Source organism: Pipistrellus kuhlii, unplaced genomic scaffold (assembly GCF_014108245.1).
Source record: "Pipistrellus kuhlii isolate mPipKuh1 unplaced genomic scaffold, mPipKuh1.p scaffold_m20_p_1, whole genome shotgun sequence".
In the NCBI taxonomy this organism is placed as follows: Eukaryota; Metazoa; Chordata; class Mammalia; order Chiroptera; family Vespertilionidae; genus Pipistrellus; species Pipistrellus kuhlii.
This window is the reverse complement of record NW_023425404.1, coordinates 134,077,397-134,203,814: the sequence shown is the minus strand read 5'-3', so window position 1 is coordinate 134,203,814 and position 126,418 is coordinate 134,077,397. Positions and strand designations below refer to the sequence as shown.

The 126,418-nt window shown below is 39.7% G+C and overlaps 2 protein-coding genes and 1 long non-coding RNA gene across 6 annotated transcripts; 1 reads left to right on the top strand and 2 right to left on the bottom strand.

Annotated features, from left to right (window-relative positions):
* Window positions 1-39,671: 39,671 nt before the first annotated feature.
* LOC118703333 (sodium/hydrogen exchanger 9B2) lies at window positions 39,672-90,037 on the bottom strand. Of its 3 annotated transcripts, none has more exons than XM_036410209.2 (12): window positions 89,774-90,037; window positions 78,940-79,076; window positions 77,294-77,474; window positions 71,466-71,636; window positions 67,268-67,410; window positions 65,828-65,955; window positions 64,466-64,641; window positions 57,912-58,018; window positions 56,260-56,409; window positions 50,857-50,965; window positions 44,935-45,071; window positions 39,672-39,902 (listed from the first exon to the last, which is right to left on the bottom strand). In XM_036410209.2, the coding sequence occupies exons 2-12, from the start codon at window positions 79,027-79,029 to the stop codon at window positions 39,681-39,683; spliced, it is 1,614 nt and encodes a 537-aa protein (XP_036266102.1). In that variant the 5' UTR covers window positions 79,030-79,076; window positions 89,774-90,037; the 3' UTR covers window positions 39,672-39,680. The 3 variants fall into 3 exon arrangements, with proteins under 3 accessions (XP_036266102.1, XP_045426272.1, XP_045426280.1); XM_045570316.1 differs by lacking the exon at window positions 89,774-90,037 and adding an exon at window positions 89,426-89,713; XM_045570324.1 differs by lacking the exon at window positions 44,935-45,071.
* On the top strand, window positions 71,714-91,634 carry LOC123651057. The gene is made up of 3 exons (XR_006739520.1): window positions 71,714-71,751; window positions 89,168-89,175; window positions 91,519-91,634. It is a non-coding gene; the product is annotated as an uncharacterized LOC123651057 (long non-coding RNA).
* A 3,409-nt stretch (window positions 91,635-95,043) lies between these two features.
* BDH2 (3-hydroxybutyrate dehydrogenase 2) lies at window positions 95,044-122,582 on the bottom strand. Of its 2 annotated transcripts, none has more exons than XM_036410228.2 (10): window positions 122,489-122,582; window positions 119,096-119,175; window positions 118,133-118,211; window positions 116,350-116,446; window positions 113,540-113,648; window positions 108,872-108,932; window positions 107,561-107,674; window positions 103,252-103,310; window positions 102,595-102,687; window positions 95,044-95,393 (listed from the first exon to the last, which is right to left on the bottom strand). In XM_036410228.2, exons 2-10 carry the CDS (start codon window positions 119,165-119,167, stop codon window positions 95,340-95,342), a joined length of 738 nt encoding a protein of 245 aa, XP_036266121.1. In that variant the 5' UTR covers window positions 119,168-119,175; window positions 122,489-122,582; the 3' UTR covers window positions 95,044-95,339. The 2 variants fall into 2 exon arrangements, with proteins under 2 accessions (XP_036266121.1, XP_036266113.1); XM_036410220.2 differs by having other exon boundaries at window positions 119,096-119,277; window positions 122,489-122,562.
* Between the last annotated feature and the right edge of the window lie 3,836 nt (window positions 122,583-126,418).

The following is a 126,418-nucleotide window of genomic DNA, read 5'->3' as shown; positions in this document are numbered from 1 at the left end:
GAATAAATACCTCATAAATTAGGTATATATACACACATATACAATACATACACATATAAAGATGCTATATAAATTATATTACATTAAAACATTTCTAAATTATATTTATTCTGACTAGAATATGCTCATAGTTTACATGAAATCAATAAGAAGAAATTAAAGCTAATTATACCCTTACCCAAAAGAGGTGGAAGTGGAGGCATTGAAGGTATTCTACAGACTTGTAAAAGTTTCCCCGCAATTAGGGAACAACAAAAGACAAATAACAGTCCAAATGAATTTTCATTAGGGTAACGGCCATGGCTTGAGACTGACGAGATTGCAAACCATATCATAAAAAGTAAAAATCCTAAAATATAAAAAGATACATATCTATCTATCTTTATATACACACACAGACATAGATATATATATTTGAAAATGGATATTTTATCAAATATCTTATTAATAGCCAGTGCTATCTAAAAGATACATAGTGATATATATATATATATATATATATATATATATATATATGCGCCAGGTTTTTAATTTTTATGTTCTAAATGTTTTTATTGATTTCAGACAGAGAGGAAGGGAGAGGGGGAGAGGATAGAAACATTAAAGTGAGAGAGAAACATTGATCTGCCGCCTCCTGCACACTCCCTCACTGGGAATTGAGCTGGAAACTCAGACATGTAGGCACCTGATTTTTAAAAAGTCACTTTGCAGCAAAAATGGTAGGTAATTACTATTAATTTTTTGGGGTAAATCTATTGAAATTATACCTATTTTTTTTTGTCAGAATGGCAAACAATGTATTTTTTGGTGTGTCACAGAATTTTAGTAATTAGGTTCTGTGTGCTCTGAAACGAAAAAGATTGAATATCACTGTTGCTAGTTTGAAGAAATATCTGTTTAACATTTATTCTAAAATCCCTGCCAATTTATGGGATGAGATTGTTTTTTCTTTTATTGTTAGTAATAGTACAGATAAGTACCCTCCACCTTTACCCCACTGTATGGGATGAGTTTTAAACAAAGTTTCTTATTTAAAAAAATACCTTAAAACTTCATGGACAGTGTGACTTAGTGGTTAAGTGACGACCTATGAACCAACAGGTCACCAATTCAACTCCTGGTCAGGGTACATGCCTGCTTTGAGAGCTCAATCCCTAGTAAGGGGCATACAGGAGGCAGCTGATTGATGATGCTTCTCTCATTGATGTTTCTCTCTCTCCCTAAAAACCCATAAAACCCTATTAGAATATTTCAAAACTATGTGAATACTTTAAAGTGCTTAATATTTCTCAAATTATATGACATTTAAAAAATGTCATGACAACATAATGAGATTTACTTCATTTTATATATTTTAAAGTATTTTTTCCATGAGGAATAAGATGATGATTGGTTGTGATATGAATTCTCATATTTTTAACAGGAGCAGAATAAATTTTTGTATTGAAAGGATAACTCAGTTGATATTTGATATAAATTATTAAAGCAGATAAGAGCTGGCCTTTGGTTGAATATAACGTATCTTAGTTATGTATAGGAAGCAGAGATGGGCAGGGTAAGAAAGAATAAGATAATAGACATCTTGTTTCTAGCAAAAAGATACTAAGAAAAGGCCCTACTAACAAGGAGATCCAAATGTGTGGTTTTTTTTTAATCTAATGGAAGTATTTTATTTTTCAATTGAATGTACTGGGGTGAAATTGATTAATAAAATTATATAGGTTTCAGGTGTTCAATTCTGTAATAAATCATTTGTATATTATATTGTGTGTTCATCACCCAAAGTCAAGTCTCCTCCCATCACCATTTATTCCCCCTGTATGTATTCTTTTCTTCCCCCTCCCACCCACCTTGCTCTGAGGTAACACCATACTCTACCATACTGTCTGTGTCTATGAGTGTTTTTTTTCTTTCATTTTTTTTTCTTTTTGCTTAATCCCTTCACCTTTTTCACCCAGACCCAGGTGTTAGTCTATTCTCTGTATCTATGAGCCTGTTTCTATTTTGTTAATTTATTTTGTTCATTAGATTCCAAGTGTAAGTGGAATCATATGGCATTTGTGTTTCTCTGACTGGCTTATTTCACTTAGCATAATACTCTTTAGGCCCATCCTGCCCATCTACTAATGGGCACTTGGGCTGCTTCCAAATCTTGGCTATTGTAAATAATGCTGTTATGAACATAGAGGTATATATATTCTTTCTAATTAGTGTTTCAGGTTTCTTTGCATATATTCCCAGAAATGGAATTGCTGGGTCATAAGACATTCTATTTTTAATTTTGTGAGGTAGCTCCATACTGTTTTCTATAGTGGCTACACCAGTCTGCTTTCCCACCAACAGTGCACTAGGGTTCCTTTTTCTCCTGACCACTACTTGTTGTTTGTTGATTAATGACTAGAGGCCCAGTGCACGAAATTCATGCACTAAGGAAGGGGGTGTCCCTCAGCTCAGCTTGCACCTTCTCCAATCTGGGACCACTTGGGGATGTCCGACTGCCAGGCCTGATCCCTGCTGCCCTCCACTGCAGGCCTGGTCTCCCCCAACTGCCCTCACCTGCTGGCTTGGTCACCCCTAACTGCCCTCTCCTGCCAGCATGGTTGCCCCAAACTGCCCTCCCCTGAAGGCCTGGTCAACCCCAACTGCCCTCTGTCCCCTGCAGGCCCAGTTGCCCCCAACTGCTCTCTCCTGCCAACCTGGTCATCCCTAACTGCCCTCCCCTGCTGGCCTGATCATCCACAATTGCCCTTCCCTACGGCCATCTTGTGACCACTGGGGGCGGCCATCTTGGGCAAGGGCATGACAATCAATTTGCATATTACCTCTTTATTATATAGGATAGCCACTCTGACAGGTATGAGGTGGTATCTCACTGTCATTTTTAATTTGCATTTCTTTGATCACTAATGGCTTAGATTTTTTATAAAGTATGGATGACTGTAAATTGCCATCTATAAATTAAATGGCTATGAATCATAGTTTCTAATGTTTTTTTCAGGTTCTTGAAACAGCTTATGTAATGGCTTTTTGGCTTCATAGTATTGCCAAGGGTAAAAGAGGAGGATTTTGACAAATTAAAAGCAGGAAGTAAGAACTGAGATTCTTATGCTTTCCCCTCTGACCATTTCTTACTCCGCAAAACTGAACACTTGAAGGATTAAATTCTTACTATATAAAAGAACAGACCAGAAAATGTCATTCTACTGACAAAGAGAAAAGAAAAGGCAGTTTGTCTGTTTTCACTGATCTCTGAGAGGCAAAATAACCTCTGAAAATCCATATATAAATAGGTCTCAAATAACTTATGTTTAAGCAGAAATTTATATGATTTGCATGGTTTTGGAGCCTCCAAACCCTAAGCCTACCATAAGAAGCATCTTTCCAAGGAACTATCCCTAGGGCAGTTAGTAGATGCTAGTTCAAAATAATCCTAATAAACACTACTGATTTCAGATGCATAAAAGCCCAAAGATAAAGTCCCACTGAAGCTGAAATTAAAATAAAAACTTACAGAGATAGAAAAATGGTGACAGATTAAGTAGAAGCTACAATGAAACTCTCCCAGGACCAAACTGTAATTACAACTAAAATATAGAAAAACCATCCTGAACAATCAACTGAAGACTAGCTAGAGGGAACCTGATAATCAAGGATGGAAAGAGGAGACTGGATAGAGCTGGTAGGAAGGACAGAGGCACGAGAGGGTTGGCTGGGCTCCCATATTTAAAAAAAAAAAAAGCCCTAAATGAAAGGACAGAAGATTTCTCCAGAAGAGCTAAATGAAATGGAGATAAGAAATTTATCAAGATAGAGAATATGGCAAATGGCAGGAAGCGAGGGGAGTAGATAGTGTGAGAGAATGAGGGAGTGATAGAAGGGCGTGTGGATGTGTGTGGTGTGTATATGCATGAGCTAGGGACAGTTAGATTCTGCAGGTCTTCCAAGGGACTGCCAAACTGGGCAGTCTTGGACAGCGGAGTCCTGCTCCCAACGCAGATACTCGGGGGCGGCCCTTACTGGCACTTCAGAAACAAAGCTGATTGAGACTACGATCCTGGCCTTAGCACCACCCAGTCTGGTCTCAGACGCAAACCAGGACCCTACAGCCACTGGGGACAAAGACCTGTGACCACAGCTGCAGACTCACAGACACCAAGTATCCAGACATCCCTGCCGCAGATTTCTGTGTTTCACAGAACCTATCCTCCTCCCCAGGCTATGGGCAGTGCCATAGAAAATGATAGATCTACTCCTCGAACGGACTGCAGTAACACTACAGGAATTTGAGCCTGGAAGCATGTGGACACTGGGAATCTGTTCCCCGCAACACAATTCAGGGACCAAATCTTAAGCCCATGCAGGGAGGCAGTGCCACCTGACTTCGATTCTGGGCAAGCATACACCGAAGTCTGTTTTCTGCAGAGCAGGGTGGACCTCCTGCCGACATAGTGCTACTGTGCAACCCAGTCCCCCAAGCTGACCAGGACTTCTCCAGGTGGGAGGCAGGACTAATCACCAGTGACTTGAATCTGTTTCTTATCATGTGTGCCTGGGATCCCAGACTCACAGTGCGTTCACACTAAGAGCCAGTTACTACAATTATTGGTGCATGTGCACACAGGGACCCTGATCTCAGTGCCAGTACGCACGAAGCAATAGAGACTCTGACACTCGATTCTTGGTGCAGGTACAGGGGAACTCTGACTCCTGACACACACTAGGGAGCTCTGATTTTTGGCATATGCCAGTGGGGACTCTGTTTCAGGATGGTACAGGCGGGGTCCCTAATTCTAGGTGCGCAAACACTGAGTGCTGATTCTGGGCGAGCCTGGTTCCCACCAACCCATGGCAGTCACACATCTTAGTGTCAGAGCTCTTCAGTTACACTTGGGTGGTGTGAGGCTCCCAATGCAAACGGCCCAGGCCCATGCAATTCAATGTTTGAAACTTCTGGTGATAGTCAGAATGGGGAGATGACACAATCCCCAGAGGAAAGAAAATGAGGAGTCGCCAAGAAAGGAAATAAGTGAAACTGAAGCATGCAACCTGACAGAAAAAGAATTCAGAGAAATGGTTGTACAATTCATATACCGGATTGATGAGAAAATCAACACACTATATAAGAACCAGGAAGAAATGAAAAGTGATATACCTATGATAAAAAACACCATAGGAGGTTATAACAGTAGACTATAAGAAGCATAGGACTGAATTAGTGAGTTAGAAGATAAGGTAGAGAAATAAATTCAATCTGAACAGCAACTGGAGAAAAAAAATTAAAAAGCAGAAGAGTCAAAGGGAGCTTTGAGACAACATGAAACAAAGTAACATATGTATAATAGGGCTGCCAGAAGGACAAGAAGAGCAGCAAAAATTAGAAAATCTATTTGAAGTAATAATGACAGAAAACTTCCTGGATATGGGGAAGAAAAAGTTACACAAGTACAGAGGATCCCAAGCAAGATGAATTCCAAAAGAATCACACCAAGACACGTCATAATTACAATGTTAAATGTTAACAACAAAGAGAGATTCTTAAAGGCTGTAAGAAAGAGACAGAGTTACCTACAAAGAATCCCCCATAAGATTATCAAATGATGTCTCAACAGAAACACATGGAGGTAGCAGGGAATAGAAGGAAGTATACAAAGTGTTGCAAAGCAAAGGACTGAGTCCAAAAATACTCTATCCAGCAAGACTATCACTTAAAATTGAAGGGGAAATCAGGAGCTTCGCAGACAAAAAAAGGCTAAGGGAGTTTATCACTACCAAGCTAGCAATGCAAGAAATGCTAAAGGGAATCTGTAAAAAGAAGAAATAAAAAGTTAAGAAAGAACACAGGTACAAAAATAGAAATGATTATAAACAAGTACCTTTCAATAATAACTTTAAACGTAAATGGACTAAATGCTCCAATCAACAGACATTGAGTGGCTGAATGGACACAAAAACACGACCTATGTATATGCTGTGTTCAAGAGACCCACCTCAGATCAAGGGACTCACATATACTGAAAGTGAAGGGATGAAAAAATATCTTTTAGGCAAATGGAAAAAAAGGAGAAAAAAAAAAAAGCAAAAAAAAACCACCCAAAAACTGGGGAAGCAATACTTATATCTGACAAAATAGACCTCAAAGTGAAGGCCATAACAAGAGATAAGGAATGCCACTTCATAATACTAAAGGTATTGATACAACAAGAGGATATAACCCTGATAAACATATATGAAATCAATGCAGGAGCAACCAAATACATTAAAAAAAAAAAAAAAAAAAAAAAAACCTCCTGGGAGATATCAAGGGAGAGATCAACAACAATACAATCACAATAGGGTACTTTAATACAGCACTAACATCATTGGATAAATCCTCTAGACAAAAATCAGCAAAGAAACAGCAATCCTAAATGACTCACTAGATTAGATGGACTTAATTGACATCTTCAAAACATTTCAACCCAAAGCCACAGAATATATGTTTTTCTCAAATGCATACGGAACATTTTAAAATATAGCCCACATATTGGGTCACAAGCAGTCTCCCCAAATTCAAGAAGACTGAAACCATACCAAGCATCTTCTCAGACCACAATGGCATAATAATAGGAAAAAACTACAATAAAAACAATCCAAAAAATGCAAACACTTGGAAACTGAATAGCATGTTATTAAATAATGATTGGGTTACCAATGAGATCAAATACAAAATTAAAAACAACCTGAAAACTAATGACAATAAAAACACAACAATCCAAAATCTATGGGACACAATGAAAGCAGTCCTGAGAGGGAAGTTTATAGCTCTACAGGCCTACCTCAAAAAATAAGAAACAATGGCAATAAGTTATCTAACTCTACAACTCAAAGAATTAGAAAGAAAGCAACAAGAAAAGCCCAAAGTGGGCAGAAGGAAGAAGATAATAAAAAAAAAAAGAGCAGAAATAAATGACACAGAGACCAAAAAACAAAACAAAACAAAACAACAACAACAACAATATAACAAAAAACAATATTAAAGATCAATGAAACCAAGAGCTGGTTCTTTGAAAGGATAAACAAGATTGATGAACCTCTAGCAGGCTCACCAAGTAGCAAAGAGAGAGACCCAAAAAAACAAAATCAGAAATGAAAGAGATGAAATACCAACAGACCCCACAGTAATACAAAGGATTGTTAAGAAATACTATGAACAACTGTACTCCAACAATATAGACAACCTGGAGGAAATGGACATATTCCTAGAAAAATACAACCTTCCAAAACTCAATCAGGAAGATTTAAAAAATCTCAATAGGCCAATAACTATGGAAGAAATTGAAGCAGTCATCAAAAAGCTTCCAGCAAACAAAAGCCTGGGGCCAGACAGCTTCACAGGGGAGTTTTATCAAACATTCAAGGAAGAACTAAAACCTATCCTCCAGGGAAGGGTGGGGGAGAAAATGGCAACAGAATAGACAGTCGTGTTCCAAGCCTTGTCCTGGAGCTGATAGAAAGAGCACCTGAGAGTCACTAGGGGAGTGTTTGTTGGCAAGCTAAGGGATAGCAGAACTCTAAGAGAAGGTGGGTGACTCCTAGATGGGGTTTCCTGACCAAGCAGTCCAAACTGCAGCTGAGACCTCTCCCAGAGCTATGGGCTCAGACAGAAAACTGCTCCATCTTGCAAGGGAAAGTGGATCTTATCAGAGGCCTGAAAACCCACAACTGTTGAGACTACTGAACAGCTGTGAGGCCCCAATCGGTGAAAACATGCGGATCCAAGGGAGATCTTCATTTCACCATGGAAAGGTCAAGTTTTGCTGGGGATAAGGGGAGGGATCTGAGTCCCAGTGGCAAGTGGTGGCAGCAGTGGCGGCAGAGAGAAAAGCCGTGCTCTAGGACCCTGAGGACCGGGGAAGTCTGTGCCCACAAAAGTCCCCTGCTGTTGGGTCTGGCATGATCTGTTAATGTGGAAGGGGGTCCTCAAAGTTGCTAACAGAAGGGATCTTTAAAATTAACTCATTCTGATCTGACATGGAGGGAGAGCATAAGAATTTGAAAGGTATGCAGTCTGCTTAAACTTGCGCATAGACCCATCGTTCACACACCTGGGCTTTTCCACCTTCATCCCCTTGCTTCTGATCACTAAGCAAGGATCACCCAGACTGGCATACCCTGGGAGACTTCAGGGGGAAGTAGCTTTTCTGGAAATTGTGGATCAGAGAGAGGAGAGACAATCTGGGAGCCAGCTCCGAGGCAGTCCACTTCCACAAACCGGTATTGAGTGCCATAGAGAAAGAAGGCTAGAGCAGCCAAAAACAATGGGAAGTCAATCCAGAAACACTGTCACCTAAGGGCTGAATTACAAACTGACTTTTTTATTATTAGTTTTATTTAATAAAAAATAAAGAAATACAAGAAACTGCCTACTTAAAAATAAGGACTGGCTTACAACACTGAGGAGCAGTGAAACACAGGGAACCGCAATACTGTCTGGATTGAGAAACAGGCGAGCCAAACATAATAATAGAGGAAGTGAATGACCTTCACTACTGGGCATTTTTTATGCTAATTAAAAAAAAATTTCATTTTTTGCATCTTTTACTTAAGAAATGATTTTTTTTCTTTTTTCCTCACTTGATTTTACCTTTTTAATTACTACATTTTTAGATTCACTCAGTATTACTACTGCTATTTTACCTTTTTTGTTTCCTTATTCTTTTTTTTAAGTGCCATTTTCTTTTCTCTTTATTTTGCATTGGGATTAGTGTTCTATAATACATTCTATTTTAATCTTTCCTTTAGCATCCTTTAACCCTATCTCAACATTACCTTTTTGCCATCACTCTTTTCCAACTTTTTCCCTTTTGGTGTCCTGTGTATCTTAATACTTTCCTGCTTTAGATTTTCCTTATCCTTTCTGTCTAACCCCTGCTAAAATTTCACCCTACTTATATATCTCATTTCTAATCCCCAACTCCAAGTGCATACACTGTCTTAACTATAAAAAAAAATTGTTTTTCTCTCTGTCCTTTTGTTGTTGTTTGCTTGAATGTTGATTATACTGCATTTTTATTCTTTTTAGTGAGATTGTTTTACTTATTCTTTTGTTGTTGTTGCTTGGTATTTTTTGTTTGCTTTGTTTTTTACTTGTTTTCCCTTACCTCACTTTATATTAGTTGGTATTGTAGTGTGTATTAATCTCCAAGTAGTGTTGAAGGCATTTGCTAAGATTAGAGGTTGTTCTATTGGAATCTTCTTCATAGTTTGTTCCCCTTTTCTCTCTTAGTCTTGTTCTTATCTCATTTTCTTTCCAGTTTCCCAATTTAATTTTGACACTCCATTTATTTATCTATCTATCTATTTATTTATTTAATTTATTTTTTTCTTCTCTTTTTACTCTTCTTTCTCTCCTATCCCCTAATTTGCCTTTCTCTAGTGGTCACCTTTATTGGAGGTTATTAATATCAAAAATACATTTCTGTTCAGTGCCTTGTGTGTTGTACCTGGTTGTGTTGTATTTTATGACTTTAAATCAACACAGGAGAGATAGAACTACATAACCAGACATCCTGAAAAGAGAGACCATGGGGAGACAAAGAAAAAGCCCACATATGAAAGAAAAGCAGGCATCACCAGAAAAGGAAGTAAACGAATTAGAGGCAAGCAATCTATCAGAGCAAGAATTCAGAGAAATGATCATAAGATGGCTAAAAAGAATAGAAGACAAATTTGACAATATGAGTAAGAACCAAGAGGAAATGAAGAACCAAGAAGAAATAAAAAATGACATTGCTACTGTAAAGAACTCAATAAAAAGCATCAAGAGTAGACTAGAAGAAGCAGAGGACTGCATCAGCGAGCTAGAAGACAAGATGGGGAAAAATACCCAATTAGAGCAGCTTCTGGAAAAAAAATTAAAAAGCAGGAGAGCCTAAGGGAACTTTGGGACAATACAAAACAAAACAATATTCGCATAATAGGGGTTCTAGAAGAAAAGGAAACTGAGGAAGGCATAGAAAACCTGTTTTAAGAAATAATGACAGAAAACTTTCCTGAGATAGAGAAGAAAAAACCCACACAAATCCAAGAAACTTGTGGAATCCCAAGCAAAATGAACCCCAAAAGACCAATGCCAAGGCACATTATAATTAAATTGGCAAACACCAACGACAAAGTAAGAATCTTAAAAGGAGCCAGAGAGAATTAAGATGATTTATAGAGAAACTGCAGCTCTATTTCTATTATCCAGAGTACATGCTGTTTTGAGGGTTTCTTTAGTATGAATGCAGTGTGTGTGTGTGTGTGTGTGTGTGTGTGTGTATGTGTGAGAGAGAGAGAGAGAGAGAGAGAGAGAGAGAGAGAGAGAGAGAGAGAAACTGAAGTAGAAGAATATACAACCCCCAAAAATAAACATGGAAGCACATTTTCCTATAAATTTCTCTAAAATTGCAAAATCAAAGACAACAAAGGAGGAAGTGGGTTTTAGATCTAAATAAGTTTGTAGTTTCAATACTGTTGTTATAAAACTACTAAGTTATTTCATGAGAGAACTGCAGCCCTCAATCTCAAGGGAAAACCTTTGGTGACCAATACATTTTTCTCTCTTCCACAGGCCCTGGCCCTATTCCTAAAAACTGCTCTATAGAAATTTCCCATTAAATAGAGTCATGGAAACATGCACTTAAGAACTACATGCAGAAATTATATTTACAAAGAAGTCTAATCACTTACACCGGCAGATATTCTAGTTTATTTTAGATTCAGGACCTTAAGAATACTAATGTTACTTAAAAAGCAACTTTTATTAATGAAAGATCAATTAATAAAATTTGCTTTTAAAAGTTTAAAGTTATGTGCCGAAACCGGTTTGGCTCAGTGGATAGAGTGTCTGCGGACTGAAAGGTCCCAGTTCAATTCCAGTCAAGGGCATGTACATTGGTTGTGGGCACATCCCCGGTAGTGGGTGTGCAAGAGGCAGCTGGTCGATGTTTCTCTCTCATCGACGTTTCTAGTTCTCTATCCCTCTCCCTTCCTCTCTGTGGAAAATCAATAAAATATATTTTAAAAAGTTTAAAGTTACAAAGCAGCAAATAAGAAATTAAAAGTTTAAAACTTCAATTATACTCATATTTTAAAATAATTTTTGTTTTCTATAGGCTTTATATTTCTGGAGGTCAAAATCTCTCTTAAGTTTAATCATATGGAATATCTAGGAAAAAATCAATAAATTCTCACACATATTTGGTGCAATGAGATACTTTAAACTGTTAGTGTGTAAGCAAGTTTTATATAACTACTTACAAGGCAACAGATGTTTTAAAAATTGCAGCCTAATGTAATAAGAACTATAATATTGCCAGAAGTATAATGTTCATTTTAGCTAATTTAAAAATAAATGTGGCCTGGCTGGTGAGCTCAGTGGCTGAGTGTTGACCTATGAACCAAGAGGTCTGGTTTGATTCCCACTCAGAGCACATGCCTGGGTTGTGGGCTCGATCCTCATTTGGGGTGTGCAGGAGACAGCTGATTGATGTTTCTCTCTCTCTTTCCTTCTCCCTTAAAAAAATAGTCAATGCTATTTCTAATCTATACAATTTAACAATAAAAATATATATCTGTTGAGCAATTTTGTTTGACAGCTTCAAGGAAAAATTTTCTTTTTGTTTACATATTGACTGTAATAAAACCAATAACCTTATCCGGGAGTACATAAACAGTGGTTTTTTAGGCTTGTGGTTTAATATTTATCAAACACATATCTTATTTTCTCTCCATTTATATTCTTTATTTTACATACCATTTGTAATACATTTATTAAATCTTCCTTGTGGAGGACAAACACTTTCTGCCACCTGTGGTTTTGATTGCTCTTTATCTGAGATGATTTTCTTATCTTCATCTTCTTCAGTATTATAATCATTGGGGATCTGAAATAAAACAAAGAAATATTTTTAAAAATTTACTTTCCATACAAATTTATGAAGGTATGAAACCACCAAATCTCATAATTAAACTCATATTATTACTCTCAACATGGAGAATTACACAGATAAAAGTCTATTCATGTTCTATATCAATATATAATATTGACATATGGGGATGTCATAAGTGTGCATCTTATTTTGCAGGGCACCTTGACTTAGTCTTTTATAGAATTCAAGCCTGTCATTTTCATTTGTGATTTATGTATATGAATAAATGAGCCTCTAGTGTGGATAGAGTAATTAAAAGTGTTCTTCTTCAATCTAACTCCCCAAAAATATCAAACAAAACTTTTGTGGAATGAAAATACAACTAAATTGGAAAGGAGGTAAAATATAATTTAACATGAACTTATTTTATTTGAAAAATTATATAACTGAAAGAAAAACAGAAAAACAGACCAAACCTTCAAAAGGTGAAGGTTCAAGCTTCTATTATTATTTATAGATAACATATTCAGATAGTTCAGCGGTATACCTCAACCCTCCAGACTTTTAATAGTAGTTGGTCTAATTATGAAACTACTGATTTAGGGACAAAACAATACATGAGAATATAGAAAAGCTTTTCCCAAGGTAAAAAACAAAATTTTTAAAATAAAAAACCAAGAGTCAAGTTAATCCTAGAACAGAGATCTTCAAATTTGTCTTACTGTCTTCATGATGTGTGTGTGTGTGTATGTGTGTGCACCAAGAACCAATTCCAACATGTAATGATTACAAAAATTCTGTCAAAAAGGTTGATAGGACTTGGTAGGCTCAACAAGGGTGAGCCACGTATGTAGTTTACCTATTGGAAACAGCTAAATGACACTTCCCCCAAACCTGAATAGGATTATCGCCTGGTGCCAGACAGCTCAGGGCATTTTATTGTATTTAAGTTAATAAATTTTTATCAGATTATTACAATTGTTCCTCTTTTTTAGCGTCATAGCTCCCCTCCACCAGGTTCCGACCCCACCCTCTGTCCTTACCTCCTCTAACTGTCCTCATCCATAGGTGTACACTTTTTGTTCAGTCACTTCCCGCACCCCCCACTCCCTTTCCCCCAAGAATTGTCAGTCCACTCCCTTTCTATGCCCTTGAGTCTATTATATTCACCAGTTTATTCTGTTCCTCACATTTTTTTATTCCCTTGGTTTTTAGATTCACTTGTTGATAGATATACGTATTTGTTGTCCATAATTTTTATCTTTATCTTTTTCTTCTTCTTCCTCTTAAAGAATACCCTTCAGCATTTCATGTAATCCTGGTTTGGTGGTGGTGAACTCTTTTAGCTTTTTCTTGCCTGTGAAGCTCTTTACCTGACCTTCAATTCTGAATGATAGCTTTGCTGGGAGAGTAATCTTGGTTGTAGGTTCTTGCTATTCATCACTTTGAATATTTCTTTCCATTCCCATCTGGCCTGCATAGTTTCTGCTGAGAAATGAACTGACAATTATGTGGCTGCTCCCTTGTAGGTAACTGTTTTTCTCTTGCTGCTTTTAATATTCTTTGTCTTTTGCTCTTGGCATTTTATTTTATTTTATATTTTATTGATTTTTTTACAGAGAGGAAGAGAGAGAGATAGAGAGCTAGAAACGTCGATGAGAGAGAAACATTGACCAGCTGCCTCTTGCACTCCCCCTACTGGGGATGTGCCCGCAACCAATGTACATGCCCTTGACCGTAATCGAACCTGGAACCTTTCAGTCCGCAGACCGACGCTCTACCACTGAGCCAAACCAGTTTCGGCATGCTCTTGGCATTTTAATTATGATGTGTCTTGGTGTGGTCCTCTTTGGATTCCTTTTGTTTGAGATTCTCTGCACTTCCTGGACTTGTAAGTCTATTTCTTTCACTAGGTTGGGAAGTTTTGGGTCACTATTTCTTCAAATAGGTTTTCAGTATCTTGCTGTCTTTTTCTGGCACCCCCATAATTCAGATGTCGGTATACTTAAAGTTGTCCCAGAGGCTTCTTACACTATCTTCAAATTTTTGGATTCTTTTTCTTTCTTTTTTTCTTTTTCTTTTTTGGTTGAGTGTTTTTTTGCTTCTTTGTATTTAAAATCTTTAACTTGGTTCTTGCAATCCTCTAGTCTGCTTTTAGGTCTCTGTATAATTTTTTTTATTTCAGTCAGTATACGATTAATTTCTAGCTGATCCTTTTTCATATCTTTGAGGATCTTGTTAAATTTATCGACCTTTTCTAGGAAATTCTTGAAAAACCTTATAACTGTGGCTTTGAACTCAATATCCAGTTGTTTACTTTCCTGATTTATTTCATTTGTGGCCTGCCTCTTTGTCTATGCATTTTGGCTGCTTCCCTGAGTTGATGGAGTGGCTTTATGTGCTAGGTGTCCTGGCAGGGCCCAGTAACTCAGCCTCCCCAATTACCTGAGGTGGACACTCTTGGTGCACCCCTTTGTGAGTTGGCTGTGCAGTCTTGTAGTTAAGCCTAGATTATTGTTAGTATCACTAGGGGGAGTTGACTTCCAGGCAAATTGGCTACGAGGATCAGCTGTGTCTCCACTGGCAGAGCTTCTGTGCTCAGCTTGGATGGGGCGGAGTCTCAGGGCTGAGCAGATAGCCTTGTTTTCTCGTCAGTTCCACCTATGTCCTATGTCTCAGAGTCCTGTGACAGTAGCTGCTTGCACCTCTGAGACAAGGCTTCCCTGAGTTTTGCCTGCTGCCAGATAGTCCAGTTTATCCCTGAATGAGTCTGGGTATTCAAAGTCTCACCCAGATCTGGATTTCAGTGCAGTCAGGAGGTTTTTTTTCCCTCCGAATGAGAAAGCTAGCCGTGCACTTGCTGCCTGCCCTCTCTGAGCGCCATGAGTAAGCCAGCTGCGTATTCAGCCATCTGCCCTTTCCTAGTGCATGGGTCTACACACCTGTCCTCCACAGATCCTCTGGGTCTCAGTGTCCTTTTATTTTTACTTCTAGTTGTAGAATTTCCACTTGGCCAGCTTTCTAGTGGTTCTGGACGATGTCTGCTCTGTCTTCCAGTTGCAGTTTTCAAACAGCTGTGTGAGGCAGCAGTATAGGTGTTTATCTATGCTGCCATCTTGGTTTCTCCTCAGGGCATTTTATTGCCTCCTGTTGGCCAAACACCTGAACAGCTTTAAGCTATTCCCCAAACTGACAATGATTCTATAAATCCTTTGAAACCTTAAGCTGTGAAGTGTATATTTCCACCTTGCATTAGGACAAATTGTGTTTAAGTAATATCATGGGGTCCTTAGGTCTTTTAGCTCCCTTTAGCTGAAGCTCCTCTGACCCCCAATGCCTTTCAAAATTATCTTTTGTCTCTGGACTCTTTAATCATCTACGTGCAGCTCCTTTCTCCAGAACCCTTTGTAAGGCTGAGAAAAGAACCCTGGAATTATGATGCCCAAATGAGGGGCACCAACAATTATGGGGACCCCACCTGGGGCTAGACTTCAACCCTGGAAACATTAATGGAGTGCTTCTGGAGAAAGAAGGATTTGCCTGAACAAATGGTAAAGTTCACTGTGTGTAGAGCTCAGGTCAGCTTTGGAACCCCGAGGATCAGTAAGTATGTGAGTGATACTTTGCGTTTCAGTCAGATTATTATGAGGAAAAATTTGGTCAAAAGGCAAATTTATAAAGACATTAGAATATCAAAAGGTACTTTTTAAAATCGGGCTGAAAAAAGAGTGCCATGGTTGTCTTTAATGTGGTTTCTTATTCAAATTAAAATCTTAATTTGTATTTGGAATCTAAAATCTGTAATAATAAATGAAACTTCACTGCCAAAACCACCTCTAGTGTGGAGAAATTCAAATGTGGCAGGAGAGGGCAGAGCTATCTGCTCTCCAACAATGAGATTACTTCAAGTTTTGTTTAAAAATTACTGAAGAACATCTTATGATAACCAAATTTTGGCAAAGATAAGCTTGGGTGCTAGTTATTATTTTGGAAAGTGAAAAAGGAAAAAAATATCTGTCTTTATCTATTAAGCATGAAAAGAAACTGTTACTAAAATTTCCCCAAAGCAAGCAGGATGTGGGGGAAGGGAGACACATGGAGATCCAACATGGAAGCCCAGTCTCCCAGTATGCTAATTTAAAGTCTCTTTTCTTGTCATAAAAATTTAGAAATGTGTCTGGGATTTCTGCACTCATGAGGAGAGAAGCCAGCTTAAAAGAAAATGTGAGCAACTGTCCGATTTGTGTACATATTAGATAGGTTTCTGGCTGAACTTGACTCTCTGCAAAAGCTACAGAAATGAAAAACCCAAGACTGTTTTTTCTCCTGCAAAAAGAAAGAAGGGTAATTTGACCCAGGAGAAGACACAGGATAATTCCAGCAGTGAGATTGGCATTTGCATAATAAAAAGTGGTTTTCAAAATGCTAATGAAGTGTGTTAAAACAACTTTAAGGCCTTCAAGAAAATCAGTAAATTGTCTGTTACAAAAATATGCCAAAGAAATGATGTAAAATAATTATAATTGACTCTAGAATCTCAAAGAAATTGTTGAAATATAGATAAACTAGAGGCCCTGTACACAGGGGTTTGGGAGGTCCCTTCAGCCCAGTCTGCACCCTTTCCAATCTGGGACCCCTTAAGGGATGTCTGACTGCCTGTTTAGGCCCAATCCCAGTAGGTAGTTAGACATCCCTCTCACAATCCAGGACTGCTGGCTCCCAACTGCTCTCCTGCCTGCCTTCCTGATTGCCCCTAACTGCTTCTGCCTGCCATCCTGACCACCCCCTAACCACTCTCATGCCAGCCTGATTGATGTCAAACTGCTCCCCTACCAGCCTGTTTGCCTCCAACTTCCCTCCTTTGCTTGCCTGGTAACCCCTAACTGCTCTCTCCTGCAGCGCTGATGCTCCCAACTGCCCTCCCTTTCAGGCCTGGTCCCTCTCAACTGCCTTCCTTGCAGGTTTGGTGCCTCCCAACTTCCTTCCCCTGCTTGCTTGATCACCCACAACTGCCCTCTCTTGCAGGCCTGGTCCCTCCCAACTGCCATCCCCTGCTGGCCATCATGTGGTGGCCATCTGTGTCCACATGGGGGCAGCCAACTTGTGTTGAAGTGATGGTCAATCTGCATACTACTCATTAGATAGGATAGAGGCCTGGTGCATGGGTGGTGGCCAGCTAGTTTGCTCTGAATGGTGTCCCAGATCATGGTGGGGGTTCCCTTGGGGTGTGGGGCAACCTGGGTGAGGGGCCTGTGGTGGTTTGCAGGCCAGCCACACCCCCTGGCAACCCAAGAGAAGGCCCTGGTATTTGAAATTTATCTTCTACAATTGAAACTTTGTAGCCTGCAGCAGAGCCAAGCCTCCAGTTCACTCTGTGGTGGCAGTCATTTCTCTTGGAATTTATGTATCTTTTATAATTGAAACTTTGTAGCCTGGAGTGAAGGCCTAAGCCAGCCAGGGATGAAGAAGCTTGGCTTTCTCTATTGCCTGGGGCAACCCTAGCCTCCAGCTCTTCCAGCTCAATGGCTGCTGATATTTCTGTTAGAATTTACCTTCTATAATTGAAACTTTGTACCCTTGAGTGGAGGCCTAGGCCCGCCAGGGTGTGTGGAAAGTTTGGCTTCCTCCATTGTGGGGAACCCCAAGCCTCCCTCCTGCTTTCTGTGGCTGTAGCCATCTTGGTTTAATTTCCATACTCGCTCTGATTGGATGGTGGGCGTGGCTGGTGGTGTGGCCAAGTGGTGGCTAATTTGCATATTACTATTTTATTAAATAGGATAATGTATTAATTATAAAGATCTAAGTAGCCTAGGAGGGCTGGCTACACCCTTTGTTAATGGAGGAAGAAAGCTAATAGCCCTTCCCAGGGCAGGTAGGCCAGTTTCCCGCCGGTAGACTACTTTAAGGAATGTGGTAATTTGCATTTGTAGCATTGGCCACAAACTTCCTCCATATTGTTTGGCTGTAAAAAAAAGTTTGAAAGTTTGCTTAATTATATAAATAATAAAATTAAATGTTTAGATATTTTGAAATGAAAAAATGCTAATATTAATCTAAATTTGCCTTATGAAAAAAAACTAGACAGAATTAAAGCGATTGATTATGTCTTATGTTTTTGAAACATATTCTAAAAAATATAAAGGGTTATTAATCTAGAAATGCTAAATATTTGACTTGTCAGCTCTAAAAGTTCAAGATTCAAATTAAATTGGGAGAAAATGTAATTGTGGTAACTAAATGTCTAAAGTTTAAACAATTTGAACAAAATAAAGTGTGTTTTGTCTGATAATTAGGAATTCAAAGTATGTTGTTTATTGGTCTAATTAAATAATGAAGGATTAATTCTATGAACCCAACTGAAATTTTAAATATAAAGACCAGTTTAAATTTAATTAATATTTTAAGGTAATTGTAAAAGTATTATAATTTTTGAATCATATATATATCTGTGTGTGTATATATAAAAAATGGTTTTTCCACATTAAATTTCAAGGCTATAACCGAGGGATGATTTTAAGACATTTTCATGGGCCCTGAAGTGTTTTCAAGAAGTTATTCTCTCTTAAAGGAAATATTTTTGAAATTAAACTGATCTAATATACTTGAAATCACATGGAAAGCTGTATCAAATAAAAAATTAATAACTAGCTGAAACCAGTTTGACTCAGTGGGTAGAGCGTCAACCTGCGAACTGAAAGGACCCAGGTTCAGTTTCGGTCAAGGGCATCTACCTTGGTTGCAGGCACAGCCCCAGTGGGAGGCGTGCAGGAGGCAGCTGATCAATGTTTCTCACTCTATCCCTCTATCTTCCTCTCTATAAAAAATCAAGAAAATATTTTTTAAAATTAATAACTATATTTTATTTATAAATGTTATAAAAGTTTTTGCCTCTAAAAAGGGCAAAATGAAGTAATTAAATATTTCTTTAAATCCAACAGAGAAAATTTAAAATGAAAAAAGCCCACAGCTGCCTGCATTTTTAAATAGGCTAGAGGTAGGGCAACATTTGGATCTTGTAAATCAGACATAAACATTTATTAAATTTGCTTTGCTTTTCAATAAAAAATATCTACTTAAATCACTTTATAAATTGGCTTTTTAAAATATAATCAAGGGCCAAAACTGTTTTGGCTCAATGGATAGAGCTTCGGCTTGGGGACTGACGGGTCCCGGGTTCGATTCCGGTCTGGGGCATGCGCCTTGGTTGCAGGCATATCCCCAGTGGGGGGTGTGCAGGAGGCAGCTGATTGATAACTCTCTCTCATCGATGTTTCTGGCTCTCTATCTCTCTCCCTTCCTCTCTGTACAAAATCAATAAAAAAATAAATAAAATTAAAAAAATATATAATCAAGGTATCGTATAAATTAACTTATATGAAAAGCCAATTCTATCTAATAAAAGAGTAATATGCAAACTGACCTTTACTTCAACACAAAAGATGGCTGCCCCCATGTGGTTAAAGATGGCTGCCATAAGACAGTCAGCAGGGGATGGCAGTTGGGAGGGACCAGGCCTGCAAGGGAGGACAGTTGGGGGTGATAAAGCCTGCAGGGGAGGGCAGTTAGGGGTGACCAGGCCAGCAGAGGAGGGAAGTTGATGCAACCAGGCCTGCAGGGAAGTGCAATTGCGGGGGGGGGGGGGGCAACTCAGGACTGCAGGGGAGAGCAGTTGGGTGGGGGGGACCAGGCCTGCAGGAGAGGGCAGTTAGGGGTGACTAGGCCTACAGGAGAGAGCAATTAGGGGTGACGAGGCCTGCAGGGGAGGGCAGTTAGAGGCAAACAGACTGGCAGGGAGCAGTTAGGCATCAATCAGACTGGCAGGGGAGTGGTTAGGGGGTGATTAGGATGACAGGCAGAAGTAGTTAGTGGCAATCAGGAAGGGAGGCAGGCAAGCATTTGGGAGTCAGCAGTCCTGGATTGTGAGAGGGATGTCTGACTGCCTGTGTAGGCCTGATCCTGGTAGGCAATTGGACAGGCAGTCAGACATCCCTCCAGGCATCCCAGATTGAAGAGGGTGCAGGCTGGGTTGAGGTACCCCCCCCCCCCCCCCCATGAATTTCATGCACTGGGCCTCTAATATTTTATAAACAATTAAATTCTAATAAAGCCACTAGAAACAGACATTGAGATTTCTATTTGTCTGCAATATAATTTTAACTGTCTATCTTTTAGGAATTTCAGTTTGCTGTTCTCTTGTTTATTGTGAGAATAAACAAATCATCTTTTCTGTCAAAGAACAGTTTAGACAGCTGCCATTTTGGACTGCATGACTTGGCAGCTCCCATGTTGGCCACACGGCTTGCCACTCCCCTGGGCGCCACCATCTGGAAACAGCAAAGACCAACCCTCCCTTTGAGTAATCAAATGTCTTTGTAAGCAATTTGATTAAGTCTTCTAAGAAAGTTACTGGACCTCCCATGACCCCTCTGTATTTGCAAATAAGACTATAGAGTACTCTTTAAAAATATAATTATAAATTTAATAAAAAGAAGAAATTTAAAAGTTTTGATGTCTCTTCCACTAATACTTACAGAGTAAAGTAAGAAGATTGCTAAAGTATTAAATCTGACCGTAAAATTAGTAGTCAACCTTACAGTAAAAATACTTGTAATATAGCTAGCTATTTGGCTGTACAAGCCAATATTAAGCATCATTCCTGTAGGTTGTTTGGTGTAAAGAAAGACAAATATTTTAAAATGAAACTCTATAGACTGAAACTTATTCTTGAAGGAAATTAAAAGAAGTTTTCTTCAAACATCTGAAGAACTGTAACTGAAAGTCAATATATTTAGCCTCATAGACTGAAGTAAGTAATTTGTATTTTTGCCTTTTTGACAAAGTTTATGTTAAATTACTCAGCTTAACAATAACCCACAACCTTCGGACCAACTTATGTTAAATTGCTCAAAGACTACTTGCAAAAATTTAATTAATGTCATTCATTGGCCATAACCTAAGACAAGTAAAGTTAAAAAATAAACCTTATTTCAGATTGATTTAATTTGGCTAGCTGAAATAAGTGAACATTCAAGAAAACTTAATTGTACTGGACAAAAAACTGTTCCTGAAATATTAACTAATAAAAATTTTTTTATTATAGTTCATCTCAGTAAAATTGCTCAACATGCAATGTCATTTTTTGTGCAAAAAAAAAAAAATTAAAAGTTATTAAGACTGCATTAAAATTTTTCCAAAATCATCCTAATATTGAAATAAAAAAGGGTGGATACTGGAATAATATCCTGTAAGAAATACATTGTAAGTAAATTAAATCAAGAAATTCTTACTTTGAAAATTAATTTTTATTTGTAAATCTAACAGCAAGACACCCATGAAAAATCACATGGTGTCAAAATAAGCCAAGGGAAAGTTGTTTGGGTAAAAATAAAACGGATCCCAAATTTAATTTATAGAAAAGTTTCTTTTATTAACCTTTGGTCGAGAATACGTTTGTGTATTTCCAGAAAACTCCAAGACCATGTGGATTCCTGCAACAATGGAGAGGAATTGACAAGACTGCTCCAGCCACAGAAAAAGCAGTTGCTCTCCAAGAACAGAGGAGAAACAGTCCAAAAATCAAAATGGTGAGACACCTTGCCAGCTAGTAGTCAGCAGCTGCGAATCATTGCAGGTTGCCCAGGACCAAACCAGAGAGGGTTGGACCTGCATTGCCACCGTTTGTTCACCATCCAGAACTGAAATGTCATTGCTGACATGTACACATAAGAAACTTGGACATTGAAATTGGCAATCAAAGAACTATTAGTCCAAAAAGAAACTGACTGCAGGTTAATTCCTTTATACCTGACAGCAATTTAAAGGAACTTTATAGAACTCTGTCCTTTCCATTGAATTTAAAAATCTTAAAACATACATTCTTGTTAAATTTTTAAAAAATCAAAAAGGGTGTAATGCCAAGAACCAATTCCAGCATGTAATAATTACAAAAGTTCCGCCAAAAGATTGATGGGAATTGGTGGGCTCAACAAGGGTGAGCCACTGTATGTAGTTTACCTGTTGGAAACGGCTAAATGGCACTTCCCCCAAACCTCAATAGGGTTATTGCCTGCTGCCAGATAGCACAGGGCATTTTATTGCTTCCTACTGGCCAATACCTGATCAACTGTAGGCTATTCCCTAAACTGACAAGATTCTGTAAACCCTTTGAAATCCTACTCTGTGAAGTGTATATTTCCACCTTGCCTAAGGACAAATTGTGTTTAAGAAATACCATGGGGTCCTTAGGTGAGTCTTTTAGCTCCCTTTAGCTGAAGCTCCTCTGACCCCCAATGCCTTTCAAAATTATCTTTTGTCTCTGAACTCTTTAAATCATGTACATGCAGCCCCTTTCTCCAGAATGCTGAACCCTTTGTAAGGCTGGGAAAACTGGCGTGTGTGTGTGTGTATTGATAATACTTTGGGTCTTTGAGTGCAGGGAAGAGAGAACATCATATTGTCACAAGAAATTGTAATGAAGGCTAGAGAGCATGGGCAGAATAAGGAAAGAACGAGAAAACACTTAATGGCTAGGACAGTGGATGGCAAACCGAAGCTTACGAGCCCCATGGGGCTCTTTAGCCCCTTGAGTGTTCTAATTCCACTTCTTCAAAATGGACTTGCCCAAGGCTGAAAACTGACTTCTGCACATGGGCCACGAAGTTTCAATCAGACTGTATGTGTGCACCTGCATGTGGTATTTTGTGGAAGAGCCACAGTCAAAGAGCCACACATGGCTCACAAGCCGCAATTTGCCCACCACTGGGTTAGGGGAAAAGAGCACTATAGCAGCTAATGTACACAAATTATATAGTTCTTTAGGATAAAAATTCTTTAAATCTAATCACATTAATCTGTTTGAGTTCCTGTGTAGAGATCATATTTTAAAATATATTTTATTGATTTTTTTTACAGAGAGGAGGAGAGAGGGATAGAGAGCCAGAAACGTCGATGAGAGAAAAACATCGACCAGCTGCCTCTTGCACACCCACTACCGGGGATGTGCCTGCAACCAATGTACATGCCCTTGACTGGAATCGAAACTGGGACTTTTCAGTCCGCAGACCGACACTCTACCACTGAGCCAAACTGGTTTCGGCATGTGTAGAGATCATTTTTAAAGTCTGTCACTATACAAAAGAGCCAAGGTAAAGATACAAAGGTGAATTTTGATTAAGGTAAGTAAAAGATCATATACAATAAAACCACATTTCTTTAAATTTTATTATTTCAGAATTTATAACAAATTGACATAAACTAAGATGAAGTCTTTACAACTAAAAGTAATAGTTGCAATCAATGGTGAATATTTTAAATATTTAAAGGAAGACCTTGGCCCTTAAGAAATATATGTCTCATTAAGAAAAAAGATTATAGTACTAATATGAACAATTATTATTTAGTAAAACTAGAGCAACCAACAGTCTATTGACTTATTCTATATACTTGCAAAAAGAGAACTTGGCTTTCTTCAAATACAGAATATGGCAAAAGTAGATCTGCAGTTCTTAGTATGGAGAATAATAGAAAATAAATAATAATATAAGAAAAAACTCTTGTTTCACATATTCACAACTATATACCTACCTTTGCCTCACCCTATATACAGTACAACATTTTAATTAGTTGGCTTTGTCTTTACCTTTTATAGTCTAAATTACTGAGTTTTTCCTGGACATAGCAAAAAATAAGAAGCTACATACATTTCCAATATTCCTGAAATATGCTCTTTTAACTGCAAAATAATCTGTACTTTCCCCTTCCCATCTTTTTATTTCTTTTGCTCATTTCTTAGGACCCATTAAAACAGCTATTTTAAAATGACCTCTTCTCATATTTTAACATAACATATAAGAAAAACCTAATAAATAAGCTTAAGAAATATATTTTAAGACAAGTAAATTTTTATATCATGTATTACAGTATAGTTTTAAGTTTTTACCTGAGAACTTAGAGATTGTTGGATATTTATATCCTCCGAATGTTTATTTGCTAGTTCTGTGATGTCCATGCTAATATTTAAAAGAAAAAAACAGGACTATAATTCCATCTGAGAATAAACACAGTTAAGTGGGATTCATTTCTTAATGATTTTTTAAATCATAAAATTGTATCATAGTCAAGTTAGATATCTTTATAGTCAAAACAGTTCTAATTTTCATTTTAAAGTTATTATCCAAAGACATGTGCACAAATTTTTAAAAACCATTATCATACAAAAATATAATACTTCTCAATAGTTCACAATGCTTGCGCCACTTGGGGACTGGTGTTCTTGGGTTTGCAGCTGTTTGGTGGGTGCCATAGTTGTAGATTCCCCGGGCTTCCAATAACATCCACTTTCCCCTTCAAGATGGCGTGGTCTCCGCAACTGAGCTGGTCACAGTCTCCTGGAGTATAGCTGTCCCTCAGCTCACCAACAAACACTTCCTGTGCTACCACACTCTCTCCCTTTGTTTTCTCACTCACACACTATCTTGCAGTCTGCCTTCCCGTTGGCAGCCATCTTCCTTTCCTGACCAGATTTCAAGAAAATTTAAAATGAAACATGATCAACTACATTAATACCTACATCTGTAAGTATTACTGGTGACTGTAGAAAGGTACTGACTGGAAATGACATAGATAGTATTTGGAACTTATTCTAATACCTGAATTGTCTAATTTCTATTCTTCTTGTTTTTCTCTCTCTCAAAGGCAAACTTTATCTTTATTGTTGGTAAACTCTCTACTCCAATAGCTTTAGATATATTACTAAGTTACAATTTCAAAAATCTCTTTTCCCTTCCTTTGAAATCTTCCCATTTCAAAATGTTATCTCTTGTAGAATGAGTTTATCTAGGGAAGCAAATATTAATATATATCAGCTCAAATTAAGATGCAGAACCATAAATGTTCCTAAAAGTTTTTATTTCCTAAATAAAGTAGCAACTTTCAACTATCTCTGAAGAAATTAATTAACTATGGGAAGAGATTAAACAAAGAACTTATATGTATACAGTGGTGCCTCACACAACGAACTTAATTCGTTCCAGGAGCAAGTTTGTTATGCGAAAAGTTCGTTATGTGAAACGCGTTTTCCCATAACAATACATGTTAAAAAAATAATTCGTTCTGTGGCATAAAATATGCTAAGATGACATAAAAAAAGATAAATTTTTTGTTATTATTTTTATTTAGATACATCTAAAAACATAATTTTTTTTTAAAAAAACACACATTTTTTTAATTTTAAGACAGACTAAGTAGAGTCTACCAAATCTTGCACATCTTCATCCATTTTCTGCTTTTTGGCCGATGGTTTCATGAAAAACCTGCCCAAAGTCGTTTGTTTTTCTCTTTTCTCCAACATCTGCCGGAAATAACGGACAAGAGTATCAGAGTAAAGATCGTTGATCCTGTTTGCTTCAGCTGAATCCGGATAGTGGGCATTGGTAAACTCCTGAACTGCTTTCCATTTGACCAGGATGTTCTTGATGTCAGCAGTTGGGATTGGTTGATTGTTTGATTGTTGCTCCTCGTTATCAGATGACGCTTCCCTTTGAGCATTGTCCTGTTGCTGGACCAGAAGTGCTTGGAGCTCTTCAGTTGTCAGCTCTTCTTCATGTTCCTCAATAAGCTCCTCTACATCCTCTTCCTCTACCTCTAATTCCACCTTTGGGCCACTGTGATGATGTCCTTCACCACTTCTGTGTCATCAACTACTGCTTCTTCCTGGGTCCACGAAGGCACAAGCATCTTCCAAGCAGAAATGAGGGTCCTTTGTGACACTTCTTCCCAGGCCTTCTGTATAAGTCATATTGCCATAAGGACATCAAATTTCTCCTTCCAAAACTTTCAGACAGTCATATTGTCTCCACCAAACTCGCATTCTTCAAACACCTTATTAAAGAGGGCTCTAGTGTAGAGTTTTTTAAAGTTTGCAATAACTTGCTGATCCATTGGCTGAAAAATGGATGTGGTGTTTGGTGGCAAATACTGCACCTTGATAAAAGGATAATTTTCCTGCAATATTTCCTCTAGGTCTTTTGGGTGAGAAGGGGCATTATCAAGTATCAGAAGGGCTTTGAGCGGCAGTTCTTTTTCCAGCAAGAATTTCTTCACGGCAGGAGCAAAGGTTTCCAGAATCCATTCGTTGAAGATAACTTGGGTCACCCAGGCTTTTTGATTGGACTTCCAATCGACGGGCAGTTTGGACTTAATAACGTTATTTTTCTTGAAAATTCTTGGATTTTCAGAGTGATAAACCAATAGAGGTTTGATCTTGAGGTCTCTGCTGGCATTAGACGAAAACATAAGGGTAAGTCTGTCCTTCATGGCTTTGTGTCCTGGCAATTTCTTCTCCTCTTTTGTAATGAAGGTTCTGCTCGGCATTCTTTTCCAGAAAAGACCCGTTTCATCGGCATTGAACACTTGTTGTGGGCAGTATCCTTCATCCTTAATACATTTTTGAAAGTTAATAGAGAACTTTTCTGCTTCTTTCTTGTCAGCACTGCCAGCCTCACCATGCATAGTAATGCTGTGGATTCCACACCTTTTCTTAAATCTAAAAACCACCCCCTGCTGGCTTTGAATTCTTCTTCATTATCTTGATTGCTGCTACTTCCAGGGACGTTTTTCTTTAGATCGTCATAAATTCTCTTGGCTTTGTGACAGATAATATCTTGGGTTGTTACGTCACCTTTCACCTGCCTGTCCTTAATCCAAATCGCTAATAGCCTCTCCATTTCCTCGTGGATTGAAGACCTATGTTTTTCATGAAATAGTTTTGATACTCCTTTGGCTACTTTGGCTGATTTGATTGCATCCTTATTTGTCAAAAGGGTGAAAATGGTGGTCTTGCTGAGGCCAAACTCTTTGACGAGGTCACACTGTTTTACCCCACATTCACTCCTTCTAATTATTTCCTGTTTCATTTCAACAGAAATCACCTTCCTGCTTTTTTTAGAAGCCATGATATAAAAAAAATATTGAGTTTAACTTAAAAGGATGACTGCCGTGATACGTGCGTGATTTAATTCGTAATGAAGAACGATTGCCGCGATACGTGCTTAAGTTAAGCGCAGTGACTAACGACTGCCTGCAGTGCCTGCGCTGAAGGATGCAATACATCGGCAGCGATCGTGGAAGCTCGGGCGAAGCAGTCGTGGAAGCTCGGGCAAAGCGGTCGTGGAAGCTCGGGCGACTTCGTTGTGTGAAACGAAGTTCGTTGTATGAATCATGAAATGAAGTTCGTTGTGTGCAGCGTTCGCTGTGCGAGGCGTTCTTTATGCGAGGCACCACTGTATATGCATAGTCCATGGACCTATGCATACTTGGCATTTGAACCTTCCAGTGATAATTATAATAGGGAGACAACGAAACAGCCCCAAGAGGAAAGAAAATGAGGAATCGCCAAGAAAGGAAATAAGTGAAATGGAGGCATGCAATATGACTGAAAAAGAATTCAGAGTAATGGTTATATAGTTCATACACAGGATGAATGGGAAAATCAACAACCTATGCAAAAATCAGGAAGAAATCAAAAGTGAAATATCTACAATAAAAAACACCATGGAAGGTTTCAACACTAAACTAGAAGAAGCAGAGGACTGAATTGGTGAGTTTGAAACTAAGGTAGGGAAACAAGCCCAATCTGAACAGCAACTGGAGAAAAAAATTAAAAAGCAGGAGAAGAGCCTAAGGGAGTTTTGGGACATACGTATAACATGGCTGCCAGAAGGATAAGAAGAGCAGCAAAAATTAGAAAATCTATTTGAAGTAATAATGACAGAAAACTTCCTGGATATGGGGAAGAAAAAGTTACACAAATACAGAGAGTCCCAACCAAGATGAATTCCAAAAGAATCACACCGAGACACGTCATAATTACAATGTCAAATGTTAACAAGAAAGAGAGATTCTTAAAGGCTGTAAGAAAGAGACAGAGAGTTACCTACAAAGAATCCCCCATAAGATTATCAAATGATGTCTCAACAGAAACACATCGAGGTAGCAGGGAATAGAAGGAAGTATACAAAGTGTTGCAGAGCAAATAACTGAGTCCAAGAATACTCTATCCAGCAAGACTATCACTCAAAATTGAAGGGGAAATCAGGAGCTTCGCAGACAAAAAAAGGCTAAGGGAGTTTATCAGTACCAAGCCAGCACTGCAAGAAATGCTAAAGGAAATGCTATAAAAAAAAGAAATATAGTCAAAACCGGTTTGGCTCAGTGGATAGAGCATCGACCTGCGGATTGAAAGGTCCCAGGTTCGATTCCAGTCGGGGGCATGTACCTTGGTTGCGGGCACATCCCCAGTAGGGGGTGTGCAGGAGGCAGCTGATCGATGATTCTCATCGATGTTTCTGACTCTCTATCCTTCTCTCTTCCTCTCTGTAAAAAAATCAATAAAATATATATTTTTTTAAAAAAAGAAGAAATATAAAGGGAGGAAGGAACACAGGCATAAAATACAGAAATGGCTACAAACAAGCACCTATCAATAATAACATTAATCATAAATGGATTAAATGCTCCAATCAAAAGAAATCAAGTGACTGGATGGATAAGAAAGCATGACCCTTATATATATTGTGTACAGGAGGCCCATCTCAGAACAAGGGACTCATAACAACTGAAAATGAAGGGATGGAAAAATATCTCCCAGGAAAATGAAAATTAAAAAAAACATAAACAAAACTGGGGTAGAAATACTTATATCTGACAAAATAGACCTCAAAGTGAAGACCATAATAAGAAACAAGAAAGGCCACTTCATAATTTTAAAGGGATCCATACAACAAGAGGATATAACTCTGGTAAACATTTATGCACCCAGTGCAGGAGAAACCAAATACATTAAAAAACTTCTGAAAGATATTAGGGGAGAGATTGGCAACAACACAATCATAGTAGGAGACTTTAATACCCCATTAACATCACTGGATAAATACTCTAGACAAACAAAGTAGCAAAGAAACATCAATCCTAAACAACTCACTAGATCAGATGGACTTAACCTCTTTAGAACATTCCACCACAAAACTACCGAATATACATTCTTAAGTGCACATGAGACATTTTCAAAGATAGACCACATATTGTGACACAAGCAAAGTCTCTCCAAATTCAGGAGGATTGAAATCATATCAAACATCTTCTCAGATCATAATGGCATAAAATTAGAAATCAAATACAGTAAAAACAATCACGAAAATTCAAACATTTGGAAGTTGAATAGCATACTATTAAAAAATGAGTTACCAAAGAGATCAAAGAAGAAATTTTTTAAAATCCTGGAAACAAACGACAATGAAAACACAACAATCCAAAATCTTTGGGACACAGTAAAAACAATCCTGAGAGGGAAGTTCATAGCATTACAGGCCTACCTCAAAAAAAGAAGAAAAACTGGTAATAAACCATCTAACTCTGTAACTTGGAGAATTAGAAAGAGAGCAACAAGAAAAGCCCAGTGTGAGCATAAGGAAGGAAATAATAAAGATCAGAATGGAAATAAATGACATAGAGACATAAACACACACACACACACACACACACACACCCACAATAATATGGGAGATCAACAAAACCAAGAGCTAGTTCTTTGAAAGGATAAACAAGATTGATGAACCTCTAGCCAGGCTCACCAAGTAGCAAAGAGACCCAAAAAAACAAAATCAGAAATGAAAGAGGTGAAATAAAAACAGACCCCACAGAAACACAAAGGATTGTTAAAAAAATACTATGAACAGCTCTATTCCAACAAACTGGTCAATCTAGAAGAAATGGAGATATTCCTAGAAAAATACAACCTTCTAAAACTCAACCAGGAGCAATAAAAAAAATCTGTATAGACCGAAAACTATGGTGGAAATTGAAACAGTAATTAATAAACTTCCAACAAACAAAAGTCCTGGACCAGATGGCTTCATAGGGGAGTTTTATCAAACAATGAAAGGAGAAATAAAACCTATCTTCTTCAGACTATTCCAAATAATTCAAGAGAAAGGAGCACTTCCAAGCCCCTTCTATAAAACCAGCATTACCCTAATCCCAAAACCAGATAAAGACAATACAAAAAAAGGGAATTACAGGCCAATATCCCTCATGAACATAAATGCCAAAATCCTCAACAAAATTTTAACAAATTGGATCCAGTAAGACATTAGAAAGACCAAGTAGGATTTATTCTGGGGATACAAGAATGATACAATATCTGCAAATCAATAAATGTGATACACCATACAAACTAACTGAGAGATAAAAACCATTTTACCTAATAATAGATAAACATGTAAATTGACCGTACCTTCACTACACCCATAGCCAATCAGAGTGAGTATGCAAATTAACTAAAAATTACGGAAGTTAATTTGCATACATAGGTGCTTAGTGCCTGTGTCCCAGGAACATCCTGGCACCCAGGGCACTGTGAGGTAAGGCTGCATGGGCCCAGAGCAGCCTGGGAAGGGCCAAGCCTGCAATCAGAACAAGGGGGAAGGAGCAAAGCCTGCGATCGATTGCAGGGAGCTGGGGGTCAGCTCCTGTGATCAATGGCAGGGAGCTAGGGGTCCATTCCTGCCCAACGCCAACCAGAGGCTTTCAGTCTGAGCAGGCCTGGGCAGGGGCCGAGCCAGCAATCAGAGGGAGCTGGAGGGCCCTTGCCCAAGCCTAAAACTACTTTTTCTGACTGCACATTGGCTAAGCTTCCTGTATGCTGCTGGTAATATTCTTAGTAACTTGGGTAATAAAAATCCAAAAAGTGATCTAGGGTTTTTCCACCACTTCTAAAGAAAAAACAAAGGTCTGCTGCAGGAGGGCTAAGAAATGTCATATCCTGCCCTAGCCGGTTTTACTCACTGGATGATGCCTCAGCCTGCCAACAGCAGGGTCTGGGTTCGATTCTGATCAAGGGCATGTACGTAGGTTGCAGGCTCCTCCCTTACTGCGGCCCAGATCAGGGCTCATGCAGGAGGCAAAGTGTTCCTCTCATTTTGATGTTTCTCTCTGTCTTTCCCTTTCTCTTCCACATTCTCTAAAAGTCAATGGAAACATATCCTCAGGTGAGGAAAAAAAGAAAAGAAAAGAAAAGAAAAGAAAAGAAAAGAAAAGAAAAGAAAAGAAAAGAAAAGAAAAGAAAAGAAAAGAAAAGAAAAGAAAAGAAGGAAGGAAGGAAGGAAGGAAGGAAGGAAGGAAGAAAGAAAGAAAGAAATGCATATCTTATAAAAGATACATCTTGAAAATGCCTAAAGGAAGTTATTTTTTCTTGGTGAAAAATACCTTTCATCAACAATGGAGTCCGTGTTGATGAAAACACCTTGGTGGCTGTGGTGACTGGCAGTGGCTGCAGCAGTGGGGTGATGAGGTTGATGCCTTCCCCTGATCAGCCCGGTTGCCTCCCACAAAGGGAGGCCAGACTGTGACTTAGGCCTGCTCCCAACGGGAGCCATCAATAGGACATCCCCTGAGGGCTCCCAGTATATGAGAGGAGGCAGGCTGGGCTGATAGACCCCCCACCCCCAGTGCATGAATTTTGTGCACCAGGCCCCTAGTATTATATAATCATATCCATTGATGCAGGAAAAGCATTTGACAAAATCCAACACCCTTTTTTGATGAAAACTCTCAGCCAAGTGGGAATACAAGGATCACACCTCAACATCATAAAAGCCATATATGACAAACCTATAGCCAACATCATACACAGTGGGCAAAAACTAAAACCATTTCTCCTAAGAACAGGAACAAGATAGGGATGCCCACTCTCACCACTACTCTTTGACACATTACTGGAAGTACTAGCCATTGGGATCAGACAAGAAGAAGAAATAAAAGGCACCCAAATTGGAAAAGAAGAAGTAAAACTGTCATTATTCACAGATGACATGATATTGTACATAGAAAACCCCAAAGACTCCATAAAAAAAAAACACACAAAAAAACAAACAAAAACCTACTAGACTTAATAAATGCATTCAGCAATGCAGCAGGATACAAAATAACACCCAGAAGTCTATGGCTTTTCTATACACCAATAATAAACTCACAGAAAGAGAAATTAGAAAAGCAGTCCCATTTATCATTGCACCAAAAATATTAAGATACCTAGCAATAAACTTAACCAAGGAGACAAAGAACCTATACTCAGAAAATTTCAGGATGCTAAAAAAAGATACAGAGGAAGACATGAACAAACGGAAGAATATATCATGTTCATGGACTGGTAGAATCAACATCATTAACAGGTCCATACTACCCAACGCAACCTATAAATTCAACCCAATCCTTATTAAAATACCAACAGCATACTTCAAAGACCTAAAACAAATTCTCCAAAAATTCTTCGTGAATAAAATAAGACCCCAAATAGTGACAGCAATCTTGAGAAAAAACAACAATGTTGGGGGGCTCACAATACCAGATATCAAACTATACTACAAAGCCACTATTCTCAAAACTGCCTGGTACTGGCACAAGTACAGACATATAGACCAGGGGAACAGAACAGAGAACCCAGAGATCGACCCAAGCCAGTATGCTCAATTAATATTTGACAAAGGAGACAAAAGCATACAATGAAGACAAGAAGTCTCTTCAATAAATGGTGGTGTGAAAACTGGACAGATACTTGCAAAAAAAAAAAAAAAATGAAACTAGACCACCAACTTATACCATACACAAAAATAAACTCAAAATGGACAAAGGACTTAAATGTAAGATGGGAAACCATAAAAATTTTAGAAGAAGAAATAGGCAGCAAAATAGCAGACATTTGTCATAGCTATGTCTTTACTGACACAGCTCCTAAGGTAATGGAAAGTAAAAAAAAAATAAATGGGACTATTTATAAGAAAAAGCTTTGCACAGCAAAAGAAAACATCAAGAAAACAGTAAGAAAGCCCACTGCATGGGAGAACATATTTGTCAACGTTATCTCCAATAAAGGTTTAATCTCCAACATTTATAGGGAACTCATACAACTTAACAAAAGATAAAGAATCTAATAAAAAAAAAAAAAAAATGGGCAAAGGACCTAAATAGTATCTTTTCGAAAGAGGACATTCAGAAAGGGAAGAGACATATGAAAACATGCTCAAAGTCACTAATCATCAGAGAGATGCAAATCAAAACAATGAGGTACCATTTCACACCTGTCAGAATGTCTATCATCAATAAATTAACAAATGACAAGTGCTGGTGAAGATGTGGAGAAAAAGGAACCCTTCTTCACTGCTGGTGGGAATGCTGACTAATGTAGCCACTATGGAAAAACAGTATGGAATTTCCTCAAAAAAATTAAAAATGGAACTGCCATTTGACCCAATAATACCACTTCTAGGAATATATCCCAAGAAACTAGAAACACCTGTCAGGAAGGATATATGCACCCCTACGTTCAATTTACAATAGCTAAGATTTGGAAACAGCCTAAATGCCCATCAGCAGATGAGTAGATTAAAAATTGAGGTACATCTACACAATGGAATACTATGCTGCCATAAAAAAAGAAGGAATTCTTACAATTTGCAACAGCATGGATGGAACTAGAGAGCATTATGCTAAGTGAAATAAACCAGTCAGTGTAAGAAAAATATACCACATGGTCTCACTCATTTATGGATAATAAAGAACATTATAACCTGATGAACAAAAATAGATACAGAGGCAGAGCAGCATGGAACAGACTATCAAACTACAGTGGGAAGGCTGAGGTGGGTTGGCAGGGGAGGGAGGGTTTTAAGGACTTGTATGCATATATATAAGCATAACCAATGGACACAAGACATGGGGGTGGGGGTGGGGTGTGAGGGCATGGGCTGGGGCGGGGGGAGATCAATGGGGTAACAAAGGACACATATGTACTACTATTTGTAATACTTTAAACAATAAAATGAAATTTTTTATAAAAGAGACTCCCTCCAAGGGAAATGGACCACCATCTGATTGCAACAGCACTGAGAATCCTTGGCACCTTTCCCAGGACTGTGAGAAATGTCTGCAAAATTTCACCACCTGGTTTCTATTTCTCCTAAAGGCCATAACTATCCATAAATGCCTTTTCCTGGGAGTTTTCTCAGTCCTTTTGCCCCGACAGCGACGTGCTGTATCTCGTCTTCAGGACAACTTCAAGGAGGCCCGCGACACACGGGCCCAACAGGCCGCCGTCGCCTCAGTCTCCCCGGCGGAGCCCACTCCAGGGCCTTCACGGGAAGCAGCTCGCCACTGGGTTGGCCCCCTGAGGAGCACCCCCATCTGCTTGTCACCACCGAAAATCAGTCTTTTCTGCATTAGAAGGACGGGCCTCGAGCGATGCCTCACTGACCCCAACACCTCCTTTCCTCGTCCAAGAGGCCTTTGTCCCTGCAGCCCAGGGTCGCAGGGCTCCCCCTCCCCAAGCCTCGCGTGGCGGCCTCCTCCCCCGTGACCAGGCCCTTCTAAAACCGTCGTGCCCTTCGGCCTCCACCCGCGGCTGGTGTGGAAACTGCAAAATGGGCTCCCTCCCGGCGTTCCCCACGGAGGAGCGGCGGCCTTGGGTTGGAGGCTGTGGGACCAGCAGGAGGCGGGAGGAGAGACCCCCAGGGGTACAGCTACTACCTTTCCCCCCGATGTGCTTCTCCCCCCGGAGGGAACAGCGCGGGCTGCAGGGACACCGGCAGCGGCCAGAGAGCGGAGGAGGCGCGCTCCAGCGCCGGCCTTTGCTTCCTCACTGAAAGTTCTGGAAGTTGGTTGGCTGGGCATGCGCAGAGTGCGCCTGCTCCCCCACCCCCACCCCACATTGGCTGGCTGGGCATGCGCAGAGCGCGCCTGGGCCCCCATTGGTTGGCTGGGCATGCGCAGAACGCATCTCAGCCCCAAGGGAGCCGGGCAGTGCTTCGCAGGAGCAGTGCGAAGCCAGACTGGGATCCTTGGTTCATTTAGCACCCAGCAGGCTCGCTCCTGCCCACATGTCTACTGAGCACCTACAGTGTGCCAGGCCCTGTGCTCAGCGTAGATTCTCTAACGCCTCCCTCGTTGTGGCAGGAAGGGATGTTAACCATAGGATTCCAGATAAACTTAACGTGGCCTTGGAAATGGGCTGGACCAGGACAGGTGCGCCAGGTGGCATGAGAGCATATGGGAGAGGAACGGACCGAGTCTGGGATTCAAGGAAGTCTTCCCAGGGAACATGCCATCCTGGACATCTAAGGGGCAGGGCCTTTGAACTGACTTCTGATGGGCAGCAGTGCCATGTCTCCCAATGTGTTTGGTTCTGGGGTCCATGAGAGAAGAATGGAGTCCCAGTAACGAAGAAAGGACGCTGCTTCTGTGTCAATGTCAACCAAGGGATGATCCACCTAAAAATCCTTAAAGGATCTTAAGCAGTTTTCCCCAAGTTCTTCTTGGGAGAAAACTGAAATCATTGCTACAATGAAGAATGAGACTCAAACATGTCTAAACCCAGATTCAACAAATGTGAGAAAATTGATGAAAGAGGGGGAGAAACAGGCCAGCCACAACAAAAAGCAAAAGAAAGGGGAGGAAAAACATCAAAAAAGCAGGGAATTCTAAAAGTTAAACGATCTACATATAGCAGACATGTTTTTAAGTGTATTTGAATGAGTAAATGAATGGATTTTAAAACATAAGCTCCATGACAGCAAGGATTTTTATTTTATTTATTGCAAAATGAATATTGGAACAGGTGAATAAAAATTTTTGGAAAGCTTAACATTCATTATATACAACAAATATTCATCAATCTATATATCTTTACAAAGCTCAAGTGTATGCATTTATGTTAACCTTTGCCCAACTAACTTAATAGAGAATATATTTTTGTGAAAATAACATTTTTCAGCACTGCAAGGGTAAAATTTAAAAGAATCTGAAAAAATGGATATTTACACTATGAGTACTTTCTGTTTCCTTTCTTTTACTTTCCTGTGTTCTAAATTTTCTGTAAATCAGAAAAAAAATAAGTACTATTTTTAAAGAATGTAATGGATGAGATTGTCTGCAAATGTATGGCTTGGGAAGTTTTGAGCACACTCAAGTTAAATCAAGGCTATTAGACGTTAATGCCAAAGAGAAATACATTGAAATGTGAAAACAGAATAAAGATCTGAAACCTAATAATTTTATCTAAAAAATACTTTTCAAAGGTGATATGAATGACACTGACTATAGGAATAGAAAAGGCACTGAAGAACAAGGATTTTCAATGCTTGTTTAGCATCATCCTTGGAAGTATGACACCCCTGCTCTGAACTGAACTCCCCATCTCCCTGCTAATTCATATTTTGATGGTTTTTGGAATTGGAGCCTATGGAGGAATAATCAGGTTTAGATGAGGACCTAAGGGTTGGGCCCTAATGGTGAGATTGGTACCCTTGTAAGAAGAAACACAAGAGCATTTAGTTTATGGTGTTACCACCAAGATGCACCTACCCAGTGAAGTTAAATTTGAAAGATCCATCTGAACTTTGGTATAAATTCAGTCCAAATTGAAAACATACACAGTGAGGTAATAAAGTAACCAAAGTCAGAGAGTAATCAGTCAGGTTGACATAAAAATGAAGCTTGGTACGACTTTATAGTATGTTAGCTGAGTACAAATTAGGCTAGTTTTGAATGGAGGTGAACATCATGGGAGAAGGGGCTGGAATGGTAATCTGATGACAAAAGAGGCATGGAGAGACTGTATACAGAATATTCTGGTTGAATCAGAATATTCATAATCCACACATTTAATACATATTATATAATTCAAGATTAGATAGAATTTTGAATTCTAGGTTACATGGTTTAGGTGGGATGACAAGAAGTGATAAATTATTCATGTATACAAACAACATGATAATAGTTGCAAACAGTATTTTAGCATGATTATCCTAGCATCTAGGAGTTGACCAATAATAATAAAGGCACTTACAGTGATACACAAAAGCAGAGATAGTTGAGTAAGTACTAGCTGTATCGATTAATAATGTGGATTTTATAATAAAAGAAAACACCACAGTTTCAAGAGAAATATCAAAAGTGCTTTATTCTGCCAAAACCGGTTTGGCTCAGTGGATAGAGCATTGGCCTTCAGACTGAAGGGTCCCAGGTTCAATTCCAGTCAAGGACATGTACCTTGGTTGCGGGCGCATCCCCGGTTGGGAGTGTGCAAGAGGCAGCTGGTCGATGTTTCTCTCTCATCGATGTTTCTAATTCTCTATCCCTCTCTGTTCCTCTCTGTAAAAAATCAATAAAAAATATAATTTTTTAAAAAAAGTTCTTTATTTTAAGTAATGTCCATTGCTAGTTACACATTTTTTCCATCTTTCAAGTAATTTGTGGATATCATCGCAAAAGAACTTCTCTTGTTTTGAGGCAAACCATTCAGAGACCCAATTTTCCACTTCTACAAACGTTTTGAAATACTGATCAGAAAGTGTGTTATGCCATCGATCAGAACAAGTGGTATTCTGAAGGAGCAACGTATCGTGAACACAGCAGGTGCATTAATATTTCCCAAGCAAGACCTTTTAACGTGTCTTTAACTGGTTTTGAAGTGTGTGATGGTGCATCATCAGGAAGCAAAGTTACTTTGCCATGTCTTCTGGCACATTCTGGCCATTTCACAATCAACTCATGGTTCAAATTGATCAATTGTTATTGGTAGCGATCAGTATTAACGGTTTCACCTGGTTCTAGAAGCTCATAATATACCACACCTTCCTAATCCCATCAAACACAAAGCATTGTCTTCTTTCTGAAGCAATATGGACTTTAGTTAATGTTGATTGTTGACCTGGATTAACCCATGATTTTGTGCATTTGATATTCTCAAAATAAATCCACTTTTTATCACCAATCACAATTTGATGCAAAAAAAGACTTTCTTTTGTGCTGTTGAAGCAACATTTTGCTGATGACTTTTCAGTTTTCCATTTGTTGTCTGTTCAGTTGATCTGGTAACCATTTTCCTTCCTTTAAAATCTTTCCCATTGCTTGTAAATGATTGGAAATTGTTTGCTGAGCAACGTTTAATCTTTCTGCAAGTTGGTTTTGAGTTTGACATGCATCTTCATCCAATAATGCTTGTAATTGTTGGTCTTCAAACTTTTTTGTTTGACCAAGTTCTTTGTCTTTCAAAATCATCACTTTTAAACCAGTGTTCTCAAGTATCTTGAGAAGGAGCATGTTCACCATAAGCTTCCGGAAGTATACGATAACTTTTTCTTCAAAATAAAGTAATGAATTAAAACTTCCCACAAATGTTTTCTTTGGCACAAAATTCGACATTTTTAAGTATAAAAATATCTATGATGTTAACACCTTCAGCAAATTTGACATATGACATTTTGAAGCTTGCTGTCAATACAACAAAATAGCATAAATATCACATCACATACGTATCAACATATGTGTAACTTCATCTATTGAAAAAAATTCCCATTAATAACTGGTACACCTAGTAGGATACAGTGTGACCCATGCAGATGGATTTTTCTTCTACTATCCTCTCTGCTGGCATGTCACAATGTCTGAAATTCCAGCCACAGACGTCATTTTTTTTTTTTTTTTTTTTTTTTTTTTTTGCTAAAAGTACCATCTTTAGAAAGTCCTTGTTAAAATGCAAGAGTATGTTATCAAGTGATGGTACCTGCCAGCACAATGGCACCTCTGGCTCCCAAATCTGATCTTTCCTTCCTCGTAGGAACGTGAATGCTTTTCTGCCTCCTCACAGCTGGTGTGGTTGTCACCAATAGAATGTAAGGGATACATGTGCCCACTTTCTTATCACTTCCTTAAAAACAAATTCCTTGCCTTGGACTTCCTTTTTCCCTTTGTCCCGAGGGCTAGAAAGGAGATGTGGGAGAGACCCATCTTTAACCTGTGTCCTGAGCCTCCAGAGAGAGGGTGTGGATCTGAGTTACCTCATGAGTGGAGAACCCTGTCAGCATCAACCAGCCAGCCAGTTTCATGACACATGAATAAATTTCTATTTGGTATTTTTTTGTTTCTTCATTATAGCAGCTTATGAGGTTGGCATAGATTTGAAAATGATCTATCTTTCACCTAGAGAACAGGAAGAGTCTGAAACAAACAAGTAAGGGCTGGACAGGGCACTCTTTATCAGGAGCAAACTTAGAGGCTCCACTGAAAGGAGGACCCTGTGTAGCCAGCTAGGAGTCAGGATAAGGGCTTCCGTTGTCCAGAAAGTGCAAGGGAAGAACCAATGAAGATACTTTGTGTACTTTAATATTTTGGCAGGATGAATCTGTTCTAATAAAAGGGGTAGAAATGAAGGTGAGGCAGATTTGCAGGGAAAATGAAAGTAGAAACTGATGGGGACTGGATTAGGTTATTTAAAAACAAAAACAAAAACAAAACAAACAAAAAAAGAGAAAAGATGAGCCCCCCAAAAGGAGCCAACTCAACACACGAGAAGCTAGATGACCAGGGATCATGAAGCTGTGACTAACAGCGAGTCAGAGAAAGCTGTTGGCTGGCAGAACAGGATTCTGAACTTGGTCTTTCCGAGGTGAATTTTAAATTGTGGTAGCACATTCAAGTGTATATGTCCCTGTACAAATTGAGATATATGATGAAGGCGTACTTGAAAGAAAAATAAGGTAATGGGATCAGGTTGGAGATGCAGAACATCACCATCCACATTGAAAGGGTAATGGCTAAAAATGCTTTTTAAAGAAATAGTCACACATTTGGTTCTACTACATTTTAAGCTTAAACAATGCATATTCCAGTATTCATCTTGATAAAAGTAGCCTCTTTTAGCAGCTTTCTAATCATTATATTCAGCTTACTTTCTTTTCACCTCTAAAAGCGCACAGAAATCTCTCCCTGAACTTCTTCATCTCTATTTTGATGGTCAGCTTTCTGGAGAAGCCTGGGGCCCAGCAGGCCAATCAGTAGACTTCCAATTGGGGCTGTGATGAGGATGGCCAAAAACGCCACTGTCAGCACATCCATTCCATATTCTTCTGATTGTTTATCTCCACGTGATTTTGCTGTGTCCAAAGCTACAGATCCTATTGCAGCCTATAAAAGTTTAAAGATAAATTTGGAAACACAATAAGCTAAACACATAGACAGAAGGTGAATTATTTTTAAACAAACTGCTTATTCTTCTTTTTAAAATAATTAATATTTTAAACAATATATATATATATACACACACACACACATATTGATTTCTGAGAGAAAGGGAGAGATAGAGAGAGATAGAAACATCAATAATAAGAGAATCATTGATTGGCTGCCTCTTGCATGCACCCAACTGGGGATCGAGCCCACAACCTGGGCTTGTGCCCTTGACCAGAGTCGAACCTGGGACCTTTCAGTCCATAGGCCGACGCTCTTTCTTTTAAAGCTAGGGAAAATTGCTTATTCTTTTGCTCAACTAGGGAAGTTCAGTAAGTTTTCTTTAAAAGTATATTGAAGTTGGATCTGATTGTTTGAAAACTGTCCCTGCCTTTGCATGGGGAAAGAATGATAATTCATCTATACCTACTGGCATAAGGTAAGGTTACAAAAAATATCAGGCACATATATTTCAAAACACAAAGCAAACACAAACTCATCATTTAGTTAATTATAATATGATTCCTTATACTAAATTTCTTCTGATTAAAGAGGAAAGTTATTGGGCATCTTATTTTTTCATCTTTAGGAACTTGGAATTAAGAAATAACAAGATGAAAAAAATAGTTACTGGAAGATGATGAAGTTGTAAATGAAAAAAAAAGAATATGTATTGTTTTAGAATCAAAACTAATTTTTAAACATCATGAAACCTGAAAGTGGTAGTACCTTCAAAACTTAGGTATTTGGTTAACTCTTTGGCTCAGGATTGGTGAACTGTTTCACTTAAAGTTTATCTACTGGAAAGTCTTATAAACATTCTTGTTTCTCTTTTTAGAGGCAAAATATAGGATTTGTGCATATGGGAAAGTCATATATTAATTAGTCTATCTGGTTTTCCCCTATTCCACTGAACATGTTAGCCTCTATTAGGTCTAGTAATAATTAATGTCGTTTTCTAATACTTTTTTAAATCGAATTTATTTAAACAATATAGCAAAATTTAATCAACAATATAGTTGCTGTTGTTTTCTACTACTTGTGCCCAACGCTCAGGAAGCATTTTAATCCCTCTGTTGTAAAATTCTTGTGATTTTGATGCAAAAAATTCGGTCAATGCATTTTTGAGGCATTCTTCATTATTAAATTGTTTTCCAAGAAGAAAGTTTTGCAAAGAACGAAACAAATGGTAATCGGAACGGGCAATATCAGGAGAATATGCAGGTTGAGGGAGAACTTCCCATTCCAACTGGCACAGTTTTTCAGCAGTGATTCTTGCAGTATGTGGTCTTGCGTTATCATGGTGAAGAATTACGCCCTTCCGATTAATCAGCGCGGGTTCTTTTTCTCTTAAAGCTTGGGCTAACCTTTCCAATTGGGCATATACACTGCACTGGTAATGGTTTGGTTAGATGGTAAAAGTTCATAATGAAGAATTCCTTTAAAATTCCACCAAACACACAACATCACTTTTTTCGCATGCAAGTCAGGTTTTGGCGTGGGCTGCGGAGTCTCATTTTTGTCCAACCATTGAGGCCGCCTTTTCAAATTAACATACAGCACCCATTTTTCATCTCCGGTAACAATTTGCTCTAAAAACGGCAAACGGTTTTGACAAGAGAGGAGCAAACTGCAAATTGTGACTCTTTGATTACAGTTGTCGTCGGTCAACTCATGAGGAACCCATTTTCCAAACTTTTGGACTTTGCCAAGTGCACGCAATTGATTGGAAATTGTTTTTTGTGAACAATTTAAAGTTGTCGCAAGCTCTTGTTGGGTAATTTGAGGATTTTGCACCAAAAGAGCTTGAAGAGCTTCTTGATCAAAATTGGACACATGGCCTCGACCACTCTTGTCATCTAACAAAAAATTTCCCTCGCGAAATTTCTCAAACCAACGCTGGCATTTTCTGGCGCTAACTGCATCTTGACCAAGAGCACTACAGATGTTTTTTGCAGCCTCACTTGCTTTTCTTCCTAATTGGAACTCGTAAAGCATGCAGTGCCGAATATGCTCTTCATCCGCCATCTTTTTAGCCCTAGTTTTGCAACAAAAACCAAACCAAACACAAACTTTTTCAAGCAAAACTTGTTAATTGCACTTCACACGTTCTGTAGATACCACGTGTTTGAAGGTTATGTCAATACAAGTCAATGCCAAGCAAGATTTTAAACGAATGTTAAAAAACGACATTAATTATTACTAGACCCGATAGGACAGTGAAACAGAGGAGGAGGTATTAGTGTGCATGAGATACAATGACAGAGACTACTAATTGAACACAAATATCTGGATGTCCCTTTTCCCTTCCTTACAATTCCCGAGTTTTAGCAGGTCTCACTGCTGTCCATACAGACACTTTTTTTCAGCCTTCTTTACAACAAGATGAAACTCTGTATCTAAGGCCACTGAGAAGTGAGCGGAAGTGATAAATGCTACTTCAGGTTGCTCCCTGAGAACAAATGGAACACTTGTACCTTAATCTTTCTCCCTTTCCCACTGGGTGAGAAATTGTGGAAGCTGGAATCATTGAAAAGCACATGCTGAGGACAGCAGTCACCCTGCCAGCTCTGGGATGCCCTTGCTGGACTGCTGGTGAGAAAGAAAAAAGCTATCTAATGTAGTCTCTGTATTGAGGCTTCTTTGTTATTGCAGGTTACCTAGTACCATAACTAATTCAATGTTTCATGAATTCTTGGGAAGAATTGCACACATGATGATATATCTTCAACACTTGAACAACACGGGTTTGAACTCTGCAAGTCCACTTATACGTGATTTTTGTTTTCAATAGTTTACAGTTAGCCCTCCATATCTCTAGGTTTTGCAGCTGGGAATTCAATTAACCATGATTGAAAACAGCATTTTCCACCTGCAGCTGGGAATCTGCAGATGCAGAGGGCTGAATGTATGCCTTGTTCTACACCACTTTACATAAGGGACTTGAGCATACTCAGAATTTGGTAACTACAGGTGAGTCCTGGAACTAATCCCTCACTGATAAAGAGGGACAGCTGAATTTTGGGGGAGTCAAAAGTTATACATAAATTTTTGATCCCCGAGTCCTGTGCTGCTCAAGGGTCAACTGTATATTTCTCTTTCAGTTCTCTTTTGTGTGTGTATGTGCATATATATATAATTTTTGGAGTGTGTATGCATACTGAATTGTGATTTAAAGTATATTTTTATAGTATCATATGAACAAAAAAAGTTTGAAAAACAACTAATATAGAAAAGATATATAAAAAGTCTTGTGTCTTGTGCTGTGGCAAAAGGAGAAAAAAGAAAATTCTATACAATACTTGTTTCACAGAACATACGTTCTTCAACACATCCTAGATAATATATCTGTATTTTAAATTTTGCTTTGATAACAGGAAGGTGCCATCTTTTAAAGTTTAATGTCTAGAAACAAATCTTTCATATCAAAGCTACTAGAAGGATTCTTTTCATATTTATTTACTAGTTACCAAAAGTAGTGTGAAAGCTGAAGACACTGAGGGAGAAACTATTGTACCTATTGTACTATATTAACCTCACAGTATTCTTAGCCATTATATCTCAGACATCTTTGAAGTCTGATGGAAAGAAACAACTTTTTTGAAATAATTCTTAAGCCCACAGCTGTACAAAATCTGGCATGTAATTACAGAGCATATACACCTACCAAAACTTTCTAAAAGTATGAATATTTGATTTTCATTTCATGAAATAGATACTTAAATAACTGCAGAACAATCAGGGATGGAAGAGTTAAATCTCATTTGCTATAATTGCTCTAGAAAATATGCAATACAGCCCTGGCCAGTGTGGCTTAGTCGGTTGGAGCATCATCTGTACACTGAAAAGTCATGGATTCAATTCCGGGTCAGGGCACATACCCACGTTGCAGGTTGATCCCTGAAGGGGACAGCTGATTGATGTTTCTCTCTCACATAATGCTTGTCTCTCTCTCTCTCTCTCCCTTCCTCTTTCTCCCTAGAATAAAACAAGCGAACAAACAAAAAAACATATCCTCAGTGATGATAAAAAATAAATAAATAAAACGTGATACAATTAGGAATATATTATATTTGCAGCAAATCGTACTCTAAAGAATGCTAATTTAATGAGCAATTATAGGGATCCTATCAAATTCCTGGTCAATAATTTCAAGCACCTTTAGTGCCTTGTTCATTAATTGCACAAATTTTGAGTTCTGTGTTGAGACAATTGACAGAAGTTTCAGCTAGTTTGAAAAACAACATTAACTAATAATATAGGAAATCAGTAAAACATTTTCTGAAATGTTTGTCAATAAAGTCTTCTATTGTATATATAAAGACTATGGTCAAGCCAAGGCCCGGTTTGGCTCAGTGGATAGAGAGACAGCCTGCGAACTGAAGGGTCCCAGGTTCGTTTCCGGTCAAGGGCGTGTACATTGGTTGCGAGCACATCACCGGTAGTGGGTGTGCAGGAGGCAGCTGATCGATGTTTCTAGCTCTCTGTCCCTCTCCCTTCCTCTCTGTAAAAAATTCAATAAAATATATTTAAAAAAAGAGACTGTGGTTAAGCATAACTTATCATCAACCATATTAACACTGAAGTATTTCCAAATATTAAGACAAACCATGCTATTTGTTTACTCTCTTCTTAGAAGATAATGAAATGGAAAGTATTAACAACTATCTCTCTGGGGGATTTAAAGAGTTCTGATTGATGAAAAGTCACACTCCTTCCTCCTGCTACTACTGCTTCCTAACAATGTGAGGGAGATTAATTGGAATTTTTGTTGTGCCCTGGTGATCTAAATAAATTTAAATGAGCTGTCATATTTAAGGAATTGATAACCAAAAATAAAACTAAAAAATAGATTAGTAAAACTCTTTTCACAAATCAAACTTTAATTGCTTATTTTCACCAAATTTGATTAAGCTCTTTTATTCAAATTTTCAAGGTATTAAATAGAAATGGGAGTTAAAATGTAAAGCCATCCTTTATCCACCATTACCTGGACTGTGGCCTTCGGAAGCCATGCAAAAGAAATGAATATCTTTTCCTTTATGTTAAAACCAGCAAAACACACCATCATAAATGTAGTCAAAATTCGTATCAATACTGCAATGCCCAAGGTGGCAACACAAAGGCCTGGAAGAAATACTCAATTTTTAGACATAATGAAATACTACTGGGGAGAAATCAAATCTCATAATTATTGATTCATAATACTATCAACAGCAGTAATCTCAATCTATTAAAATTTTTTAAAAATGAAAATGGTTAGGCATAATTTATCAAAATATTAATACAGGGGTTGGCAAAGGTAGGTTTACAGTTGAAACAGTTATTGTTTATTAATTATTGTATTATTTATTTGTATTATAACTATAAACCTACTTTTGCCCACACCTGATCAATCAGTCAGACCATTTATTTAAAAGAAGGTATTTTCCCTAGAATAAAATGAAGACTTAATTAAACATATTTGATTTTCTGCAAAGGAAATTTGAATGTTAATTCCCTTATGCATTATAGCAAAAACCACACTTTCTTTCATGTGTTTATTCAACAATAATTTACTAAATGATAACAATGCATGACAGGATTTGGGCTAAGTACTGGCTACACAAAATATATAATGTATAGACTTTGCCTAGATGAACTTCTAAGTCAGAAGAAACCAGAAGTATAAACCAGTTAATATACTATAAGGTAAGTGAAGTATAAATATATCGGTAAGAGAGCAAGAAGAAGGAAAAAGTCAGTATTTTCATCATAATGGTTGAGAAATCTTTATAGAGTATAAGACCAGAAGTGATATTAAAAATATTTATCAGCCCCTGTGTTTTACCACACTTGTGTTTACACTGACGTGCCCATTAGACCTGGTTCACCTGAACAGTACTTCATTCAGTCCTTTAAATTCCTTTGCTGATAGAGATAAGTTCATCCTGATTTGTGACAAAGGCTGCTGCAGGTTACTGGATCTGAGAAAGGCATAGCTAAGGTGACGTAAATAACAGGGTGATTTTTTTTTTGTAACATTTGTTAAGTGTTTACTCTGTGCCACATTCTGTATTAAGCCTTAAGTATATTACTTAATCTTACAACCAGTGGGGTAATTTTTCTCATTTTACAGTTGAAAAAGAAAGAAATTCAGAAAGGATAAACTTTCTGGCTGTAAAACACCAGATAAACATTGCTGGGGATCTACTGTGAATCTATTGTGAATAAGGTTTCTTTATTAAAAAAAACAAACAAAAAACAAACAAAAACAAAAAACTATGTGGCTCTTTGTTAAAGGGTATTAATATTTCTCCCATGAAGATAAATTTTCCAAAGTATTTGTTGTCTGAAGTATAGATACAAGAAATGATACTACTCTCAAAGGGTAACATTAAAAGTTTGGGGAGAGGGAGTGCAGGTGAGCTCAGAGATGTGATGCAGGGTAAGTAGTATAGCAGCTTTGGAAAGAATTAGATAAAGAGCAGCATTTAAGCCACATACAGGTGAGTGTAAAGGAGGACTCAAGCCCTGGCTGGTTTGCCTCAGTGGATAGAGCACTGGCGTTTGGACTGAAGGGTCTCTGGTTCGTTTCCCATCAAGGGCACATGCCAGATTACAGGCTTGATCCCCAGTGGGGGGCATGCAGGAGGCAACAAATCAATGATTCTCTCTCATCATTGATCTCTCTCTCCCTTCTTCTTTTTGAGTCCTCCTCCTTTTAAAAAAAAATTATATATATATTTTAAAGGAGGAGGACTCAAAAGGCTCTGGAAAACATAATTTCATACTTCAACGTACAAAGTGGTTTAGTAGGCTTTATCCCGGGGATGCAAGGATGGTACAACATCCCCAAATCAATAAATGTGATACACGACATAAACAAACTGAGAGATAAAAAATACATAATCATATCCATTGATGCAGGAAAAGCATTTGACAAAATCCAACACCCTTTCTCGATGAAAACTCTCAGCAAGGTTGGAATAGAAGGATCATACCTCAACATCATAAAAACCATATATGACAAACCTATAGCCAACATCATATGCAATGGGCAAAAACTAAAACCATTTCCTCTAAAAACAGGAACAAGATAGGGATGCCCACTCTCACCACTCCTCTTCAACACAGTACTGGAAGTACTAGCCATTGGGATCAGATAAGGAGAAGAAATAAAAGGCATCCAAATTGGAAAAAAAAAAAAAAAAAGTAAAACTTTCCTTATTCACATATGACATGATATTGTACATAGAAAACCCCAAAGACTCTATAAAAAAACCACTAGACTTAATAAATGAATTCGGCAATGTATCAGGATACAAAATTAATGCCCAGAAGTGTATGGCTTTTATATATACCAATAATGAACTCACAGAAAGAGAAATTTAAAAAGCAATCGCACTTACCATTGCACCAAAAAAATTAAGATACCGAGAAATAAACTTAACCAAGGAGACAAAGGACCTATACTCAGAAAATTTCAGAACGCTAAAAAAGATACAGAGGAAGACATGAACAAATGGAAAAATATATCATGTATATCATGTAGAATCAACATCATTAACAGGTCCATACTACCAAAAGCAATCTATAAATTCAACTCAATTCCCATTAAAATACCAAAGGCATATTTAAAAAAAAACTAGAACAAATTCTCCAAAAGTTCACGTGGAATAAAAAAAAGACCCCCAAATAGCTCAGCAATCTTGAGAAAGAAGAACAATGTTGGAGGGATCACAATACCAGTATCAAACTATACTACAAAGCCACTATTCTCAAAACTGCCTGGTACTGGCACAAGAACAGACATACAGACCAGGGAAACATAACAGAGAACCCAGAGATCAACCCAAACCACGATGCACAATTAATATTCGACAAAGGAGACAAGAGCATACAGTGGAGACAAGACAGTCTCTTCAATAAATGGTGTTGTGAAAACTGGACAGATACTTGCAAAAAAAATGAAACTAGACCACCAGCTTACACCATACACAAAAATAAGAAAAAAAAAAAAATTAAACTAGACCACCAGCTTACACCATACACAAAAATAAATCATCTGAGAGATGCAAATCAAAACAATAATGTGGTACCACCTTACACCTGTTAGAATGGCTATCATCAACAAATCAGCAAATGACAAGTGCTGGAGAGGATGTGGAGAGAAAGGAACCCACCTTCTCTGCTGGTGGGAATGCAGACTGGTGCAGCCACTGTGGAGAACAGTATGGCATTTCCTCAAAAATTAAAAATGGAACTCCCATTTGACATAGTGATGCTACTTCTAGGAATATATCCCAAGAAAACAGAAACACCAGTCAGAAAGGATATATATATATAAGATTTGGAAACAGCCTAAGTGCCCATCAGCAGATGAATGGGTTAGAAAACTGTGGTACGTCTATACAATGGAATACTATGCTGCTGTAAAAAAGAAATTCTTACCATAAAAGGATGGATCTGGAGAGCATTATGATAAGTGAAATAAGCCAGTCAGTGAAAGATAAATACCGCATGATCTCACTCATTTATGGATAATAAAGAACATTACGAACTGTTGAACAAAAATAGAGGCAAATGCCAAAACCGGTTTGGCTCAGTGGTAGAGCGTCAGTCTGCGGACTGAAAGGTCCCAGGTTCAATTCCGGTCAAAGGCATGTACATTGGTTGCGGGCACATCCCCGGTAGGGGGTGTGCAGGAGGCAGCTGGTGGATGTTTCTCTCTCATCGACGTTTCTAGCTCTCTATCCCTCTCTCCTCCTCTCTGTAAAAAATCAATAAAATATATTAAAAAAAAAAAAAGAGGCAAAGAAGCATCAAACAGACTGTCAAACTATAACGGGAAAGTAGGGAAGGGTTGTGGGGAGGGAAGTAAGAGATCAACTGAAGGACTGTATGCATGCATATAAACACAACCAACAGACTCAAGACACTGGGGGCAGGGAGACGAAGGCAAGTGTTGGTGGGTAGGGGAGGCCAGGGGGAGGTTCGTGGAGGGGGAGGGGGAGAAGAGACATATGCACTGCTATTTGTAATACCTTAAACAATAAAATTTGTTTAAAAAGTGGCTTAAAGATCTCCCAATGCTGTTGAGAGCTCAAGTAAAATAAAGAGCGGTGCACTATGCAATATGACCTTCATCAGAGCAGAGTTGGTTGTGTGAAAGGGCAAAAGCTGGTCTGAAATGTATTTTTTATTTTTATAAATGTATTGAATAAAAGAATAAGAATTAAGATGGAAAAGGGGGATATGATTACTTGCCTCTTTGGAAAAGTTGAGAAAAAGGAATAGAGAGGTAGATTAGTAAGTGAGGAGGGAAGTGAAATGGAGAAAGAATAAATTTTAATTGTGTTAAAGTACACATAAATTTACCATCTTAACCATTAAAAAAATATTTTTATTGATTTCAGAGAGGGAGAGGGAGAGATAGAGCTGATGTGAGTCACTGATCAGCTGCTTCCTGCACACCCCCTACTGAGGACCGATCCCACAACCTGGGCATATGCCCTTGACGGGAATCAACCAGAGACCCTTCAGTCTGAAGGCCAATGCTCTATCCACTGAGCCAAACCAGCTAAGGCCATCTTAACCATTTTCAATATACAACTACATGGTACTAAACATTCACATTTTTATGCAACCAATCACTAGATCTTTTCTCCTAAAACCCTGACAACCCTCATTTACTTTCTGTCTCTATGAATTTGACTTTTATTGGACACCTCTATAAGTGAAATCACCCAGTCTGTGTCTTTTTGTGATTGGCTTATTTCAAACAGTATACTGTCCTCATCTACGTCCACCCATGTTGCAGCATGTATTAGAATGAATGAATTTTATTCTAAGATAAGAGAGCTTAAACTCTGTGTAATTTCTGAAGAGGAGAAACCGACAAGTATACAAATGACAAATACATTCAAAGATGCATGAGAAGAATCTATGTGCGAGATCCAGAAGGAGAGGGCAGGGATGAGATCCCTAGGATGGAGGAAGCATATTGTGATGTGAGGAAAGGAGGAAATACAGAGAATATATATGCAAATTAACTTGAAATAGGTACTATGATGAACCAAGAGAGTTTTAATATGGTAGCTTTTAAATGCTTTAAAAAAAAAAGAATGCACAAAAATTTCCATTCCATGGGTACATATTACAGAAATGACTAGTTATCTTTAACATTCTGGCCCTTGATCAGAACAAGGCTAGATGAACACTCAATAGAATAAAAATATTTTAAGGCCTACATTTTTAATAGTAATAATCAGTATTACTTTTCTTTACAATGAGTAATTGTAAAGATATACAACTTACTATCTTAGACTGATAGACATTATTTTCTTTTTTTAATATATCTTATTGATTTTTTTTACAGAGAGGAAGAGAGAGGGATAGAGAGTTAGAAACATCGATGAGAGAGAATCATTGATCAGCTGCCTCCTGCACACCCCCTACTGGGGATGTGCCCGCAACCAAGGTTCTTGCCCTGGACTGGAATCAAACCCGGGACCTCCCAGTCTGCAGGCCAGCACTCTTCCCACTGAGCCAAACCGGTTTCGGCTCTTTTTCTTTTTATTAAACTTTACCTGAGGGTGTTTTTTCCATTGGTTTATAGAGAGAGAAACAACAATGTGAGAGAGACACATTGTTTGGTTGCTTCCCACACTTGCCCGACCAGGGGCTGGGGTTTAAACCTGCAACCAAGGCACATGCCCTTGACCAGAATTGAACCTGCAATTCTGAGGGTCAGCACTCCCATCACGGAGCATCCATCTGGGGCTGACAAACATTATTTTCTAACCAACTACTTTTAAAGCATTATTAACTATAATGTGACAATGGAACTACTGAACATATACCTACTAAAGGTATTTCAACTGAATATGAAAAGTTGATTTTAGCCCAAGTACTACTTTGAAATTCTTACCTACAGTTTCTGGTCTGAGAGATGCAATAGACACCTTTGCTCCAATCAGTCCGAAGAGAAGGGGCTGGAAGATGTCCCAGGCAACTGCAATGATTTTTTGAACCTCTGCCTAAGAAATCAAACACACATATGAATTTTTATTATGTAAAGTTACAAGTTCTAAGAATTTTACTAATTTGATATTTGAGTTTATTTGAGCTGAGATAGGCTTTCCTTCTGTGACATCTATAAATTAAGAGATTAGCTAGAACAGAGCACAAAATTGCACATATTTATAACACAGTTATGATATGAGGTGTTTAATGTTGCTTTGCAAATAGATCTTAATTATAAATATTTCTTATAAAGTAATCTTAGACTACTTCTGAATGCATAATATTTGTGTGTTCACATACTATAATACTTAGTTTTCTTTCATAATTTAAAATTTTAGGTTATTTTAATTTAACACTATGACTTAAATTTCATTTTAGCACATATATCCAGGTACCTCATTATTGCTACATAGGAATCTGTTATGGAAGTACCACAGTTTATTGAATTATTTCTTTATTGATGGACCTCTAAGTTATTTCCAATTTTATTTTATATTTATAAAAAATACCCTTTAAGGACATTTCAAATTGTGCATAAAAATAAAAAATCTACATATACAAAGCTGCCCCAGTTATTAATTTATTGTCCCTTGCCTCCTCTCATTGTTGCTCTGTGGAAAATGGAGCCCCATCCTTTAAACTCTTTAAAATATTTCTCCTTTGCTAGCTAGCACCATGTTAAATTTTGTCAGTAGAGGGCGCCGAAGAGATACTGCCAGAAGAAGGTGCTCTTGCTGGTTTCAGTGGCTCCTCCCACAGGATCCTACAGCACCAGGCTCCTGCAGACCAGGCGGTTTCTCCAGGGCCAGGATCCTTCAGAGCCTGGTGGCCAGCAGCACCCAGTGGCCAGCAGCTTCCCCCAGCCTACTGCTGGGTGATTTCATAGACAACTCCTTGAGCAATATATCTTCCCATGTACCATAGACAGTGGATTTCTTGGAAATTTGGAGGGTAGACTTCCAGCAAATTCTGCTGGCAGGGCACCAGTGACTTCTCTACCATCTAGTATTTTAGAACCCAAGTACTAAACATGGTCTGGATTCTCAGCTCTAGGGGCAGGAGTAGGTGGATTGGTAGTGGTGGGGTGAGGAAGGGATACTCCATCTGAGTCCTAGGGGGTTATAGCTGCTATTCCTATATTCTTTAGGGATCTCTACATCTTACAAGATAATATCTGGTTAACAATAAACTTTCCATATTCCAGTTACTATATGGCTTCTCTTTCCTGACAAGACCTTAAGTACTAACTTTATAACACATAGTGCAAAACCCTAGGATAATATTTACACAATTGACGATAGTAAAACTAAAATGTTTGAAGAAAAAAAAGTGACAAACCAGAAGAAATATCTGTACTATGAATAACAGGATAAGGAGCAATATCCAGTCAATAGGAAAGAAGACATAAAATCCAATAGAAAAATGGGCAGTGCATATTCACAAGTAGCCAAAAAATAAGAAGCTAAAACTCAATAATCAGAGAAACACAAGTTAAAATGATACACCATCTATTTTTGAGGATGGGGGTTATCACATTGGAAAATACACTAAAAAGTTTTAATAATGTGAAGTATTTGTAAAAATTTTAAGGAAATTCTTACTAATTGGTAGGAGAGCAAACTGATAATGCTTTTCTTGGAAGGCAGTTTATCAGTAACCATTACAGTATCAAAGAATTTTCCTTCAACAAATTTTTCAATCAACTAGTAAGAATATATATTTTTAGATGACATTTTTATACTTACACATCTTTAAGGATTTGCAGTTTCATGTATATATAGTATTAAGCAGCTTAACAAAGGAAGATTACATAGTTTCTTTGTTTCTTATTTCTAATGTTTTATTAGGATAAATATTCTATTTACCCCTAGCTTATAATTGTGAAAGGTAGAGATGTGTGGAAGTTGGTTGATTATTTATATAGTTGTATTCTCATATCATGCAAAAAGTTGAATTTTTCACATCATAAGGAATCAAATAATGACTTGGTTTCAAATTCTGCTTCCCACTAGCTGTAAGCTACTTGCTACTCAGCACCTCATTTTTCTCATCTGTAATATCCTTCATTATTTATTGACAATGCCTAGCTCTGCTAATATATTTTCTTATGGCTTTTTCATAATTTCAAAACTAAAGTGAATTGGTTTATAAAGAAAATAGACTCACTGAATAGGCTAAGTATAAAAGAAGATTAGCCCAGAAAAATGAAGACTGTACTGTCCACTGAAAGTTTAGGCCACTTTACAAACATGAATGCACTATTAGTAAGAATATTCAAAAACATTAATTTTTTTCAAATATAAGCAAAATGAGAAAGTTAAGAGAAATAAAGTTTCTTTGTGACTTAAATATCTACTTAAGCTGATCCTTCTCTTCTTAGAGATAAGAATATTTCAAGATTCAGGAGATCCAAATTATGGGGAAAAAATCCCATGACTGCCAAAGTTATCTGAAGAAGCACTGGATTTGAAAATAGATTTTAAAAATACACCAAAGAGGTTTTGTGAAGGTGAGTGCTTTTGAATACAACAAATGGCAAGATTAATGATTATATAAAAAACCAAACAGAAAAGTATAAAATAATGTTCTAAAACTATCAGGCATAAATTAAATTTTATAAAATATTTGAGTTTTTCAAAATACAAGTCAACAATATTGCTATGGCACTGTTGAGGTTACAAATGTTCAATTTCCATTTTCCCACATAAGAGTCCCAACAGTTCTTTAGATGTTATTATTTTCTTCAAATTTACAGTTAAGAAAACTGAGTATTAGAGAGGGAAGTGACTTTTTGGGGAGGGGGAGACTTACAGGTAGAGAATAGTAGAATTGGGATTGGAATCCCAATCTCCATATTTTTAATTTTATGTTCTTTTTACTATGCTGCGCTGCTCTGGAAGTAGGTATAAAAATAATATGGGCTATTATTTACTGAGTGCATTCTATGATTAAGCACTTTGCTTTATAGAGATTATTTAACTTAGTCCTCCAATGTAGTTGTTGCTGCTGTCTCTCCCCACTCCTGAGATACAGAATTTGAGGACTGAGCAGTTAGATTACTTGTATGTGATCATATAGGTACAAATTTGTACAGGTGAGATTAGCCTGTCAGAGCTCTTGACCTTATGCTATATTCCAGACCAAGGGAGAAAAGAAGTCCAAAATCTGGACACACTGGACTGGTATCTTCAGAATTAAGAACTCTCCTGAGTACTAAACTACAAAAGGTATGCAGAGTGCCTGCCACATGATTGTTCAATGAAGATTTGTTTCCTTTCCTTTCTTCATGGAATCATATTGATTATACAGACACTCCTTGATTTATGATGCGATTATGTCCCAATATATCCATCAGCGTTGAAAATACATTTAATGCACTTAACTTCCTAAACATCATAGGTTAGCCTAGCCTACCTTAAATGTGCTCAGGACACTTAGTTTAGCAATTATCTTTAGTTTCTCCTTAAGAGTAATTGTCTTTTGCTTCTTCTCAACAGAAGCAAGAAACACAGATGGGCATTTTGTTGGCATGATGGGATACAAAAACATAACACAATATTCAAAAATGCTGGCACACAGCACTCGGGAGTATTGGTTGTTTGCTCATGATCCTGTGCTGTTTGGGAGCTGAGACCCACTGCCACTGCTCAGCATCAGAAAAAGTATCTAGTATCAGACTGCATATCGCTAGCCCAGGTAAAGATCAAAACTCAAAACTGCACCTAGAGTTTCTACTGAAGGTGTCCTGCTTCAGCACCATCATCGTAAAGTCAAAAAATCCAAAGTTGAACCACTGTGAGTCAGGGACCCTCTGTAGTCTAAAGGTGTGTTCTCATCCTGGCTCTGCCACTTAGCATCTTTGTGACCTTGGACAATCTGTCTAATATCTCTAAGCCTCCATGTCCTCATCTGCAAAGTGGGTGAAATATATATTTGTCAAGACTATTGTAAAAAATAAATGCAATGACATATGGAAGATTTTACCCGCATAATAAAGAGATTTTTAAGAAAAAAAGCTATTGAGGAAAGGCCATAAGTGACTTATAGATCTCACCACATAAAAATATCATTTGTATGTTAAAAATGAACTACAAATCATCTATATGTATGTATATTAGTATATCTTACAGATCAACAGTCAATGCATTAGACTTCAGAAGAAACTGGACAAAAGATTGATATCAAAGAAAAGAAAAAAATACAAGTGATTATATATATATATATATATATATATATATATATATGAAAAAGTATTCAATTTTACTGCTAATTAAAGAAACAGAAAACAAGATACTACTTTTTACCTATCAGTATGGTACCGCCTTAATAAAAGAGTAAATTGATACTATCAGAATGACAGTCAATAATGTTGTAATAATCATGCACAGTGTCTAGTGGGTTCAGGAAATATAGAGGGAAATACTTTGTAAAGTACCTGGTTATCTAGACACTATGCTGTATACCTGAAACTAGCACAAAAATAACACACATCTAAACTGTAATTGAAAAGTAAAATTAAAAAAGTAGCAATGTACTTCCTCTTTCATAGAGCAGACTTTTTTTCTAGAAATTTACCCTGTAGATTAACTCAAAGATATGTATATTTTGTTGATTTAAAGGTACACATTTCTTCACATTTAAACATTTCTGAAATTAGGATGCCATGTCATAGTTTAACTGCAACATTCTTTTTCTTTCTTCTTAGACTTGGCAGTGTCTTAGAGTTTATAAAATATGGTATATATAAGGATTTGTTTGTTTGTTTGTTTAGCAGAAAACAGGAAACAATCTAAATGTTTGTGAGTAGAAGACTGGTTTAATAAAGTATAATGCAGTTATACAATGCAATACTCTAGAGCACATGTGTCAAACACAAGGCCCGCGGGCCAAATCCGTCCCGCCAGGCCTTGCAATGTGGCCCGCACCGCGCTGTCATCACTGCACTCCGCTGCGTTTCCATCACAATGACAGTTTATGACTGTTCAGTAAACCATTCGGCCCGCGATTTAGGCTGGATTTTAGATTTTGGCCCCTTCTCTGATTGAGTTCGACACCCCTACGTCTAGAGCCTTTACAAAGAATAAGGAAGGCATCAGGGGAATGTGACCAAGATATATTTCAAGTTATAGACCAGTATGTAAAGGGAAAAAAGGAATGTGTGTGTGTACATTTGGGCATACATTTATCTCTGCATAGAAAATAGCTTTTATGCTAAAATAATTTTATTAACCTGATGTTAAGAAAGTATCTGGAAAGAAAAATTAATCTAGTCAGTAAGTAGTTATGAGAAGAACAGAATGAAATGCACCTTTTTGCTGGCCCATCCCCGGCCTGCAAGGAAAGCCATCACCAATGTGCAGAGTCCTCCCGACCCAGGGAAACCAAAGTACATGCTGCTGAACACCGCTAGCACAGCGAGCCCCAGGACAAGGAAGGCTCTCTTCCATACAAGTTTGCTCTGGAGAAGAAAAAAGGTTGATTAGCCCAATTATTTCATATTACTGATTTTTTTCATCTTCAAGACTTACTTACCCCATGGGCATTTTGTAAAGGATAAAGATAGGACATATCTATCATTTTTATTATAGATATTCTCTATTTATTCTTTAATGTGATGCTCTCCTGGTTTTTCTTTCTAAATACCAAGAAACTTTAAGAGGCTATAGACTGAGTTGTATTGAGTTTTATTTTTGTTGTTGATTTTTAAAGTCTAAGAAATGTGTACCTCTTTCCCTTTACTTTTTGCTATTCAGCCTTTAAAACTTTGTGTTAACATTAGAAGGAGAGAGGGTCTTTAAGAATGCTTGACTTGGAGGCATGCCGACTCTGGAGGTGAAATAACTAATTCCCTACTGCACTGCAGTCTAGCTATGTGACCTTCTTCGAGTCACTTCTTCCTAAGCTTTGACTTCCTTGTCAATAAAAGGGTTGTATAAATAGTATTCACATCATAGGTTACCAGGGGATTGCACTAGATCAGAGCTTCCCAACAGAACGGTCAGTGATGATGGAAATGTATGTATCTGCACGGTCTATGGAAGTGTCTATATCAGCTAGTGGCTGCCATATGGAACAGATTGAACTTTATTGAACTTACCATATCATTTTACACACAATTTTACAGACATTTTTCTCTTTATTTTGTTGTGTAATCAGAAAAATCTTGTCATTTTCTTTTTGCAATCAAAAAAATCTTTTACAAGATTTTTTACAATGACCTGTTACAAAACAATTTTACTAGGAGTTTTATGGAGTATAATATAAATTCAAATCAACATACTGGAAATAGAAATATTAATCTTCTTACTTAAATTTCTACTTTAGTTATTTCTAATCGCATTCGGAATACTTTGAAATCTTCAAAATGCCAATACATATAGAAAATTTTTTTTTTAAATTTATTTATCCTAAGGAACTTAGGATGATAATCATTAAGAAATCATTGTGAACAATAAAGAACTTTGATTTCCTTGGTTAGAAATATTGGACTATATTGTAATGAAACATTAAGGTCTATTTGATAGAATATCGAATCTAAGGTATTTTGATATTAAAAAGGAGGCTCAAACAGTTACTTTATATCTTAATTTAGTTGAATATTATGAATAATAATTAAAAACAAATAGACACAAATAGAAATAAAGTTAAAATAAATTAATTTTTAAAAATTAAAAATGTGCATATAATTTTTTAAAATTAAAAACTTGGAATTGTTACTAGTTTTACAGCAAAACTTGAAATGTGCAGACTAAAAGTTGAGAAAAACTTTCAGGACTCCATTAAAATCTTATGCATTCAGTCCTCTTCATAAAGCTCATGGACAGCACTGTGAGAGCAATCAACAGTATGAAATGGGGGAATTGTCTAAGTCCCGCCTTTCATTTCCGCTTTGAAGGAAGTGTTCCATGTTCTTTCAATGACACTTTAGAGCACAACTTTCTCACAGATTATTTCTTTTACCTGGTCACTGCTAGGAAAGTACTGAATGAAAAATCCGAGAAGGGATCCAGTTGCCACACCAATTAACACCTCCAAAACTCCTCTGAAGACATTAAAAATGGTGGAACCTTAAAAACACATAAAAAGGAAAATTTCAGACAAAACTCTAAATCCACAACAGATTTGACTTTAAACATCAACATAAAACATCAAATTACCGTATTTTTCGGACCATAAGACGCTCCGGACCATAAGACGCACCAGTTTTTAGAGAAGGGAAATGAAGAAAAAAAGATTCTGAAACAAATAGTGTCCTAAAATATTTTATGTGCATTAAAACCCAACATCACAGTCATAAACACATGTAATCAACCCTGTAAAGTAAACCACAGCATTTAGAACCATTTTAGAGCCGGGCAAGCACACAGAGACCACACAGAGCCGGGCAAGTAAAAAAACTTTTTTTTTTAAGTATATGTGTAGGCTATATTTGGACCATAAGACGCAGGGACTTTTTCCCCCCACTTCTGGGGGGAAAAAAGTGCGTCTTATGGTCCGAAAAATACGGTACATTGAAGAAAGACTTTACAGTTATTTTCTGACTGCATTCTTAAGTACAGGGTATCAACAAAAAATGTATACATTCTTTGAGTGATTATAAAGTCAGTGATTATTAACATACAGTTCATTTTCAAAATTTAAAAGAATCTACAGCAATGAATAATTTTTTTGTCAGTCTGTTTTTAAACTGATGACCATTCTAGTCTTAATGTTCTACTTTAAGTAAAATAGTAATTTGAAGCAATGGGATCGAAAACATTAAGAATCATTTCCTTTTATTTGTGTGCTCTCAATTAGTCGACTGTTGCTGTTTGTTTGTTTGTTTGTTTTTAACCATGCACTTTTTTATTTTTATTTGTTAAATATATTTTATTGATTTTTTACAGAGAGGAAGGCATAGGGATAGAGTTAGAAACATCAATGAGAAAGAAACATCGATCAGCTGCCTCCTGCTCACCCCCTGCTGGGGATGTGCCCACAACCAAAGTACATGCCCTTGACTGGAATTGAACCTGAGACCCTTCAGTCGGCAGGCTGACGCTCTATCCACTGAGCCAAACCGGTTAGGGCTTAACTCTAAACTTTATCTTTAATATATTACAAAAAAAAAAGTCCAGTGGCACTTTAGGATAAATTTTTTGTTTGTTTCAAATCAGTTTAACCCCAAAAGGAGTAAAAATTAAGTGAGTTAAAGTGTATATACATTTTTTTGGGACACCCTATATATGTGAATTATAATGTCTAATAGATCTGTCTTATAAGAGAGGTATGTATATGTAGTAGATACATTTCAAAGCAGACATAAGCTATGACTTGTCTACTGCCATAACAATTTATTAAAGAGGCCAAGAAAACATGAAAGGTAAAATTCATGATTCAGAGATAATTTGTTCTGCTATATTATATGCATAGGCTAGGTACACAGACAGATCTAGTTTTCAAATTGCCATTTGAGAGCCTTATTTTTTTTTTAATAATAAGTGTACATTAATTTTAAGTAGCTCTGATATGTATAGAATACAGCAATTTAAGAATCTGGCAATTAAAATTAAGACTCTTTTCTTACCACAATGAGTGTAAGGGATGTACCCCTTCTCAAATGTTTATTCAAAAAGTAAATCTGAAAAGAAAGTCCTGGGATGTAAAGTACAGCATTGAAACTATAGTCAATAGTATTGTAATAATTATGTGTGGTGTCAGCTGAATACATGAATTATCGGGAGGATCACTTTGTATTTATATCATTGCCTAGCTATTAGGCTGTACACCTGAAACTGATATAAAATAACACTGAATGGCCAACTGTAATTGAAAAATAAAATTTAAAAAATTATTTTTGAAATTACCCTTAGAAGTCTAGCTTCTTTGAAATATCATAATAGGGAGAGGTGAGTAGAACTATATTTTCCACCACAGCATAAAAGATTTAGGACACTTCAATGAAACAAATCTCTGCTAACATATTGTACAAAAAATTATATTAAAATTGCTCAACACATAAAGCCTTTCTTCAACACTATCCTCAGAATAAATGTACTAATGAGTTATTGTGGTTTCTTGTTATTCTTGAAGGATACAGAATAAGCTGCCCCAAAATATGCTACTTTGGCATAAGGTTGTTTTGAGCTGACAAGAAAGATTCACAAAAAGTTTCTGTACTCCCTGTATTTGGTTCAAAGCTGGCTATAAATCTGTAAAGATGTCCCTCTCCCCTTTCTACCAGGAAGGACAGACATAACCATTGGCACAACCGGGGACTCTCATAAGCTCAGAGATGGCACCAGAGGAATCTACATAACATTTTTTGCTAAGACCAGCCTTCATCTACCATTAATTTTCTCATATAGTTGCCTTTCCATAATTTGCTGCCCTAAAAACTCAAAAGTTCTTATCCTTTGTCTGGAAATTCTCTACAAAATTACTGTTGTTTTGCTAAGGTGCCACATAAGCCCAAGTTCTAACCACTCCTTTGAGATACTCATCATTGAGTACTCCCATGTATAGGTAGCACAATGCACATGCTAATAAACTGTTTTTCTCTTGTTAATCTATTTTTTTATTTGTTTGTTTGTTTTTGTTTTTGTTTTTTGTCAGTCTAATTTACAGGGCCCCAGACAAGAAACCTAAAATGGGTAGCGGGAAACCAGTTTTTCTTCTCCTACAGTTTCAATCATCTCTCTTATTTAAAAATGTGATACCTTTTAGTAATTTTATTTAGTTCAGACAACTCTCTGTTAGGCAAAGTATGACTGTCAAAAGTATGTGATAATAACATATATCTTGACCTATTACAGTAAATAATCTACTATAAATGTGTAGAAAGAGCCAATGACTTTCACTCTCTTATATAGTAAAGTTGTTTAAAAAAAAAAAAAAAAAAGACTTCTTGGGCCCACCTCTGAAAATTCTGATTCAGTAGGTCTGTCAAGGTTTGGGATCCACATTTTAAAGAGGCTCCAGATAGTTACCATCCAAAAGGTCTAAGGACCACTTGTCTGGGAACACGTAGAGGGAATGCAGCATTGTCAACATGGAAGGTTTTTAAGCTGTCCACAGCCTCCAACCCCCCAGATTCTGAACATCCAAGGAGACCCTCCCCTATTGCTATTGTTAAAGAGAAAACCATAGGACTACAATGGTGTTACTTGTGCTAAAGTCCATGATATCAAACCTAGATTTAATAACTGATCTAACTGCAGTTTCAACATCTCTCAGAAATACAATCTTATTCATAAGCAATCTGCATGATAAAAATTCTGTCTTCCACCCCACACCCCAAAAGACATTTTATTTTAAAAATAATCCTTTCTTTTCTTTTGTTAAATCTCCTTTCTTTTTATGACAACTTCCATTTTGTACAACCCCATAGAGTTTCTCCTAGTTGCTAGATGGGATGCTACCTGATTCATGAATCACATAATAAGGCCGATTAGATGTTCAAGTTTACTTGGTTGATGTATTTTTTTAACACTCCAAAGTTGTGTTTTCTATTCCCATAGGTTTTGATTTAACTGGTCTAAGGTAGAGCCCATATATGAATTTTTTTTTTTTTAATTCCCCCACTCCCTATGTAATTCTAGTGTGGACAAAAAGTAACCTCATACTAAACCTGACAAACTCAGGAGAGGCCTGCATGGCAGATCTTACAAACTCAGAGACCAGATAGTAACCACATAGGATGGTCTGAATAAAAAAAACTCCTAATTAAAAGTGTGTTATGGTGTTTAGTCACATCCTTTGCCTGTAGCTTCCTTGACAAATGTCAGTCTTTACCCTGATGAGCTTATTGTCTTTTTCCATCTAAGATAACATACCTTGGCAACATCAGAGTAATCTCATTTTCCAGCTCTCTCAGAATACAACCTCCCATCAGATCACAAGCCCCTCATTGTTATCTTGTTCCTGGCATACTATCTTTGTGCACTGTAAGTGTTAATAGTTGACTATCCTAGACAACTAAGATGGTGGCATAGGTAAATACCTGAACTAGCTGCCACGCAAAACCACATCAAAACTACGACTAAAATACAAAATGGATAGCATACAGAACCACTGGAAGGCTGGCTGAGTGGAAATTCTACAACTAGAAGGAGAGAGAAAAGCACATCGAATCCAGTAGGAGGTGCGAAGGTGTGGAACTATGAAGGTATGGAGGCGAGCAAGAAAGGGGCTGGAAACTGGATATGCTGTTGTTTTTTTCAATTGGGAGGGAAATACAAGCTCCCAAACGCTCTGAATTCCAGTTCCGGCCAAGACTCTGGGGACCCAGACTCATATGGAGAGAAACTGGATTGTCCGGCATTGGGCCAGAATGCAAGGGAAGCTTTCTCTCAGAGCTGCTTGCAGCGATCATTGTTCCTGCATGGTGCCGCAGGACACAGACACCTGGGAGCCTCTTCAGGGTAGGGCTGATGGGCAGCCATTGCTATTTGCTCCGCCCTGGTGATTCTCTGAGACCCTGCCCACCCAATTTACAACCCCACCCAAGCTATACACAGAGGCTTTTGCATATGAATGGCCTGGCCTTTTGCAATCTAAAAACCTAACAAACTGATGCTGGGTCAGAGAGCCCCAGAGCTTCCAAAAGAAGGCCCAAGGGTCTAGTGCAGCTTGCATTGTTTCACAGCTGGGCCTCATCTGGGCATCTCCAAACTCTTAACTAAGAGGAGGAATCTGCATATCTCTCTGTAGCTCCTGCTGGGGGGCCTCAGGCAGTGGCTGACTTTGCACCTCCTTGGAGATTCAAGAGCCAGCTTACCAGTGGTCAGTGTGAGACCATACCAGATTATAAATTTCACATCTATAAGAGACACACTCAGGGGGAAGACTCAGTGAGCACCAAAGCCCCACTGAAGCAAATCCTACCCCATAAGGGTGTCTCCAGCACAGAAGTTCTTCCATTATAGACACAACAGTTAGTCACAGCCAATAGTCCTGAAGGTCAATTCCTCCCAGTGATACCAACAGCAATCAAGGCTTAAGTACAAGACTTGCACACAGCCCACAAAGGGATACACCAAGAGTGTCCACCTCACGTAATTAGGGAGACTGAGCCACTGGGCCCGAAACGACACCTAGCACACAAAACCACTCTATCAACTCAGGGAAGCAGCCAAAATGCGGAGACAAAGAGGCAGGTCACAAATAGCAGAGACAAAAATAATAGTTAACTATCCTATGCCCACCAGTAAAAAGAAGTATGTTTTATTCTTTATCCAATATCAGAAATTTCACTGTTTTGCTTTCTTCTGCCTCCCTAATCCACCACCAATGAATTTTATGTAGCATCCTCTTCCCTCACATACGGCTCCTCCTTTGATTCTAATGTATAAAATAAACTGTAAAACCATTTTTCTCTAGAACACTTTCTCAATATGTTCAAATTTTGCTTCTCGGCATTTGTAGTTAGTTTGGCCCAAATAAACACATAAAAATTTTCTGCAGGTTTGGATATTTCTTACATTGACATGTGTGCAGCTGAGGCTGAGAACCATTATTTTAAATGTATATATCAGGAAATCAGCAAGAACATATGTGTATAGGTGCAGCAAGTTAAAATAAAGACAACAGTGTAGATTGAATTTAATAGGTAAAAGGGAATCTTCATTGGTTCTTGAACAAGAAAGTAACATTATGAAAACCATAGTCTGATAAGATTAGTTTACTAATGAGAAATTTCAGGGACTGGGTGTAAGGCAACTGGGGCTTCAGAAGAGGTGAAGTTTTAGGTAATCAGTGTAAATCATATATAACCATAAATGGTTAAGATAACTCCTGGGAGCTGAAACTGGTTTGGCTCAGTGGGTAGTTTGGCCTGCGGATTGAGGGGTCCCAGGTTTTATCCTGGTCAAGGGCATGTATCTTGGTTGCAGGCACATCCCCGATAGGAGTGTGCAAGAGGCAGCTGATAGTTTATTCTCTCTCATTGATGTTTCTAACTCTCTATCTTTCTCTCTTCCTCTCTGTAAAAAATCTATAAAATATTAAAAAAAAAAAAAAAGATAACTCCTGCAGGCTAGAGAGAGAATATGTCATTTTCTAAGGTGTATTCCTTTTTTATTATTACTTAAACTAAAATACATCCATATCAACAATTATCAAGTGTTAATAGGCTATTTATTAAAATTATTGTTGTTAATACTCATAAAATGTTAAAGATGAGAAAACAGAAATTTTTCCTTCCACTTGGAATGTTCTCTGTCATTTGGGCTCATTGAAAAACCTACTCATCCCTTGTGTGAAGTCTCACACAGAAGCTCTTTTCCTTTAAACGTTGCTACTTTGCATCCCCCTTCGTGCACCTCTCATGCTACTTGAGCAGTCTGTATCTAGAGGGCAAAGGTAATAAACCAGGAAGCTCCTGGTCCCCCCCTTAGGTTAGGACCTAACTCTTGGAACTGCTTTCTCTATTTTAATTTGCCTTAACCAATCACCAAGCAAATATGCCACACTTATGTCATCACAATCTGTCTCTAGAGCGCAGAGGACAGCACATGGTGAACTGATGGGTTTACCTGTGGAAAAGGCCATGCCTAAGCACGTGTTGAAGCCAGTGATGGCCAGAATGTCATCGAAGCTGCCAGCTGCCATGAGTAAGGTTGGGATGCCTTTCTCAACACCATAACCTCCTTCCTGCAAAAGGAGCATTGAAGGCACCACGACAGCTGGAGAGACAGCACCTACAACAAAACTAAGCAGGCGGTGCTTCAAACATTTATGGTAGCATCTCTCTCATCATCATTATTATGACATTACAATAACCTCTGCTCTTTTAGACCACACCTAACATAGTCTTTCAAATGGCAATGATGCATCAAATCAGAAACACATACAAGTGCTACAGAACACTTTGCAAACTGTGGCCACAAACCACTCTGCACTGCAAGCACTTCGGTTGCTTAATATATATCTGCACTTATGGATTAATATATATCTTAATATATATCTGCACTTAATATATATCTGCACTAATGGGGTTAGGCTCCAGGCACCTGCCTTTTTAAAAAGATGGCCATGGATCTGTGGATTGGAACCTAGTGATCTCAGGTCTTCTATCGGGGCTTGGCACGTAAAATAAGACAACAGGCTAGGAAGGGGAAGGCCATCCTGACAGATACTAAGAATAGCAGCAGTAGTAATAGAAGGAGCATGTCATAGTGCCTACCATATGCTAAACCCAATTTTAAGCGGTTTGTATATATTAAATAATTTAATCCTCACAACAACCCTATGAGGTAGCTACAATCATTCTGTTTATTTTGCAAATGAAGACATTGAGGCACAGAGAGATCTTAGGTAACTTGCCAAAGATCACACACTGGAAAGTCACAGAGCTGGGACCGAGTCCAGGCAGAATATAGCTCCAGAGTCTTCACCATGAGAAGTAATAACTGACTTCTCACCTACTTATTAGCACCACAATTTTACTCAGCAATTTATATTTATTTACCTCTCCTGGCTCTCAGCCCTCGGAAATAGGAACTGACAGTGCAAGGAAGAGGCAGCAAAATCCCGTATTCACAATAGTCTAGAGGAAAACAGGACCAGGTGATCACTGCTGATGTATCTATGATCCTTTGTGCAGATCCAGCAGCTCTCTCAGCAGCACGAGGTCAGATGTAGGTAAAACGTCTATTACTTCCTCAATCGTATAAATTATTACAAAGTAAAAGTTGGTACTGACAAGGATGTATACTCTATTTTGAAGTTAAAATATATACATGTTGGAATATTAATACTTATAATATTGTGCTACAATATCCATTTTGTATCTTCTGATGTCCTTAAGAAAACGCTATTATGCAGTCTCTTGTATAGAATTAGAGGAAGTTCTGAATATCCATGCATATTTTCATACAACAAGGAAAAATCATTACCCCAGTATAAATGCCCATTGCCACGGTAAACCCAGCAGGAAGTGGGCAAGAAGAGCGGACGTGGATGCCTCCACAAGACAAGGACCCATGGATAATCGCACACAAACACCCTTCAACTTCTTCAGGGCCTGAAATATAAACACAGACACTCTAAAACAATCTGCTAAAGACACACAGGGAAAATGACATTAAATTCTCTTTCTTCAGTATTCAGACCATGTCTGGATCATCATGAAGTTTCCAAGTAATGCATTTCATTTCACAAACATTTCATTGTTCTAAGTGTTTATTTTTATTTTTAATTTTTTTATTTTTTAAAATATAATTTTTTACACAGAGGAAAAGAAGATAGTTAGAAACATTGATGAGAGAGAAACATCAATCAGCTGCCTCTTGCACACCCCCTACTGGGGATGTTCCTGCAACCCAGCTACATGCCCTCGACCGGAATCGAACCTGGGAGACCCTTCAGTCTGCAGGCCAACACTCTATCCATTGAGCCAAACCAGTTTTGGTTGTTCTAAGGGTTTTAGAGATAGCTTATTTAGTTCTTATAGCAACCCACCGTTATTTAGATGTGTTCATCTGAAAAGGCACAAGTTCAAGTGATTTGCCCAAGACCATGAAATTGATTAGTGATGGAGCTAGGTTTGAATCCAGGGAGGCAGCTCACAATCTCCACACCAGTTTAACCTTCTCAGTGTTGGCTTTATGTATAACCTGTAACCCCAGCATGAACCCAGGTTAAAGACTCATCCCCAAGAATATTCATTCTATATTCAAAAACATACATGAATAAAAGCATTTTAGAAAAACACATTTGAGACTCGTTCTATACACCAGGCCGTTTCCTAAGCCAATATTGTTAGTCCTGAACACCTCACCTGTAGAGGGTTTTGTGCATCAAAAATGTGTTTTTTTCTCACTGAAACCAGTTTGACTCAATGGGTAGAGTGTCGGCCTGTGGACTGATAGGTCCCGGGTTCGATTCCGGTCAAGGGCATGTACCTTGGTTGTGGGCACATCCCTAGTAGGGGGTGTGCAGGAGGCAGCTGATCAATGATTCTCTCATCGATGTTTCTAATTCTCTATCTCTCTCTCTTCCTCTCTGTAAAAAAATCAATAGAATATATATATATTTTAAAATGTGGTGTTTCTCTCATGCTTATTACTTAGAACTATGGCCTATATCTCTGTCAGAGAAAGGGAGGGGCTTTACTTTTGGTGCTGCCCAAACAGGCAGTAACTCCACCTTTCTCTAAAAAAGAGTATGGGGACATCTTCTGGGGACAGTTCTGCGTGAAATAAATTCTGTTGTCTTTTTGAGAATGCCATGCAAAGTGTCCACATCCATTTCCTAAAGCTCAGTGACTCTAAATACTTGCAACATTGGAAGAATAACATTCCTAGGCAACAGTGAGACATTTACAACCTCAGTACCTTTGAATCAAGCCCAAGGCCAGCACGAACCAATATGATGGACAGGGCTATGCTTCTCAACGAGGAGGACCACTTGTGCTTGATCTGTACGTTATCATTGATGACAGGAATATTTTTTATGAGAAACCCAGCAAGCAGCATGCCTGGAATGGAGAAATCAAACAACCCTTTAGAGCACATGTGTCAAACACAAGGCCCGCGGGCCAAATCCGTCCCGCCAGGCCTTGCAATGTGGCCCGCACCGCGCTGTCATCACTGCACTCCGCTGCGTTTCCATCACAATGACAGTTTATGACTGTTCAGTAAACCATTTGGCCCGCGATTTAGGCTGGATTTTAGATTTTGGCCCCTTCTCTGATTGAGTTCGACACCCCTACTTTAGATAGTCTCCAAATACAGAAAATACTTTTTGGCCCTGTGGATGTGAGAGAGAACTACTCTGTAATCTCAGGAGCCACTTCCTTTATGTGTAGCCCTCAGATAAAGTTACATTAAACTTTAAGTTAACATTAATATAATAAAGGAAGCAAAGATAAAGCTTTAGAATGCAGAATAAAAGGACAGATTAGAATAATTATTAGAATGACTGAAATTGAAAGAGAGAATAGGAGGCAGTACTAGAAAGTGGGATCAAATATTAAACGTTTTAATAAAATGTCCAATTCAGTCACCACTTTATGTGCAACCACAAGTAGCTCCTGAAATTATTTGCTAAGTCAGATTACCTGAAGTAAATATAAACACCTATCTGGGCTCTATTTTACCTTCAAACAAGATAATTTAATAAAAAACGAAAATCCATAAGCTGCTTTACAAAGGCTTAAAAGTGAGTTATGGTGAATTGGATATTGTTCTATCTTGTCAGCTGGTGCCTCCTTTCATTTAGTCATTAAACATATACCACTGCCTTCAGTATCTGAGACACTGTAGTACAGGCATGTCAAAGTCATGGCCTGTGGGCTGCATGCGGCCCACAATGAGTATTTTTGTGGCCCAGCCAATATAACGGTATGTAAGAAACGTTTTAATAAAAATTCCGTAGCTTAATTTTTATAATATCCTGTTATACATGATTATTAATAACGAACTACAACATTCACTAATGACTGATTGCTATAATCATCTTGCATTCATTTCCCTTATGTGCCTTATGTACAAGCATACCACTTCTCTCCACTAATTCTAGTAGCGAATATTTTAGCAGCCAATTGCCAGGTCATTAGTCTTGGACTGACTTGTTTGGTGTGCGCAACAGGAAGTTTTTTGCTTTGGGAGAACAAGAAAAATAGGTTTATTGGCCTTACACTTATTAATTTGTGCAGTTATTCAGTGTCTGGTAAGTTAATGTTCAAGAAAAAATATTAATTTTTATTAAAATATTCTATTATTTTATGTTAACTATTACTCATTTATTTCAGCCCTTTGTACTTAGCATGTCTCTATCGAAATAAACCTATGTTTCTATGAATATTGAAGCTTTTGTTTTGTTGGGGCCCACATAAACTTAAACCATGTTTATTTGGCCCGTGTTAGCCTTTGAGTTTGACATGCTTGCAATAGTGGGTATACTATATAATCCTATATAATAAAGAAGTAATATACAAATTGACCCTCAACCCATTGTCACAAGATAGCTATGCCCACAGTGTAGGCGGGGTTCCTGTAACAAGCAATGAGCAGGGACCTGATGCTGTGTGGTGGCATCAGGCTGGGGCAGGGAACCTGAGGCTTGATTGGGGGCCTCAGGCCCTGCCCCCCACCCAGTGGGGTTTGACAGGGATGGGGCTGGCCAGGTCTGGATCTCGCACAATGGGGGTGGGACCAGCCGGGTCTGGGTCTCTCATGATTTCGAGGTGCACGCGGGTGGGCAGGGACTTGACTCTGAGTCTTGTGGTGTGCTCCAGACTCTGACAGGAGGAAGATTTTCATATACATTTTACTAATTTTCTTTCATTGCTGACACTTCTATTATAGAGGAAGGGCAAATAGCAATATAAAAATATTTCCTCTAATTAATTCCCTTTTAATGTACACAAATTTTGTGCACTGGATCACTAGTTTGAGATAATGAACAAGGACTCAGTACTGCTTTCAACCTGTAGGGGAGCAAGATGAACTGACAGTCTCAATGTTATGAAAGCATAAGTATGAACTGAGACAGGAGAGGTGAGTTCCAGAGGTCCAAAGAAGGGGAAGGGGAGAAAGGCAGGGTTAGAAGAGCTGAGAAGTTTATGGAAGACACAGAAGTTTCTTCCAAGGTAGGAAGAGAAAGTGGAACACATTTGAGACCTGAAAGTAGTTGAGTGTGACTGAGGTTTCCCACCACCACCACCACCACCCAGTTGCCCTCCCCTGCAGGCCTGATCATCCCCAACTGCCCTCCCTTACAGGCCTGGTCCCTCTCAACTGCCCTCTCCTCCTGGCCTGATTGCCCACATTGCCCTCTCTGCCAGCTATCTTGTGGTGGCCATCTTGTGTCCACTTGGGGATGGCCATCTTGTGTGGGTTAGAGTGACGGTCAATTTGCATATTACTCTTTATTATATAGGATATCCACAGGATAATTCGTAGAAGTGGAAATGTTAGGCTCTAGAGTACAGGTGCATATAACATTTTAATAGGTATTGATGAGTCTTGGGCCAAAAATACTGCACTAACCATACATTTCATTCTATGTCCATAGTTTCTTACTGAAACTTAAAATGTGGATGTAAATCAGTGCTATACATATATATTTTTTAAATATATATATTTTTATTAATTTCACAGAGAAAGGGAGAAAGAAAGAGATAGAAACATCAATGATGAGAGAGAATAATTGATTGGCTGCCTCTTGCATGCCCCACACTGGGAATTAAGCCTGCAACCCAGGCATGTGCCCTTGACCAGAATTGAACCCCAGGCCTTTCAGTCTTCAGGCTACTGCTCTATCCACTGAGCCAGACCAGGTAGGGTAATCATTACTATAATAATTAAAGCATATAACTACTTGAAATCAAAAAGAATAATAATCTTATGAAATCTCAAAAATATCTAATGGGTCGAAGCCGGGTTGGCTCATTAGTGGAGCGTCAGTCTGTGGACTGAAAGGTCCCAGGTTCGATTCTGGTCAAGGGCATGTACCTGGGTTGCAGGCACATCCCCAGCAGGGGGTGTGCAAGAGGCAGCTGGTCAATGTTTCTCTCTCATTGACGTTTCTAGCTCTCTATCTCTCTCCCTTCCTCTCTGTAAAAAAATCAATAAAATATATTTTTAAAAAATCTAATGGAAGGAGGACTTTTTATTCTCCAAATGAATATGAAAACAATTTCCCTGGGACTGTGTTTCCTTTGCCCAAGGTCTGAGTTGATGTGGCCATCTGCTTGTGATATGGCAGGTGTCCTCTTCTTGCCTCTCAGCATATAGGAAAATCTGCCTTGGTTGTAGAGGAAAGAATACCTTCTTTGACAAGGTGTATTTTTCCCCCCTCTCCCCTAATTTGTATGATAGAAATTTTTTTTTTAAATATACAAGAATTATCAACAAAAGGCCACTTTTATTTCAAATACTCCCAAGGTTAGAAGAAAATCCTTATTGAAATAAATTAGCAAATAAATCACTCATATCACTGATGAGTGAGTACTAGAATCACCAGAAATATTGGATGATATTTTTGTTTATTTACATAAATGAATAAGAAGAAAATATGTGTTGGAATCTCACTTGTTTGTCAAAGATGTGAGTGACTTAGAAGATATCAAGTCGTGATTTGTAGCATATGCTGGTTTCTGTCTTATAAATACTTCCATCCTGGCCCATGTTAAGCTATGAACATGATATGATATCACTAAATGTGGAGTTGAAAGAAACAAGCAGTGTCACACCGTTGTGTAGTATTTCCACAATCTCAAGAGCAGCGATAAGGAGAAATATAGCAAAAAGATTTAGGATCAGATTTAGGATCAATTTTAAGTATTTATTGCTCTTGTTTTCAATGCAGATTACTTAACTCTAAGTATTTATAATTTAATTTTTTGAAATCATAATTTTTCACAACGGGCTCACCAAATTTTTCAAAATTTAATTTTCAGTGTTTACTTGTAGCTCAAGCACAGAAAATGCAGAAATAGTTTATTCTTTTATTTCCCAAACTTTGGAAAAACTACTATTCTTAAAACAGGATTTGCATGGAAGAAGACAGGAAGTGTTTAGCACTTACCAAGAAGAGGAGGCAGTGGAGGCAACGTCGGTAACTTGATGAGCCCAAAAAGTTTACCTCCAATGACAGCACAATAGAAAAGGATTATAATCCCAAACAGGTTTCCTCCGGGAAGACATTCACTGCCAGTGATTGACCAAACTACAGCCCACAGGAGAACAACCATGGTCACTGAAATAAACCAGGAAAACGAGTTTCTATTAATAAGTTATTATATGCAGGTTTAAATATAACCTAAATTTAAAAAAACAACATTGAATATGTATACAAATGCTTATAACCATGTGTAAGTTTAAGAACATAAGTACTATGAACAATCGGAATTACCAACACCTGAAGAAATAGATTGTTACCCCTGGCTTTGAATCCACCTATGTGCCCCGCTCCTAGTCCCATCCCCATTTCCTCTCACACTGCCAGGAGAACTACTATTTTGAATGTTTTGTGTGTGTGTGTGTGTTTTTTGTTTGTTTGTTTGTTTGTTTTGCCATTTTCTTATTTTTCTTTTAGTTTTACCATAAGTATCCCAGTAGTTAATATTAAAAAGAGAATCACTATCTTTACCTTCTTCACAGGAACCTGAAATATTTGAACAATCAATCACACGCCAATATTTTAGTTCTGCCTTGAAGTAGACATTATTATTGTTTCTTTTCTACAGTCAAATGTTTGTTTAGAATTACCACATACTTATCTACTTTTTAAAATATATTTTCATTGATATCAGAGAGGAAGGGGGAGGGAAATAGAGATGCAAACATCAAAGATGAGAAAGAATCATTGATTGGCTGATTCCTGCACCACCCCCATTGGAGACTGAACCCACAACCCAGGCATGTGTCCTGACTGAGAATTGAATCATGACCTTCTGGTTCATAGGTCAATGCTCAACCACTGAGCCACACTGGCTGGGTCTTACCTATTTTTTTTTTTTTTTATAATCATTCATTACATCATCTTACACCTTTCACCTGAGACAATAGTTGCTTGAAGTATTCCCTTTAGTAGAGGTATTTCTTAGAACGTAAAATACTTTTTCCTGTTTGAAAACCTTGTTTTCTACAAAACTATACACTGAAAATAGAAAGGCTCATGGGAAAACAAAGTTGGCCAGACCTACTCTAATCTCAAAACTTGTGACCAAAGCACTAACAAAAATAATAAAAATCCTTTTAAAAAAAGTACCAACACAGTTAAATCTCCACTGACATTTGTCTCTCTCTCTCTCTCCTTTAGTCTCTTCTTTGCACACTATAACCCTGGAACCACACCTCCTATTTCAAGATGGAGAATCTTGAGGGCTTTGCTTTAAATAGAGAGGACTTCCGTCTAACTTGGCAGTCTTTTCCATCAATCAAATGTTTTAATTGAGTGAAAAGTGTTGGCAGCTTCCTCATCTGTACTGTCAGCTTCTTCATTGACATTTGGTTTCATTAGGTAGGGTAAGGTAGAAAGTTAATGGTCTTATGTAGTTCCTAAACCAGCAACTATTAATAACTGCCTGAAAAGAAGGCACTTCCACAGAGATTTCAGCTTTTTAGCAAGACTTTACTCTTAAAAAAAAAAAAAAAAACAACTTAAAAATACATTTTTATTGATTTCAGAGAGGAAAGGATAGGGAGAGAGAGATAGAAACATCAATGAAAAAGAATCATTGATTCGCTGCTTTCCTACTGGGGATCGAGACCACAACCTGGACATGTGCAATTGACTGGAATTGAATCAGGACCCTTCAGTCTGCAGGCTGATGTTCTATCCACTGAGCCAAACCTGCTAGGGCAAGGTCTTAATCTTTTATTGTAAGAAAGCATATGTCAGATTTTTTGTTTGTTTGTTTTCAATTCACTTCTATTTCTTTATGATGTTAAATATTAATGTGCCAGGAAAAAATATGCAGAAAAATGCAAATTTCATATTACACTGACATGATTCTCTATTTACCATTTCAAATGAGCTGAGTGGTATAGAAACACTTGGCAGTAAAGTATGCTATGTTTCTCACTAGGATCTGTTGGTAGTCAATTCTGTTTTATTTGTCTACAATTGTCTTTATTCTCTTTTTTAAAATTTAATTTTTCTGGGTATACAATACTAGGTTGAGAGTTTCTCAGTTACTTGAAAATATTATTACTTGTTTTTCTGGCTTTTGCTGCTGTTAATTTCATTTTAAGTTTAATTTCAGTTCTTTTAGGAAATTTTTATTTGGCTGTTTTTAATTATGTTATGTTTAGGTATGGATTCCTTTTGGTTTTCATCAATTCTGGAAAATTCTGTCTTCATTTCTTCAAATATTTCTTCGCATTCTTCCTATTCTCTTTTCCTGGAACTACGACTAGATAGTGACACATATGTTGTTACCCCTAGTTTTCATACTATCTATTTTTGTCTGTGTGTACTACATTCTAGGTAATCTCTTTAGACCTATTTACTAGTTCATCAATTCTTTTTTTTTATTACTTTATTGCCTAATCTAGCTACTAATTTTCTATTTCAATTACGATACCATATCCTTCATTTTTAGAAATTCAATTTGTTCCTTAATAGAATACTTATGTTCATTTTAAAAATAGTTACTTATTTTGTACTCATAATTGTTATAATCTCAAATTCTTTATAGTTACCAAAAAATTTTTATATTATATTTTCATGTAATGCAAAATTTTGAAATCTGTTTTCTTATTCACATTGTGATTTTTTGTTTGTTTTGCAATAGTAACCACTTCCTTGGAACTTTATCTTTGAGAATTGTTGGAGCCTTAGGTTGAATGTGAGCTCTGCCAGGTAGGCTCTGAGTTTGCTTCTATTGTCTACTCAGAAGCTAATAATTCAGGACCACTTTTAGACATATTTTCAGCTTGATTTTCTTCACTGATTTTGGAACACAAATCACCATGAAGTTACACATTTTCAGTAGATACTCTCCCACAGATTTAGCTGCTGGCCCATTTACCTCAAATTCACCATGACCCTGGGTTCCAGCTGTGTATGGATAAGGGAGAATGATTTCTCCTATTACATGTCTTCCAACCTAGGCTCTAGTGTAGTCTCCTATACTCGCATAGTTCTTAAAATAAATCTCAAGGTCATCGGCATTTTGCGAAAGCTTTCAGGGTGAAGGCTAGATTGAAGGCTTATTTCTCTCTCTTATACTTTGTTTTAGTGTCCTGATGATTTTCTGCTTCCTTGATAGATAAAAGATGCATTAAAAAATATTTAAACTATTTTTTCCCAGATGTTTTCATTGGTAAAAGTAAAAATTTTTATTGAGTTTTATCTACCATATTGCTAGCGATGGAATTCAACATTTCATTTTTTTAAACCCTCATGGAACTGTTCCAGACTTTCTAGGCTTATGATGCTATTACAGTTAAATAACTAAGGGGCCTTTGGTGTTTTCCAACAGATATAGGGGCTGACATTTCTATGCAGTGTTAGAGGTGTAATGGGGAAGCAGGAATTGCCAGCTACTAAATTTTACTTTCTCACAGCATAAACCCATTTTTATACTAAATTCAGCCAGGTAGAATTAGGAGTTTTCAATTTTAATGGAACTTCATTATCTCATAATGAGATCTGATTATCCACTTATTGATGAGAACAAATAATTACTGTGTTAATACCCTGTTTCCCTGAAAATAAGACAGTGTCTTATATTAATTTTTGCTCCCAAAGATGTGCTAGGTCTTATTTTCAGGGGATGTCTTATTTTTCCATGAAGAAGAATATGGTACACATTTATTGTTAAATGAAAATAAAGGAAATTTATTAGCTGTATATGGTACGGTAGTACGGTAGTTGTCAACACAAACCAGACAAACTGAATCCTACAGTATCAAGAATTTACTCATTTATTCAATGACATCATGTTCTGGAACATCATCATAACAATCCAATTCCTGAATTTCCTGGTGAATTTCTTGTGACTCCATTTCTTTCAGAATCAGTGGATCAAATCTCTCATGTTTAGCCTAGGGGGCCTTATTTTTGGGGAGATGCCTTATATTTCACTCAGAAGGAAACCTGTCAGTAGGTCTTATTTTCGGGGAAACACGGTAAGTATATATTGGCAATATACTTGGCCAATAAATATACACTGATAATATAAATAATATATTGATGGAAATAAACACTTTGTCAATAATTTAAATTTTTTTTTTACTTTAAGACCACTTTTTTACACCTCTAATTTTCTTTTCATTCCTCATATTCAAATTGCAGTACTAAATACATAGTAAATGTACATTTATAAAAGTTCCATAAATCACATTTAATTAAGTTAATAATTTATGATTTATTTATGATTTTGGTAATTTGCATATTCACATGTAACATTTACTTTTTAAAAAGAATACTTATTTATTCTGAATGGGCGCAGGAAGTACTATAGGAAAAAAGCAGTCTTGTAAGCCTTAGAAATAGAAGTACAGGAAAATAAGTGAAAAGATATTTATAATCTGAGTCACATTTCTCTGGCACCTTTATGGACAATGACTATAGAATTAAAAAAAATTAGTCTCAAATCACATAATTAATTTATACTCCATATTTATCTGTTTTACTGTAAATGTTTTAACTAGAAATGTGCCATAATTTAAACGGTGCAAGTTTTAAAAAAATTATACAAAAGGTAGAAAAGGTATTAAATTATCTGTAGCTATATTGACTATATGGATATATTTTGGAACATGGTTTGCTCTGTGTGTTTTTACATGAAGTTTGATGTTTCTTTTTCTCATGGTAGTTTAGAAACATACCTAATTTTATTGAAAACATATCTAGGCCCTACAGTATAATGTGTTAGACTTGGCATCCATTGCCCTGGTTGAGAATGATAAAAATGTTTAGAGCTCCCAATTGAAATACAACCACAAACAAGTGAGTCTGATTTTTCAATAAACATAATTTCTAGATCAGATGTGTTACATTTTTCCAACATATTTACTTTGGGAGACTATTTTGATGATGCTGTCATTCCTCAATGCAATTTGTGAATTTGTTTTTAAATTTGCCTTTAAAGGCGATTTTCAAACCCCTTTCCCCTTTTCCTATTATACAATACTACACCTTTTCCAATATCCATAACACACACATAAACACAAACACATGCACTTCCTTTCTCGAACAAAACCCAGCATTACTCAATTTGAACATCCATTTATTCATCAAATTGGTATCAGAATAATGTTTGGCAGCCTCCAAAAACTAAATACATGCCTAAAAGACAAATAGATCTCAACCCTAACAATATTCAAAACCATGTTGAAATCAATTCTCCAAAGAAAAATCCCCCAAATATTTTCATTAATAGCATCTTTATTGAAATAAGTTGAATTGCAAATCAAGATCTTTACTTATAAAATGACCTGATTCATTCGTAAGTACAAACTGAGCTGTGTTCCCTCGAACATTAGTTGCATTAACTCACAGTAATAACAAGCAACACTTATGTTGTGCTTTTCTGTTTACAAGCAAGTTCTTAATCACTTTCTCATTGGAGCCCTAACATAATCCTGTGCAATAACTCAGATACAAAAAAGGAAAAGGTCCTAGATTCCTGCTCTTTGCCTCTTCCAGGTGTCCGGAATGGCAATGACCACAGTGCTCTTGGGAGCCTGGTGTCAAACATGGTGGAGTCCTTCAGCCTGGGCTCCCGAATGACTGTACGGAGCAGAGCAACTTACCGTTGTGAATTCTCCACCTAGTAGTTTTTATGTGAGAGAGAAGTAACTTCTTTTTGTTCTTTAAACCATATTATTTAGAATCTCCCATTGTATAACAACTTCGTATTTTACCTTCTGTTTCTGAATTCATCCTTATTGTTTACATACCATTTGTTATTACTTTATCCAGTAAGCCATGTGGAGGGCAAGCACATGTTTGCCTTAGTCTTTGCAAATGGTTTAATTCAGTTCGTGTTTCTTGTAGTCTTTCCCCACTGCTGGTCAAAACGCTACTTCCTTCAGGTGATTCATTTTCATCTAATCCTATTTGGTTTGTAACAGGTACTTCCTGTGTTTAAGGAAATTTTTAGAAAGAAAAAATACTTAAAATAGTATATTTGTTATACTTTTTTTTTTTTTTAAGTTACTGAGCCATCACATCACAAATCAAATTCCCATTACTACAATCAAAACTAGTACCAGGAAATGTACAGCTTTATTATTATTATAGTTAATCAGCTAATACTTGGAACAAGAACTATGTTGGGTATATTTACTATTGAGTCATTATTTGTCTCTTTATAAATGTTTGAGTCACATACAATTACATTATGTTTTACAATCCTGAGTTTAAAAATGAGCCTATTTCAGATATGATTCACCAAAACAAGTTTGGCTCAATGGATAGAGCATCGGCTTGGGGACTGAAGGGTCCTGGGTTCGATTCCGGTCAAGGGCATGTACCTTGGTTGCTGGCACATCCCCAGTAGGGGGTGTGCAAGAGGCAGCTGATTGATGACTCTCTCTCATCGATGTTTCTAACTCTCTATCTTTCTCTCTTCCTCTCTGTACAAAATCAATAAAATATATTTTTTTAAAAAAAAGATATGATTCAAGCCCTGGCTCTGCTGGTGGGAGAGTTGTCCCATACACCAAAAGGCTGCAGATTTGCTTCCTGGTCAGGGCACATACCTAGTTTGTGGGTTTATCCCTGATCAAGGTGTATATGGGAGGCAACCAATCATGTTTCTCTCTCCCATAATGTTTCTCTTTCTCTCTCCCTGCTTCTTTCTTTAAAAAGTCAATAAAACAAAACCTCCAGTGAAGATTAAAAACAAACAAATAAACAAAAAGATATGATTTAAGGCAATAGTTGGTAAATATATAAAAGTAATCCAGAAGAAGATAACTATCTTTGCTGAAAATAAATTCTCACTTATTCATCTGCTTAAATTTAAGCAACAACAACAAAAAAACACACAAACACACACACACACACACACACACAAAAACAAAAAAAAAAAAAAAAAAAAAAAAAAAAAAAAACACCGATTACTAGATATAGTAAGGGTTTGGCTGGGAACATAAAGAAATTCACAGGTTTTTTATATTTCTAACCTTATGTTGGGCCAGCTACTAATGACTATCTGGGAAAACTGGTAGTCACACCTACCCTGGAATGTATGAGTTTGAGGATTAAGAACAGGAATAAGTACCCATATGGTGTGGCTCATGTTTGAGCTTCGACCTGTAAACCATGTGGCACAGTTTGATTCCCAGGGTACATGCTGGGGTTGTGGGCTGGATCCCTAGTAGGGGGCATGCAGGAGGCAGCCAATCAATGATTCTCTCTTATCATTGATGTTTCTATCTTTCTCTCGCTCTCCCTTCCTCCTAAAATCAATAAAAACATAATTAAAAATAAAAGAATAGGGAGAATTGTTAACTGAATGATATAATGAAAAGAAAAGAATTCTATCATAGATTTCTTTAAGGAAATAGTTGGGATGAACTTCATAGGATTTCAGATTTACCTGTATTTGTTGATTCGCAGAGGCTGTGTGATTCATCCCTGTGGATGGTTCCAAATCTTCATGTTCAACTGTTTTATCTTCATCCCTCATGATTTATAGTTAATAAGATGACAGAGGGGAAACAAACAAGATCTGTTCTGAAGGAGAAACAGTATAGATACAAAATGGCAATCGGAGATTTATTTATTTATATTTCCTCTTTTGGCAATCTGAGATTTAAACAAATAAATTAAAGAGCAATTTGAGCAATTCAAATGAATGACTTGTACTTATTTTCCCCTTAGAACTCTGAATGGCTAAAATACTTTAGACTGTTCCTAGTTTTTAATCATTAATCTTTTCTTTGATTACAATATCTTACTTTATTTTTTTTTTCTATCTTTTTACCTCTCTTGAAAAAGGCCTTGTTGACCATCATAGTTTTCTATGATTTATTTCCACCTTGTTTTTGTGACTTATACTTCAAATATTCCAAGTAATACTACCATTAAATTGTCTTCTCTGCTTCGATGAAGCACAAAAGCTCCAGGTAATTTTCCAGTGTTGATATGAGGAAATAAGTCACCAGAGAGAAATCTACAGATTCCATCACTTTCAGAGGAACTAGGGTCATTAATTCTTGCATGGCTGTTATTTCTAAATTAAAGTTAAACCACCAACACCAACATTGATCTGAGAAGCCACAATGAATTAGATACTGTAATAAGTGCTATCCATGGTAGTCACTTGCCCTTTAGAGTGGGCAATTCAGATATGAAAACATATTCTTTGTTCTCTAGAGGTTTACAGTATCCCAGGAAAAATAAACTTACACAAAATAACTAAAAAAAACCTGTAAGGCATACCCCATAAACACCCACTTCAATCCCTTCTCTCTAGTCCTGTGCTATGTAGGCTGAGAGCCAAGTACTCCACTTTACAGCTAGAGGTGGCCAAGGGTCACAGTTCTCTGTAATGGAAATCTCTCGGGGGTATTTCATTCACAAACAATGAGGCAAGGCTTTCAAGGATCATACTGTTTACTCTTTACCCTCTAATATTTCTCTTTCTTCTTCCTAGAATGTAGGTACATAGCTGAAGGGCCAGCACCCATCTTTCAACCATGGGATTAAAAGGTCCTACACCAAAGGTACATAAGCAAAACTGGAGGAGCTGGTTCCTTGGTGACATCCTTGAGTTGCTACATCGATCTGGGGGTGCCAAGCGTTGAGGAAATTATTTATCCACAATTAGAGGCCTGCTGGCTCTGGAGTTGGACAAACCTGAGCCTGAAGTTCAGCTCCATCATCCACCAAACTGTAATGAATTCCTTTTCTGTACAATGGAGGCTAGAGTAGTCCCAACCATGCATATGGTAAGCATTCAATAGTGTTGGTTATTAGCTAATAATCTCAATAATCACAATTCTCTAAGAATCTTTTTGCTTTTCTTATGAAGCAGGACAAGGTATCACCAGTCTTGAAGAATTTACTATTCAATCTCTTTGATTTTATCATGCTTTTCACCTCTTTCTTTTGAGGCTGACTTCTTGATTAGATGAATATAATAACACTCACCAATGTCATTTCTTCACCTCTCTCATTAGAAGAATTACATAGACACTCTGGGGCAGTGTTACTAGAATAACCCCCTTTATGAAATTCCCCAGGTCAGCCAATTCCACCACTTACGAAGAATATTTTAAAATAGCCAACAAGTACAAATGATTATTTATAGAAGATATAAACTACTAGCTAAAATGAAGCTTTTAAAATTTTATTTTATTAATATTGTGATTCTTTTTAACATAATCAAGACTTGGAATGTTGCACAGTATATGCTCTCTGTGGGTGTTTACACAGTTTTGTGTTGTAAATTTTTTTTTTCTGTTTCCCTATACTCTACCATAGAAGCCAAAGAACTTATTTGAGATCAGAGAGGTATTGCAGGAAGAAAGGTAAAATAAAGTACCTTTTAAGGTACTCTAACAAGTCCAGGAAAGCAACTTACAACTAACTGGACAGCTCTTTTCATTTTCTGTTATGTTTCCATTTTCAAAAGAAGATGTACCATCAGTCTCACTTCAGAAAACCACTTAAATTTAGGAAAATCACAAAAGTGTAACCTTTACTTAAAGTAATGTCTATGGCATTTATTGGTCATAGTCTTTGGTTCTTGAAATTACAATGGTATATGCTCTATTAAGAAGGCAGTTTTATAAGTAAACTAGAGACCCGTTGCATGAAGATTCATGCAAGAATAGGTCTTCCTTTCCCTGGTTTCGTTCCCAGCTGCCCGAGAGCCTGCAGGTCCTCGTTCCCAGCTGGAGCCCCACTCCTGTAGCACCCTCTACCCCCTGCCCACCCCTCATAGCAGGTGTCCCGCCCTGCCAGGCCACTCCATGCCATCATATGCAAATTAACCCTCCATCTTTGTTGGGCTAATTTGCATATTCACTCCTGATTGGTAGATGGGCATCACAGAGAATGGTCAATTTGCATATTTCTCTTTTGTTAGTGTAGTTAAGTAGTAAATAAATAAATAAATATCAGAAAATATGCAAAAATGCCCTTTAAAGGTTCATAAAAAATAATATGAAATCCATTAAAAAGTAGAAAGTGTATACTCCTCACTCATAAAGAGACACTTGAGGCCTCACCTTTGAGCCCATTAACTCTTATTTTGAAAACAATTCTAATGACTTTGTTCATCTGGTCTCTAAACCTTTGGAAGATAAGCTATTATAAGTTAAAATGTAGGAAGAGATTGTGATAGAGGCAAACTGACAACAGCATGAGTAAAAACTGCTAGCGAGAGATAAAAAAGATAGCAATCTAAGGGTACAAAATATGGGGATATATATCTTTTCCATAAGGAATATTTGAAGCTTTGACCTGATAAGCATTTCTTACTTGCCACACCCCTTTTTTTACGTCACAACACACTCATATTTTTTTTTTTAATTTAATAAATCTTTATTGTTCAGATTATTACAATTGTTCCTCTTTTCTTCCCCCCATAGCTCTCCTCCACCAGGCTCCCACCCCACTGTCTGCCCTATCTCCCCACCACTGTCCTCACCTACGCTTTTTGTCCAGTCTCCTCTTACAACCCCCATTCCCTTTTTTCCCTAAGAATTGTCAGTCCACTCCTCTTCTATGCCTCTGATTCTACAATATTATATGCACCAGTTACTACTGTTCATCAGATTTTTTATTCCCTTGGTTTTTAGATTTACTTAATAGAGACATAGTTTTTTATCATAATTTTTATATTTATCTTTTTCTTCTTCCTAAAGAATTCCTTTCTTCATTTTATATAATTCTGGCTTGGTAATGATAAACTCCTTTAGCTTTTTTTTTTTTTTTTTTTTTTTTTTTTTTTTTTTTTTAATCTGTGAAGCTCTTTATCTGACCTTCAATTCTGAATGATAGCCTTGCTGGGTAGAATAATCTTGGTTGTAATTTTCTGCTATTCATTACTTTGAATATTTCTTGCCATTCACGTCTGGCCTGCATAGTTTCTGTTGCAAAATCAGCTGAAATTGTATGGGTGCTCCCTTGTAGGTAATTGTTTTTCTCTTGCTGCTTTTAATATTCTCTCTTTGTCTTTTGCTCTTGGAATTTTAATTATGATGTGTTTTGGTGTGGTCCTTCTTGGATTCCTTTTGTTTGGGTTTCTGTGTGCTTCCTGGACTTGTAAGTCTATTTCTTTCACCAAGTGGGGGAAGTTTTCTGTCACTATTTCTTCAAATAGGTTTTCAGTATCTTGCTCTCTCTCTTCTTTTGGGACCCCCACAATTCTGATGTTGGTACACTTGAAGTTGTCACAGAGGCTCCTTACACATTTTTGGATTCTTTTTGCTTTTCCAGAGGAGTGTTTTTTTCTTCTTTGTGTCCCAAATCTTTGATTTGATTTTTGTGATCCTGTAATCTGATTTTAGGTCTCTGCAAAATATTTTTAAATTCAGTCAGTGTATGTTTAATTTCTAGTTGATCCTTTTTCATATCCTTGAGGATCTCATTTATTGGCCTTTTCTAGGAAATTCTTGAAAAACATTATAACCATGGTTCTGAGGTTATAGAACCTTATAAGCATGCTCTATATCCAGTCGCTTGCTTTCCTCCATTTCTTTCTTCTTTTTTAAATTTATTTTTTATTTATTTATTTTAATTTTTTTTATTAAATTATCTTTGTACGTATACCATTGCACCCCCTCCCATACAGGCCCTCCCTCCCCAGAGTTTTGTGTCCATTGGTTGTACTTATATGCATGTATACAAGTCCTTTGGTTGATCTCTTATGTACCCTAGATCTCCCTACCCTCCCCACTGTAATTTGACAGTCTGCTTGTTGCTTTACTGTCTCTATATCTATCTTTTGGTTCATCAGTTTATAATGTTCTTTATCATCCATAAATGAGTGAGGTCATGTGGTGTTTCTCTTTCATTGACTGGCTTATTTCACTCAGCATGATGTTCTCCAATTCCATCCAGGTTGCTGCAAATGATGAGAATTTCTTTCTTTTTTATGGCAGCATAATATTCCATTGTGTAGATGTACCACAGTTTTTGGATCCAATCATCTGCTGACGGGCACCTAGGCTGTTTCCAAATCCTAGCTATTGTAGATTGTGCTGCTATGAACATAGGGGTGCACATATCCTTTCTGATTGGTGTTTCTAGCTTCTTGGGATATATTCCTAGGAGTGGGATCACTGGGTCAAATGGGAGTTCTATTTTCAGTTTTTTGAGGAAGCTCCATAGTGTTCTCCACAGTGGTTGCACCAGTCTGCATTCCCACAGCAGTGCACGAGGGTTCCTTTTTCTCTGCAACCTCGCCAGCACTTGTCGTTTGTCAATCTGCGTTGGTGGTATAGTGGTGAGCATAGCTGATTTCCTCCACTTCTTTCATTTGTGGCCTCTTTGTCTCCGCATTTTGGCTGCTTCCCTGGGTTGATGGAGTGGCTTTGTGTGCTAGGTGTCCTATATGGCCGAGTGGCTCAGCCTCCCCACCTGAGATGGACACTCTTGGTGCACCCCTTTGTGGGCTGTGTGTGCAGTCTTGTTGTAGTTAAGCCTAGATTGTTATTAGTATCACTGGGAGAGTTGATCTCCAGGCCAATTGGCTGTAAGGATCAGCTGTGTCTCTGCTGGGAGAGCTTCTGTGCTCAGCTTGGATGGGGTAGAGTCTCAGGGTGGAGCAGTCAGCCTTGGTTTCTCATCAGCTCTGCCCTAAGAGGCCCCTGAGTCTCAGTGTCTTGCAGCAATTGCTGCACGCACCTCTGAGAGAAGGCTGCTCTCGAGTTTCGGCCACTGCCAGACAGTCCAGTTTCTCCTCGAGTGAGTCTGGGTATCCAAAGTCTCACCTGGATCTGGATTTCAGTGCAGTTTGGAGGTTTTGTTTCCCTCCTGAATGAGAAAGCTAGCCATGCACTTGCAGCCAGCCCTCTCCACACGCCATGAGTAAGCCAGCCGAGCATTCAGCCATGGGCACAGGGGCAAGTCTTAGCCCATCTTTTGCGCCCCCTTCAAGCCCCGCTCGCCATGGCCCTGGGTCCTGTCTGCCAGCAGCCCCGCTCCTGCTCCCACATGCTGATGGCATCAGGCCACATGCACCTGGTGACAGCTCAGAGTGACTGGGATGGCACTAGCAGTGACTGTGAGTGGCAGTTCTGGTGTCAGCAGTAGGTGTGAGAGTCAGCTGCCAGTCCTGATCACTGCTCAGGAGCAGGGGGAGGTGGAGAAGCCCTGAAGGGCAATTGGGGCCAGCAGCCACAGCCCACAACCACTGATAGTGCTGAACGATCATGGACTGGCAGCAGTTGCGAGCAGTGGCTCTGATGCCAGTAGCAGGTGTGAATGGAGCTGGCACTGGCAGCAGGTGCAAGTGCAGGGCGGGGCCGCAGTCCATGGGAGCAGAGAATTTTCAGTAACCACCAGAGGCTCACTCCAATGACAGGGGCTGGCGCCCCGCCTCGGTCTGGCACTCCCACTCACCTGCTCCTCCGTCCTGATACAGCTGACATCCGTCATGTTCCACGCTCTGCCACCTGCTGCTCACGCCTACCATGTTCCGTGTGCACCTCTTAGTGGTCAGCACACGTTATAGTGACCAGTTGTTCGGTTGTTCTGCAGTTTGGTCTATGTGCATTTAGCCTTTTATTATATAGGATTATGTATACACCTTACACTAATGCAATGTTATATGTCAATTATAGCTAAAAATAAATAATAAACCATGGTGGGGAAAATAATTGATCTGACATGTGAGTGTCTGGGATAGAAAAATTAAGAAGTGAGAATATATGGCCCTGGCCAAGTGGATCATCAGTTGGTTGGAGGGTCATTACATACACCAAAAGGTTATGGTTCGATTCCCAGTCAGGGCACATACCTAGGTTGCAGGTTCTATTCCGGGTTAGGGTGTGTACAGGAGGCAACTGATCAATGTTTCTCTCTCATATTAATGTTTCTTTACTTTCCTCTCTCTCTAAAAAACATCAATAAAAACATATCCTCATATGAGGATTTAAAAAAAGAACAACTAAGAAAATAGATGATTCCCAAGTACATAAGAATCATAGTTTCATGGAATAATAAAAGTTGAAAAGATCTTCAGAAATTACTTAGTCTGATTTCTTTTAATATTCAAATGAGAAAACTGAAGCCTAGAAAAGCTAAGTAACTTTTTTCAACAAATACATTATCAGCCAGAGTCTCATAATAAAACTGTATAAAAATTTGTGGAATGAGTCTATCTTTGACTTCATATCATTTCTATCAAATCTCTGCATTCTATTTTTACAGTTTTTGCTGTAATATTTTGTTTAAAATTTGTTTCATATTACGTACCCACAATTAATTGTAAGTTTGAAAACACATTCCACAAGAAGTTTAAAAACACACTCTATAAGCAAATATAAGTATTTTTATTTTCTACCTTGTGTTATCTTAGCTTTACCCTTTCTCATTGTTAAGAATGTTATAGAATTTATTATCCAGTCGACCCATAATGGAACCTGTGGTGGAATCTAAAGTCAAGTTCATGTACTGGTGGCCTAGTGGTCAGTTACCTGGGTCTTGGTCAGTTACTGGGGTCTGGACCTGTGCCAGCAGTAACACCTAGAACGAATGGTTCAAAGTGCACCTTTAAGAATTTGAAGACAGCACCTCCATACCAAGAGCCCATCATCTGAATGCTTATTACTCTACTAGATGTCCAGAGCATAAAATCCGTATATGAGGGAGGGTGCCCCACAGCCCCGCCTGCATCCTCTCCAATCTGGGACCCCTTGATGGATGTCCAACTGCCCATTTAGGCCCAATCCTACCAGCCCTGGATTGTGATAGGGATGTCCAACTGCCCTTTTAGGCCCAATCTCGCCAGGATAGGGCTTAAACAGGCAGTTGAACATCCTTATCAAAATCCAGGACTACTGGCTTCCAACAGCTTGCCTGCTTGCCTTCCTGATTGCCCCTAACTGCTTCTGCCTGCCAATCTGATCACCCCCTAACCACTCCTCTGCCAGCCTGATTGATGCCTAACTGCTCTTCCCTGCAGGCCTGGGTCCCCCCAACTGCTCTTCCCAATAGGCCCGGTTGCCCCCAACTTCACTTCTCTGCTGGCTTGGTCACCCCTAACTGCCCTCCTCTAGAGGCCTGGTCCCTCCCAACTTCCCTCCCCTGCAGACCTGGTCACCCCTAACTGCTCTCCCCTGCAGGCCTGGGTCTCCCCCTCCCCCCAACTGTTCTTCCCAATAGGCCCGGTTGCCCCCAACTTCCCTTCTCTGCTGGCCTGGTCACCCCTAAATTCCCTCCTCTACAGGCTTGATTGCCCCCAACTGCCCTCCCTTGCAGGCCTGGTCCCCCCCAACTGCCCTCCCCTGCTGGTCTGATCACCCACAACTGCCATCCCTTGCAGGCCTGGTCTCTCCCTACTGTTCACCTCTGCTGGCCATCTTGTGGTGGCCATCTTGTGTCCACATGGGGACAGCCATCTTGTGTGTTGGAGTGGTGGTCAATTTGCATATTACTCTTTTATTAAATAGGATTTTCTTATGTAATTTAAAATACATTACAAGGAATTATGCAATTCTTAAAACTTTAGAGAATAGAAAATGATACAACTTTCCTTAGTAATATTTTTCATAGATAGCATTTGAAAATTGGATTTTAGATAACTTAATCCCACTAGCCACAATTTAAGGTCTTTTCTTTATTATTATGGTTTACAAAAAAGATAGGGAACTACCTGGAATCTTGTATGGTAGTAGTTTTCAAATATTTTTCAAGCCAAAAATCTTTTATTCAATAAAATCTTATCCTGAACCCAATGATGGGACAGATAAAGGTGGTGCTGGAGGGGCCCTGTCCACCCACCGCTGTTCCGCCTGGCAAGCGAAGCCCACTTTGGAAACTGCCTCTGTACCTGGTAAATATGCCTTTACATATGGATAGATGTTGGCTAAATCAGCCTTCTCCTGTTCAGGTTGTCTTGGTGAGCTAAATGTTTGAAAGCGCTTTCTGTAATATTTCAGAGGAAATAAAAGAGCTGTCAACTTGCAAATGTCCACAGGCTCCTTCCTGGTCAAGTATTAATACTAGAAATTTGTGCATTTGGGCCTCTAGTAATAAATAGGCCACCTCTAGTGGGAGATGGGCGTCCCTCAGCCTGCCATGTGCCCTCTGGTAGTCCGGGAGCCCTCAGAGGATGTCCGACTGACAGGTTGGGCCTATTAGTCAGACACCCTTAGCACTGCTGCAGAGGTGGGAGAGGCTTCTGCTGAGGCCTTCTTGCTGAGTAGCGCTCCCCCTATGGGAGCGCATTGACCATGAGGGGGCAGCTCCTGCATTGAGCATCTGCCCACTGGTGGTCAGTGTGTATCATAGCAACCAATTGTTCTGTTGTTTGGTCAATTTGCATATTAGCCTTTTATTATATAGGAGATTACTAGTAAATAATTGGTCATGAACCAGATATTCAATAATCTCTTTAAGTGCTTTAAACAAAGAAATGTTTTACATTGTACTTGTAGAGCAAGAGACTTAGAGATAATCCAGTCTATATGCAACATGCTCAAATGTCTTCAGGGCCAAACTGAAACCTGGGGTCTGAGTCCCTTGGAGAAGGCACAGCCCCACTGAAGACATTCAAATCACTGCCAGCTTCTGGATCCAACCTCCTGGTTTCATTTCTCATCTAAGGAAACTGAAGAGACTAGGCATAAGTGACTCTTAGAGGCTCTAGAGCAAACGCATTAATCAGAGGCAAGGAGAGCTGAAAACCGAAACCACGCCAGGTATTTTAAGCAGAAAGAAATTTTATACAGGGAATTAAGTGAACTGCCAAAGGGCTAGAAGTACAGGATCTAGGCTTGGCCTCCAGAAATGAATTCTAGAATATTAGCAACTGAGCAACAGAACAGTGTACTATTTTTGCACAATTAGGAAAACCAACAAGGACTGTGGAGTTCAAGAACACCACCTGTATCTGTGACCCCAAGGAGCTGGGATCTGAAAGCTGCCTGGGGAGGGAGCACAGAGTATGTTATTCACCACCTTCCTCAACAGCCTCTTGATAGTACAGAGCCTGTGAGTCAACACAGCAATGCTGTGTCTGGCTGTCGCAGACTGCAAGTCCTTGCCAACACCTACAGTCCAGAGCCTGGAGCTGGCATCTCCAGGACCTTCCTTGCCCGCAGAAGACAGCCCCACATAGCAGGGAGAGGGCCTCTGCCTCACCTCTGCCTTCGAAATGTCAGGCAAGTCATCTCTTTGCCTGACCTTAATTTTACTTCCAGAACTCTAGCTGGAAGGCAGCGCGGGGAACGTTTTCAGCGCTCCAATTTCTCCCGTACAAGAAGGCACACCGGAAGCGGGAGGAGAGGATGGGAGCGCTAGACTTCCATATCCAGCACAGCAACTTCTAGGGTAGGCTCCCGGGCTCTGACCTACATTAAGGACCTTTCCCACTTATTCTATAAGGCCTGCTATGCAAATCCTAAAGAATAAAACAACAACAAAGGGCATGAACTTTAGCCAGCAGGGGAATAATCCTAAAGATCTTAAGAGGCTGGAAAATACATTGTGTGAATACCTTGATCATATGTTTGTATAGCATGAATCACACCGCCGAACGACTTGTTAGGGACAGTAGGACACTTTGAACTTCAAACTACTGACAGGCAGAAGCTGTATTCGATTTCTATTTGTATCTCCTCTCCCCGGAACTGCTTGGATCAGAGAAGACACACAAGTATCTGCTGAATTGAGATGCTTCACTCCGGACTTGAAGAGAAACAGCCAGATTTCATGAGTAACTAATAGATGCAATGTCAGGTGAGGCCTCCATACAGAGGAGCAGGGAAAAAGGGGTGTCAGTCTTCCAGTGAAGACAGGGGTTGGCCGGGCTAAGAAAGTTTCCGGCGCTGCTGTCCATTTCTTGATGGGAGGCTTAAGGAAACAGTACTTTTCTGCTAGTAACCTTTCAGGGCCACACATCTTACCAGAGCCTAGGGTGAGATAACCAGCGGACGCCTGGTTAGGGAAAGGAGCCACAGGCAGCCTCAGCGGGCGCCCTGAGCAGGTGGTTCTGCTCTCCAGTCGGTAGAATCTGCTGGTTCTCAGCACCTCGGGGTGCTAACGTTGCCCAGGGCAGCAACAAACAGGAGAAACCCAGCGCCACAGCAACACCAACCACTCAGTCCTGTCTCTGCGGGGAGCGCAGCCGCCTCTCCGCGCACAAGCAGAAATGCGGGGCGCTGGTGCAGGTCTCTGGCCCCGAAACCCTAGATTCCTGTCCCGGACGCTGATTTTTCCTATCCTTCTCCTTCCCCGTTCCCCGGGACACTCACCTCCGTCTCCAGCGCTGCCCCGGGCGCTGCCCCGGGCCTCAGAAAGGGGCTAAGAAGGTCTTCGAGGCAGCCCCGTCCGGCCGCGGCGCTCCGGGCCTCTCGGTCGCGCATCGCCGCCGGCGGGGCCGGGGCCGCAGTTATTGCCGCGGCCGGAGCTCGGCGCATCGCCCGGGGCTGCGGCTCCGCCTTCTCTGCGCGCGGGGCGGCGGCTGAGGGGCGAGGGGCCCGGCGCCGGACCAGCGCCCTTCCTGCGGGGAGCTCCCGGGAAGGGCGCGGTGGAGCGCGGCCCCCGGCGGGGCCAGGCCCTGGGCCGGGGGCGCAGCGCGGGCCCTGCAGGAGCCCCGGGGGCAGGCCCTGCGGCCACGGCTGGCTTATGGGTCCCTAAGCCTCTCTGTCTGGACTTGAACGCCACCTTTTAGTTGCACTTTATGAGTCTTCTCCTGTGCGACGGGAAGACCAAGGATCGTTCTTCTGGTGACCAACGAAGTGGGACCAAATCTTGTTCTTCCCCCTCGTGCCCTTTTTGTTCTTGTTTTAGGTTTAACCTTTCCACCAGCAGTTTGATTATTTTACCTTTAATTTTAATTTTTTTTATTAAGGTATTATATGTGTACATATGTTACCATTGCTCCCCCCCCCCCCCCCCCCCGTCACTCCCATACATGCCCTTCCTCCCCACAGTTTTTCGTCCATTGGTTTTGCTTATATAAATGCATACAAGTCCTTGGTTGATCTCTTATCTCCCCCATATCTCCCTCCCCTCCCCGCTGTAATTTGACAGTCTGTTTGTTGCTTTACTGTCTCTGTATCTATCTTTTTGTTCATTAGTTTGATTATTTTACCGTTAAAACTACCTTCCATTGCCTGCCTTTCCTCTGTATTTGACCCACCAACTGAGTGTGTGCTGTGCATATGCCCGCACATCCCTTTTGGGGATAATTTACATTTACTTCTGAGATTAAAAAAAAAAAAAAGTCTTACCTGGTTTTTCACTCCTTTAAGAAAGTGCCAATTTTAGTCACCTCTTTCCAGGCAAGAGGGACAATGTTCAGTAAATGCTTCCAGCAGACAGAAACCACTCATTCCTGCCTCTCAGGTCCTCCTTGGTGGAAAGAATGGATGAACCTATGTTCCGCCCAATAAGCTTCTCCAGAGCACCTGACATGATTATTTCCTAAACTGGCCCCTTCCTCTTCTACAGCTTGGCAAAATTTCTAGTTACATCCAGCTTCCTCTTACCACAGGAGTGAAGCACATTTTCCCTTTTCTTCCAGTCACATGATCTTCACTGATACGTCACCCAATGTCATTAGCATGACTTTGGAGAAATGAACTATTGAGCTAGATTTTACTTTGTTTTTTTTGTGTGTTTTTTTAAAAAAATATATTTTATTGATTTTGTACAGAGAGGAAGAGAAAAGAGTTAGACACATCAATGAGAGTCATCGATCAGCTGCCTCTTGCACACCCCCTACTGGGGATATGCCCGCAAGCAAGGTACATGCCCTTGATCGGAATCGAACCCAGGACCTTTCAGTTCCCAAGCCGACGCTCTATCCATTGAGCCAAACCGGTTTCAGCTTACTTTGGTTTTATTGTTTATAATGTTTCACAGCTTACAGTTAGCTCTGAGAGAAATAACTAGGAGGGAGCATTTGTTCAAGTTAGAATGCATTTTGTAGAATCGAGTTTATTTAAAATTCATTTGTTCACAGCTCTACAAATACATGTGTGTGTGCTCACAGTGTAAAGTACTTGAGAACAAACCTATAGACTTTCGTGTTCTATACTTCACTTGAGAACAAGTTACAGCAGTTTGGTTAGGATGCACCCAAAAGAAATGCAAGTCATTTGGCCCAACTTTCTCCCATCCAAGTACTAACCAGGCCCAACCCTGCTCAGCTTCCGAGATCAGACGAGATCGGGCGCGTTCAGGGTGGTATGGCCGTAGACCATTTGGCCCAACTATCTAATTTCACAAACCAGAAGACAAAAATCCAAGATAAATTGAGCAACGGGCTCTAGGTCACAAACCAAGCTCTCTGTGAGCCAGCAGAGGAACAACTGGCCCAGAACCTCACAGTGAATCTAACAATCAATGGGCTCTTTGGGAATGCTAATCAAAATACCCTTCGCTGTCATTTGAACTCAAAGTTAATATCCTTTGCTGTCATTTATGTTCTATCAACTGCAAATATTCTTCTTCCTAAAATGTTATCCTTTCATTGTTCATTTCAATATTTTCCTTGTTGGTAAGGTTCTAAGAGAAAAGGCTACCACTGTTTATTCTCTACTCTACTCGCCAAACTGGCTTTACAATTGCATAAAGTTCCTGGTGTTCTTTAGCAGTGTTGCTTTCCATGGGTTTATCCTGTTTGGCATATACATAGAAGTAACAGTCATAAAGACGTCTACAAAAATTTGGAGCATGTAGATATGAAAAAAAATTAGAGGCTTTTGTTTGTTTGTTCCCACCGAAATTGCAACAAAAGCATATCTTGTTGTTATTGTGCCATAAAGCTTAGGGCACAGAATAGAGAAATTCAGTATTTTGTCAAAACTTGGTACTTCAAGCTCAACTGTCAGAGCCACCTAAGAATGGCAGATATGATTCAGCTTTGTGTTCTGCATCTTGGAAATTAGTGTCAGAATACCAGCCCTGATTTCTTTCGTGAATGATTCATTTGCTAGCATGCTTAGCAATTCTGAGAGGCAGCGATGCTGGCCACTAATATTAGATTTTTAGAAGCTGCCTAGGTTTAATGGAATTGGGAATGTGTTCATTTGTACTTGTGGGGGTTGGGGAGTGGGGATCTTGAATCTGCTGTTCTGTTTTTTAATGTTTTTATTTGAACAGGAGAATGAGCTTCTTTCCATTTCATTTTCCTATGGCAGTACCTATGCATGAGAAAAACAAAACTATAATAGTTCAGGGGAATTAAGAACACAAAAGAGTGAAAAAACTTTTTAAAAGAAAACTTGTAGATTAAGTTCATGGAGGTTTGATGAGTATATTGAGTAAAAAAATATTTAGCTTCAATTCATTGTTTGATTCAAAGTCATGGGCCCATAGTTTTTGAATATAAGGAATTCAGAAAAATTGGGGCAGATGGTTAGATGGAAATTATAGCCAGCTGGTTATTTGTTTTTCATGTGTTTAGGGAGGACTGTGAGCTCCTTAAAGTTAGAACCATATTCAGCTTTATTTCCTACTAGGGGCCTGGTGCACGAAATTTGTGCATGGGGGGAGGTCCCCTCAGCCCAGCCTGCCCCCCTCTCACATACTGGGAGCCCTCAGGGAATGTCCTACTGATGGCTTATGCCTGCTCCCTTTGGGGAGCAGGCCTAAGCTGCAATCTGGCCTCTTTTTGTTGAAGACAACTGGGCTGATCAGAGAAAGGCACCAGCCCCATCACTCTGCTGCTGCAGCCACTGCCAGTCACCACAGCCACCAAGGTGTTTTCATCAACATGAACTCCTGTCCCTTCATCATGAAAAAAATGACAACTTTCTTTAGACATTTTCAAGATGTGTCTTTCATAAGATATGACTTTTCTTTTCTTTTCTTTTTTTCTTTTCTTTTCTTTTCTTTTCTTTTCTTTCTTCCTTCCTCCCTCCCTCCCTCCCTCCCTCCCTCCCTCCCTCCCTCCCTTCTCTCTCTCTCTCTCTCTCTCTCTCTCTCTCTCTCTCTCTCTCTCTTTCTTTCTTTCTTTCTTTCTTTCTTTCTTTCTTTCTTTCTTTCTTTCTTTCTCTTTCTTTTTATCTTCACCTGAGTATATGTTTCCATTGATTTTTAGAGAATGTGGAAGAGAAAGGGAAAGACAGAGAGAAACATTAAAGTGAGAGGAACACTTTGATTGTTTGCCTCCTGCATGAGCCCTAACCTGGGCCCCAGCCAGGGAGGAGCCTGCAACCTAGGTACAACCCTTCATCAGAATCAAACTCAGACCTGCCACTGGCAAACTTAGGCAATATCCACTGAGCCAAACCACCTAGGGCAGGATATGACATTTCTTAGCCCTCCAGTAGAGGGCCTTCATTTTTTTTTTATTTTTTTTTCTCCATAAGTGTTGTGGAAAACCCCTAGATTACCTTTTTGGATTTTTATACGCAATTTACTAAGAATATTACCAGTGGCATACAGGGAACTTAGCCAATGAGGAGTCAGAAAAGGTGTTTTCTCTGTAGTTCACACCTATTTCCTCTGATCTCTGGCTCCATCCCTGCAAAGGCCTAAAGCCTCCGGCTCTGGGCAAGGCACCCCCAGCTGGCTCCGATCACCCAGCTCCACGCCCCCGCCAAGGCTCAAGCTTCTGGCTGAGGCTCAGGCCCTGGGCAGGGGACCCCCAGCCAGCTCTGATTGCCCAGATCCTCCCCTGGCCAAGGCCAGCAAGGGCAGGCGGAAAGCTTGGCTTCCTCCATTGCTGGGGAAACCCAAGCCTTCCTCCTGCTCTCTCCGTGGCTGCTTGGATTTATTTGCATATTTGATCCTGATTGGCTGGTGGGCGTGGCTTGTGGGTATAGTAGAGGTATGGTCAATTTGCATATTACTCTTTTATTAGATAGGATATGTGCATCATACTATTTGCTCTTTTGAAGTAGCAACAAATAAAATAAAACCCTGTAGCTAAATGAACAAGAAAAAGCTCTTTCTAATAATCTCTTATTGAATTACCATCTGTGAATTTAAATGTTTTTCTTGAAAAATTTATTTTCTTCTTTATGTATTCCTGATACATGATTCATTTATATTCATTTATCCAGAAACTATTTCTAAATTTCATGTATGTCCTCTTGTCTATTACCCTGGAATTTGGTTAAAAAAAAAATCTATACTTAATCTAAGAAATATTCCCCACACTGACAATACTACCAAGTTAGTGAACTACATTTTTTTAGGCCTATGTCAAATATCATTGTTTATTTTAATAAATATTTTTTAGTTCGACTAAGAAATTAAGCATTAAGAAAATAGTACTTAATTATAAGTGATGGCATCCATTAAGGATAAATGCCTGATGATTATATTTCTTTTATGTAACAGATTAGCAATATAGTTCTGATTAAACTCCTTTAAATGTAAGTTATTGAGCCAAACTCCTTCCTACCTCTGGTATTCATTTATAAAGGTGTAAGATTTTAAAATTAGTACCCATAAACAGACCACTGCAGAACTGTACAAAAACATTTGAATGTTGGAAAATAGAGTAAAGGTAAAATAGAAATGAATACTTTTTCTTAAAAAACAAGAATAAAAAAAACAACTTTCCTTTTTTCTTCATATTCACATTTTACTTTATATGCTTAGAAATTGGGGTTTATTGTTAAAACTATTCATTTGTAGTGAGTTCCTTATCTTTGATGTCATCTACAATGGAATGTAGAAGAGATTAGAGCGATTAACATATTTAAAGAACCAGCCATACAAACAATGACATCATTACGAAGGCCTTGTTTTCATTCCTGTGCCATTAACCAGAAAGACGTGATGTGATGGGTGAGTCTTCTTCAGAACCAGGTTCACAGTGGACAGGAAGGGCCTCCTCCCCGCAAGGAGAGCCTGAAGTCACAGGCTCCAGCCTCCATCGATGATGACGGGGTTACCTGTTACGTAGGCAGACTGCAGGGACGAACACATGGAGACAGAACAATTAACCAGGTTCCACACAGGTGGTGTTTTTCCCAATTCATCTATGACTGACGTAGCTAAACAATTTACTCTCAGAGTAAAGGGAACGCTCAACAAAGAGAATTCACGAAAGTCTGAATTAAATTTGGGGATAATTTAACATTTCTGTGTTCTTGTGGTCTGGCCTCTGGCTCGTATTTCAACATATGTCACATTCTAAGCAGATCTATAAAGTGTTTGGTCTCACAATCAGAAAATTAAGTTAGGTGGTAGCCCTGGCCGGTATTCCTCAGTGGTTGGAGTGTTGGCCTAACCACTAAAGGATTATGGGTTTGAATCCCAGTCAAGAGTTACGGATTTGATCCCCAGCTCCAGTCAGAGGCATGTGCGGGAGACAATCAACCAATGTATCTTTCTCACATTGATGTCTGTCTGTCTAGTCTGTTTTTTTCTCTCCCCCATCTCCCTCTCTCCTTCTGCCTCTCTCTAAAAATCAATGGGGAAAATATACTTGAGTGAGGATTAACAAAAACAAAAATAAAAGTTAGGTGACATATAGTCATTCCTGAAATTTGGATAAAGTCTAGGCTAGAACATTACATTTGCATTTTGAAACTCAGAACTATTCTAAATGAGCTGAATTTTGTGCCATTGATAAACTTTTGAATATAATCAGGTATGTCGGTCATAAAGTGGTCATGCCAATTACCAAACAAAAATTAAAAAAAAATATATTGTATTGAAGCATCCATCTCATATAAAAACTGCTGTCTGAAATGTTAACCCTGCTATTTGGCTTCTGTAAATGCTTGCCTGCTTAAATAATGAGAATAAGACTACTCCCACTTCAGAGAGACCATTAAACCTTCCCTGGATGAAATTATCAGTGCTGACACCTGGCCAGGCCTTTGGTTGAGATCTCAAGGCCCCAGCACATAGGGCTCTTTAAGAACTTGAAAATGGAGCCAGAAATACCCCATATTTGGGAGACAAAGAAGGTAAAAACATATAAATGGGGAAAATTCCTCCATGTTGGGGCCCAGAATTTGAGAGACATTTTTCTCTGGACCTGCATGTAATAAATGTAACTCCATCTCTCTAAGTATTGCTTGGTTCTTTTCCGGTTTTCTGTAACATTATTGGTTCCCTGAACCAGCGAACAATTGTGCTTGGCCTTTTGGCCTCCGGTGAATGGGCCAGGTTTGGGGCCTGGGAGAGCCAGATAGGCCTCCAGGAGGTGCTGCTCTGCTGATTTAGCAGAATTGAACTGGGGGACTCTGGGCGCTCTCAGACCTCAGCCCAGGACCCAGCCTGCATCTGGAGAATGGACAGACACTTCTGGACCTGTCAACAGAATCAGTAAGGTAGGGGCCCAGTCAGCTCAGCACACTCCAAGTGAGTGGAAGGGGGTGCTTGATCACCTCCCCAGAAGCCATACGGCTTCCGCAGGCAAATTAATCAGGAATCAGGTGGGTTGTTTAATCTCTGAGTAAATATCTGGTAGAAGTAAAAACCTCGAACTATAATAGCTAGTATATAAATGTGAGGCTCTGGAAGTGACTGAAGGAATTATGAGTTCACTCTGCTGTTTGTGTGAGACTAGCCAATTTGCTACCCAGAAGGAGGACTGGACGCAGTCTTAACTCCTCCGGTAGGTTCTCACCAAGATGTTGGTAGAGAATTCTGTTCTGGGTGCTGGGAGTGCCATGGTTTTGTTTTTCTGCTGAGCTCCAGTCTGGGCTAATCTACTGAGAGAGTGTGAATATGGATATTTGTCTATCTTGGCATAATTATCTGCTCCTTAACTGGTCTGTGTGAAGCGAAAGCCACTTTGTGCCTTTTGGCTGTACACATTAGAGAATTTGTTATCTCTTTCTATTGTTTAATTGTTTAAAGATAGGGCGGGACCTGCTGTGATGGTCTGTAAACATCTTAAGCAGCTCTGCTGAGTTATTTTTCTCAGAGATGTTTGCTCTCTATCACAGTAGGAGGAAATCAGCCCATTTAGCTAATAAAAAATTTCTCTCTATGTCTGTATAAGTAAGGGTTTCAGTTTGCTCTGATTTGTGAATTTGCTGTATTAAATTGAAATTTTAAAGTCCTAGGTTGATTTAAAGGTATAAATTTGTGACATTTCAAAGAAGAAAGAACTTTTATTTATGGCTTTCTTATCTCTTTTGGTGGTCAGAGACTTCCAGGGGCACAGCTTACAGCTCTGCAGGGCGGAGAGATTTACAGGCCCTGTCCCTGCCTGTGACATCATAGTCCAACGTGATCCACCTGAGGGGAACTAAGGCTGAAGTTGTTATTAACTGTTTATGACCTCTTTAACCCTGGCTGTGTGTTTTGTTTAACTTACTGTTTTCAGTTATTAGGATCCTCATAGAGGACATAACTTGGTCTTTCCCTTCCTCTAATAGGACCTGTAACTGGATTAAAGATCTTTTCTTTCAGGAGGCCATCCAGGCTTTCAGTTCACAAGAAATCTCCCTACACACCCTTATCCCCCTCCTCTATCTTTCCAGGCTGAATAAGAGTCATTTTCCCCCACAGGTCAGACCCCAGTCTCCGGGAGGGAGGACTGCTATAGCAGAAGTCCATAGTTTTCTCCGAAACTCCCACTGTTTCTATTTCTCCCCTCTGTAGGAATTGTCTTCTTCTGAGTCATAATAGGAAAGGGAGACAAGCCACGGGACTGGAAACGGGAATGGTTGGAGAAATCAAGAGTGGTAAAGATAAAGATTTAAGATCCTCTAGGAGTTTAGGGGCTTAGAGTAAAAATCCATGAGGGAAAACAACGGTTACAGAAAGAAAAAGAGTATCCTTAAATGTAAAAAGCCTAAATATACAGGATCTCAGACCATTTGACTTGTTTCAGGACAAGGTAAATGGTTAATGCAGAAAAAGCAGTGTGTGTGTGTGTGTGTGTGTGTGTGTGTGTGCGCGCGCGCGCGCGCGGGGGTGGGGGTGGGGGAGAGGGAAGAGGTCGGAGGGGGGATTGGCTGTTAATTATGAAGCAGGGAGAGATAGGTTTTTGTTGATTTTTTACTGGCTGCAGACCACTCTGCTGGCATAGGGGTATGGTCCAAGAGTCTTATCAGAACTTCACTAGATTCAAGGTCGCAAGTTTTCTGCAAGCATAATTAAACTAGTTGCCCTGGTGATTTAAAACTGGCTGCTAGGCAGACTCAGTCCGCGAGAGCCAGGTGAAAGAAGGGGGCAAGGGGGGCAGAATGCCTGAGCTGCCTTCAGTGGCCCTGGAAGAAGCAGCAGCAGTGAGAAAAGCGGGGGTCAGCAGACATTTACCTGACATTAGAGCTACCCCGCTGCTGCCCAGTGAGTGATGAGTGTTTTACAACAAGCAATACAAGACGTAGGCCTTCGGCTTGCTGGCTGCAGCAGTTATACCAGAAGCCAGTGACTGCTACTGGCCTTCCAGCAGGCCCAGGAATAGAGCATCAGGCCCGGGATCTGTGAAAGCAGCAGATAGAGCTAGTGAAAGCTCCCTGTCTGCAAATATACTGAGAGGGTTCAGTACCTGTTGCTGCTGGAAGAGGAGGGGCTGAGATCCCCTTCCAGTGCCATCCCTTGGGAGAGGCCTGGTCGCTGCTCTGCCATGAAGGGGACTGGCAGAAAGACAAGGGGCCCAATACCCAAGCCACTGCCACAGAAGTGCTTTGCAATATGCTAAGCTGTTTCTAACTGCAATTCTGGCTGCTTTGGACTGACAGCTTAAAGTCAAAGAGCAAAGGAAAGGCACTCTCCCTGGACCAGGGAGCCTTCAGGACTTTGAGATTCTCCAAGAGAGAAGGAGTCTGACTGAGGGATGGCAGAGATCCTGTTGGGTTGGAAGGACCTAAGGCCACATGTTAAACTTATAAATTACAGCTTTCTAGGCAGATGTCCAAGCCCAGATATGTAGAGGTTAAGCTGCCTGTTTACAGCAAAACAACCTTCTCCCATGCCAGAATAAATTTTAGGGAAATTAGACAGGCTGTGTTTGTGGCTAGAAAGAACTGGCCACCATGCACAGCCCTGACAGTGGCCTGCAGAACACTGTATAATAGACTTAGATGATGCCTGCATCTTATGGGCATGATTCCAGAAAGACAAGAATAATTTTGCTTTGTGTGGGAAGGTCAAGAATAAACTTTAGTCATCTCCCTAAGATATTTGTATAGCCCTACCATGTGTCATTTATGGTAGCAGAAGATTTGGCTACCTGAGGTGGCCACAGCGCCAATACTGTACTTCATTGTGTTACATTAACCTTACAGATTTGAAAGGGCAGGTGCCCAAATGGGCAAGGAAAATACCCATCTGGTTTTGGTCTCTATTAAAAGACAGTTGGCAGCCTGTATACTGTCTTTGCAGGCCTGTGTGACCATGCCCATGTCAGTTGTGGCACAAACCTCAACTTTAGGAAACTGGGGAAGGCTGTTTAGAACTGAGGGAAGTGGTGAGTACCAGCCCTTTATACAGGAATTACAGACCCCAGGAGGTCCTGTGACATGTGAGACCCTGTAAAGCAATAAAGCTCCCTTAGTCCTTTCTCTGAGAGCATGTCACCCCTCCCAGAGACCATATGAAATTTTAAGGACAGGTCAAGTAGGGGGAACCCCACTACAAGGACAGCTATAATTGTCTACTTGAATATAGACACATTTTGAATTTCTCCTTGTCATTTGAAGACAGTTACATTACTCTGAAGAACCCACAGAAAGGACTGACAAGGAAAATCAGAAGATCTTAAAGCAGGTCAGTATATTTTTCTCCTTATATAATTCCTCTGAAATTTGGCAATGCTTAATAAATCACGACAATACATTTCTCTGCATAAACTCAATAAGACCGGTTTCTAATAGTGGTTTTATTGACTGGAAACTTTGACTGGAGTGTCACGTTTCAAAGAGCCCTGTCTAAACTCTGAAAACTTGAAGCCAATAAGAGTGCCAAGGAAAAGCCTGGTATCCTGCTTGGGAGCCCTGAAAATGGCTGGCACTGGAGCGTCAGGCCCATGCCCTGCCATCACTGGCGGTTGGCCAGAATAGAAGGGGAGCAATAAGGACACCTCTACGTCCTTTCGGAACCCCCTCGACAAGTAGGAGGGCTCCTGAGATGGGCCTTAAAATCTAGGGCGTGGGCCCAGGTGGAGTCGCTGCAGGTGAGGGATTCACCTAACTGAGCAGATACTGCAGGCAGCCGGACGGCAGCTGATGGCTTGGCTTCCTAGCCCTATGGGGCACACTAAGGTTCAATCGTGACATTTTCCTCTGGACCTGCGCGTAATAAATGTAACTCCATCTCTCTAAGAATTGCTTGGTTCTTTTCCGGTTTTCTGTAACATAGTATAGTTGACCAGTATATAAAGTCAATTCCAGGAACTGAAGCAGACTAAATATATTTGAAAAATTTGAATGAAGATACTGAATTATTATAATCTATTAAACTATGAAAAAATTTGATGCTAGTTTTAGATACAAATCTGTGCTAAAGGAGTTAAAACAAATAATTTTTTTTTTCTGACAGAATTTTTCACTTTCCAAATTATGAAAGGTAAAATGATTTATTATGGTAGAGGTTTAAAAAATATCTTTTAACTTAAACATAGATAATAAAGATTAAAATCTGTGTTCTTAGTTTTAAATTTATTGAAAGCCTAAGACAATGGAAGAGGGAAGAAGAAAAGACACGAGTACAGAAATTTTTAAAGTCTATTCCATGAAAACTGATCATATCATGTAGATAAACTAGGAAGGATACTAATCACTTTATCAAAAAATGATGCCCTCTTTCCCCAAGGTTTTTATAAGGCAAGCTCTCTGTTACACATCCGCACTTCTCTGGGCCCCTTTAAGAGGCTGAAGGTCCTTTTGATGCACGTTTCAAGCCAGAACATTTCCAAATATGTGGTAACCTAAACTCTGGATAAACAAGGGCAACCTAACTTATCAGGTGTACCCCCAAATCAAATGGGCTCTTCCGAAGACATTCATTCAGGGAAATCACCAAGGCCAATATACATGCTTCATTAGTATTTTGTCTAGCAAGTTCCCCAAGTAGTTCTAAGAAGTAGTAACTGCTCTGTCACCTGTGTTGGTCAGATTCAAATCCTGTATTGGTCATATTCACCAACCATCTGGTATGTCACACCACGTTCCTGTAAAGAGGAACTAACTGATGAGTAACACACCTCCTCACTCCTGCCTATGCACTTCCTTATCCCTGTTTCTCTCTCTCTTTCTCTCTCTCTTTTTTTTTAATATACACACATATATATATATTTTATTGATTTTTTACAGAGAGGAAGGAAGAGGGCTAGAGAGCTAGAAATATCGATGAGAGAGAAACATCCATTAGTTGCCTCCTGCACACCCCCTACTGGGGATGTGCCCGCAACCAAGGTACATGCCCTTGACCGGAATCGAACCTGAGACCCTTCAGTCCCCAGGCTGATGCTCTATCAACTGAACCAAACTGGTCAGGGCAATCCTAGTCTCTTTTCATACATTGTAGTGCCTTGGTCAAGTAACATTCAAAGCCGTAAGACAGAGAGGGATGTTCCTGTGCTCTACACCTTGTAAATACAGTTTCTGTTTTTGCAGTAGGATGCCACTTAAAAACAGTCAATAGCTGTTGAAGAAACTGGTTCCCAAGTAGGTGCGAAGTGGAAAGGGACAGAATTAGGAACTTCCATACATGATGTCAAGTATGAATTCATAGAAAAAAAGAGCCAGGGGGAGTCTGCTAAATAAAGGCACCGGTAAAACTAAAATCACCAATTTTGTGCTTGCCACATGCAATTAAATCTGATGGACCTCCTCCCTGCTTCACCTCAAGCGCTCAGAATTTTGGAGGCTCATTTGTTTGACTCACACTTAACCAGGGTTTCCCCAACTGCAATTTTTGAAAGCAGCTGTCTGTTTGAAGTTGAGCAATTTTTTTTCTTCACTCCTCTATTTCAATTACTATAAGATTTAGTAACATGTAAAGCTGAATGAGGAAAATTCGCAGCTCAGATCAAAGTGGTGTTTCTTTGAGCAAATTGAACCAGAACGGATCCCTATCCAGTAACCGCAGCATCTTAGCGTGTGTATGTCCATTACTCCCAAATACATAATATTTTTCTTTTTAGCAAATATTGGCCAAATACGATTAAGATAATGAACCCCTTACGAAGAGCAGTGCTTACTTCATCAGAAGCCAAGTACACACACAGCAGGGCTATTTCTTCTGCAGTTGCAAACCTTCCAGTCTTCTGTCTCTTCAGAAAGTCGCTCAGTGCCTGTGACCAGAAACCATGCCAGATGTCAGTGACCGGAGCTGACGTGGGAACTCGCCTGCAATTCCTCCTGGCAATCAAAGGCAAGCTGAATCTAGACATACCACTGGCTTGGGGCCTTCATCATGTATGATGCATAATATGTGAGAATATCACTAATTGTGGACTAAAGCAGGCCAAGCAGGGCTATGGCGACTTCCTAGCTACTCAAACTATTTTGTTATCCTACAGACACCGTGACAGATCGAAAAGTTCATATTAATGAAGGAAGCTTTTTTAAAGCGGTAGTAAAATACACTTAGTGGGATATTTGCCATCTTCACCATTACCGTTCAGTAGGGACATTCGCACTGTCGTGCGACCTATCTCCAGAGCTCTTTTCATCTTGCAGAACTGAAACTCTGTACCCAGTACCCAGCAACTCCCCATGCCCACACCCTCAGTCTCCCCTGTCCTCCCTAGCAACCACCATTCTACTTTCTGCTTCTACGAATTTGTCTACTCTAGGTAAGGAAGAGGGCATTTTCTCACGGGAAGACTTAAACACATTTAGGAGAGTAGGTATACCTCTTCAGGATTTGGTCGGGCTTGTATTCTTTCTTGCAGAGATGGGGTATCGACAGTTCCTAAATCAAACAGGACATTCAGTGTGGTTAGTTTCTTTAACTGAAAAACAAAACAAAAAGCTGACACTTTGAACTCCCTTTCCATGTAATAGGACAATCAATGAAAGCCTTCTCCATGACTCAGAATGACAATTTCACGTCTACCAGCCAGCTCTGTTATATAGGACTTATATATAACTTCTGTAGTGACATATCTGTGACTTTTTAAAACACAGACTATATCTTGGTGACATCAGGCAGGGACTCTGGGTGAAACACCCAACATTCCCAAGATCTATTGATAGATTTTAGTCACATGAGGTTAACATGATCCATTATGGATTTTAAGCACTTTTACATGTATTATCTCAGTTAATTCTCACAACCGTCCTGAGATGTGGACACCATGATGGAAGTGCTTTCCCAGCATGAGGACCCAGACCGCCTGAAGGCCCTCAAACCACCCCAGCTGTTAGGTTCACACCGGGGACCGTGGGGCCAAGGCAGTGCCTGTCATCGTCCGCCATAACTTAGGCGGTTCTACATTTTCCTCGTTCTCTTGCCTATTTTCATTGGTTTCAAATTCCTCTTTTTAAGCACTCTCATAAAAAAATGTAATTTGAAATTATTTCGCTTAAAAAAATGAATGGACACTAAAATGTTTTAGATCCCACTTAGAGCACGCTTCCAGACTTTTTGTTCACTTACACAGTCTGGCAGTTCTCTTGAGAGGGCTGTTTTTTCTTCTTCTGACTGAGAGTACTCCGGGGGACCAAATGGCCTTTCTAGGTCATAAGTGACTTTACAGTCATGTCTGCAGCTCTGTCTTTAGACCATGCTCCTGGGAATGCCACAGGTTTGATGTTTGCTTGGAAACCATTTCTTAATTTCTCTTTATTTGACATTTCTCTGGAGGCTGGGAATCTTCAGAATCAGCAAATCCTGGCGCGCGCTCTCTCTCTCTCTCTCTCTCTCTCTCTCTCTCTCTCTTTCTCTCTCTCTCTCTCTTTTTTTTTTGTCCAGCCCTTCTTCCTTTAGCTTCTCTCTCCTCTCACATCTTACTGTAGGTGGGTGGCACTTTTGAACATTCTGGGTGGAAATTGCCTTTGCTAGATCACCCAGTTCATGAGGGATGTTTTCTACCTCATGGTAATGCAGGGAATAGTGTTGATAAACTTTGTGAAGCCACATACCTTGTATCAGTTTCCAAGAGTGTTTCCCTCACCTCCTTCACCAACAGCCTCCTCACAGTACAACATTCTACCAGCAGTGTGCTCAAGGCCCCTAACACGTTCCCTATGCACTCTCTTCAAAATCCTTACAGCTTTGGCCACTTCCCTCCACTGAGGCAAATGAGCGCCAGACCCTACATGCGGCTGGTATGACGGCTATTGCACGAAAACTGTGGAGCAAGCTTACGCCTTCACATGACCTAAACTCTGACCCTAATTCATTGCCACTAGATTCTGCTGTGTCCATGGCACAGACCACCACCCATGCTACAGTCTACACAAGTCCGCAGTTGGAGTGCTGTGACTGTACAACCACCAGGATCATCCCAGACACAACCATTCCTAGTCAGGTTTTCTCCTGTGACCGGCTCGGTGAGTCATGGCTGGTTCCTTGTTCCAGAGAGTTTGGTAACATATTTTCCAGTCTCCTGAAAAGTCCATCTGCTAAAACAACCACATTTTCCAAATCATTTTGCCATTTATTCCATTGGGTAAATAGCACCGAGAATAGATATACCTAAGTTTCACCAGTATGTGTTAAAATTGTCTCACCTATATCCTCCTTTTCTTAGTGTTACCTATGTTTACTTTTTTTAAAAATATATTTTATTGATTTTATACAGAGAGGAAGGGAGAGAGACAGAGAGTTAGAAACATCGATGAGAGAGAGTCATCGATCAGCCGCCTCTTGCACACCCCCCACCGGGGACATGCCCGCAACCAAGGTACATGCCCTTGACCGGAATCGAACCCGGGACCCCTCAGTCCCCAAGCCGACGCTCCATCCACTGAGCCAAACCGGTCCTATGTTTACTTTTTAAAAAAATATATTTTATTGATTTTTTTTTACAGAGAGGAAGGGAGAGAGATAGAGAGCCAGAAACATCGATGAGAGAGAAACACCAACCAGCTGCCTCATGCACACCCCTCTCTGGGGATGTGCCCACAACCAACATACATGCCCCCACCTGGAATTGAACCCGGACCCTTCAATCCGCAGACCGACGCTCTACCACTGAGCCAAACTGGTTTTGGCCTTTTTTTTTTTTTTTTTTTTTTTTTTTAATCCTTATCAGAGGATATTTTTTTCCCATTGATTCCTAGAGAGAGTGGAAGGGATAGAGAGAGAAAAACTTTGACGCAAGAGAGACACTTTGATTAGTTGCCTCCCGAATGCACCCTGACTGGGGCTGGGGATCAAATGTGCAACTTAGGTATGTGCCCTTGACCAGGAATTGCACCCGTGACCCTTTAGTCTAGGGGTGTCGAACTCAATCAGAGAAGGGGCCAAAATCTAAAATCCAGCCTAAATCGCGAGCCGAATGGTTTACTGAACAGTCATAAACTGTCATTGTGATGGAAACGCAGCGGAGTGCAGTGATGACAGCGCGGTGCGGGCCACATTGCAAGGCCTAGCGGGACGGATTTGGCCCGAGGGCCTTGTGTTTGACACATGTGCTTTAGTCCATGAGCTGATGCTCTAGTCTAACCACTGAGCAAATGGCCAGAGCTACGTTTACTTTTCTATTGTAATAAAAATCAAGCAGAACACTGCAATCATGGAAATTCTGTAGTTTGCAGGGTACTTACCGTGTTTCCCCGAAAATAAGACATCCTTCAAAAATAAGACCTAGCACATGGAAAGATAAGACATCCCCTGAAATAAGACCTAGCGCAACTTTGGGAGAAAAAATTAATATAGGACACTGTCTTATTTTCAAGGAAACAGGATAGTAGTTTTCCCTCCTTAACTAATAAGTCAGTGGATTTCAACCTGAGGGGAGACCCTGATGGATTACGTCAGAATCTCCTGTGGGGCTTTCCAATCACAGGCATACCTTATTTTATTGTGTTTCCCCTTATTGTGTTTCACACCCATTGAGCCTGTTACAAATTGAGCACAAGACCCTTTGCCAGCAAAAAGATTATGACTTGCTTTATTGCGATACTAGCTTTATTGAGGTACTTGTTTTATTGCGGTGGTCTGGAACTAAATCCATGATACCTCCAAGGTACATCTGTACCATACACACAGTTTCCCCATCACGTCCTAAATTCCAGCAGGCCCTTCAGATTTTTAAAAGGTCCCACAGGTAACTGTGAAATTACACTTCTCCTCAGCTCCTCAGTAACCATTGTGAACTACTCTGATCCTGGACAGGCATTATTTAATTGCTTTCTAGAGAGGAAGTTAATACCGGTTCTCAGGCACCTTGCATTCATTTGGGGTAGGTGGAGCCCGGTGCAAGGGCATAGCTACTTAACCCAAACACCCGAGGTCATTAAGAAGGGGAAGTCGTTTTTTTTTAATCAAGAAATAAGTTACCGAATGCTTTTGTTTGGACAAATGGAATGTTGTTTCTACTAATAATGAGCTTCGCCTTTCCCCTTTCCTGCATAGGAAAGTCAGCATACTTTCTGGTGAAAAGCCAGACAGGGGATAGTTTGAGCTTTGAGAGGCCTTTGGTGTGCTTTAACTATCCAACTCTGCCTATAGCGCGGGAGCAGTCCTAGCCAACACGTACGCAGGCTGTGGATGTGCTCCCATTAATCCGTTTCTATAAAGCAGGTGGTGGCCAGATTTGGTCTGCAGGCCATCATTTTGCTGACCCCTGTTACAGCCTAAAGGACGCTGTTCACTTATGGGCCATCCAGGAGGTTCCTAGGACCCCTGCCTTCTGGGAGGCTCTTCTCCCCTCCTTCCCGCTGTTCTGTCAGTAAGGTCCTCTTTGGCCTGACAAGGTCACCCCTGGTCTGCTTCCAAGACACCATGTCCTGGCCAGGGCTGTCTCTCACCACGTGGTTTGGAGTTGCCCGAAAAACATAAATAACATTAAACCCTTTGTCTCTGTGGCTTATTCCTAATGACTTAGCCTCTCAGTCCCAATTGTCTTAACAAGCCCAGCCCTTTCCTTTTGAACGTTTCCCGATGATAGGAGACAATAAAACACGAAGTGAACAAGCGTATGTAGACATCTCGCACAGTGGCAGCCGGGAGGTCAGACAGGACAGGCTCACGGCCCTCAGTGTGGGACTCACCTGGACACACACAGTTGCACCGGACACCCTGCTGGATGAAGTCCGCAGCCACGGCCTTCGTGAGGCCGATCACAGCGGCCTTGGTGGTGCTGTACACACATCTGTTCACAACTCCTGGGGGAAGGGAGGGCTCAGCAGTGGAGCACAAATAAGTGTCCTCAGCAGCCATGTCCATGCTCCCCTCACCCCACCCTTTTAAAAAATTATCAGTTTTTTCCCCCCCTTAATAGGGCTAGTTTTGGGAAAATACCATCTTTATTGGCACAATTCAACTGAGACATAGGTGTTGACAAGCTGCACTTAAGTGACTAGAGTGGTCTTCGTTGCTCATCATCAGTTGGTAGACCCCTTCGGCAGATTCCAAAAGAGAGTCAGGGTGAAGAAAAGAAAGCAAAACCAAGAGGCCCAGGCATGTCTTTGCATTCCTCTCTGGTGTAGGTTTAAGGTGTGCTATCTCAGCAGCAGCTATTTCATTTTAATCCTGCAAACCCGCCTGGGCCAGACTGTGGCCTTATTCCCAGCTTGCTCTGCAATCCTGCTCTTCAACTTGACTCTTCATTCAGGGCCCAGATCAGCTGTCCCCACGAATCCCTCCTCATATCCACAGGCAGTTAGCTCCCTAGTGATGGCACAGCACTTTGCACAAAGCTCTGTTACAATCCTCTCATACTGTGGAAGACCCTTTAATACAGCTCCTCAACCTGTGGGTTGAGAACCGCTAGCAGGGTCACCTAAGACCATCAGAAAACATAGATATTTACATGACGATTCATAAAAATAGCAAAACTACAGTTATGAAGTAGCAACAAAAATAATTTTATGGTTGAGGGTCACCACAACATGAGGAACTGTATTAAAGGGTTGCGGCATTAGAAAGGTTGAGAACCACTGTTTTAGAGAGGAAGGGAGAGAAACATTGATCGGCTGCCTTCCATAAGCACCCTAACCGGGAATTGAATCTGCAACCTTTTGGTGCAAAGGATGATGCTCTGACCAACAGCCAGCGGGTCAAGACAACACATCTTTTTGGATTAATTAAATGAGGAAAGGTTTCCTTCTCCCTCTTGATTTCCTTCTTCCCTCTCCTGATTTCCTATTATAAAAAATAAAAGGAGGGCACAACAAAAAAAAAGTTTAATTTTATGACTGGTTCACATCTAAGGCAAAGGGACTGGAAATGAAGGAACTTAAGACCAATTTTAAAGGCAGTTTTGAAGTGACGTGTGGCTTTTATGGGTTTTGCTAGGTTCCTCCCCTTAGCGAAGGGAGGTGAGGGGCTTTGTGCATTATGACCTCAGGAGACAGACCTACCTTTGATGCTGGAAGCCACAGAGGACATGTTGATAATGTTGCCAGATTTCTGAGCAAGCATCTGCCAAAGCAAAACAAATTAAAAAAAAAAATGCTACTCCGCAGGCTAAAAATACTGCCTCTTTAGAAGATGAGCATTTACTTAGGATTTGCAGATCCATCTTATTAGCTATTAACACTAAGTGCAGTTCAGCACTCTTTAAGAGTCTGACCCAATCACTGCTGGGAGTTGACGGCCTGTGCTACAGCCGCTGGCTGGCGGGGACAGTTCCCAGGGGGATTACCCACCCCCTTGCGGTGGCCCAAGAGCATCAGCCAGACCAAGAATGAACTGAGCTGAATGGAAGGAAAAGAATGGTGATCCGTACTGTGTGTCCTGATGTTGGAAAGCTCTCGCCTTCATTCACCACAGTATCTGTTGAATACCTAACTGTGGTCGGGCATGGTGTTAGGTCTAGAAGATGCAAATGTCAATGACAGTCCTGCCTGCAGACAGCTGCCAGTCTGCTTGGAAAGGCTGATTTAATCAGCACCCAGGACAGCAGCAACCTTCACAGAGAAGGGGGAGGTGGTGGGAAAGGAGCAATCCAGGGGCGGGACACCCGGAAGAGGCTCTTGAGGAAGAATTATGTGAGTTGATTTTTGAAAACCAGTGTTAGAAAGATCAAAGAGGACGGTGTTTGAAGGAGAGAGAACGCTATGCAGAAAGGCCCCATCGAGGAGCTGGGAGCAGTGAGGTTCAGAGGTCTCGTGGGGTTGAATGTAGGAATTTGGACTTTACCCTGAAGGCACAGCTGTGGTGAGAAGGAAGGTTTAGTGCAGAGGAGAGGCATGTCCAGACGTGGGGGTTACGGAGATGACTGGTATCCTGGAAGCATAGGTAGTGTTTCAGGAAAGGGGGATAAAGCAGAGATACAGAGCTGTCAGTGGGTAAGAGGTAGCTGAGGCAGCAAGGGCGGGACTTGGTAAATGGTTACGTGCAATGAGGGCTGCCTCCCCACTTGGAGCTGTGAAGACCCCCTCCCTCAGAATTCCTCCACTAACGATGAACTCAGAGGGAGGAGGGTCTCTGGCTATCCTGTCCTTCTAGACAGAGTACACCATAGGCCGTCAATACATTCTGATGAATCAACATAAAGTGCAGATTACTGTGCTCTGCCCCAAACCTAATGGAAATATCTAATGAAATAAGCTGCTATGAGTTACAATGTTTTCAAATGAACTTTATGTATTATGTCATATATGAGTATGTTTTCAAGATAATACATGTATGTGCAAGGGCATGGTGCCCATGTATGCTTCAGGGGAAGAAGCAAGAGGTGGGGAGAATTTCTGCCTCCTGGGCACTAACTTCTCACTGAAAGCAGAGGCCAGGAAAATGGCCACAAAGAACCAGGGGAGATGGTGGGCAAGAGTGGGGTGAAGAGTTATCATAACTGTCGGGGGAAATGGAAGAACCAACTAGAGAACAGGAGAAAAAACCAGTATGTCCTATATCATGAAAATCAACGAAGTTTCTATTGGGGTGAGTTTCCCCAGCAGCTTTCAGACAAAGAGTACTGGAGAAGGTAAATGATTGGATGGATCCAGGGGTGAGGCTGCAAGAGTATATGCTTCTATTACCGTGTACTTACTTCTTATTTTGATAGTTAGCTACTAATTGTATCTAAAAGGAGATTCTAAAACAACCCTAAGCATTGTGCTGGACGGACTGATAGGACACAGGAGAGGTGGAAGTGGACGGCAGGGGAAAAACTCACCCCAACTTACATAATAAAGAATATCATAATGAAATGGGGTCCTCGGGAACCCCCTGGATAGTTAGTACAACATAGTCATGCTGAAAACCAAGCCTTAAAATTATTCCTTCTCATCAAATTTAGCAAATAGCACAACCCATTTTTATTTATTCATATGTTCCAGTTTTACTGAGCTATCATTGTCTTATAGAACCCATTTTAAATGCATATAGAATACATATAATCCCGTTTAATACATAAAGATGGGCTATTAAGTGATTTCACTCTCCCATCTCCTGAAATGCAATAATAACTTGGGCCAAACTTTAGGAGATGGTGGTGCCACCCTCTGTCACCATTACTATCCATTCAACCCAGGTTTCTCTGCTGATCCTAGAGCCCATAGTTCTTGCCTCCTTCTACTCTGCCTTCTTAGCACCAGCTTGGTACCTGCTGTCATTGTGTGAATGCTCTTCCTGGCACCCCATGCAACCGTTCTCTCTGGCAAGGATGACTGTAAAGAGAAGTGCCTGGTACATAGTAATGCTATGTAGGACTGATGTCCCTGAAACTCAGACAGGACCTGGAAAGATCTCTAAAGATTCCCTCTAACTTTATTCTACTCTGACCCAGCCCTCCTATTCCCACTGACCAGAGCTCAACTTCTGAACTAGGCAGACACTGGCTTCTGCATCTTCAGTGATTCCATGCCTGGATTGACAACCTAGATATACATATTCATTCAACAAGTGTTTCCTAAGCACCTCTATGTGGTAGGGGCTCCTATAAGATACAGTGAGTGGTTAAAATCCCCACATATCTAAGACCTACTAGAATTCTTGCCATCAAGGGTTTTCTTTTCCATTCCATAGTGGACCTTGGATTCTGCATTGACCTCCTTACAGCATTTTCAACTTGTTCTCTGCCATTTGACTGATCCTTGTTTTGGAATGATTTCCTGTTGTCTACCCATGAACAAACATTTCCTACAAGTGTTCCTGTTTTGGCCATCTGACATATCAAATCTGTCTACACTTCAATCCTGGGCCCCCAGAAAGTTCCAACCTGGTATACGTGCACCATGGTTAATGAATGCAGAGGGTCCTAGACAATTCGGCATGGAAGGGATTGGGTAGCCTATCACCCTCATTTAAAAAAACAAAGAAATAGATGCTAAAAGGGAGCAAGTGCCATCTCCCAGCTCACATGGTGAATTAGGGGCAGAGCTCAGGCAGTACCTGAGGTCTTCTGAGGCTGGGGCCAGGGTCAGGTTTAGTAAGTGGCATTGACTCCTGATTCCCAGTCATTAATATCTCTTGGGGATTTTTTTTTTTTTAAACAAATGAGTGTTACTGGCTCATATGGATTATTGTTAAAATGTTTTGTAGATACAAACTCATTAACTTACAAGTCAGTGTCTGATATTTTCAGTTAACACTCATGTACAAGTTCAGCTTCAGTGCACTCACACCTGCTTCCCTCATCGATGCTTGTAAAGCTTTCCAGACAGGAGGCTGGTTTTACAAATGAGTCCCATACAGTGTGACCGTCTTAACCGCGACACCCTAAGCTTTCACCCAGAGCCTCTGCTTCTCTCCCACATCTGACACTAACAATATGTCTTCGAAAAATACATGCAAGTTCCAAGTAACAGATTATCCTGAACTCCAAATAAACAAAACATGCAATTTATATATTTTTAAAAGTTTTCTAGTTCAATATTCCATGGATCCAACCAAAGATCCATTCTAGGCTCTCAACAAGTATATTTTTAAAAAAATTCCTTTGTTACTAAGTTAATTGTTCCAATTTTCCCTTTGAAGTCCATCTGAATGCTTCCTGACATCAGACTGAATATTCAGAGCAAAGTACCAGCCCTGCCTTGTCACTGAAAAGCTCTCTCCAGCCCTGGGCTGGGTAGCATTCAGGATGACTGACATCTAATCCAGCTGGGCGGAGAGAAGGGATGTTCTGCTTTTCTCGAGGGTTCAGCTCACAATCCTGAACTGGGCTGGTTCCGTACTCAGTCAGTCCCTTCCATTGTCTGAGCCTGTGCTGTCTGCGACTATTGACGTAAAAGCTCATTCAAGTCAGTGCTTTTCATATGTATACCTCCCTCCCCCAGAGCACTGAGTATGGTGCTTTCTATCAAAAGATACTTAAGGATTGTAAAATAAAATTAAGAATGTTGATGAGTTGTGAAGGCTGGAGAATTCAAGGGTAGGAAGATCACTGTCTCTTAGCATGCAACATCTCTGACCTCTCTGGTTCCTCTGTGGCCTAGCTAAAAACAGGAGTGCTGGCAGAATACTTAAGAGTCCAGAAAATCAATAGGGTACATCCATCTTGAGGACAGGTGCCTAGACATTGAAATTCAAGAAGGGGACTAACTTCCAGGGTTTCAATCAATCCTGGTTCTAACAACTTGCCAGTTACGCGACTTTAGGCAAGTTCCACAGCCTCCTGTTTAATCTCTGCACGGCGGATATGGTAAGCTGGTGCCCACTCATCAGACTGTTCTGGCCAGTGTGCCTCCTTGCTGTCCCTCCTCAAGGAGCCCTCTCCTCAGATGCTGAAGTGGGCCTCACTTTTCTTTCTTCATAGCACTTACAACCACCCACATGATGTATGTTTATTTGATTACATATTAGCCTGCCTCATATGAGCCCACACACACAAAACGGACCTCCCTTACAGAGGAGCTTTGTCCTGCTCTCTTCCGCACTTAGAATGGAACCTGGCTTGTAGAAAGTGCTTGGTATTCCTTGAATGGATGAACTGAGTGAGCTGATTTATATTAAGTGACTTGATATAAATGTTTAATACAGGTTAGTCAGTATGTCAGCTATTATCACTGAGGGGGTTCTCTCTAAATGCCCATGAGGAGACCTGCTTATCCAGTGGGGCTTCCCCTAGTGGATCGTCTTACTTTGGGAAGAAATGCCTTGATCATCAGGTACATGCTGCGGACGTTGAGGTTCATGGAGAAGTCCCAGTCTTTCTCTTCACAGTCCAAGATGGTTCCGTGGTGCACAAAACTGGAACGGTGATTACACATGGGGGAAATGATCAAGCATTTCAAAATATTTCTATTCAATTTCCTTTTCATTTTTATTGTCATTTATTGACTTAGACCCATGGTCGGCAAACCACACCTTGCAAGCCACATGTGGCTCTTTGGCCCCTGGAGTGTGGTTCTTCCACAAAATACCACGGCCTGGGTGAGTCTCTTTTTGAGGAATTGGCATTAGAAGAAGTTTAAGTTTTAAAAATTTGGCTCTCAAAAGAAATTTCAATCATTGTACTGTTGATATTTGGCTCTGTTGACTAATGAGTTTGCCGACCACTGACTTAGGCCATTGTCCCTTCCTTAACCAAGATTTTCAACATATCAAACATACTATCACATCGTACATTAGGTTAGCAGATATCCCAACAATATTTGAAAACAATATCCTTCTTTTACTAGAAGAAGGCAAGAGTTTGAAGCCACCAAACATAAGAAGCTTTATACCACAGCACAGGAAACATGGAAAACAAACATAAATGAGAACATCACAGCTGCCCTGACTTCCCTTTCAAGGTCAGCAGTGCCCCCTGGTGGCACAGATTTAACATTTCAAGGGAAATCAAAATTGCAAGGAAAACATCTCCAGGCAGCAAAGTATTATCACTATGTCTAACATATGAAGTAGACAGAGTGGAACAAGCCAAAAACCTTAAAGTAACATCACTCTTTTGCAAGTCAAACTTCCTTCAGGAAGCATTGTAAAAATCTGGGGTCCTAAGTGATGTCACTGTTCCCTGGACCAAAATTATGTAATTAATGATAAAATATTATTGGTGTGACTGTACTTCCAATTAAGCAGAATGAGAGAAAGAACCACATGCTCTGTCTCAATACCCTTTACTTAGCTGAAAGTTTAATAAATTCTCAGAAAACTAATTTTTCTAGCTGATTTTTTTTTTTTTTATGGCTCTGGGTATATTCTTTTATGAGGGGTGAGCAGGTTGTTTATAAAATAGATAATCACAAACTGCTGCTTTAACTTAATTTCCATACATTGTAACACATGATTAAACTGTGGATAGGTTGAGGTCCCCTCTTCCCCACCCTGTCTGGCTCTGAAACATGGTTTGGAAGAAACATCTACACTAATAAAAGAGAAACATGCAAATTGACCATCACTTTGCTATGCCCACCAGCCAATCAGGAGTGAGTATGCAAATTAACCTAACAAAGAAGGCGGCATCCCTTCCCCTAGCTACTTCAGGCCTCTGGGCAGCACACATGCAGGCAAGGAGTGGCCGGGCAGGGCGGGATGACTGCTATGAGGGGGAGGAAGGGGAACGGAGGGAACTACAGAAGTATCCTTCCGCCCAGAGTAAAGACTAAAGGCAGCAGCCAGAGCGAAGGCTTGGGTCCTGGGTGCCAGAGGAAAACCAGTGCGGGCAGTCAGGGGAAGGAAGACCTATTGCATGAATCTCTTCATGCAACAGGCCTCTAGTAAATATATATTAGACTAGAAGCCTGATGCATGAAGATTCGTGCAAGAATAGGCCTTCCTTCCCCTGGCTGCCAGCACTGCCTTTGCTCTGGCCTGGAGCCACTTTCAGCCTCTCATCTTGTGGCATCAATTTGCATACTCCATCCGTATTGGCTGTAGGCATCACCATCTTTGTTGTGGAGTTAGTCAATTTGCATATTCCATCTTTATTAGATAGGAAGGTTCTAGGATTATTCTATCAAACTATGATACAAATATGACACTACATAAAAGTAAAATTTCAGAATGTATCAACGAGTTTCTGTGTAAGTCTTAATTGTATTCACTGCCACGGTCACACCTGAGAGAGGACAGTGCTAGAAATCACTGCATCGACATGTAACTGCTCCAATTCCAGTCTCATCATTCATGTGTGGTTCAGCAAGTTTGGGACCACCCTAACCAGTTTCACAAATTCCTTCTGTGCTTCATACAAAGTTATAATATGAAACTTCTTTCCTTGGGGTTCATTGTCCCAGTAAGAACCACAGAGCTTGGGATAGTATAAAGGACTTACTAGAATGCTATGTCAAAAAATTGGGAATGCTTGCATTTCAATACACTGAGTACTTGATTTCTAATAATATGCTTATTTTTATTTTTTTAAAAATATATATATTTTATTTATTTATTTATTTATTTATTTATTTATTTTTACAGAGAAGAAGGGAAAGGGATAGAGTTAGAAACATTGATGAGAGAGGGTGGCTCTACTGGAGATGTGCCTGCAACCAAAGTACATGCCCTTGACCGGAATTGAACCTGGGACCCTTCAGTCTGCAGACCAATGCTCTATCCACTGAGCCAAAGGGGTTAAGACAACATACTTACTTTTAAAGATGCTCTACTAGAATACTGTTTCATTTTATTTTATAAATCCTAGCGGGACATCAGTGACAAGTCTATTGGTGTGAGCCTGTCACCAGCTTTAAGAAGGTCAGTACCTTTCAATTAGTGCCAGTTGTCTTGAATAGACCTTAATTGGCTTTTAGGCCCAAACGCACTTGAACGCCTACCGCTGTCTTACTCGCAATAAAAATTCTGTCCAAAATCAGGTCGTATTTTCAAGGACTATATTGTGGCTCATTATAAATAATTTGGCCATATTATCCAAATTCTTTCAATAAAAGTCATAGGGAACTTTAACAGAAAGTTCCTGTAAGAAGAGCGAAATCAAAAAGTTCTGAATTACCCAGCAACATTAAAGAGAACATCAACTCTCTCGACTTCATTGGCAAACTGATCGATTTGTTTCTTCTTTGTGACATCAAGGACCCGTGTTTGGATACCTGAAAAATAAAACAGAAGACACCATTTCTCTATACCCATAAAAAAGATCTAGCCTCGGAGATTCAGCTATTTGGAAGTGTGAAGACTGCAGTATCTGCCCAACAATCATAGGATTGTTGATCATTAGAAGGGTCTTAAGAATCGCATTAGTAAAAATCTTCAAGTCCTTCCCAACTGGACCTCCCAATAACACACTTTCCTGGCTTTCTTCCTGTCTCGCCATTCTCTGAATTGATTAATAAAGGTGCTTGCCGAGCAACGACTTACAGTGAAGTATAAGTGATCTACGTCAGATGCTTCTCAGTAAGCAAGCAGTAATAACTGAATGTCGGCTTTGTTAGCCCCTTTTTTCCTCCGTGGTTGAGTCCCTACAATAGAAATTCTGAATTGTGTGTGTGCGGGGGAGGCAGAGAGGAAGGGCAGGGTTGTGGGAAAGACTTTTTATTTGTGAACTTTATTTTTATGTCAATTCCATTATTTATTGAAATGACTTTGTTGGTCAAAGGTAGCATGACTTATTTCTGGCCTAAACTGTAAGAAGAAATGAGAGGCCAGAGAAAGGATCTGGCCTTGAATGAGCAGGTGTAGGGTCTGTACTAGTTACTAGAGAAATACAAACGTTCTCTTAAGCAGCACTCATTATTGGTATTTTTTAAAAAACAACATATGGGTTATTTTGTTATTCTCTTTTAGATATAGGAAACAAAACATGAACAAACTAAGACAAGAAAAAATGGAATTGAGTTTCAGGAAGACTCCTTTCCCCCTTTGTACTTTTCCTGCACAAAAGCTCTACTTTGAGCTGTTGAAATGATACTTCAACATCGTCTGATTCAGCTAAATAATTCAATGACCTAATTTGTGTTTGATCACATAACCGTTCTGTTTTGATTTCTTTCAATCTTCTGTTCTGATTCCTTTCAGAATAATTCTAACTGAAGTTCTCCGATATCGGGGTGCAGTAAGGGCTGATATACACATAAATAATTTGGGTGCTCTCTTTGGGTTTCTGAACATGACCCGTGATTTTAGGCTGAGCTGTCTCCCACATGGAAGCCACTAGCTAGATGTGGCTATTGAAGCACTTGAAAGGCAGCTAATCTGAGCTGCAATGTGCTGTAAGTGTAAAACACACGTGGATTTCAAAGATTTAGTATGAAAAAAAGAATATAAAAATCACGCATTAATAATTTTTGATTATGTTACATGATATTTTAGCTATATTGAGTTAAATAAAATAGATTATTAAATGAACTTTCAACTGTTCCATTCTAATTTTTTAAATGCAGCCACCAGAAGACTTAAAACAGCACCTGTGGCTCACGTTCGGTGGCTATGGGACAGCACTGCCACTGGCAAAGGGGGGCCCAGAAGTGACGAGCTGTCATAAAAAGTTAGCAGCTGTTCCACTTTCACTCAGCATGTTCTTGTCAGGTCCCGAATCCTTCGACATGTTGGACACATAAACAATTTTAAGTCTGTATCTAAAGTTCCGTGTATACATTTAAGTGTGCAGATTTCTGCCTGTAGGTTCACAGAACGGAACTTTGATGGTTAGAGAGTCAGGCTCCAAAAGGAGGCCAGTGGACTGCGCGGCTAAGGCATTCTCTTTCAGCACCTGAGCACGGCTGCTTTCTAATCCCTGCAGACGCCGGATCCCAGGCCCAGGCGGCAGGGCTGCTTACCTGGGTACTTTTCCAGTTCCTGCAGCTTGGACTCATTGACATCTGTGGCGATGACTTTGGCACCTTCTCTTGCAAAAGCCTGGGAGACACAATACACAAACAGATGCTTTGTGTACTTGCTTAAGTTGCTCTCGTGAATGAAAAGTCATTAGGCCTTTTCTCCTTTAACTTATTTTCATTGTCTCCCCCCTTCCCTATAAAATAGGTGGAATATCAAACTAGTCTCACCTCACCCTTCCCATTGTTATTTTTATCATTAACTAGGACAACTGGACATATATTGTGCTTGTCATCTGACTTGGTCATATAAAATAAATCAGTGTTACCCCCCCACCAACTAGGATTCAGTTATTAACACCTCTCAAAATATGATTCTGTGATTTGATAGTCTGTACTCCATTTCTGAGCATGTTCTTATTATATTCAATTTCTTATTACATTCCAAATAATAAGAGGAAAATGGGTTATTTCAACATTTTCCTCTCAAAAGCATACACCGCTGTTTTCATAAATGTGAAACCACACGCTGCCATTATGCTAAAAGTGCGTGATTAGCTCAGGAGTGGGGTAGAGTGTGGAAGGTTTGATATAAACGAGAGGGTGGAGGTGACCTGACAGCATGAACTCTGATGTCCTTTATCTGAAACGATATGATTTCAGAAAGCTATGCGCTCCCTAGGGCCCGGGTGCAACGAAACCGAGATGGAGGAGTAAGTTTCCCAGAATCACAGGTTATCTGTAATGTCACATAGCAAACTTATGAGGTATTCCCTCATCTGACTGGGGTCAGAAGTAGCAACTTTTCTTTTTGTAACCTTAGACAATAGAAGCACAAACATTAAAAAAAAAAAAAAAAAAAAAAAAAAAAAAAAAAAGGAGAGCAGAAGAAGCTAAACGTGGAATCTGTCCACACAATTCAGTACTTCAACGGTTAGTGAGCAAACAGCACAAGACGGAACTTACGATGGCGGCTGCCCGGCCGATCCCCTGAGCAGCTGCTGTCAGGATGATGACTTTCTTATCCAGTCGCCCCATAATGGAACCTGTGGTGGAATCTAAAGTCAAGTTCATGTTCTGGTGGCCTAGTGGTCAGTTACCTGGGTCTTGGTCAGTTACTGGGTCTGGCCCTGTGCCAGCAGCAACATCTAGAACGAATGGCTCAATGTGCACCTTTAAGAATTTGAAGACAGCACCTCCATACCAAGAGCCCATCATCTGAATGCTTATTACTCTACTAGAGGCCTGGAGCATGAAATGCATACATGAGAGAGGGTGTCCCTCAGCCCAGCCTGCACCCTCTCCAATCTGGGACCCACCCCTTTGAGGGATGTCCAACTGCCCATTTAGGCCCAATCCTACCAGTCCTGGATTGTGATAGGGATGTCCTACCAGGATCAGGCCTAAATAGGCAGTTGGACATCCTTATCACAATCCAGGACTACTGGCTCCCAACTGCTTGCCTGCCTGCCTGCCTGATTGCCCTAACTGCTTCTGCCTGATCACCCTCTAACCACTTCCCTGCCAGCCTGATTGATGCCTAACTGCTCCCCTGCCAGCCCGATTGCCCCTAATTGCCTTCCCCTGCAGGCCTGGGTCCCCTCCAACTTTCCTTCCCTGCAGGCCAGGTCGCCCTCAACTTCCCTCCTTTGCCGGCCTGGTCACCCCTAACTGCCCTTCCCTGCAAACTTGACCTCACCCAACTGTCCTCCCTCACAGGCCTGGTCCCTCCCAACTACCCTCTCCTGCTGGCCTGATCACCCACAACTGCCTTCCCTTGCAGACCTGTTCCCTCCCAACTGCCTTCCCCTGCTGGCCATATTGTGACAGCCACCTTGTGTCCACATGGGGGCAGCCATCTTGTGTGGCAGCTGCCCAGTCTATTTGCATATTACTCTTTTATTAGATAGGATACCTAGCTGTGTATATCAAACACGTTTAGCATAACCCACTGAAGTGCTAACTGAGGCAGACATTGGACTTGTACCTACCTTTCATTTCTTCAGTACCTGAGAAGAGGGCTCTGATGGGACCCAGCAGGTCTTTCCCTTCACTACTTCCCGCTCTCTCCCTGCCCCTGCACACGCTGCGGCAGCTTCCTATGTGCCCTCCCTATCAGGCTTCTCCTTGCTTTCTCTCCTGGAAACCCTGGTCAGGGTTTGCACATCAATCACCTGAGGTTTATCCTTGTCCCTAAGAAAGATGCCACCGTTGGCCTCAGAGACTCATTGAACATAAGAACTGGAAAAATCAAATCATATCCAATACTCCCACTTTACAGATGAAGAGCCTGACCCGGACTGCTCAAGGTCAAGGAGCTGGTCAATAGCAAAGCCAGCACTAACCTCAGGCCTCCTGACTCTCCTGCTTATATGGGCATTCTGCCCACAACACTGCTGGTCCTCTTTGAAAGTTTAAGCATGCAGCAGTGACGCTTTAACAGACAGTCGGTAATGTTTAAACAGAGGACTGAGACATTCTGACATAGGGGAGATAAGATGTGCATGAGCTATTTTATTTGGCCGGTGCTTGCACTGCAGATCTTATGAGAGAGGAGTGGCTGGGGATGAGCTGGGGGTGGTTCAGGGTCAGATGCTAATTAAATGAGGTCATCTTCCAGGAACCCGGTTCCTTCTCTTACCCTGCCATCGTTAATGCGTGCCTCTCACCTCACCCCGAGTAACAGAATGGCTATGATCCAAGCAAGGCATCATATAGACATGCCAGGCAGAAACAAACAAAAAGGTGGTGGTGGTGGTGGTGAAGAACGAGGTGGGTGTTGAGCGAACCAATTTAAGTAGTACATGAATAACCAACTGAAACAGTCTGCTCGATTACTTGCCTGATCAAGTACAGGTAGCTAGCTAGTCTTGCCTGGAGGGCTCACATGACCTATTCCTTTCTTTTTTTTTTCTTTTTTTTAAAAAATATTTTATCGATTTTTTACAGAGAGGAAGGGAGATAGAGAGCTAGAAACATTGATGAGAAACATCAACCAGCTGCCTCTTGCACACCCCCTACTGGGGATGTGCCCGCAACCAAGATACATGCCCTTGTCCGGAATCGAACCCGGGACCTTTCAGTCCGCAGCCCGACGCTCTTCCACTGAGCCAAACCAGCTTCGGCTCCTTTCTTTTTGAACTTATCTTGTTCTCTTCAGCCCTGCGTGACTTCAGACTGCACTCAATGGACACTTCCACTTCAAGCCTTCATTCAGCCTTTGTCCAAGCCCTACGGAATGAGGGGCTGGCTGCTCCTGTGGGCCATGGGCACTGACACGATCTGATATGTATTTTAGAAAGATCCCCATGGAGGACAGAAGGTGGCTGTGAGAAGGGGTGGCGACGAGACCTAGCTTGGCCACCAATCCGCTCACTGCCAAGGGATTCTGTGCTTTGCCCACTGTTTCCAAACTATGAATTCAAACCCAGGCTGGATTGCAGGGAAGAACTGGTTCATGTTTTTCTTCCCTTGGTTCTCCCACACATCCTGCAAACCCCATGCACAGCCAGGGCCTTGTCAGTTACTGGGGCCGTCTGACCCCGGATCCCAGTAACCCAGTAACAAGTCTGCACTTGCTTTTTGTTTTTCCTTATTACACAAGTGATACATTTTCACTTTAAACACGAAAAGAGTTAAGAGCGATAGTCAATGTATACTTTAGAGAGTGAGAGATTCCAACAATCTGTTCCCCCGCTCCAATCCGGGGCAGGTGTGTTACAAAGCTGTTAGTTCACACTCTTGCCATTAGTGACACCTGACACGTGGCACTGCCCGGGCACAGCCAAAGGTTCCCCTGTGACACCTGAGAGGCAGGGCTGGAGCTGCTGAACACAGAGCGCCCTTTCCCTCCCGCTGAGAGCTGGCCCCTCGCTGGCGTTCTGGGGCCAGATTTAGGATCCAAAGGCTCCCTAGTAGACACACCTGCACTATCAAACGAAAACGGACTTATTAAGGAAAATGAGTGCAAACATGGCCTGAAATGGTAACACGAGGCAACTTTCAATACATCCAACGTGAGAACCACACAGGATGTCTTTCTTTCTCTAAATAATGGAATCAAAATGTTAACTTCCGACGAGCACAGACACAAACAGAGCATTGTGACGAACTCTTATCTATATGAGTCAGGAAGAAAAATGTTCACGTTAGACACTGTAAAATCCTCCTTTCTTTGGCTATTTTGAAAAACTTACTAAAATACCAGAGTTTCAAACTCGCTAAAAAACCCACCCTTATCCTGATCTAATTGCTAAAATTAACCCTGAAATAAGTAATGTGCAGGGAAAAAAGGAACATCTAAAAATTCCACCTCCCCCTTTCCCAAAGTTTCTTTTAAAATACTTTGGAGAATCTTACGTTAGAGCAGCAAACGGATGGCGTCCTCCCGATCACTCAGCCAGCAATTGAGACCTTTGTGCAGAAGCAAGTCAGGCGCTTAACGGTGCATGCTGGGGTTTGTAGTTCAGGTCCCTTCAGTTTTTAAGAGGAGTCTCACATTCATGCTGTAAATGTGTGCGTGCTGCCTCCTAGTGGACCTTAGTTGGAACTGTTAAGTCCAAGAAGAAGGTGAAAAGTGGAAAGCTTTTTACAGTTTTCTTGGGATGTGGAAATCATTTCCTTCACTTTAAGATTAATCTAAGTCCTTGTCGTTTGTTTGCACCTACTATGTGCTGTTCTGAGGTTCTCAAGATTGAATAAGCCTCGGCCCAGTCTCCTAAGGGTCCCTGGTTGGATTTCTAATCAAGAGTAGCAGATGGGTTGCAGGTTCCATCCACAGTCGGGTCAGGGCTTATGTGGGAGACAACCAATCGATGTGTCTCTCTCACATGGATATTTCTCTCATCCCTCTCCCCCTCCCTCTCACTATTTAAAAATCAATGGAAAAAAATCCTTGGTGAGGATTAACAAAAATATTGAGCCAGAAATTGCCTGTGGAAGATAGCAGCAACAAAATAGAAAGAACCAAGGTCATTGAAGATGCTGGAGCCTTCCTTCCTGGCCTTCAACTTAGATTGTGTGTGTATAAAATCACTGATCTGCTGCCTCCTGCACAGCCCACCCTGGGGATGGAGCCTGAAACCCGGGCATGTCCCCTGACTGGGAATCAAACCCTCACCTTTTGGTTCATAGTTCAATGCTCAATTACTGAGCCATGCTGGCCTAGTAGATTGTTTTGAGGGAGGGAAATAAAAGTTGTCTAGTGATGAAGGTATAGTTGTGGTTATCCTGTCACGCTCAGTTTATTCAAATCACTAATACGTGTTTAGTGGCAGAAGGCAGCCATCCTGACTACAGTGAGGGAAGAGGGTTTGGGATCTTCAGTAGAAGTACATGTTGGGTGAGAAAAAAATTGTAGCAGGAGAGAACAGATATCAAATAAAAAAGAAGGGACTAGGTCACATGGGCACTCTATGCTAGGCTTAATAACTCGAATATTACTGGGCAGAATGATTGTGTAGGCAATTTGTGCATGCACTATAGAAGTTGGCTTACTCAACACTCACCCCTCACTTTTCCATGCCTGATACTTTCTAAAGACCAGAAAGCAAAACTCTCAATTCCTGCTAGAGTTGGCTGGCCAATGAAATGTAGTCTGGAATTTCTGAGGGCTTCTCAGAGAGGTGAGGCTTCTCTGAAAGGCTTTTGACTTTTGCTCTCTCCCACCTCCCCCTTCTCCTGAAATGCAGCTATGATGTCTTGGGACACAGTAGCCACTTTGTGACTTGGCATGAGGTTAGAGGCACACGTTAAAGACAGGAAGGTAAGAAAAGGGACCTGGTTCCTTGAAGACAGCCTCAAGATAAGAGCCCTAGAGTAACTCCTCTGGAGTTTTCATGTGAGAAAAATAAATTTCTTCAGATTTCTTTTATCCTTTAGGTTTTTTGTTCTTGGAGCTAAGTGTGTTCATAACAGTCATAGTGGTTTAGAACACTATGGAGTTAGAAAGATGAAGGTAGGTTCCTATCTCTTCCTCAGTAGTTAAGTCACTTAGCTCCCAAACCTGCTTTCTCACCTGTGAAATGAAGGTAACCATAGCAGCTACCCCAGGGAAGGACTTAGCATGTAAAACCAGCAGCACAAAGTGTTCCATTTGAACTTAATGTTATCATTAAATAATGGTTAGCAAAAATTGTCCTTTAAAAAATTTAAAAAACCTGAGCTTAGTTTCTGCATGTGCCCACATGTGGTCTTTGCTAAAACTGTACCTGATTATCCCACTATTGTTCCTAATGTTGGGTCTAGTGATCTGCAACCATGTACAGCCATACTCCTTGCTTTTATGGTGACTTTCCTTTGATTTATGAGGATTTTGGGATAGATTTTTTTATGAGTATGAAAATTCTCTAATCAAGGCCAACTCCAACGCTTTTTAAAAAAATGTTCATGTGAGGATGTTTTCTATTGATTTTAGAAAGGAATGGAAAGAAACATCAATGTGAGAAACATCTGACTGGTTGCCTCTTTCTTGTACATGCTCTGAACTCACAACTTAGGTATGTGCCCTGAATGGGAATCAAACCCACAACTTTTTCATGTACAGGATGACACTCCAACCGAGCCACCTGTCAGGGCTCCAACACTTTTTTTGTTGTTAATCCTCACACAAGGATATTTCTTCCATTGATTTTTATGGAGTGGAAGGGTGGGAGAATAACATTGATACAAGAGACACATTGATTGACTCCCACTCAGGCCCTGACTGGGGCTAGGGATTGAACCTGCAACCCAGGTACGTGCCCTTGACCAGAAATCAAACCCGTGATCCATCCGTGTGTGTGTGTGTACACTGTAACCACTGAGCCACACCAGCCATAGTTCAAAATAAGTTTTAAAGAAGCTCCATGATCTACATGAAAACACAGACAACTAAGTGAAACCATTCAAATAAAACACGAAGAAAATAAGAAAATTAACAGAGATAGAAACTACAAAAAAAGAACCAAACAGAAATTCTGGAGCTGAGGAGATTGAAAAATACACTAGAGGGGCTCAACAGCGGAAGAATCGACAAAGTTGAAAACAGGACACTGGATGTTATCCAGTAAGAGGCAAAAAAGAAAAAAAAGTGAAGAGCCTAAGGTACTTATGAGACATCAGCAAGTGGACCAACATATGCACAGTGGAAATGCCAGAAGATAATGGTAAAAACTCCAAAAATCTGAGGAAGGCAATGGACATCCAAATTCAAGAGTCAAACAACATTCTACTAGACTGGAAACCTGATGACTGATTGTATTTTTAATGGCCTCAAGGTAGTTTTATTACACAGGTGTACTTACTAATTTGCATTACTTTTATTCAGTAGAGGAGCAGATATTGCAAAGAATGAAATCTGTACTCTTGTTTGGGTAAGTGTGGAAAGCTGAAACTACACTCCCAAGGTACAGACCTGGGGGAGAGGAGAGGATTTTAGGGACAATTTCTCCTTAGCCCTATAAATTGCTATGATAGTATGTTAAAGAAAAATATGCAATACATTGACTAAAAACGACAGCTATGATGTACTTCATAATTTCTTTCCTGGAAATGAATCTTACCAAAAAAGTTAAGAATAACTAACTCTGTACTGAACTTCATGTAACTTGTTTTGTCCCTTTCCAGTCATGTGATACAAAATATTGGACACTCTCTGAAATCATAGTCCTTGACCTCTTAGAGAGTCGAGTCATGAGTCCTTTGAGATGATGATAAAAGTATAAACCCAAGTCCCTAGAAAAATGAACCCACACACAAGCTGACCATTTCCCAGGTTATACAGATTGCATGAAGCTCATTCGCCAATGCCTTGAATACATGGGGTCTGAGGTTTAGAACACCGTATTTATTTATTTATTTATTAAATAAGTTTTTATTGTTCATATTATTACAAATGTTCCTTTTTTCCCCCCCACCATTGCTCTCCTCCACCAGGTTCCCACCCCATCCTCTGCCCTTTCCCCACTCCCCATTGTCCTCATCCATAGGTGCACAGTTTATGTTCAGTCTCTTCCCACGCCCCCCCTCTCCCCTTTTCCCCAAGAATCGTCAGTTCACTCTCCTTCCATACCTCTGATTCTATTATATTCAACAGTTACTATTGTTCATCAGATTTTTTTTTTTTAATTTCCTTGGTTTTTAGATTCACTTGTTGATAGTTACGTATTTGTTGTTGATAATTTTTATCTTTGTTTACTTTCTCTTCTGAAAGAACCCCCTTCAGCAATTCATATAATTCTGGTTTGGTGTTGATGAACTCCTTTAGCTTCTTTTTTATTAGTGAAGCTCTTTATCTGACCTTCGATTCTG

Excerpts from the sequence above, each read along its gene's own strand:
- LOC118703333 (XM_036410209.2), bottom strand. The coding sequence starts at position 79,029 with ATGAGGGATGAAGATAAAACAGTTGAACATGAAGATTTGGAACCATCC. Across the intron at positions 50,966-56,259 it reads GGGGATGGGCCAGCAAAAAG|GCAGAGGTTCAAAAAATCAT; the intron begins GTGCATTTCATT and ends TTGATTTCTTAG. Across the intron at positions 39,903-44,934 it reads TTCCGAAGGCCACAGTCCAG|GCTGCAATAGGATCTGTAGC; the intron begins GTAATGGTGGAT and ends AAACTTTTATAG.
- BDH2 (XM_036410220.2), bottom strand. The coding sequence starts at position 119,203 with ATGAACTTGACTTTAGATTCCACCACAGGTTCCATTATGGGGCGACTG. Across the intron at positions 108,933-113,539 it reads TCAAGGCATTTCTTCCCAAA|ATGCTTGCTCAGAAATCTGG; the intron begins GTAAGACGATCC and ends TTGCTTTGGCAG. Across the intron at positions 102,688-103,251 it reads CCCGACCAAATCCTGAAGAG|GCACTGAGCGACTTTCTGAA; the intron begins GTATACCTACTC and ends TTCTGGTCACAG.